The sequence below is a fragment of the Pristiophorus japonicus genome, chromosome 7, assembly GCF_044704955.1.
Source record: "Pristiophorus japonicus isolate sPriJap1 chromosome 7, sPriJap1.hap1, whole genome shotgun sequence".
NCBI classification, from domain to species: domain Eukaryota; kingdom Metazoa; phylum Chordata; class Chondrichthyes; family Pristiophoridae; genus Pristiophorus; species Pristiophorus japonicus.
The window spans coordinates 217,665,682-217,809,860 of record NC_091983.1 but is presented as its reverse complement, the minus strand read 5'-3'; positions in this window follow the sequence as shown (position 1 = coordinate 217,809,860).

Sequence of the window (144,179 nt, the reverse complement as noted above, 5' to 3'; positions counted from 1 at the left end):
GCTCCTCCGCCACAATCTCTCGCCGCTCCTCTGCCACGATCTCTCGCCGCTCCTCCGCCACGATCTCTCGCTGAATCTCCACCACAATCTCTCACCGCTCCTCCGCCACAATCTCTCTCCGCTCCTCCGCCACGATCTCTCACCGCTCCTCCGCCACGATCTCTCACCGCTCCTCCGCCACGATCTCTCACCGCTCCTCCACCACGATCTCTCACCGCTCCTCCGCCACAATTTCTCACCGCTCCTCCGCCACGATCTCTCACCGCTCCTCCGCCACGATCTCTCACCGCTCCTCCGCCACGATCTCTCACCGCTCCTCCGCCACAATTTCTCACCGCTCCTCCGCCACGATCTCTCACCGCTCCTACGCCACGATCTCTCACCGCTCCTCCGCCACAATCTCTCACCGCTCCTCCGCCACGATCTCTCACCGCTCCTCCGCCACGATCTCTCGCTGAATCTCCGCCACAATCTCTCACCGCTCCTCCGCCACGATCTCTCACCGCTCCTCCACCACAATCTCACGTCGTTCCTCCGCCACAATCTCACACCGCTCCTCCGCCACGATCTCTCGCCGCTCCTCCGCCATGATCTCTCGCCGCTCCACCGCCACAATCTCACACCGCTCCTCCACCACAATCTCTCACCGTTCCTCCGCCACGATCTCTCACCGCTCCTCCGCCACGATCTCTCGCTGAATCTCCACCACAATCTCTCACCGCTCCTCCGCCACAATCTCTCTCCGCTCCTCCGCCACGATCTCTCACCGCTCCTCCGCCACGATCTCTCACCGCTCCTCCGCCACGATCTCTCACCGCTCCTCCCCCACGATCTCTCACCGCTCCTCCGCCACGATCTCTCACCGCTCCTCCGCCACGATCTCTCACCGCTCCTCCGCCACGATCTCTCACCGCTCCTCCGCCACGATCTCTCACCGCTCCTCCGCCACGATCTCTCACCGCTCCTCCGCCACGATCTCTCACCGCTCCTCCGCCACGATCTCTCACCGTTCCTACGCCACGATCTCTCACCGCTCCTCCATCACAATCTCTCACCGCTCCTCCGCCACGATCTCTCGCTGAATCTCCGCCACAATCTCTCACCGCTCCTCCGCCACGATCTCTCACCGCTCCGCTGCCACGATCTCTCACCGCTCCTACGCCACGATCTCTCACCGCTCCTCCGCCACGATTTCTCACCGCTCCTCCGCCATGATCTCTCACCGCTCCTACGCCACGATCTCTCACCGCTCCTCCGCCACAATCTCTCACCGCTCCTCCGCCACGATCTCTCGCTGAATCTCCGCCACAATCTCTCACCGCTCCTCCGCCACGATCTCTCACCGCTCCTCCACCACAATCTCACGTCGTTCCTCCGCCACAATCTCACACCGCTCCTCCGCCACGATCTCTCACCGCTCCTCCGCCACGATCTCTCACCGCTCCTCCACCACGATCTCTCACCGCTCCTCCACCACGATCTCTCACCGCTCCTCCGCCACGATCTCTCACCGCTCCTCCACCACAATCTCACGTCGTTCCTCCGCCACAATCTCACACCGCTCCTCCGCCACGATCTCTCACCGCTCCTCCGCCACGATCTCTCACCGCTCCTCCACCACGATCTCTCACCGCTCCTCCACCACGATCTCTCACCGCTCCTCCACCACGATCTCTCACCGCTCCTCTGCCACAATCTCTCGTTGCTCCTCCGCCACGATCTCTCACCGCTCCTCCGCCACGATCTCTCACCGCTCCTCCGCCACGATCTCTCACCTCTCCTCTGCCACAATCTCTCGCCGCTCCTCCGCCACGATCTCTCGCTGAATCTCCACCACAATCTCTCACCGCTCCTCCGACACGATCTCTCACCGCTCCTCCGCCACGATCTCTCACCGCTCCTCCGCCACGATCTCTCACCGCTCCTCCGCCACGATCTCTCACCGCTCCTCCGCCACAATCTCTCACCGCTCCTCCACCACATTCTCTCACCGCTCCTCCACCACAATCTCTCGCCGCTCCTCCGCCACAATCTCTCGCCGCTCCTCTGCCACGATCTCTCGCCGCTCCTCCGCCACGATCTCTCGCTGAATCTCCACCACAATCTCTCACCGCTCCTCCGCCACAATCTCTCTCCGCTCCTCCGCCACGATCTCTCACCGCTCCTCCGCCACGATCTCTCACCGCTCCTCCGCCACGATCTCTCACCGCTCCTCCACCACGATCTCTCACCGCTCCTCCGCTACAATTTCTCACCGCTCCTCCGCCACGATCTCTCACCGCTCCTCCGCCACGATCTCTCACCGCTCCTCCGCCACGATCTCTCACCGCTCCTCCGCCACAATTTCTCACCGCTCCTCCGCCACGATCTCTCACCGCTCCTACGCCACGATCTCTCACCGCTCCTCCGCCACAATCTCTCACCGCTCCTCCGCCACGATCTCTCACCGCTCCTCCACCACGATCTCTCGCTGAATCTCCGCCACAATCTCTCACCGCTCCTCCGCCACGATCTCTCACCGCTCCTCCACCACAATCTCACGTCGTTCCTCCGCCACAATCTCACACCGCTCCTCCGCCACGATCTCTCGCCGCTCCTCCGCCATGATCTCTCGCCGCTCCACCGCCACAATCTCACACCGCTCCTCCACCACAATCTCTCACCGTTCCTCCGCCACGATCTCTCACCGCTCCTCCGCCACGATCTCTCGCTGAATCTCCACCACAATCTCTCACCGCTCCTCCGCCACAATCTCTCTCCGCTCCTCCGCCACGATCTCTCACCGCTCCTCCGCCACGATCTCTCACCGCTCCTCCGCCACGATCTCTCACCGCTCCTACACCACGATCTCTCACCGCTCTTCCGTCACGATCTCTCACCGCTCCTCCGCCACGATCTCTCACCGCTCCTCCGCCACGATCTCTCACCGCTCCTCCGCCACGATCTCTCACCGCTCCTCCGCCACGATCTCTCACCGCTCCTCCGCCACAATCTCTCACCGCTCCTCCGCCACGATCTCTCACCGTTCCTACGCCACGATCTCTCACCGCTCCTCCGCCACAATCTCTCACCGCTCCTCCGCCAAGATCTCTCGCTGAATCTCCGCCACAATCTCTCACGGCTCCTCCGCCACGATCTCTCACCGCTCCGCTGCCACGATCTCTCACCGCTCCTACGCCACGATCTCTCACCGCTCCTCCGCCACGATCTCTCACCGCTCCTCCGCCACGATCTCTCACCGCTCCTCCGCCACAATCTCTCACCGCTCCTCCACCACATTCTCTCACCGCTCCTCCACCACAATCTCTCGCCGCTCCTCCGCCACAATCTCTCGCCGCTCCTCTGCCACGATCTCTCGCCGCTCCTCCGCCACGATCTCTCGCTGAATCTCCACCACAATCTCTCACCGCTCCTCCGCCACAATCTCTCTCCGCTCCTCCGCCACGATCTCTCACCGCTCCTCCGCCACGATCTCTCACCGCTCCTCCGCCACGATCTCTCACCGCTCCTCCACCACGATCTCTCACCGCTCCTCCGCTACAATTTCTCACCGCTCCTCCGCCACGATCTCTCACCGCTCCTCCGCCACGATCTCTCACCGCTCCTCCGCCACGATCTCTCACCGCTCCTCCGCCACAATTTCTCACCGCTCCTCCGCCACGATCTCTCACCGCTCCTACGCCACGATCTCTCACCGCTCCTCCGCCACAATCTCTCACCGCTCCTCCGCCACGATCTCTCACCGCTCCTCCACCACGATCTCTCGCTGAATCTCCGCCACAATCTCTCACCGCTCCTCCGCCACGATCTCTCACCGCTCCTCCACCACAATCTCACGTCGTTCCTCCGCCACAATCTCACACCGCTCCTCCGCCACGATCTCTCGCCGCTCCTCCGCCATGATCTCTCGCCGCTCCACCGCCACAATCTCACACCGCTCCTCCACCACAATCTCTCACCGTTCCTCCGCCACGATCTCTCACCGCTCCTCCGCCACGATCTCTCGCTGAATCTCCACCACAATCTCTCACCGCTCCTCCGCCACAATCTCTCTCCGCTCCTCCGCCACGATCTCTCACCGCTCCTCCGCCACGATCTCTCACCGCTCCTCCGCCACGATCTCTCACCGCTCCTACACCACGATCTCTCACCGCTCTTCCGTCACGATCTCTCACCGCTCCTCCGCCACGATCTCTCACCGCTCCTCCGCCACGATCTCTCACCACTCCTCCGCCACGATCTCTCACCGCTCCTCCGCCACGATCTCTCACCGCTCCTCCGCCACAATCTCTCACCGCTCCTCCGCCACGATCTCTCACCGTTCCTACGCCACGATCTCTCACCGCTCCTCCGCCACAATCTCTCACCGCTCCTCCGCCACGATCTCTCGCTGAATCTCCGCCACAATCTCTCACGGCTCCTCCGCCACGATCTCTCACCGCTCCGCTGCCACGATCTCTCACCGCTCCTACGCCACGATCTCTCACCGCTCCTCCGCCACGATTTCTCACCGCTCCTCCGCCATGATCTCTCACCGCTCCTACGCCACGATCTCTCACCGCTCCTCCGCCACAATCTCTCACCGCTCCTCCGCCACGATCTCTCGCTGAATCTCCGCCACAATCTCTCACCGCTCCTCCGCCACGATCTCTCACCGCTCCTCCACCACAATCTCACGTCGTTCCTCCGCCACAATCTCACACCGCTCCTCCGCCACGATCTCTCACCGCTCCTCCGCCACGATCTCTCACCGCTCCTCCGCCACGATCTCTCACCGCTCCTCCACCACGATCTCTCACCGCTCCTCCGCCACGATCTCTCACCGCTCCTCCACCACAATCTCACGTCGTTCCTCCGCCACAATCTCACACCGCTCCTCCGCCACGATCTCTCACCGCTCCTCCGCCACGATCTCTCACCGCTCCTCCACCACGATCTCTCACCGCTCCTCCACCACGATCTCTCACCGCTCCTCCACCACGATCTCTCACCGCTCCTCTGCCACAATCTCTCGTTGCTCCTCCGCCACGATCTCTCACCGCTCCTCCGCCACGATCTCTCACCGCTCCTCCGCCACGATCTCTCACCTCTCCTCTGCCACAATCTCTCGCCGCTCCTCCGCCACGATCTCTCGCTGAATCTCCACCACAATCTCTCACCGCTCCTCCGACACGATCTCTCACCGCTCCTCCGCCACGATCTCTCACCGCTCCTCCGCCACGATCTCTCACCGCTCCTCCGCCACGATCTCTCACCGCTCCTCCACCACATTCTCTCACCGCTCCTCCACCACAATCTCTCGCCGCTCCTCCGCCACAATCTCTCGCCGCTCCTCTGCCACGATCTCTCGCCGCTCCTCCGCCACGATCTCTCGCTGAATCTCCACCACAATCTCTCACCGCTCCTCCGCCACAATCTCTCTCCGCTCCTCCGCCACGATCTCTCACCGCTCCTCCGCCACGATCTCTCACCGCTCCTCCGCCACGATCTCTCACCGCTCCTCCACCACGATCTCTCACCGCTCCTCCGCCACAATTTCTCACCGCTCCTCCGCCACGATCTCTCACCGCTCCTCCGCCACGATCTCTCACCGCTCCTCCGCCACGATCTCTCACCGCTCCTCCGCCACAATTTCTCACCGCTCCTCCGCCACGATCTCTCACCGCTCCTACGCCACGATCTCTCACCGCTCCTCCGCCACAATCTCTCACCGCTCCTCCGCCACGATCTCTCACCGCTCCTACGCCACGATCTCTCACCGCTCCTCTGCCACAATCTCTCACCGCTCCTCCGCCACGATCTCTCGCTGAATCTCCGCCACAATCTCTCACCGCTCCTCCGCCACGATCTCTCACCGCTCCTCCACCACAATCTCACGTCGTTCCTCCGCCACAATCTCACACCGCTCCTCCGCCACGATCTCTCGCCGCTCCTCCGCCATGATCTCTCGCCGCTCCACCGCCACAATCTCACACCGCTCCTCCACCACAATCTCTCACCGTTCCTCCGCCACGATCTCTCACCGCTCCTCCGCCACGATCTCTCACCTCTCCTCCGCCACGATCTCTCACGGCTCCTCCGCCACGATCTCTCACCGCTCCTCCGCCACGATCTCTCACCGCTCCTCCGCCACGATCTCTCACCGCTCCTCCGCCACAATCTCACACCGCTCCTCCACCACAATCTCTCACCGCTCCTCCGCCACGATCTCTCACGGCTCCTCCGCCACAATCTCTCACCGCTCCTCCGCCACGATCTCTCGCCGCTCCTCCGCCACGATCTCTCGCTGAATCTCCACCACAATCTCTCACCGCTCCTCTGCCACAATCTCTCGTTGCTCCTCCGCCACGATCTCTCACCGCTCCTCCGCCACGATCTCTCACCGCTCCTCCGCCACGATCTCTCACCTCTCCTCTGCCACAATCTCTCGCCGCTCCTCCGCCACGATCTCTCGCTGAATCTCCACCACAATCTCTCACCGCTCCTCCACCACGATCTCTCACCGCTCCTCCGCCACAATCTCTCACCTCTCCTCCGCCACGATCTCTCACGGCTCCTCCGCCACGATCTCTCACCGCTCCTCCGCCATGATCTCTCACCGCTCCTCCGACACGATCTCTCACCGCTCCTCCGCCACGATCTCTCACCGCTCCTCCGCCACGATCTCTCACCGCTCCTCCGCCACGATCTCTCACCGCTCCTCCACCACATTCTCTCACCGCTCCTCCACCACAATCTCTCGCCGCTCCTCCGCCACAATCTCTCGCCGCTCCTCTGCCACGATCTCTCGCCGCTCCTCCGCCACGATCTCTCGCTGAATCTCCACCACAATCTCTCACCGCTCCTCCGCCACAATCTCTCTCCGCTCCTCCGCCACGATCTCTCACCGCTCCTCCGCCACGATCTCTCACCGCTCCTCCGCCACGATCTCTCACCGCTCCTCCACCACGATCTCTCACCGCTCCTCCGCCACAATTTCTCACCGCTCCTCCGCCACGATCTCTCACCGCTCCTCCGCCACGATCTCTCACCGCTCCTCTGCCACGATCTCTCACCGCTCCTCCGCCACAATTTCTCACCGCTCCTCCGCCACGATCTCTCACCGCTCCTCCGCCACAATCTCTCACCGCTCCTCCGCCACAATCTCTCACCGCTCCTCCGCCACGATCTCTCACCGCTCCTACGCCACGATCTCTCGCTGAATCTCCGCCACAATCTCTCACCGCTCCTCCGCCACGATCTCTCACCGCTCCTACGCCACGATCTCTCGCTGAATCTCCGCCACAATCTCTCACCGCTCCTCCGCCACGATCTCTCACCGCTCCTCCGCCACGATCTCTCGCTGAATCTCCGCCACAATCTCTCACCGCTCCTCCGCCACGATCTCTCACCGCTCCTCCGCCACGATCTCTCGCCACTCCTCTGCATCAAACATTTGCCGCTCCACCGCCACGATCTCTCGCCGCTCCTCCGCCATGATCTCTCGCTGCTCCACCGCCACAATCTCACACCGCTCCTCCACCACAATCTCTCACCGTTCCTCCGCCATGATCTCACACCGCTCCTCCGCACCAAACATTTGCCGCACCTCTGCCACGATCTCGTGCCGCTCCTCCGCCACGATCTCTCGCCGCTCCTCTGCCACGATCTCTCGCCGCTCCTCTGCCACGATCTCTCGCCGCTCCTCCGCCACGATCTCTCGCTGCTCCTCCGCCACAAAATATTCGCCACACCTCTGCCACGATCTCACATTGCACCTCTGCACCAACATTTGCCGCGCCTCCGCCGCGATCACTTGCCGAATCTCAGCCACGATCTTGTGCGTTCCGCATCCCCTTTTTCGTCACTGTTGTAATGTAGGAAACACAACAGCCAATCTGAGCATGTCAAACAGCGAATAGATAATGAACAAATCATCTGTTTTTTTTGTCACGTGATGTTGGTTGAGGGGTAAATATTAGCCAGGACAAAGGATTAAATAAATTTGTTTCTGTCAGTAATTGGATGCTCATCCCAGGGCTTTTTTTAGTCCTGTTTCCAGTCTCCTTGTGTTAATTATTACTGTGCTTATATGTACAGTATGACGAGAATTCATTGGGTGATAGCAGCTTTAACATGACAGCTGGTCAACAAAGCCGACAAACACTGGCACATCAATAGGCGCCACAAACATTGGTCATCATTGGCCAGCCCGGGGGAACTCGCACTACCTCCCAGTGTTAAAGGGCTCTATCACTGTCCTGAGATTGGTACCTGGCTCCTCTCTCTCCCTCTCCGCCCCTCCCACTATCTAGCTCTCTGACCTGCCACTTTACCGCTGTTTACCTTGCCCTCCAACCTTGACGTTGATTCGCCCATTGGACCTTGATCCCCTCACCTAGATTTCCCAGCGCGCAACAAAACACAGGTGACATCCAGTGATAGCAATACTAGGAGATAGCCAATATTGAACATTGAACTGTTAGATAGCGTGGAAAAAAACAAAGATTACATTTAAGCCATTTGACGCCATTTCACCTGCTGGAGTGGGATGTTGCATAAATAAACTAGGATCATTTAATTTAGAGAGAGGAGACTTTATTAGAGAGAGGAGACTGTTTATTAGAGAGAGAGGAGACTTTATTATAGAGAGGCGACTGTTTATTAGAGAGAGAGGAGGAGACTGTTTATTATGGAGAGGGAGAGGAGACTGATTCTGTTTAAAGCAGGAATGAGGGAAATCCATTCAGCGCCTGCAGTTGAATTGTGCCCGCCGCTCAGTCGCAGACAGTCTCTTTCCCGATCGAATCCTGCCTGCTTTCAGTCTCATTGACTTTCCCACAGCAACTGTTATGTTTAGAATAACTCCACAAGACTGTATATTGTAAGCTCAAACTGTTGTGACCTTGGTCTCTTTATTGTAACTCCAGAGTGAGGAGGCAGTGTGGAGACTGCCTTTTATACCTGCTTGCCCAGGGTGTGCATTCTCTCTCTCGCCTTCTCTCTCTCTCTCTCACTCTCGCCTTCTCTCTCTCGCTTCCATTGAGGACGCAGCTTTTTACTAGCACTGGATCCAGGCTAGTCCAGGTCCTGATCTGGCGAGCCGTGACAGGTGACCCCTCGCTCTCAAAAGCTTCCATTACAAGGAGCAAGTCTGCGGGTTGTGCCATTTCCACCCCGGTGGTGGGCAATGGTAGCCGACTGAGGGCATCCGTACAGTTTCCGTGCCTGGTCTCCCACAGGTGCGCCCCCTGGTGGCAAGTCTTACACATCGGCAATGTTTGCATACATAACAGCATTTCCCCTCAAAGTCTTAGCTACAAGTTATTTACAAGTTGAGGCGATCCGGGGCTCTGTGTTCCCGGGTTGATCACCTGAGTTGAAGTCCTGGCATGAGTGAGTCGGTCGGATCATTGATGCACTGCGGTGTGGTTGGTCTGACAGGACTGTCGGGAATGGTGGGTTCATCCTCGTGGTTGACAGCGAGGTCGATTGCTGGGTGGGTGTGTGTGGGTGGATCAATAATGGTAATGTCCTCTTCAAACTGTTCTTGGTTGTCAGGGAATCGCAGTTTGGTCTGATCCAAGTGCTCTCTGCACGGTTGTCCATTCAAAAGTTTGACAACAAACACTCTATTCCCCTCCTTGGCTAACACAGTGCCAGCAACCTATTGGGGACCATGACCGTAATTAAGAACAAACACAGGGTCATTAACCTCAATGTCACATGATACAGCCGCACAATCGTGGTACACGTTATGCCGGTAGCGCTGGGTTTCTACATGATCATTGAGATCCGGGTGGACTAAGGAGAACTTGGTTTTGAGTGCTCTCTTCATTAGCATTTCTGCAGGGGAACCCCGGTAAGCGAGTGGGGTCGCGTGCGGTAGCTGAGCAGAATCCGAGATAGCCGGATCTGCAGGGAACCATCCGTCACGTGTTTCAAACTCTACTTGATGGTTTGGACTGCCTGTTCTGCTTGACCATTGAAATCATGCACAGCTCCATGGTACGATACCTTCACTGTCGCACTGCCAATGACTGGTATGAGCTCTTTGGTGTAAGTGCGCAGCTTGGTATAAATCAGACTTAGTTTTGGCCTTTGTGCCTTGTTGCCCCACAGTTTCTCAAAAGCCTTCTGGCTCATAATTGACTGACTCGCCCCCGAATCCAATTCCATGGAAACTGGAATGCTGTTTAATTTGGCTTTTAACATTATCGGAGGGCTTTTGGTGGTGAAGGTATGTACCCCGTACACTTCCTCCTCAGCCTCGGGTTGAGTTGCCTCTCTTACTCGTTCAGCGTGATCCGCGCCGGATCGGTCATCTTCTGCCGACTCTGCCACGTGGTGAGTCGCAGCACATCTGCACATTGGCTGGTGGTGCCCCATTGTTCCACAGTCCTTGTACACGTAGTGTTTGAATCGACATTGATGGGCTCGATGATTACCCCCGCAGCGCTAACATGGTGCTAATGGATTCGCATTCACGTCCCAGGGTGGACTCTGAGTCATCCTAGGTCTGGCCTCTGTGGGCGTGTAGGTCCTGCCATGTATAGTTCTGCCTGCTGAAGGCGTTATTTTATGCACAGTACTTGCCGGGTGAGTTCCGATGCTGCAATGATATCTGCTGAGTGTTATTGTTCGTGGACATAAAAGCCTGGGCTATCGTGATGGCTTTGCTCAGATCTAGGGATTCGGCAGACAGCAGTTTGCGAAGAATGATCTCGTGGCTGATTCCAAGCACGCAAAAGTCCCGCAACATTTCCCCTCAAAATCCAGCAAATACACATGGTCCCGGAAGGCACCTTAGGTCCGCAACATAGCTCGCCACGTCCTGGCCCTCAGAGCGATGGTGCGTATAAACGCGATACCTGGCCATTAAGATGCTCTCCTTCAGCTTGTGGTATTCCCAAACCAGCGTGTACAACTCTTCATATGTCTTGTCCATTGGTTTCGTCGGTGCTAGCAGATTTTTGATGAGGCCATATATCGTGGACCGCAAACAGTGAGGACAATCGGCCTGTGCTTGATCGCGGTTTCTGCCTTTTCCAGCTTGTTGGCCACGAAGTACTGGTCAAGACGCTTAACAAAATCTTCCCAATCATCACCCCCGGCAGCCATAACTGCGTGAAAGTTCGTGATCTGTTACTTGTCGCCAATTGTTATGTTTAGAATAACTCCACAAGACTGTATATTTTAAGCTCAAACTGTTGTGACCTTGGTCTCTTTATTGTAACTCCAGAGTGAGTAGACTGCCTTTTATACCTGGTTGTCCAGGGTGTGCAGGTGACCCTTGGGTCTCCCATAGGTGCATGCCCTGGTGGCAAGTCTAACACATTGGTAATGTTTACATACATAACAGCAAAAATCAGTGCATTTAAAAAAAAAGCCATTCATTGAATGCGAAACAGTGTGGGAGGGTTGTGAGAGAGAGGACATGGGCCTCAATTTTAACGCCTCACGATGGGCGTCAGAGGGTCCGGGATGGGGCGGGAGTTAAAGAATTAAACACGGAGTCGCGTCCCCAACTTGCCACCCACCCGCCCGCTGCCTTTATTACAGTGCTGGGATATGGAAAAGTGGAGAGGTGGGATTCTTCAGTAATGTAATATATTTAGGTAAAACAACTGAAGGACAGAGACACCATGAGTTGCTAGTCCATAGAAACATAGAAACATAGAAAATAGGTGCAGGAGCAGGCCATTCAGCCCTTCGAGCCTGCACCACCATTCAATGAGTTCATGGCTGAACATGCAACTTCAGTACCCCATTCCTGCTTTCTCGCCATACCCCTTGATCCCCCGAGTAGTAAGGACAACATCGAACTCCTTTTTGAATATATCTAACGAACTGGCCTCAACAACTTTCTGTGGTACAGAATTCCACAGGTTCACCACTCTCTGGGTGAAGAAGTTTCTCCTCATCTCGGTCCTAAATGGCTTACCCCATATCCTTAGACTGTGACCTCTGGTTCTGGACTTTCTCAATATTGGGAACATTCTTCCTGCATCTAACCTGTCTAAACCCATCAGAATTTTAAACGTTTCTATGAGATCACCTCTCATTCTTCTGAACTCCAGTGAATACAAGCCCAGTTGATCCAGTCTTTCTTGATATGTCAGTCCCGCCATCCCGGGAATCAGTCTGGTGAACCTTCGCTGCACTCCCTCAATAGCAAGAATGTCTTTCCTCAAGTTAGGAGACCAAAACTGTACACAATACTCCAGGTGTGGCCTCACCAAGGCCCTGTACAACTGTAGCAACACCTCCCTGCCCCTGTACTCAAATCCCCTCGCTATGAAGGCCAACATGCCATTTGCTTTCTTAACCGCCTGCTGTACCTGCATGCCAACCTTCAATGACTGATGTACCATGACACCCAGGTCTCGTTGCACCTCTCTTTTTCCTAATTGGTCATCATTCAGATAATAGTCTGTCTCTCTGTTTTTACCACCAAAGTGGATAACCTCACATTTATCCACATTATACTTCATCTGCCATGCATTTGCCCACTCACCTAACCTATCCAAGTCACTCTGCAGCCTCATAGCATCCTCCTCGCAGCTCACACTGCCACCCAACTTAGTGTCATCCGCAAATTTGGAGATACGACATTTAATCCCCTCGTCTAAATCATTAATGTACAGTGTAAAGAGCTGGGGCCCCAGCACAGAACCTTGCGGTACCCCACTAGTCACTGCCTGCCATTCTGAAAAGTACCCATTTACTCCTACTCTTTGCTTCCTGTCTGCCAACCAGTTCTCAATCCACGTCAGCACACTACCCCCATTCCCATGTGCTTTAACTTTGCACATTAATCTCTTGTGTGGGACCTTGTCGAAAGCCTTCTGAAAGTCCAAATACACCACATCAACTGGTTCTCCCTTGTCCACTCTATTGGAAACATCCTCAAAAAATTCTAGAAGATTTGTCAAGGATGATTTCCCTTTCACAAATCCATGCTGACTTGGACCTATCATGTCACCTCTTTCCAAATGCGCTGCTATGACATCCTTAATAATTGATTCCATCATTTTACCCACTACCGATGTCAGGCTTACCGGTCTATAATTCCCTGTTTTCTCTCTCCCTCCTTTTTTAAAAAGTGGGGTTACATTGGCTACCCTCCACTCAATAGGAACTGATCCAGAGTCTATGGAATGTTGGAAAATGACTGTCAATGCATCCGCTATTTCCAAGGCCACCTCCTTAAGTACTCTGGGATGCAGTCCATCAGGCCCTGGTGGTTTATCAGCCTTCAATCCCATCAATTTCCCCAACACAATCTCCCGACTAATAAGGATTTCCCTCAGTTCCTTCTTCTTACTAGACCCTCTGGCTCCTTTTATATCCGGAAGGTTGTTTGTGTCCTCTTTAGTGAATACCGAACCAAAGTAGTTGTTCAATTGGCCTGCCATTTCTTTGTTCCCCGTTATGACTTCCTCTGATTCTGACTGCAGGGACCTATGTTTGTCTTTACTAACCTTTATCTCTTTATTCCATTGACTCTGGATCAGTTCCTCAACATTCCATTGACTCTGGATCAGTTCCTATCGAGTGGAGGGTAGCCAATGTAACCCCACTTTTTAAAAAAGGAGGGAGAGAGAAAACAGGGAATTATAGACCGGTCAGCCTGACCTCAGTAGTGGGTAAAGTGATGGAATCAATTATTAAGGATGTCATAGCAGCGCATTTGGAAAGAGGTGACATGATAGGTCCAAGTCAGCATGGATTTGTGAAAGGGAAATCATGCTTGACAAATCTGGAATTTTTTGAGGATGTTTCCAGTACAGTGGACAAGGGAGAACTAGTTGATGTGGTATATTTGGACTCTCAGAAGGCTTTTGACAAGGTCCCACACAAGAGATTAATGTGCAAAGTTAAAGCACATGGGATTGAGGGTAGTGTGCTGACATGGATTGAGAACTGGTTGTCAGACAGGAAGCAAAGAGTAGGAGTAAATGGGTACTTTTCAGAATGGCAGGCAGTGACTAGTGGGGTACCGCAAGGTTCTGTGTTGGGGCCTCAGCTGTTTACACTGTACATTAATGATTTAGACGAGGGGATTAAATGTAGTATCTCCAAATTTGCGGATGACACTAAGTTGGGTGGCAGTGTGAGCTGCGAGGGGGATGCTATGAGGCTGCAGATGACTTGGATAGGTTAGGTGAGTGGGCAAATGCATGGCAGATGAAGTATAATGTGGATAAATGTGAGGTTATCCACTTTGGTGGTAAAAACAGAGAGACAGACTATTATCTGAATGGTGACAGATTAGGAAAAGGAGAGGTGCAGCGAGACCTGGGTGTCATGGTACATCAGTCATTGAAGGTTGGCATGCAGGTACAGAAGGCTGTTAAGAAAGCAAATGGCATGTTGGCCTTCATAGCGAGGGGATTTGAGTACAGGGGCAGGGAGGTGTTGCTACAGTTGTACAGGGCCTTGGTGAGGCCACACCTGGAGTATTGTGTACAGTTTTGGTCTCCTAACTTGAGGAAGGACATTCTTGCTATTGAGGGAGAGCAGCGAAGGTTCACCAGACTGATTCCCGGGATGGTGGGACTGACCTATCAAGAAAGACTGGATCAACTGGGCTTGTATTCACTGGAGTTCAGAAGAATGAGAGGGGACCTCATAGAAACGTTTAAAATTCTGATGGGTTTAGACAGGTTGGATGCAGGAAGAATGTTCCAAATGTTGGGGAAGTCCAGAGCCAGGGGTCACAGTCTAAGGATATGGGGTAAGCCATTTAGGACCGAGATGAGGAGAAACTTCTTCACCCAGAGAGTGGTGAACCTGTGGAATTCTCTACCACAGAAAGTAGTTGAGGCCAATTCACTAAATATATTCAAAAGGGAGTTGGATGAAGTCCTTACTACTAGGGGGATCAAGGGTTATGGCGAGAAAGTAGGAAGGGGGTACTGAATTTGCATGTTCAGCCATGAACTCATTGAATGGTGGTCCAGGCTAGAAGGGCTGAATGGCCTACTCCTGCATCAATTTTCTATGTTCTATGTTTCTATGTTTACATATCTATAGAAGCTTTTGCAGTCCGTTTTAATGTTCCCTGCAAGCTTCCTCTCGTGCTCTATTTTCCCTGCCCTAATCAAACCCTTTGTCCTCCTCTGCTGAGTTCTAAATTTCTCCCAGTCCCCGGGTTTGCTGCTATTTCTGGACAATTTGTATGCTACTTCCTTGGATTTAATAATATCCTTGATTTCCCTTGGTAGCCACGGTTGAGCCACCTTCCCTTTTTTATTTTTACGCCAGACAAGGATGTACAAAAGTTGTAGTTCATCCATGCGGTCTCTAAATGTCTGCCATTGCCCATCCACTGGCAACCCGTGAAGTATCATTCGCCAATCTATCCTCGCCAATTCAAGCCTCATACCTTCAAAGTTACCCTTCTTTAAGTTCTGGACCATGGTCTCTGAATTAACTGTTTCATTCTCCATCCTAATGTAGAATTCCACCATATTATGGTCACTCTTCCCCAAGGGGCCTCGCACAACAAGATTGCTAATTAATCCTCTCTCATTACACAACACCCAGTCTAAGATGGCCTCCCCCCTAGTTGGTTCCTCAACATATTGGTCTCGAAAACCTGTTGCACTCCAGGGAATCCTCCTCTGCCGTATTGCTTCCAGTTTGGTTAGCCCAATCTATATACATATTAAAGTCACCCATTATAACTGCTGCACCTTTATTGCATGCACCCCTAATTTCCTGTTTGATGCCCTCCCCAACATCACTACTGCTGTTTGGAGGTCTGCACACAACTCCCACTAACGTTTTTTGCCCTTTGGTGTTCTGCAGCTCTACCCATATAGATTCCACATCATCCAAGCTAATGTCCTTCCTAACTATTGCATTAATCTCCTCTTTAACCAGCAATGCTACCCCACCTCCTTTTCCTTTTATTCTATCCTTCCTGAATGTTGAATACCCTTGGATGTTGAGTTCCAGCCCTGATCATCCTGGAGCCACGTCTCTGTAATCTCAATCACATCATATCTATTAACATCTATTTGCATAGTTAATTCATCCACCTTATTATGGATACTCCTTGCATTAAGACACAAAGCCTTCAGGCTTGTTTTTTTAACACCCTTTGTCCTTTTAGAATTATGATGTAGTGTGGCCCTTTTTGTTTCTTGCCTTTGTTTACTCAGCCTTCCACTATTGCTTTTTACCTTTCTACCATCTGTTTCTGACTCCATATTACTTCGCCCTGTCTCGCTGCATAGGTTCCCATCCCCCTGCCATATTAGTTTAAACACTCCCGAACTGCATTAGCAAATGTTACCTCCAGGACATCAGTTCCAGTGCTGCCCAAGTGCAGACCGTCCCTTTTGTACAGGTCCCACTTCCCCCAGAACTGGTTCCAATGTCCCAGGAATTTGAATCCCTCCCTCTTGCACCACTGCTCAAGCCACGTATTAATTCTAACTATCCTGCTCCCTCTACTCTGATTAACACAGGGCACTGGTAGCAATCCAGAGATTACTACCTTTGAGGTCCTACTTTTTAATTTAACTCCTAGCTCCCTAAATTTAGCTTGTGCGACCTCTTTCCACTTCTTACCTATATCGCTGGTACCTACATGTACCACGACAACTGGCTGTTCACCCTCCCTCTCTAGAATGCTCTGCAGCCGCTCCGAGACATCCTTGACCCTTGCACCAGGGAGGCACCATACCATCCTGGAGTCTCGGTTGAAACTCCTATCTATTCCCCTTACAATAGAGTACCCTATCACTATAGCTCTCCCACTCTTTTTCCCGCCCTTCTGTGCAGCAGAGCCACCCATGGTGCCATGAACCTGGCTGCTGGTGCCTTCCCCTGGTAAGTCATCTCCCCCAACAGTATCCAAAATGGTGCTAGCTTTACTAGGCCAGAGCGAACTGAGTGTGCTCATACCAAACCATATGATAATGTATTACACTGCTTTCCCCTTTAAAAAACCATGTATGTATCCCTCGCTCAAATACAGCTACAACAAAACTATGGTCCCGCCTTTCCCAGCATTAAATGTACCACAAAAACGCCTGCCATTTTTTCAAAATGAACCATAAATCCAGTTTAATAACAGGTTTGCACAGCTTTCCTCTTCTCCTGACATAATGTTTTGGTTTTGAACCAATTTTCGGGCTGCTTTGTTTTGATTGTAAAGATGAATTCAAAGATGAACCTGTTTCTATCTCAGACTTGTTTGAACCGATATGTTTCACTTCAATCCACTTTGAGTGATGATCCATAAGTACCAGGAAATAATTAATTTTCTTTCTTGAAGGAGAACATAAGAAACATAAGACATAGGAGCAGGATTAGGCCACCTGGCCCCTCGAGCCTGCTGTGACAGTCAATAAGGTCATGGCTGTTCTGATAATGGACTCATCTCCACTTCCCCGCCCGTTCCCCATAACCCCTTATCCCCTTATCGCTCAAAAATCTGTCTATCTCCGCCTTAAATATATTCAATGACCCAGCTTCCACAGCTCTCTGGGGCAGAGAATTCCATAGATTTACAAGCCTCTGAGAGAAGAAATTCCTCCTCATCTCTGAGACTATGCCCCCTAGTTTTAGTTTCCTCTATGAGTGGAAATATCCTCTCTGCATCCACCTTGTCAAGCCCCCTCATCATCTTATATGTTTCGATAAGATCGCCTCTCATTCTTCTGAACTCCAATGAGTATAGACCCAACTACTCAACCTATCTTCATAAGTCAACCCCCCCCATCTCCGGAATCAACCTAGTGAACCTTCTCTGAACTGCCTCCATTGCAAGTATATAATTCCTTAAATATGGAAACCAAAACTGTATATAGTAACCCAGGTGTGGCCTCACCAATACCCTGTACAGTTGTAGCAGGACTGCTCTGCTTTTATAGTTTACATGAAGTTTACATGCACTCTTTGAAAAGGTCCACTTGGCCACGACCAGGGTTGTAGTGGAATTTTGGGTGGTTTGTTTCTGCAATGTTGGCAAACACTGCATTTGCTGACAAGCTATTCAAGATCACTGTCCAATCCAGGCCAGTAAACAAATCTTCTTGTAATTGATTTCACATTGACGATCCCTGGATGTTCAGTATGATGTTTGGCCAGAATTCTAGGGTCGAAATTCGTTCCCGCTATTTTTGTGGCGGTGTCACCGATTGAGAGAAAGTTTTAACGCCACGCGTCAGGCGCGCTCCCCAAACGCAAAATTCAATTTTGCCTCCTTAAGATAGGAGTGTTAAATCATGGCATTGCATGTTGTGTATGGAGAAAGAGTCAGACTGAACACTGTGAGCTCAAAGTAAAGTGTCACCTTAGTCTTTTATTGCAGGTCTCCGGAGTGCCTCTCCAACCTGTGAAGCCTCCTTAAATATCTGTGCTCCCAAGGGATTATGGGATCCCTTGAGACTCCAAGGGATGAGTCCTCTGGTGGCTGTACAGAGTAAATACAAGTATACATATATAACAACTCTCCCCTGCAAAGTCAATAGTGTAACTATTTACAATGTGAGTCGATCTGGGGCCCTTCTTGCCCTGGTTGATCGTCTTGGTGTGAAAGCTGGTGTTGGTGAATCATTTGTTGGGCCCTCGCTGGGCTGCTGTGCAGCTGGCCTTGCTGGGCTGCCTGGTGTGTTGGGCCCTGCTGGGCTGCTGTCGATGATGGGTTCTGCTTTGTGGTCAACCATGGTGCCGGTTGCCACTGATGTGTATGTTGGGGGATCAAAAAAGGTAGGGTCCAAGGTAGGTTGCTCAGGATAGTCCGTGAATCTGAGTTTGATTTGGTCCAAGTGTTTCCAGTGAATGAGTCCATTTGAAAGTTTGACCCGAAACACCCTGCTCTCCTCTTTTGCCACGACAGTGCCGGGAAGCCACTTGGGACCTTATCCATAATTTAATACAAATACAGGATCATTGATTTCAATCTCGCGTGACACATTTGCGCTATCATGGTATGCACTTTGTTGAAGCCGCCTGCTCTCTACCTGTTCATGTAGATCAGGGTGAACAAATGAGAGCCTTGTCTTAAGTGCTCTTTTCATGAGCGGTTCAGCAGGTGGGATCCCAGTGAGCAAGTGGGGTCTCGTGCGGTAGCTAAGCAGGACTCGGGATAGGCGAGTCTGCAGTGAGCCTTCAGTTACCCTTTTCAAGCCTTGCTTGATGGTTTGCACTGCTCTCTCTGCCTGACCATTGGACGCTGGTTTAAACGGGGCAGATGTGACATGTTTGATCCTATTGCGGGTCATGAATTCTTTGAACTCAGCACTGGTAAAACATGGCTCGTTGTCGCTCACCAGCAAATCGGGTAGGCCACGTGCGGCAAACATGGCCCGCAGGCTTTCAGTAGTCGCAGAGGACGTGCTAGCCGACATTATCTCACATTCAATCTACTTGGAGTACGCATCAACAACCACAAGGAAAACTTTACCCAAGAATGGGCCTGCATAGTCGGTATGTTCCCGAGACCACGGTTTGGAGGGCCAAGACCATAAACTTAGCGGCGCCTCCCTGGGTACATTGCTTAACTGCGAGCATGTATTACATCTGTGAATGCAGGACTCTAAGTCCGCATCGATACCGGCATTATGGCCACCACACGTGGGATCTGGCTATCGCTTTCATCATTACGATGCCTGGGTGGGTAATGTGGAGGTCATTGATGGAGGTGTCTCTGCCCTTCTTGGGGACTACTACTCAGAAGGCAGTCTGCCTGTATAGACATTTCATCTTTGCGTCGTTGGAACGGCTTTATCTCTTCCTGCATTTCCACTGGGACACTGGATCAGCTCCCATGAAGCACACAGCTTTTGACTATAGAAACATAGAAACATAGAAAATAGGTGCAGGTGAAGGTGCCATTCGGCCCTTCGAGCCTGCACCACCATTCAATAAGATCATGGCTGATCATTCCCTCAGTACCCCTTTCCTGCTTTCTCTCCATACCTCTTGATCCCCTTAGCCATAAGGGCCATATCTAACGCCCTCTTGAATATATCCAATGAACTGGCATCAACAACTCTCTGCAGCAGGGAATTCCACAGCTTAACAACTCTCTGAGTGAAGAAGTTTCTCCTCATCTCAGTCCTAAATGGTCTACCCCTTATCCTAAGACTGTGTCCCCTGGTTCTGGACTTCCCCAACATTGTGAACAATCTACCTGCATCTAACCTGTCCTGTCCCGTCAGAATCTTGTATGTTTCTATGAGATCTTCTTGTAAGGGGTGGTTTTCAGGGGGTCAGCTTTCCCTTCTGACCTTATATGAGTGGTTCCGAATTGCTCCCACACCCTTGGTTCTAGACACTGGAATTATGAAGGGACTGTGACAGACTTGGACAGACAATCGGTTTCAAGGTAGGAAGCAGGTATGGCTTTATTGTGTCTAAAAAGAAGTAAAAGGCACACCTTTAATCACACACACAGAATAGTAATACCAACACACACTGAGGGGTACAACACATTGAATAAATTGTCAAAATACAGCCTGTGGGGAAAAGAATGCAGCTTAAACTCTAACGGGGTAAAGAAGAGAATGCAGATACATTTACACAAGTTATCCCAGCCTCCCCCCTCCTAATTCCCCTAAATAACTAAGTTATAGCTCTGGGGGTTCAGGGGCGATGCTCACCAATCCCTTTTGACAGTTGCCGGTGAATCGCAGTTTTGGGGGTTCGCTGTACTTGGCCTTCTAGGCGAGCCATACCCCGGAGGGAGGAGAGGACTTTGGACTGCGTAGTCTTCAGTTGGGGTGAGTCCGTTGATGCGGTAAGTTGCGTTTTGGATGTATGGGGTAAGTACCCACTTTCTTTGGTTAGGAATAGTTTTAGTTAGTCCCTTTTGGTAATTTCTCACCCGTTGGGTCGTTCAGAAGTAGATTGTAGAGTGGAAATAAATGTCGATTCTTCGGTTTTTGCTGAGTTGGTTTCGGTTGGTCGTTTCGCTGGTTGTGGTAGCCCGGGTTGTCAGTTTGCTTGCTGACAACCTTCCATTTCATGGGCCTTGTGCTCGGTCGGCCCTTGACGATTTCTTGTAGTTTCCTTCAATACTCCATTTCTTCACTCCCCAGCTCTGGCTGCTTGCGTCTGTCTGTGTTCGAGTCTGTGTCTTTTCCTGGTAAAACTGGGAATAGATATACCCCAAAAAGGCTACCTTATCTGGCCCAGCTCTTTGTTTCGATTTTGCAGCCCAGCTAACTGAAACTTGATTAAGTGGTTTTAATCTGGCGTTAATAGGCTTTTCGAAGTTGATGAGCTCTCGTCCATTGTGCTAGTCTGGTCTGAGCCAGATATTTTTATGCCTGTTGAAACGGTGTTGGAATATGTATGTGACATTTGGGTCCTCTGGATGGGGTGATAATGTTTCTTCCATGGTCGATTGTTTAAATGCTAATGTTTTCTAGGGGCAGGTTTCGAGGCTAAACAGTTCCCAGACAATATGATTAGCTCCAATGTCCAAACTGGCCCTTTAGAGATTGACCCCACCCCTTTTCTTGCAGACCCAACATTCATCTTTTAAAAATCCCAAATTCGATTAAAGTTCGTAGTTTCTTCCATGTGTACTTTAGGATTTCAAACTTTCTGGTAGATAGTTCCAAATTAAATTCCCTTTCCTATGAGTCCAAACACTGGTGGGGAGGGGGGGTGGGGGGGAGTCTCCATGAATGCATCCCCTTTTATCCCCTGCAGTCCTCGTCTCCCCCTTTAAAACTCATTTGTGTCCCGAGGTTTTTCCCTTCCACTTTAAAAGTCCAGAAAGGGGAAAGGTACCAGGAATCTTTGCGAAATATTGGTATATTCTAAACCTCTCATCCTTCTAAACTCCAATGAATAAAGGCCCAGTTGATCCAGTCTCTCCTCATATGTCAGTCCAGCCATCCCTGGAATCAGTCTGGTGAACCTTCGCTGCACTCCCTCAATAGCAAGAACGTCCTTCCTCAGATTAGGAGACCAAAACTGAACACAATAATCCAGGTGAGGCCTCACCAAGGCCCTGTACAACTAGAGTAAGACCTCCCTGCTCCTATACTCAAATCCCCTAGCTATGAAGGCCAACATACCATTTGTCTTCTTCACCGTCTGCTGTACCTGTATCTCAACTTTCAATGACTGATGAACCATGAAACCCAGGTCTCGTTGCACCTCCCCTTTTCCTAATCTGCCACCATTCAGAAAATATTCTGCCTTTGGGTTTTTGCCCCCAAAGTGGATAACCTCACATTTATCCACATTATACTGCATCTGCCATGCATTTTCCCACTCACCTAACCTGTCCAAGTCAGCCTGCAGCCTCTTAACATCCTCCTCACAGCTCACACTGCCACCCAGTTTAGTGTCATCTGCAAACTTGGAGATATTACAGTCAATTCCTTCATCCAAATCATTGATGTATATTGTAAAGAGCTGGGGTCCCAGCACTGAGAGCCCTGCGACACTCCACTAGTCACTGCCTGCCATTTTGAAAAGGAGCCGTTTATCCCGACTCTCTGCTTCCTGTCTGCCAACGGGTTCTCTATCCAGGTCAGTATATTACCCCCAATACCATGTGCTTTAATTTTGCACACCAATCTCTTGTGCGGGACCTTGTCAAAAGCCTTTTGAAAGTCCAAATACACCACATCCACTGGTTCTCCCTTGTCCACTCTGCAAGTTAAATCCTCAAAAAATTCCAGAAGATTTGGCAAGCATTCATAAATCCATGCTGACTTGGACTGATCCTGTCACTGCTTTCCAAATTTGCTGCTATTTCATCCCTAATAATTGATTCCAACATTTTCCCCATCACTGATGTCAGGCTAACCGGTCTATAATTACCCGTTTTCTCTCTCCCTCCTTTTTAAAAAGTGGTGTTACATTAGCTACCCTCCAGTCCATAGGAACTGATCTAAAGTCGATAGACTGTTGGAAAATGATCACCAATGCATCCACTATTTCTAGGGCCACTTCCTTAAGTACTCTGGGATGCAGACTTTCAGGCCCCGGGGATTTATCGACCTTCAATCCCATCAATTTCCGTAACACAATTTCCCGCCTAATAAGGATATCCTTCAGATCCTCCTTCTCACTAGACCCTTGGTCCCCTAGTATTTCTGGAAGGTTATTTGTATCTTCCTTCGTGAAGACTGAACCGAAGTATTGGTTCAATTGGTCTGCCATTTCTTTGTTCCTCATTATAAATTCACCTGAATCCGACTGCAAGGGACCTACGTTTGTCTTCATTAATCTTTTTCTCTTCACATATCTATAGAAGCTTTTGCAGTCAGTTTTTATGTTCCCGGCAAGCTTCTTCTCGTACTCTATTTTCCCCCTCTTAATTAAACCCTTTGTCCTTCTCTGCTGAATTCTAAATTTCTCCAGTCCTCAGGTTTGCTGCTTTTTCTGGCCAATTTATATGCCTCTTCCTTGGCTTTAACACTATCCTTAATTTCCCTAGTTAGCCATGGTTGAGCCACCTTCCCCGGTTTATTTTTACTCCAGACAGGGATGTACAATTGTTGAAGTTCATCCATGTGATATTTAAATGTTTGCCATTGCCTATTCACTGTCAACCCTTGAAGAATCATTTGCCAGTATATTCTAGCCAATTCACGCCTCAAACCATCGAAGTTACCTTTCCTTAAGTTCAGGACCCTAGTTTCTGAATTAACTGTGTCACTCTCCATCCTAATAAAGAATTCTACCATATTATGGTCACTCTTCCCCAAGGGGTCTCGCACAACAAGATTGCTAATTAGTCCTTTCTCATTACACATCACCCAGTCTAGGATGGCCAGCTCCCTGACTGGTTCCTCGACATAATGGTCTAGAAAACCATCCCTAATACACTCTAGAAAATCCTCCTCCACCGCATTGCTATCAGTTTGGTTAGTCCAATTAATATGTAGATTAAAGTCACCCTGATAACTGCTGTACCTTTATTGCACGCATCCCTAATTCCTTGTTTGATGCTTTCCCCAACCTCACTACTACTGTTTGGTGGTCTGTACACAACTCCCACTAGCATTTTCTGCCCCTTGGTATTCCGTAGCTCCACCCATACCGATTCCACATCATCCAAGCTAATGTCCTTTCTTACTGTTGCATTAATTTCCTCTTTAACCAGCAATGCCACCCCGCCTCCTTTTCCTTTCTGTCTATCCTTCCTACATGTTGAATACCCCTGGATGTTGAGTTCCCAACCTTGGTCATCCTGGAGCCATGTCTCCGTGATGCCAATTACATCATACCCGTTAACTGCTATCTGCGCAGTTAATTCGTCCACCTTATTCCGAATACTCCTCGCATTGAGGCACAGAGCCTTCAGGCTTGTCTTTCTAACACACTTTGCCCCTTTAGAATTTTGCTGTAATGTGATATTTAAATGTTTGTTATTGCCTATCCACCGTCAACCCTTTAAGAATCATTTGCCAATCTATTCAAGCCAATTCACGCCTCAAACCATCGAAGTTACTTGTATAGATAGTAATGGGTCCTGGCTTATCTGATCTGCCGGGCAGTGACGGGTGATTGCTCACTCTTAAATGCTTCCATAACCATGGCTAGATCTGCGGGCTGCGCCATTTCCACTCCTGTGGTGGGCAATGGCAGCCTACTGAGAGCATCGGCGCATTTTTCTGTGCCTGGCCTGTGGCGGATGGCATAGTTGTATGCGGACAGCGTGAGCGCCCATCCCTGGATGCTGGCCGATGCATTGGTATTTATCCCTTTACTCTCGGAAAACAGGGATATAACTGGCTTATGGTCAGTTTCCAATTCGAATTTTAGCCGAAACAGGTATTGATGCATTTTCTTTAGCCCACAGACACACGCTAACGCTTCTTTCTCAATCATGCTGTGGGCTCTCTCAGCCTTAGATAGACTCCTGGATGCATAAGCAACCGGTTGCAGTTTCCCGAAATCATTAGCTTGTTGCAATACACACCCGACGACATATGACGATGCATCACATGCTAGTACCAAACGCTTACATGGATGATACAACACAAGCAATTTGTTTGAGCATAACAATTTTCTCACTTTTACAAAGGCATTTTCTTGGCTTTTGCCCCAAACCCATTCGTCTCCTTTTCATAGTAAGACATGCAGTGCTTCTAACAGTGTGCTGATACCTGGTAAGAAGTTACCAAAGTAGTTCAGGAGTCCCAGAAATGACCGCAGCTCCATCACGTTCTGTGGCCTCGGGGTGTTCTCAATTGCCTCCGTTTTCGCGTTGGTGGGCCTGATGCTGTCCGCTGCAATTCTCCTTCCCAGGAACTCGACTTCAGGCGCCAGGAAAATGCACTTCGAGCATTTTAACCTGAGCCCCACGTGGTTGAGTCGACTAAGAACCTCCTCCAGCTTCTGCAAGTGCTCGACTATGTTCCGACCTGTAACCAAGATGTTGTCCTGGAAGACCACAGTGAGCGGGTCCGACTTTAGTAAGCTTTCCATGTTTCTCAGGAATATCGCCGCCGCCGATCGGATTCCAAACGGGCATCTGTTATAAACAAAAAGACCTTTGTGCGTGTTGATGCAGGTGAGAGCCTTCGATGATTCCTCCAGTTCCTGCATCATGTAGGCTGAATTCAGATCCAGCTTCGTGAATGTCTTTCCTCCCGCCAGCGTTGCAAAGAGGTCGTCGGCCTTTGGTAGTGGGTATTGGTCCAGCAGGGAGAAATGATTGATAGTTACTTTGTAATCGCCACAGATTCTGATGGTGCCATCTCCCTTGAGGACTGAGACGATAGGACTGGCCCACTCGTTGCACTCGATCGGTGAAATGATGCCCTCTCTTTGCAGCAGGTCTCGCTCAATCTCTACCCTTTCTCTCATCATGCTCTCGCCTTGTAATGGATAGGTCGCGCCCCCAGAATTAGGTGGATCTGCACTTTTACTCCTTGGAATTTCCCTATGCCTAGTTCGAATAGCGAAGAAAATTTGTTCAAGACCTGGGCACACAACGTTTCGTCAGCGGGCGATAGTGTTCGGACATCGTCCCAGTTCCAGCGTATCTTTCCCAGCCAGCTCCTGCCGAGCAGCGTGGGACCATCACCCGGTACCACCCAGAATGGTAGCTTGTGCACCGCTCCATCGTAGGAGATCTTTACGGTAGCACTGCCGATTACAGGAAACAGTTCTTTTGTGTAAGTTCTTAGTTTCGTGCGAACTGGTTAAGACTGGCCTTGAGGCCTTGTTGCACCACAACCTTTCAAAAGTCTTTTCACCCATGATGGACTGGCTCACGCCCGTGTCCGACTCCATTGACACCGGGAGTCCATTTAGTTCAACATTCAGCATTATCGGGGGACAATTCGTGGTGAATGTGTGCACCCCATGTACCTCTGCCTCCTCGATCTGAAGCTCTGGTTCGTCGTGATCCTCCGAGGATCTGTCCTACTCTGCAAAATGGTGGTTTACAGGTTTAACAGGCTTTGCAGCTTGCCTGCACACTCATTGGAGGTGTCCCATTGTTCCACAGCCCTTGCAAAAGTACTCTTTGAGTCAGCATGAATGGAAACGGTGATCACCCCCGCAGCACCAACAAGGTGTTAATGGCTTTGCATTCACCCTTGATGGTGGACTCTGAGATATCTGAGATAGCTGCAGGTATGTGTGACCTGCCCTGTACGTTACGATTCGAAAACAACATCACTTTGTTCACCGTACTTGTAGCAGCACTTGTGTGCTGAGAGATTTGCTTTGTATTGTCACTGGTGGCAATGAACGCCTGGGCTATCGCTTATTCAAGGCTGGGGTCTCTACAATCAAAAGTTTGCGAAGTATGGCTTCGTGGCCAATGCCAAGTACGAAAATATGCTCCAAATGTCCTTCAAATTCGCAATGTCCTGCAAGATGTCTTAGCTCGGCGACCTAACTTGCCACTTCCTGGACTTCAGACCTTTTGTACGTGTAGAACCGGTACCTCGCCATCAGAATGCTTTCCTTCGGGTTCAAATGCTCTCGGACCAGTGTGCACAAATCGTGGTACGATTTCTCCGTGGGTTTTGCTGGAGTGAGCAGTTTCTTCATGAGGCCATACGTTGGTGAGGAGGATCGCCCTTCGTTTGGCAGTGCTCTCTTCCCCATCTAGCTCGTTGGCCTCGAAGTATTGGTCGAGTTGCTCCACAAGAATTTCCCAATCATCTCCTTCCGAGAATTTCTCCAGGATGTCCACTGTTCTCTGCATCTTTGGGTTCTCTATCTGTATCTCGTCGTCAGCTGTTGTGAATGGAGAAAGAGTCAGACTAAACACTGCAAGCTCAAAGTAAAGTGTGACCGTAGTCTTTTATTGCAGGTCTCCAGAGTGCCTCTCCAACCTGTGAGGTCTCCTTAAATACCTGTGCTCCCAAGGGCTTATGGGATCCCTTGGGTCAGCAGGGGATGAGCCCTCTAGTGGCTGTACAGAGTAAATACAAGTTTACATATATAACAGTTGCACACTTACCTCGCTGCGTTAAGCGCAGGTTCAACATCCGGGACTTAGGCAGCACTTGGAGCTGCGCCACAGACATAGGGCGCCACCTGGACTCAAACGTTGATTGGCCGCCTCAACGCCTCGTGGTTATATTCGCTTCCTACGCACTCACTCAGACCGAGAGCATGGGTGACCTAGCAGCAGAGCAGCGTACCCATTGGTTCACGGATGCCGCAGTCGATACACTCCTTGATGCCCTGGAGAGGCGTCGCCAGGTGCTGAGGACAGAGGTTGGGAGGAGACCCCAACCCCAAACATACCGAAGTCTATGGAGGGGGATAGTAGAGCAAGTGTCTGCGAGTGACACGGTGCCAAGGACATTGATGCAATGTCTCAAAAAGTGGAACGACCGGATATGGATAGTGAGGGTGAGCATCTTTAATTTCAAACTTCGACATGCTATGCTCTGACCTCAATGTGCACTCTGCTCAATGTAGTGTTTCCGAATCCATGCTCCAAGTGGGTGAGGCCAGAGGCAAGGGTCCCATTTGCAGCCTCACCCACTGCAAGGGCCAACATGTGCTGTTAACCTTGCTGCTCGATTCTGCAGACCCACCCCTCATGTTGTTTACTCCTCAGTCTTCATGTGTGTCCAAGACGGTAGGCTCCCTGTTACTGCGAGGTCCTGGCCCCCTACTTCGAGCATTGGCGTCATCTTGCTGTGCCACAAATGGTAGTTACATCGAGCTGTGCAGACTGCCATAGAGTAAAATGTAGTAAACATCGACCCATGAAGGCAGTCATAGAATAAATGGTACTAAAGTCTGCAAGGTGTTTAGGACACACTGATAGAAGGCCTCTTACTCCGACTTTCTGTTTAATGTTACAGGCGAAGCTCGCTCACAACCGACGGAAGCAAGTGCGGACTGGTGGAGGGGAGCCAGACCTCCAAGTGTTCAGTCTGTTGGAGGAACGGATAGCTGCCTTGATGGGTGTCCAAGTTGATACGATGGCAGTGGTAGTGGCCGACCCTCCTCAGGACAGTGATGGTATGTTGAGTTCCTTTCTAGCGACGTGCAAGACACTTGGCCCTCACACCATCCAAGTCCAGCTATTTCCATGAGACTGGCATTCACAAATGCCTTTCCTGTTCCTGGCCCCTTCCCCTGCAGGTAACCGTTGTTCTGTGTTTGTACTTTCAGATGACCAGCCAGATCCACCGGGGCCTTCTCGAGCACCTTGGCGGTGGCGACAACCCAGAGGAAGAGGGGCAGGAGGACGACGCCTCTGACTTCACGCAGGAGGCTGCGCCGTTGGAGAGCGGGGTCAGCAGCGCTGCTGACCAAGTGATGGTGGGGGAGCTGGAGGTGGGTGATGCTCGAGGACACAATGGCCTCCAGCAACGCCACGGGAAAGAGGAAGGCCGGGAGCCAGCTCCCCGGAGGGTGAGTGCACGCCCGAGTGATGCTCAGCAGCACTCTGACGATGAGCCCGAGCTAGAGGTTGCACAGCGATCTGCTGGGTGCACTCGCAAGGGTGCCACAGAGTCTTGATGCACTAGCTGTGAGGATGGAGGAGTCCACGTAACTATTGCTCATGCCTCTCAGCAGCCCATCGAGCCCATCCTTGGTAGATACCAACGGATGCTGGATGCAAACAGTGACCATGGGGTCCCAGACATGATGGCACGGGCTGTGGCTGACATTGTAGTGGCCATTGAGCACCAGGCTGATACTATAGTAGGCCTCCATACTCAAATGTCATCAATGCGTGGTGTCCTGAGTCAGCTCTCTGGCATACTGCAGTCGCAGACATGCTTGATGCAGAGGCAAATCGATTCAATGGACGCACTGACCACTGCCATCCAGTCTGGGGCCCCATCAGTTCAACGGGAACCTAAACTTGCCGACCCAGCGCAGGATTCTGACCTCACCCAGATTGCTGCAGATAATGATGCTCTGCTCCGGGAGATGTCATGTATGTATGCTTGGGTTTACTAGCCACCAGGTGGCACCACTGTCGGAGGTCATTGGGCTGTGCGCACGTGTGTACGGCCCAGGTATAAAAGGCCAGCCATCTTGTAATGTAATCAGTTTGGGCCCTAATAAAGTCGAGCCAGGTTTGTACCTGTTTGCAGTTTACAGTATTCAGTCTATTGAGTTATTGCATACACAACATTTGGCGACAAGGTAACAAGAACCTTCGCATGCAAAAATGAACACAATTGGAATTCTGGAACGATTCATGGAGGGAGAAGCTTGGGCAGACTTTGTAGCCCGCTTGAACCAGTACTTCGTGGCCAACAAAATGGAGAAAGAGGCAGACGCAGTTCGGCACCGGTCGGTCCTCCTCACGGTTTGCGGTCCGAAAATCTATGGATTTATAAAGAATCTCCTCTCGCCCTTAAGTCCAACGGACAAGGACTATGAAACATTGTGTGCTCTGGTACGTGACCATCTCAAACCAGATGAAGGCATCATCATCTCAAGATATCGATTCTATACGCACATTCGTTCTGAGGGCCAGGATGTATCGGAATTCGTTGCCGACCTAAGACGTCTAGCTGGACCGTGTAAGTTCGAAACTGCATTGGCAGACATGCTGCAGGACTTCTTTGTAATCGGCATCAACCACGAGGTGATCCTGTGTAAGCTATTGGTGGCGAAGACGCTGGATTGGAGCAAGGCCATCACGATTGCCCAATCATGCATGACGACAGACAAAAGCTTAAAGCAGATATCATTGAAAAATCAGAACTCAGCAAGTACTGTAAACAAGATAGTATCGTCGTTTGGCAGAGCTGCATATGGCAGGACCTACTCGACTGCGTACGCGAAACCTGTGGCTGCTCAAAATCCGCCAACGGGAATGAATCCGATATCACCGTGTTGGCGTTGTGGGGGAAATCATCGGCATCATCAGTGTCAGTTTAAACATATTTGTAAAGGCTGTTCGAGAGTGGGGCATCTCCAGCGCATGTGTCCGCAACTGAGCAAGCGTGCTGCGATACACCACATGGAGGATGATAACCAGTCTAGCCGGATTTGGATATGCAATCTGAGATACCAGAGGAGGAAGTGTATGGGCTGTATTCATTCCTAACAAAGAGCCAACTGATAATGATTAATATAAAACTTAATGGTGTGCCGGTATCGATGGAATTGGATACGGGTTCGAGTCAATCACTAATGAGCCAGAGGACATTCGACAGGCTGTGGGATACTAAGGCTGTGAGGCCTAAGTTGAGTCCAGTCAATGCCAAGTTGCTTACGTACACTAAAGAACTCATAACGGTAATTGGCAGTCCAGTAATCAAGGTGTCGTTTGATGGCACGGTTCACGATTTACCGTTATGGATTGTTGCAGGCAATGGTCCAACGCTGTTCGGCAGGAACTGGTTAGAAAAAATCAAATGGAACTGGAACGAGATCAACGCGTTGTTGTCGTCGTCGGATACTCCATGTGCTCAAGTGCTGAGCAAGTTTCCCTCGCTGTTTGAACCAGGCATTGACAATTTCACAGGAGCCAAGGTGCAGATCCACGTGGACTTGAATGCAAGACCTGTCCATCATAAAGGTCGGGCAGTTCTGTACATGATGAGGGAGAAGGTCGAAATTGAACTGGACAGACTCCAGACTCCGATCGAATTTAACGAATGGGCCAGCCCCATTGTTCCTGTGTTGAAAAGTGATGGCACTGTCAGGATTTGTGGAGACTACAAAGTTACGATCAACCGAGTTTCGAAACTGGATCAATACCCGTTACCGAAGACTGATGACCTGTTTGCAACGCTAGTCGGGGGGAAGTCATTCACAAAACTGGATCTGACGTTGGCCTACATGACACAGGATATGGTCGACACGTCGAAGAAACTCATAAAGGACTGTTTATCTACAACAGGTGCCCCTTTGGAATTCGCTCGACTGCAGCCATATTTCAGAGGAACATCGAGAGTCTACTGAAGTCCGTCCCCAAGATGTTCCAAGATGACATCCTGGTCACAGGTCGTGATTCCGGCAACCATCTGAACAACCTGGAAGAGGTTCTACATTGTCTGGACAAAGTGGGACTCAGACTGAAATGCTCTAAGTGCGTCTTCATGGCACCGGAAGTCGAATTCCTGGGGAGGAAAATTGCTGCTGACGGTATCAGGCCTACAGACCCGAAAACCAAGGCCATCAAAAATGCACCCAAGCCTCAGAATGTGTCAGAGCCGCGTTTGTTCCTGGGTCTACTCAACTACTTCAGTAATTTCTTACCTAGATTGAGCACCTTATTAGAGCCACTGCACATGCTGCTAAAAAAAGGCGACAACTGGGTTTGGGGTACGTCTCAAGATAGAGCTTTTGAGAAAGCTACTAATCTGCTTTGCTCTAACAAGCTGCTAGTACATTATGATCCGTGTAAGGGCGTAGTATTGGTCTGTGATGCTTTGTCATATGGAGTTGGTTGCGTGCTCCAACAAGCTAATGATTCGGGCAAATTACAACCTGTTGCATATGCTTCAAAAAGTTTGTCAAAGGCGGAAAGAGCCTACAGCATGGTAGAGAAAGAATCACTAGCCTGTGTGTATGGGGTTAAAAAGCTGCATCAGTACCTGTTTGGTCTTCGGTTTGAACTGGAAACAGATCACAAGCCACTCATTTCATTGTTTTCGGAAAACATAGGTGTCAATACCAATGCATCGTCCCGCATCCAGAGGTGGGCGCTGACATTATCTGCCTATGATTATGTCATTCACCATAGACCTGGCACTGAGAAGTGTGCCGATGATTTGAGCCATCTGCCGTTGCCCACACCGGAGATGGAAACGTCACAACCGGCACGGATGCTTTTGAAAGTGAAGGAACCCCTGTCACGGCCCAACAAGTTAAGACCTGGATCAGCCAGGACCCGACATTATCAGTTGTGAAACATTGTATCCTTAGTGGTGATTGATCTGCTATACCCAAGCAAATGTGTGAGGAGACCAAACCTTACATCCGTCGCAAAGACAACTATCCATTCAATCAGATTTTATACTGTGGGGTAATCGTGTTGTTATGCTCAAAAAAGGCAGAGAGAAATTTGTGCATGATCTACATAGCACGCATCCTGGTATTGTGGCCTGGAATTGACTCTGTTCTGGAATCATGCATGCTTCAGTAAAGCACCAGCGGAATCGCCGCTGAGTCTGTGGTCTTGGCCATCTAAACCATGGTCCAGGAGCCACAGCGACTTTGCAGGTCTCTTCCGAGGAAAGATGTTTTTAGTTGTAGTGGATGCTTATTCCAAGTGGATAGAGTGTACAATCATGTCATCCAGCACATCCACAGCTACCATTGAGAGCCTTTGTGTCATGTTTGCTACGCATGGTCTGCCTGACATCGTGGTAAGCGACAATGGATCTTGCTTCACCAGTATGGAGTTTCAAGAGTTCATGAAACTCAGTGGTATCAAACATGTGAGGTCAGCACCATTCAAACCCGCATCCTATGGACAAGCAGAGCGTGCGGTCCAAACCATCAAGCAGAGTATGAAATGTGTAACTCAAGGTTCACTGCAAACTTGCTTGTCATGCATATTGCTTAGTTACAGGACAAAACCCCATACACTTACCAGGCTCTCCCCTGCTGAACTATTGATGAAGAGAGGTCTCAAGACCAGGCTCTCTCTTGTTCACCCTGACTTGAATAATCATGTCAAATACAGATGTCAAAGTCAGCAAGGGTATCATGTGATATTTCTATCAATGATCCTGTGTATGTACTGAATTATGGTCAAGGTCCCAAATGGATGGCCGGTACTGTTACGGCCAAGGAGGGTAACAGAGTGTTTATCGTTAAGCTCAAGAATGGGCAGGAAACCTGTAGATCAGATAAAGCTACGGCACACGGATGAACCAGAACGGTCTGAGGAAGACACAATCAGTGACCAACCAACCCACCCTCAGTCATCAGAGGACTCCGCTGTCATCAATGAATCTGGATTTTCAGACCCTGACATGGTCATTGCCACTCCCATCAGATCGGCTACCCAGCCCCCAGTCATAACAGACTCAGAACACTCGCCCAAGGCTGGAGTTGAACTGAGACGTTCAACTCGGGAGTGGAAAGCCCCAGACCGTCTCAATTTGTAAAAAGACCGTTACTAATATCTTAAAGGGGGATATTGTCATGTATGTATGCCTGGGTTTACTAGCCACCAGGTGGTGCCACTGTCGGAGGTCATTGGGCTGTGCGCACATATGTGCAGTCTATTGAGTTATTGCATACACAACAGGGGAGTGTCAGCTTGTTGGGCCAGTTGGAACGTGATGTCATGTCTCATTCTGCCTTTGCAGCTGCCGCTCTCTGCAACCCATCCGCAACAGAGTGCTGCCGCCCTTGCTGAGGTAATGCACTCTGTAGCCACGAGTTGGTCTGGGACTTCCTGCTAGGCTAGCGTGTGTGACTGCGGCTCCAAGTCAGCAACTGACTACTAGCCTTGCTGAAGGTCCTGAGACCCCATTGAGGAGGAGCAGTTGGTGTGGGAGGGGGAGAAGGGAAGGCTGGTAAAGCAATCTTCAAGACAAAGTAAAGACCTGTGTGAAGGTGGCTACATTTGCTGACCTAGTTAAGGTATGAGCTTTAATAATTAGTTACACTTGTATGACCCCCCAGCACTTGCTTGATAGTCAACAGAGATGGGTAGGTTGTTGCAATGTGAGCACATGTAAATTGTTGATGAACGATGAAATAATTATTTAGTAGTCGTCAGAGATGGCTAGCTTATTCGAAAATGAACTGATGTCAGTAGGTCCATTTGAATGTCTGAGAATGTTTGAAGGGGTTTTGTGGGTATGGTGATGTGTTGGGGATGAAGCTGTTGTATCGTACTTGTTTTCAGCACACATGATTTATGTTTGCAATAAACCAAGTTTAGATTTTTCACATGATTATTCAATGATTATTAAAGACTGCAATGTGTGTAGCGATGTGTTTAGAGTTGGTGCCCACATGTATAGGCTGGCCATTGGGCACGTCAAGACTCATTCATTGGAATCAATGAGCAATGAGTCTCCGACGAGCAGCTCTTCCAACCGCAGCAGTGTCAGGCTGCCACCTTCTTCGGTGAGGTTCCTCGTCGTCCTCCTCCGGAGGTGGATCATCCATCCCTCATAGTAATGGCTGGGCCCTCATAATGGGCAGGTTGTGCAGCATGCAGCAGACAATGGTGAACACGGAGACTATCAGGTGAGTACTGGAATGCCCCTCCAGAACGGTCAAGGCAGTCAAACAGCTGCTTCAGAACCCTGACCGTTTGCTCGACAATGGCCCGCCCTGGGTTGTGGCACTGCTCGCCAGGGCTGATGACACCAATCCGCAATCTCATCAGCTAGGGGGCCACACCATATTCTTTGTCGCCCAGGAGCCAGCCATGGCCCTCATGCGGTGGCTTTAAGAGTCGTGACACAGTGCTCTCCCGCATGATAAAGGCATCATGGCAGCTGCCAGGATATCAGGCATTGACAGCGAAGATCATCTGCCTGTGATCACAGCTGTACGTTGAGGGAGTGGAATCCCTCGCGATTCCAAAGGATCTCTCCATTGTGGGGCGGGACCCTCAATGCCACTTGCGTACAATCAAGGGCTCCTTGAACCCTGGGGAAGCCTGCTATCCTGGCAAAGGCACGGGTGCGCTCATCCTGGTCCTCCCTTGACATGCAGAACTTGATGTAGTCCATTCGTTTGCCGTAGAGAGTCGGTCACCTGGCGACTGCAGTAATCTACTGCAAACTCTGAGATGTTGCATACTTGGCCTACAGGAGACTGGAAGGAACTGGTAGCATACAAGTTCAGTGCTACGGTCAGTTTCACTGCCACTGATAGCGAGGTCCTAGTGCCAATGTCAGCTGCCAGGTATGTCCGCAGAAAGTTGCAAAGCTCCGTGACCACCTCCTTGCGGAACCTCAGCCATCTTAAAGCACTGATCCTAGGACATCTCAAGAGTACTGCACGCGGTAAACCCTGCTTGTGTACGGCCTCCTGCCCCGCCATTTGGGGCCTCTCCTCTGCCCTAAGCTGTCTTTGCAGCTGGCACCTTTCAAGTCGGCGCCACAGGGCGACGTGGTGTGCCATCACTGCCCCCATCACTTGGCACAGGTCACAGCGATATAGAGATTGCAGAGTTATCCGAGATGGCAGGCAATGTGTCCCAGATACTAGTAATCATAGAAACATAGAAGCATAGAAAATAGGTGCAGGAGTAGGCCATTCGGCCCTTCGGGCCTGCACCACCATTCAATAAGATCATGGCTGATCATTCACCTCAGTACCCCTTTCCTGCTTTCTCTCCATACCCCTTGATCCCTTTAGCCGTAAGGGCCATATCTAACTCCCTCTTGAATATATCCAATGAACTGGCATCAACAACTCTCTGCGGTAGGGAATTCCACAGGTTAACAACTCGCTGAGTGAAGAAGTTTCTCCTCATCTCAGTCCTAAATGGCCTACCCCTTATCCTTAGACTGTGTCCCCTGGTTCTGGACTTCCCCAACATCGGGAACATTCTTCCCGCATCTAACCTGTCCCGTCCCGTCAGAATCTTATACGTTTCTATGAGATCCCCTCTCATCCTTCTAAACTCCAGTGAATAAAGGCCCAGTCGATCCAGTCTCTCCTCATATGTCAGTCCTGCCATCCCGGGAATCAGTCTGGTGAACAATCTGACAAGGCAGCAGCAGTGCGATGCCGACACCCTACTGCCTGTGCGAGCATCACACGAAGCACTGACCGAGACCTTTGAGCTCCGGCTGCAACTCCCTTTAAATAACGCCCCGGATTAGTTTCACCGTCCTGTGCAGGCCAACTTTTTCAGGCGTCATGGACGCCAGCCGTTAAGTGAGGCGGCAAAAGTGAATGTGGCGAGAAGGGCACCAAGGAGGCGTTGCTCGCGTAACTGACGTCATGATTTCTATGGCGATAGCCAGCGGGATGTTCTGTTTTAATGCGCTTAAAAAATGACCACCAAATTTCGTGTCAGGCGTGAGCAGCACCGAGCGCCACTCCCACGCCTAACTCCCTGTTAGCACCAACACCGGTGTTATCAGCAGGCGTTAGCAACCGAATTTCGACCCCAGCCTCTCAAAGAAATAGGTATCTGTTTCCCCACTTGATACAACCTTGCTCACAAGGCAGTTCAGCACAACGGTTATGGAATGGTTTTAATTCTGTGTCCATACACTGATCAGTCCATCCATCCTGCCGTCGGCTGCCGCCGAGTTTTCTGAGCAGTTTCCCTGTTTTTTCGGCGCTCTCCACTCCATGGGAGATTGGTGAGGCTCTCACGCCGGCATGCAACGCTGAAAAATGTCCTCCCGCTCGCTCCCAACCGAGATTCATCCGAGCGGTCCTCCGCTCCTGCAGGAGAAAAGACTGCCGTGTGGGAGCAGGTCTTACCTGGACGCTAGATATGAAGACCTGCAAGAAAAGGAACGTGAGATTTTTTTTTTGTTACTTCTTTTGCAGCGATTTTGTGTTAAAGGGTCCTTTGAAGGTTTTGTGATTTTTATTTTCTTAATTTTTTTTTTGTGCGTTCCACCCTCCCTGCGCCCGATTCCAGCCTCGGTGTAACTTTCTCCAGGATTGCATTCACCGCCCAGAATCCCTCCTACCGTCCTCTATCGCCCAGAATCGGCCATTTTTGCTGCTTTTTTCCTACTTTTTTGGCCAAATTTCCACCCAAAGTACTGTCAGGATCTTAGCGGTCTTTTTGACAGTAAATGGGCAGAACTTGCCATTGATTAATTTTGACCCCAAGGTGTTTTCATACACTATTTTCAGCACTGAGTCCTTTTGAATCTCATCTGCAATCTCAGTTTCATTCACGGGCAAGTCTTTGGCGTGAAAATCGCAAGTCCCCTCCCAACATGTGTCCTCATGCTGCAACCTGGAAAAGGCATCTGTGATTGGGTTTTGCTTTGAAGTGTGACAATCATATTGTGACAACAACACTGCCCATTGTTGCATTCTTGATGTGGCCATTGCCGGGATGACAGATTTGGGCCCCAGTATTGCGTGGAGCGGTTTGTAATCGGTTAGCAGGGTAAACTTTCTGCTGATCAGGAAGAGTTGGAATTTATTGATTCCATTTACTATGGTGAGTGCTACCTTTTCAATGTGTGCGTAGTTTCTTTCGCTTTTTGTGAGGGTTCGTACCGTGAATGTGATTGGTTTCTCATGGCCATTATCCATTACGTGGCTTATGACAGATCCCACAGCATAGCAGGAAGCATCATCGGAACAAATGAGCATAGGAACATTTCCTAGGCTTTTGAGCCCCTCGAGCCTGTTCCACCATTCACTGAGATCATGGCTGATCTGCGACCTAACTCCATATACCCGCCTTTAGCCCATATCCCTTAATACCTTTGGTTAGCAGAAGGCTATCAACCTTCGATTTAAAATGAACAAGCCAGCATCAGTTGCCCTTTGGAAGAATGTTCCAAACCTCTACCACCCTTTATGTTGTTAAGGCCTTACCGCCCCATTACTGCTCTTAGAAAAAAAGGATTATTTTGTCTCCTTAGATTTTCTTCCTAGCTGCTTGTTGTGATCAGCACATCGTCTTGATTGCATAAGCAATTTGGAACTCCTTGAAAAATCTTATCCATCGTAGCCCTGAAGATTTTAGGGGAGGAGTTTACCCCATATGGCAGCTTGGTGTATGTGTACTGTGCCTTGTGTGTGTTGATAGTGAGATACTGTTCACAATCTTTGTCAACATTCAGCTGAGCATAAACGTACGACAGACCAAGCTTGGAGAAAACCTTTGACCCAGAGAATGCTGCATATAAATCTTGGGATGTAGATAACGGGTACTGCTCATTGTCAGCTGGTTGGTTGATAGTAACTTTGTAGTCACCGCACAAGCGTACAATTTTGTCTGCTTTGGGCACTAGCACAATCGGGGTTGCCCATTCACTTTTGTCCATTTTTACTAGCACTCCATTCTCTCTGAGCTTCACTAGCTCTTCCTGCACCTGACTTTTTAACGCATAGGGGACCGGCCTTGCCTTACAATAGACAGGCTTCGCGTTGAACTTGATGTAGATATGCTCTCACCAACATGCTTCTGACTAGGTTTGGCGGTGGCTTTGTGATGCACCAGCCACTTGAGTTGACAGTGCACCCTAGCATTCTTAGATGCAGTCTCCATAGATAGGGCAATTTTGCACGCTGTGTCAAACGTTAGGTTTGGAGTGTTCAGTAACTTGGACTGTGCGCGCTCATCCACCAATCCGCACACAAACCTATCTCGCAACACACGATCCAGAAATGTGACGAAGTTACAATGCAAAGACAGGTCCTTAAGAGCTACCATGGACTCACTGATGGTCTCTCTTTCTTTTTGGTTTCTGGTACCAAACTTATAGCTCTCTGTTATTTCTAACAACTTTGGGTCGAAATGGACCTCACGTATCTCGACAATGTCTTCAAACGATGCATCCTTCGCTTTCCCTGGCACGAGTGGGTTTATCAACAATCCGTGGACTTCGGGCTCGATAGCTGTTAGAAAAATTGCTTTCTTCCATTCACAAATCACTTTATTTTGAGCTTGAGCATTCTCAGCTGCACATTTGGTCTCAATAATGTTATTGGCCCTAAAAAACCATCTCCATCCACTCAATGTAAGGACTGAATGGTTCGCGAGCTCGGTCATACACGCCAAGGCTGCGGATGAATCCCGGAGGCGCGGCCATGACTATCTGGATCCCATCGAACAGTGACTCACTACCTGTGTACCTGTACCCGTGTGAAGTAACACCACCGTTGCTGTGTATACAGACACGCAAAGGCGAAGCACAGAAAATTCTGCATCAGCAATAACGGTAAATATCACAAAAATTCACTTTAGATGTCACAAATTCATCTTGAACTTGTCCATTTGAAAGATGAACACTGCGTTCTTCCATGATCTCTAGAAATGGCCTTGGGATCCCATTCTCATCACCAAGTGGGTAGAACAACTGAGGGACAGAGACACCATGAGTTGCTAGTCCATGTGCTAGCTTTACTAGGCCAGAGCGAACTGAGCATGCTCATACCAAACCATGTGATAATACATTACAATTAATATATTTAAATCGGGATCCCGCAGTGCAGTTTGGAGTTCCATTTAATAATCTAGGGGACGGGGAACCCAGCAGTGAAAGGGAGGTTGGGGCTGCCGACTTCACACGCTCAGTGTATTTCTCAGTACGCCTTGTGGTCTAGGAGGAGCAGGTGTGCTACCCCCGGCTCCTGAAGGAAACCTTCGGTCTACCCTGAGCCAATCACGGCCTCTCCCTCTATCCCCGATGAACTTTCTCACTCCAATGGGCTCTCCCTCTATCCCCGATGGCCTCTCTCGCGCTCGCTCTCTCTCTCTCTCTTTCCAAAGGGCTTCCCTCTATCACTGATGGTCTCTCTCTCTCACTCTCTCTCTCCAATGTCCTCTCCCTCTATCCCCGATGGCCTCTCTCTCTCTGTCACTCTCTCTCTCTCCAATTGTCTCCTCCTCTATCCCCGATGACCTCTCTCTCTCTCACTCTCTCTCTCCAATGGGCTCTCCCTCTATCCCCGATGACCTCTCTTTCTCTTTCCAATGGTCTCTCCCTCTATCCCTGATGGCCTCTCTCTCTCTCTCACTCTCTCTCCAATGGGCTCTCCCTCTATCCCCGATGACTTCTCTCTCTCTCACTCTCTCTCTCCAATGGTCTCTCCCTCTATTCCTGATGGTGCCTCTCTCTCACTCTCTCTCTCTCTCTCTCCAATGGGCTCTCCCTCTAACCCCTATGGCCTCTCTTTCACTCTCTTTCTCTGACAGTTTTCATAGGAGCAGGAGTAGGCCATTCGGGCCCTCAAGCCTGGTCCACCATTCAATAAGATCATGGCTGATCTTCTACCTCAACTCCACCTTTCTGCAATGTCCCCATATCCCTTGATTCCTTTAATTTCCAAAAATGTATCGATCTCTGTCTTGAATATACTCAACGACTGAGCATCCACAGCCCTCTGCGATAGAGAATTCCAAAGATTCACCACCCTCTGAGTGAAGAAGTTTCTCCTCATCTCCTTATCTTTCCTTAGGTAAGGAGACAGAACTGTACACAGTACCACAGGTGTGGCCTCATCAATGCTTTGTATAATTGTAGTAAGACGTCTTTATTCTTGTATTCTAATCCCTTTGTAACAAAAGATAACATATCATTTGTTTTCTTAATTGCTTGCTGTACCTGCATGTTAACTTTCTGTGATTCGTGTACAAGGCACTCAGGTCCCTCTGAAAGTAAACATTTCCCAGTTTCTTGCCATTCAAAAAATTTGTTTTTTCACACTTCCCCACATTGTATTTCATTTGCCATGTTCTTGCCCACTCAGTCAACCTGTCTATATCTCTCTGCAGCCTCTTTGCGTCCTCCTCACTGCTTACTTTCCCACCTAACTTTGTATCATCAGCAAACTTTGATATGTTACATCAGTCCCTTCATCTAAGTCACTGATATAGATTGTAAATAGCTGAGGCCAAAACACTGATCCTTGCGATACCCAGCTAGTTACAGCCTGACAACTCGAAAAAGTCCCGTTTATTCCAACTCTCTGTTTTCTGTCTATTAACCGATCCTCAATCCATGCCAATATATTACTCCCAATCCCGTGAGTCCTAATTTTGTATACAGGTGCAGCATCCCGAATCCAGAACAGAGGCCGTTCCGGATTTTGAGTTTTGCGTTTGGAACGTCTTTCTGACATCACGAATTCGGAAACGCCCAAGCTCAGGTTCGGGTATTTCCGGATTTCGGAATGTTAGAAAGGGCGGGGGGATGTTCGCCGAAGAGCTGTTCGGGGCCGCCATGGAGGTGTTCGGGTGGGGCCCCACCATGGAGGTGTTTGGGTGGGGCCCTGCCACCATGGAGGTGTTTGGGTGGGGCCCCACCATGGAGGTGTTTGGGTGAGGCCCTGCCACCGTGGAGGTGTTCGGGTGAGGCCCCACCGTGGAGGTGTTCGGGTGGGGCCCTGCCACCATGGAGGTGTTCGGGTGAGGCCCTGCCACCATGGAGGTGTTCGGGTGGGGCCCTGCCACCATGGAGGTGTTCGGGTGAGGCCCAGCCACCATGGAGGTGTTCGGGTGGGGCCTTGCCACCATGGAGGTGTTCGGGTGGGGCCCCGCCATGGAGGTGTTCGGGTGGGGCCCTGCCACCATGGAGGTGTTCGGGTGAGGCCCCACCGTGGAGGTGTTCGGGTGGGGCCCTGCCACCATGGAGGTGTTCGGGTGGGGCCCTGCCACCATGGAGGTGTTTGGGTGGGGCCCCGCCATGGAGGTGTTCGGGTGGGGCCCTGCCACCATGGAGGTGTTCGGGTGAGGCCCCACCGTGGAGGTGTTCGGGTGGGGCCCTGCCACCATGGAGGTGTTCGGGTGGGGCCCTGCCACCATGGAGGTGTTTGGGTGAGGCCCTGCCACCATGGAGGTGTTCGGGCGGGGCCCCGCCATGGAGGTGTTCGGGTGGGGCCCCGCCATGGAGGTGTTCGGGTGAGGCCCCACCATGGAGGTGTTCGGGTGAGGCCCTGCCACCATGGAGGTGTTCGGGCGGGGCCCCACCATGGAGGTGTTTGGGTGGGGCCCCGCCATGGAGGTGTTCGGGTGAGGCCCCACCATGGAGGTGTTCGGGTGAGGCCCTGCCACCATGGAGGTGTTCGGGCGGGGCCCCACCATGGAGGTGTTTGGGTGGGGCCCCGCATTGGAGGTGTTCGGGTGGGGCCCCACCATGGAGGTGTTCGGGTGGGGCCCTGCCACCATGGAGGTGTTCGGGTGAGGCCCCACCGTGGAGGTGTTCGGGTGAGGCCCCACCATGGAGGTGTTCGGGTGGGGCCCTGCCACCATGGAGGTGTTCGGGTGAGGCCCCACCATGGAGGTGTTCGGGTGGGGCCCTGCCACCATGGAGGTGTTCGGGTGAGGCCCTGCCACCATGGAGGTGTTCTAGTGAGGCCCTGCCACCATGGAGGTTATCGGATGAGGCCCTGCCACCATGGAGGTTATCGGATGAGGCCCTGCCACCGTGGAGGTGTTCGGGTGAGGCCCTGCCATGGAGGTGTTCGGGTGGGGCCCTGCCACCGTGGAGGTGTTCGGGTGGGGCCCCACCGTGGAGGTGTTCGGGTGAGGCCCCACCATGGAGGTGTTCGGGTGAGGCCCCACCATGGAGGTGTTCGGGTGGGGCCCTGCCACCATGGAGGTGTTCGGGTGAGGCCCCACCATGGAGGTGTTCGGGTGGGGCCCTGCCACCATGGAGGTGTTCGGGTGGGGCCCTGCCACCATGGAGGTGTTCGGATGGGGCCCTGCCACCATGGAGGTGTTCGGGTGGGGCCCTGCCACCATGGAGGTGTTCGGGTGGGGCCCCACCATGGAGGTGTTCGGGTGGGGCCCTGCCACCATGGAGGTGTTCGGGTGGGGCCCTGCCACCATGGAGGTGTTCGGGCGGGCTGGCGAGGAGGCCCTGAGGTCGGGCAGCGGCGGCACCTCGCGGTTGGAAGGGTCCGGATTCTGGAACATTTTACGGATTCTGGACGACCCTGCCACCAATCGGTCCAGAGTCCGGATTTTAGAGTCTGCACCTGTAATAATCTCTTGTGTGGCACCTTATCGAATGCTTTTCGAAAATCCAAATGCACTGGTTCCCTCTTATCTACCCTGCTAGTTACACCCTCAAAGAACTCTAACAGATTTGTTAAACACGATATCAGTTTCATCAAACCACGTTGGCTCTGCCTAATCATATTCAATTGTCTAAGTGCCTAATAATAGATTCTAGCATTTTGCCTACGACTGATGTCAGGCTAACGGCCTATAGTTCTGTTTCTTCTCTTCCTTCTTTCTTAAATAGGGGGGTTATATTTGCCACCTTCCAATCCTTGGGGACTGATCTAGAATCTAGGGAATTCTGGAAGACTAATACCAGTGCATCCACTATCTCTGTAGCTACCTGTTTTAAAACTCTAGGATGCAGGTCGTCAGGTCCAGGAGATTTGTCGCCACTTAGTCCCATTAATTCCTCCAGTACTGTGTCTTTACTGATACTGATTTCTTTAAGTTCCTCATTCTCTATAGACCCAGGCTTGAGGGGCTAGATGGCCTACTCCTGTTCCTAATTCTTATGTTCCCCATTAGTTCCAGAATGTTTTTTGTGTAAAGACAGATACAAAGGGTTAAAAATTCGGTCCTGCCCCGTTTAGGATCGGTAAAACTCATGAGGCGAGGGGCGCGAACGCGAGGCACAAATGACCCGGATTTCTCCCCCGTGGTATTTGTTTAATGTCTCTGCCATTTCCTTATTGTCCATTATAATTTCTCCTATCTCTGCCTCTGTTTACTTTCACTAATCTCTTCCTGCTTACATATCTATAGCAACATTTACCATCTGTTTTTATGTCTCTCGCCAGTTTACTCTCATATTCCATTTTCCCTTATTTTATCAATTTCTTGATCCTCCTTTGCTGAATTCTAAAATGCTCCCAATCGTCGGGCTTACTGCTCTTTTTGGCAACATTATAAGCCTCTTCCTTAGATCTAATACTATCTTTAACTTCTCTTGTTGCCACGGGTTGGACCACTTTTCCTGTGGGGTTTTTGTGCCTTAAAGGAATGTATATTTGTTGTAAATTATGCATTAATTCTTTAATAGCCAGCCATTGCTTGTCTACCATCATACGGTCTAATATAGTTCCCCAATCTACATTAGCCAACTCACCCCTCATACCTGATGGCCTCTCTCTCTCTCTCTCTCTCTCGCCCCCCGATGACCCCTTCTCTCTCTCTCTCTCTCACTCCCCGATGATCCCTCTCTCTCTCTCTCTCACTCCCTGATGGCCCCTCTCTTTCTCTCTCTCGCTCTCTCTCAATCCCCGATGGCCCCTCTCTCTCTCTCTCACTCCCCGATGACCCCTCTCTCTCTCTCTCACACTCCCTGATGGCCCCTCTCCCTCTCTCTCTCTCTCTCTCTCACTCCCCGATCACCCCACTCTCTCTCTCACTCCCCGATGACCCCTCTCTCTCTCTCTCTCTCTCTTCCCCGATGACCCCTCTCTCTCTCTCTCCCCCCGATGACTCCTCTCTCTCTCTCACTCCCCGATGACCCCTCTCTCTCTCTCTCTCTTCCCCCGATGACCCCTCTCTCTCTCTTTCTCTCCTCCTGATGACCCCTCTCTCTCTCTCTCACTCCCTGATGATCCCTCTCTCTCTCACTCCCCGATGACCTCTCTTGCTCTCTCTCTCTCTCCCTCTCCCTCTCTCTCCCTGATGACCTCTCTCTCTCTCTCCCTGATGGCCTCTCTCTCTCTCTCCCCCCGATGACCCCTCTCTCTCTCTCTCCCCCCGATGACCCCTCTCTCTCTCTCTCTCTCCTCCCGATGACCCCCCTCTCTCTCTCTCTTCCCCCGATGACCCCTCTCTCTCTCTCTCTCTCTCACTCCCCGATGACTCATCTCTCTCTCTCTCTCTCACTCCCCGATGACCCCTCTCTCTCTCTCTCTCTCCTCCCGATGACCCCCCTCTCTCTCTCTCACTCCCCGATGACCTCTCTCTCTCTCTCTCTCTCTCTCCCCCCGATGACCCCTCTCTCTCTCTCTCCCCCCGATGACCCCCTCTCTCTTTCTCACTCCCCGATGATCCCTCTCTCACCCTCTCTCTCTCCCACTCCCCGATGACCTCTCTCTCTCTCTCTCTCCCCGATGACCCCTCTCTCTCTCTCTCCCTCCGATGACCCCTCTCTCTCTTTCTCACTCCCCGATGATCCCTCTCTCACCCTCTCTCTCTCTCACTCCCCGATGACCTCTCTCTCTCTCTCTCTCAATCCCCGATGACCTCTCTCCCTTTCTCTCACTCCCCGATGACCCCTCTCACGCTCTCTCACTCCCCGATGATCTCTCTCTCTCTCTCCCTCTCTCTCCCTGATGGCCTCTCTCTCTCTCCCTGATGGCCTCTCTCTCTCTCCCTGATGGCCTCTCTCTCTCTCTCCCCCCGATGACCCCTCTCTCTCTCTCTCTCCCCCGATGAACACTTTCTCTCTCTCTCTCGCTCCCTGATGACCCCTCTCTCTCTCTCCCTCGCTTCCCGATGTCCCCTCTCTCTCTCTCTCTCTCCCCCCGATGACCCTCTATCTCTCTCTCTCCCCCCGATGACCCCTCTCTCTCTCTCTCTCTCTCCCTCTCTCACCGATGATCCTTCTCTCTCTCTCTCTCCCCGATGACCTCTCTCACTCTCTCTCCCTGATGGCCTCTCTCTCCCCTCTCTCTCTCCCCCCGATGATCCCTCTCTCTCTCTCTCACTCCACGATGACCCCTCTCTCTCTCTCTCTCTTGCCTCCCGATGACCCCTCTCTCTCTCTCTCCCCCCCCCCGATGACCCCTCTTGCTCTCTCTCTCTCACTCCCCGATTGAAAAGTCCTGTCCCCTCAGTACAGATTCACACGAGGCATATAGTGAAGTCAACGTCACTCTGGACATGCACCTTTATTTCACAGCTCTGGAATGCTGCACTTGCCTGAGACCTGTCCTTATATACCTGTCTCTTGCAAGTGCACCCCTGGTGGTAAGGTATGCTGGTGGTTACAGGTCATATCTTATTACAGTCATGTATAGCATGTTAGGATACAGTTATATATAATAATGTAAGATACATGACATCACCCTCCCCCAAGGTCTTATTTTCTTTATAGGTTCAGTCTCTCAGGTGGTCTACGCTCTCGCGTGGAGCGTCCGAGTTGTGGTTCAGTTGTTTGCCTTGGTGTCTGTTTTTCTTTGGGTGTGGTTGCTGGTATCTCGCCTGGGCTGTCTGTTTTGATTGGTGTGATTGTTGTTGACTCACCTGGGCTGTCTGTTGGGATTGCCCTTTCCTCAGGTTGTTCCCTCTGTCTATCCACCAGGTGTGGTGCGAGTTCCACATTGTAGTTGGTAAATCTGCTTTTGACATGGTCTACATGCCTCCGGCAGGTTTTGCCATTGTCCATTTGTATGACCAGTAGCCTGTTTCCTTCCTTGCCTGTTACTGTCCCTGCAAGCCATTTGGGACCCCTGCCATAGTTTAGTACAAACACTTTGTCCCCTATCTCATTCCATCTCCACCCTCGAATTTCTGTCATGGTACTCAGTCAGCTTACGGCGCTTTGCCTCAATGATTTTGTGCATGTCTGGGAGGATTAACGAGAGCCTTGTTTTTAAAGTCCTTTTCATCAACAGTTGCGCGGGGGGGGGGGGGGATCCCAGTCAGTGAGTGCGGACGAGATCTGTATGCCAGCAGCAGTCGCGACAGGCGCCCCTGCAACGTGGGACCTTGGATTTTAAGCATGCCTTGTTTAATGATTTGCACTACTCTCTCCGCCTGGCCATTGGAGGCCGGCTTGAACGGTGCCGTCTTGACATGATTTATGCCATGGTCAATTATAAAGTCTTGGAATTCTGCGCTGGTGAAGCATGGATCATTGTCACTGACCAATATGTCAGGGATTCCGTGCTTTGCAAACATGGTTGCGAGGCTCTCCACAGTGGTGGAGGTTGTGTTCGAGTTTAAAATGGTGCATTCGATCCACTTTGAAAATGCATCTACAACTACGAGGAACATTTTACCCATGAATGGGCCCGCATAGTCTACATGCACCCGCGACCATGGTTTGGTAGGCCGGGGCCAGGGGCTCAGTGGAGCTTCCCTGGGGCCATTGCTGAGTTGGGCACAAATGGTGCACCTTCGGATGCAGAGCTCCAAGTCTGCGTCAATACCAGGCCATCAGACGTGGGATCTGGCTATGGCCTTCATGAGAACGATCCCCGGGTGCTCACGGTGGAGCTCCCGGACAAATGCCTCTCTGCCTCGCAGAGGCATGACTACTCGGCTGCCCCACATCAGGCAGTCTGCTTATAGTGATAACTCATGCATGCGCCTGTGAAAGGGTTTTAATTCCTCGGGGCAGGCATCGCGATTCTCTGCCCAGTCACCGGTTAGGACACATCTTTTTACTAAGGATAACGTGGGGTCGCTGGCCGTCCAGGCTCTGATTTGGCGAGCCGTCATGGGCGAACCTGTGGACTCAAAGGCATTGATTGCCATGTCTATCTCACAGTCCTGTTCGTCAGACCCTTCCGTGGTCGCCAGGGGTAGCCTGCTGAGCACGTCGGCACAGTTGTCTGTGCCTGGTCTGTGCCTTATGGTACAGTCGTAGGACGCCAGCATGAGTGCCCACCGTTGAATTCGCGCCGAGGCGTTGCCGTTTATTGCCTTGCTCTCGGATAGGAGAGACGTGAGGGGCTTGTGGTCGGTTTCTAATGCGAACTTGGCCCCGAAAAGGTATTGGTGCATCTTTTTGACACCGTACACGCACGCGAGCGCCTCCTTCTCTACCATTCCGTACCCGCGCTCCGCCCGCGAAAGTGACCTGGAGGCATAAGCTATGGGTTGTAATTTGCCCGCACTATTGACATGTTGCAAAACGCACCCGACCCCATACGCTGACGCATCGCATGTGATAACTAGCTTTTTACCTGGGTCAAAGAAAGTCAAAACACTGTTGGAACACAGAAGTTTGCATGCCTTTTTGAAGGCGCGTTCCTGGGCGTCCCCCCAAAACCAATCGCACCCCTTCCTGAGTAGCACGTGGAGAGGCTCCAGCAGCGTGCTCAAGTTCTGCATAAAGTTCACAAAGTAACTGAGTAGCCCGAGAAAGGCGCGCAGTTCTGAGACATTCCGGGGCCTGGGTGCCAGGCAAATTGCTTCTGAGTTGGACTCTGTTGGGCGGATTCCATCAGCGGCAATCTTTCCGCCCAAAAATTCAACCTCGGGTGCGAGAAACAGGCACTTGGATTTCTTGACTCGTAGGCCTACCCGATCCAACCGCTTTAGTACTTCCTCCAAATTACAGAGATGGGAGTCGGTGTCCCTGCCCGTGATAAGTATGTCGTCTTGAAATACAACCGTCCCCGGGATGGACTTGAGCAGACTCTCCATGTTGCGCTGGAATATGGCAGCTGCTGACCTGATGCCGAATGGGCATCGATTGTACATGAAAAGGCCTCGATGTGTGTTGATGGTGGTGAGTAGTTTGGATTCCTCGGTCAATTCTTGCGTCATATACGCAGATTTTGAGAAAAGTTTACCTCCAGCCAATGTGGCAAATAAGTCCTCTGCTCCTGGCAGCGGGTACTGGTCCTGTAGGGAGACTCTGTTTATGGTAGATTTGTAGTCCCCACAGATTCGTACGGATCCATCAGGCTTCATGACTGGGACGATGGGACTTGCCCAATCGCTAAATTCCACAGGTGATATAATGCCTTCCCGCAGAAGCCTGTCTAGTTTGTGTTCAATCTTTTCCCTCATCACATAGGGTACAGCTCTGGCCTTGTGATGGACCGGTCTATCATCCTGTGTGATGTAGATTTTGACTTTGGCCCCTTTGAAAGTGCCCACACCTGGCTGAAAGAGATGTTCAAATCGCTTTATAACTGTTGAGCAGGAGATCCGTTCCTCTAATGACATGGCATGGACATCATCCCATTTCCAGTTTAGTTTTGCCAGCCAGCTTCTCCCCAGCAGTGCTGGGGGGTCTCCGGGGACAATCCACAGGGGAAGTCGGTTCACTGTCCCTTTGTTTGTGACAGAGAGCATGGTGTTGCCGAGGACTGGTACGATTTCTTTGGTATAGGTCCTTAGTTTGGTGTCAACCCTTATGAGTTTTGGTCTGTCTCTTTTATGCGGCCACAGTTGTTCAAATTGTTGAGCGCCCATGAGAGATTGACTCGCTCCCGTATCCAGCTCCATGTTGACAGATATCCCGCTGAGTAGGACCCTCATCATTATAGGAGGCGTCCTGTTGTAGGAGCAGCGGCCATTGATCGTGTTGACCCGCTGTACATCGGTGTCCCGGGTACTGTACCCACCATCTTCTGGTCCGCTTTCTGACGCATCCGATTCGTATACCAGCCGAGCTGCTGTTTTTTTGCACATGCGGGCCAAATGTCCTGTATATTCACAATTTCTGCAAACAGCCTGCTGAAATCGACATCCCCTTGACGAGTGCCCACCCCCACACCTCCAGCACAGACCTGTTCCATTGTTCAAAGTGTTTCCAAAGAATGAGCTGTGTCTGGCTGATCTCTCTTGAGCTTCTCTCAGTTTGTAGTTGATTGCTCGCATTGTGGGTTGATGAGTTGTGAACGGCCATTCCTGTGGCCCTTGATGGCTTCTGCCTGCTGTCGAGAGCCTGTTCTCCCGGTTTTGTCTGTGTGTGGGGGTAGCAGCTTGTTTAGTGCTGTGAACTTCTTGTTCCGATATTTCGTTAGTTGTCGTACCTGCATTGTAAATCAACCTCGTTTCTTCTTCCCCTACCAAGAATGTTTGTGCAACCAGTGCTGCTGCCTCTAAGGTCAGGTTCTTGGTCTCTATGAGCTTTCGGAATATGCCTGCGTGGCCTATTCCTTCAATGAAAAAGTCTCAGCATTTCTCTCCTCAGTTCATCGGAGAACTCACATAAACTAGCCAACCTCCGAAGTTCGGCCACGAAGTCGGGTATGCTCTGGCCCACACAGCGTCTGTAATTGTAGAACCTGTGTCTGGCCATGTGTCGGCTGCTCGCTGGCTTCAGGTGGTCTCTTACCAGTGTGCTGCATTCTTCAAACAACTTGCTTGCTGGTTTCTCGGGTGCCAACAGATCCTTCATTAAAGCGTATGTTTTCGAGCCACAGCTGGTCAAGAGATGGGCTCTTCTCTTGTCTGCCTTATCGTCACCTAACCAGTCTTTGGTTACAAAGCTTTGCTGGAGCCTTTCTATAAAGTCCTCCCAATTGTCTCCCGCATTGTACTTTTCATCTGATCCGTTGTTCGCCATTCTGTGGATTCTGTAATCTCCTAACTCGTCGCCACTGTAAAGTCCTGTCCCCTCAGTACAGATTCACACGAGGCATGTAGTGAAGTCAAGGTCACTCTGGATCTGCACCTTTATTTCACAACACTGGAATGCTGCACTTACCTGAGACCTGTCCTTATATACCTGTCTCTTGCAAGTGCACCCCTGGTGGTAAAGTATGCTGGTGGTTACAGGTCATATCTTATTACAGTCATGTATAGCATGTTAGGATACAGTTATATATAATAATGTAAGATACATGACACCGATGAACCCTCTCTCTCTCTCTCACTCCCCGATGACCCCTCTCTCTCTCTCTCTCACTCCCCCGATGACCCCTCTCTCTCTCTCTCTCTCCCTCTCTCTCCTCCCAATGGCCTCTCTCTCTCTCTCTTTCTCTTTCTCTCATTCCCCGATGAGCCCTCTCTCTCTCTCTCACCCCGATGACCCCTCTCTCCCTCTCTCTCCAACCGATGACCCCTCTCTCTCTCTCTCTCTCACTCCCCGATGACCCCTTTCTCTCCCTCTCTTTCTCCCCGACGACCTCTCTCTATCTCTCTCCCTCTCTCTCCCCCCAATGGCCTCTCTCTCTCTCTCTCTCTTTTTCTCTTTCTCTCATTCCCCGATGACCCCTCTCTCTCTCTCTCCCCCCGATGACCCCTCTCTCTCTCTCTCACTCCCCGATGACCCCTCTCTCTCTCTCTCTCTCCCTCTCTCTCCCCCCAATGGCCTCTCTCTCTCTCTCTTTCTCTTTCTCTCATTCCCCGATGAGCCCTCTCTCCCTCTCTCTCCCCCCGATGACCCCTCTCTCTCTCTCTCTCTCACTCCCCGATGACCCCTCTCTATCTCTCTCCCTCTCTCTCCCCAATGGCCTCTCTCTCACTCTCTCTCTCTCTTTTTCTCTTTCTCTCATTCCCCGATGACCCCCCTCTCTCTCTCTCCCCCCAATGACCCCTCTCTCTCTCTCTCTCACTCCCCGATGACCCCTCTCTCTCTCTCTCTCTCTCTCCCCCCCAATGACCCCTCTCTATCTCTCTCTCTCTTCCCCCGATGACTCCTCTCTGTCTCTCTGTCTCTCCCCGATAACCTCTCTCTCTCTCTCTCCCCCTCTATCCCTGATGGCCTCTCTCTCTCTCTCTCTCTCCCCGATGACCTCTCTCTCTCTCTCTTTTCCCGATGGCCCCTCTCTCTTTCTTTCTCTCTCTCTCACTCCCCGATGACCCCTCTCTCTCTCTCCCTCACTCCCCGATGACCCCTCTCTCTCTCTCTCTCTTCGATGACCCCTCTCTCTCTCTCTCTCTCTCCCCCACTGACCCCTCTCTCTCTCTCTCTTCTCCCGATGACCCCTCTCTGTCTCTCTCTCTCTCTCCCCGATAACCTCTCTCTCTCTCTCTCTCTCTCCCCCTCTCCCTGATGGCCTCTCTCTCTCTCTCACTCCCCGATGACCCCTCTCTCTCTCTCTCCTCGATGGCCTCTCTCTCTCTCTCAGACCCCTCGATTGCCTCTCTCTCTCTCTCTCTCTCCCTCTCTCCCCCCCAATGGCCTCTCTCTCTCTCTCGCTCTCTTTCTCTATCTCTCATTCCCCGATGAGCCTGCTCTCTATTTCTCTCACCCCGATGGCCTCTCTCTTTCTCTCTCTCGCTTTCTCTTTTTCTCATTCCCCGATGGACCCTCTCTTTTCTCTCCCCCTCTCTCCCCCCAATGGCCTCTCTCTCTCTTTCTCTTTCTTCACTCCCCGATGACCCCTTTCTCTCTCTCACTCCCCGATGACCCCCCTCTCTCTCTCTCTCTACCCCCGATGACACCTCTCTCTCGCTCTCCCCCCCGATGACCGCTCTCTCTCTCTCAATCTCTCTCTCTCTCTCTCCCCGATGACACCTCTCTCTCTCACTCTCTCTCTCTCTCACTCCCCGATCACCCCTCTCTCTCTCACTCCCCGATGACCCCTCTCTCACTCTCCCCGATGACACCTCTCTCTCTCACTCTCTCTCTCTCACTCCCCGATGACCCCTTTCTCTCTCTCTCACTCCCCGATGACCTCAATCGCTCTCTCACTCTCTCTCCCTCTCTCTCCCTGATGGCCGCTCTCTCTCTCTCTCTCTCTCTCTCCCCGATGGCCTCTCTCTCTCCCTGATGACCTCTCTCTCTCTCTCCCTCTCTCTCCCTGATGGCCTCTCTCTCTCTCTCTCTCTCTCCCCCCGATGACCCCTCTCTCTCTCTCTCTCTCCCCCGATGACACCTCTCTCTCTCACTCTCTCTCTCTCTCACTCCCCGATGACCTCAATCGCTCTCTCACTCTCTCTCCCTCTCTCTCCCTGATGGCCTCTCTCTCTCTCTCTCTCTCCCTGATGGCCTCTCTCTCTCTCCTCTCCCTGAAGGCCTCTCTCTCTCTCTCTCTCTCTCTCTCTCCCTGATGACCTCTCTCTCTCTCTCTCTCACTTCCCGATGACCCCTCTCTCTCTCTCTCTCTCTCCCCGATGACCCTTCTCTCTCTCTCTCTCTCTCTCTCTCCCCGATGACCTCTCTCACTCTCTCTCTCTCTCTCTCTCCCTGATGGCCTCTCTCTCTCTCCCCCCGATGACCCTTCTGTCTCTCTCTCTCTCTCTCCCCGATGACCTCTCTCGCTCTCTCTCTCTCTCTCCCTGATGGCCTCCCTCTCTTTCGCTCTCTCTCCCCCCGATGACCCCTCTCTCTCTCTCTCCCTCTCTCCCCGATGACCCTTCGCTCTCTCTCTCTCTCACCGATGACCTCTCTCGCTCTCTCTCTCTCTCTCTCCCTGATGGCCTCTCTCTCTCTCTCTCTCCCCCCCCGATGACCCCTCTCTCTCTCTCCCCCCGATGACCCCTCTCTCTCTCTCTCTCTCCCCCCGATGACCCCTCTCCCTCTCTCTCTCCCCGATGACCTCTCTCTCTCTCTCGCTCTCTCTCTCCCTCTCTCCCTGATGGCCTCTCTCCCTCTCTCTCCCCCCGATGACCCCTCTCTCTCTCTCACTCCCCGATGACCCCTCTCTCTCTCTCTCTCTCCCCCGATGACACCTCTCTCTCTCACTCTCTCTCTCTCTCACTCCCCGATGACCTCAATCGCTCTCTCACTCTCTCTCCCTCTCTCTCCCTGATGTCCTCTCTCTCTCTCTCTCCCTGATGGCCTCTCCCTCTCTCCTCTCCCTGAAGGCCTCTCTCTCTCTCTCTCTCCCTGATGACCTCTCTTTCTCTCTCTCTCTCACTTCCCGATGACCCCTCTCTCTCGCTCTCTCTCTCCCCGATGACCTCTCTCACTCTCTCTCTCTCTCTCCCTGATGGCCTCTCTCTCTCTCTCCCCCCGATGACCCTTCTGTCTCTCTCTCTCTCTCCCCGATGACCTCTCTTGCTCTCTCTCTCTCTCTCCCTGATGGCCTCCCTCTCTCTCTCTCCCCCCGATGACCCCTCTCTCTCTCTCTCCCTCTCTCCCCGATGACCCTTCTCTCTCTCTCTCTCTCACCGATGACCTCTCTCGCTCTCTCTCTCCCTGATGGCCTCTCTCTCTCTCTCTCTCTCCCCCCGATGACCCCTCTCTCTCTCTCTCCCCCTGATGAACTCTCTCTCTCTCTCTCTCCCCCCGATGACCCTTCTCTCTCTCTCCCCGATGACCCCCCTCTCTCTCTCTCTCTCCCCCCGATGACCCCTCTCCCTCTCTCTCTCCCCGATGACCTCTCTCTCTCTCTCGCTCTCTCTCTCCCTGATGGCCTCTCTCCCTCTCTCTCTCCCCGATGACCTCTCTCCCTCTCTCTCTCACTCCCCGATGACCCCTCTCTCTCACTCACTCCCCGATGACCTCTTTCGCTCTCTCTCTCACTCCCCGATGACCCCTCTCTCTCTCTCTCACTCTCCGATGACCTCTCTCGCTCTCTCACTCTCTCTCACTCTCTCTCCCTCTCTCTCCCTGATGGCCTCTCTCTCTCTCTCTGCCCGATGACCCCTCTCTTTCTCTCTCTCTCCCCACGATGACACCTCTCTCTCTCTCTCTCTCCCCACGATGACCCCTCTCTCTCTCTCTCTCTCTCGCTCCCCGATGACCCCTCTCTCTCTCTCTCTCTCTCAGTCCCCGATGACCCATCTCTCGCTCTCTCACTCCCCGATGACCCCTCTCTCTCTCTCTCTCTCTCTCTCTCTCTCACTCCCCGATGACCCCTCTCTCTATCTCTCTCACTCCCCGATGACCCCTTTCTCTCTCTCTCTCTCTCTCTCTCGCTCCCCGATGACCCCTCTCTCTCTCACTCCCCGATGGCCTCTCTCTCTCTCTCTCCCTGATGGCTTCTCTCTCTCTCTCTCTCCGCCCGATGACCTCGCTCTCTTTCTCTCTCTCCCCGATGATCCCTCTCTCTCTCTCTCTCTCTCCCCTATGACCTCTCTCGCTCTCTCTCTCCCTGATGGCTTCTCTCTCTCTCTCTGTGCCCGATGACCTCTCTCTCTCTCTCTCTCTCCCCAATGATCCCTCTCTCTCTTTCTCTCTCCCCGATGACCCTCTCTCTCTCTCTCTCCCTCTCTCCCCGATGACCCTTCTCTCTCTCTCTCTCCCCCCGATGACTCCTCTCTCACTCTCTCGCTCTCTCTCTCCCTCTCTCCCCGATGACCCTTCTCTCTCTCTCTCTCTCTTTTCCCGATGGCCCCTCTCTCTTTCTTTCTCTCTCTCTCATTCCCCGATGACCCCTCTCTCACTCTCTCTCTCCTCGATGGCCTCTCTCTCTCTCTCTCTCTCTCTCACCCCGATGGCCTCTCGCTTTCTCTTTTTCTCATTCCCCGATGAATCTTTTCTCTCTCTCTCTCCCCGATGACCCGTCTCTCTCTCTCTCTCCCTCTCTCTCCCCCCAATGGCCTCTCTCTCTCTCTCTTTTTCTCTTTCTCTCTCTCCCCGATGAACTCTCTCTCTCTCTCTCTCCCCCCCATGGCCTCTCTCTCTCTCTTTTTCTTTCTCTCACTCCCCGATGGCCTCTCTCTCTCTCCCTGATGACCTCTCTCTTTCTCTCTCTCCCCGATGACCCTTCTGTCTCTCTCTCTCTCTCTCTCTCCCCGATGACCTCTCTCGCTCTCTCTCTCTCTCTCCCTGATGGCCTCTCTCTTTCTCTCTCTCCCCGATGACCCTTCTGTCTCTCTCTCTCTCTCTCTCTCTCCCCGATTACCTCTCTCGCTCTCTCTCTCTCTCTCTCTCTCCCCCCGATGACCCTTCTGTCTCTCTCTCTCTCTCCCCGATGACCTCTCTCGCTCTCCCTCTCTCTCTCCCTGATGGCCTCCCTCTCTCTCTCTCTCTCCCCCCGATGACCCCGCTCTCTCTCTCTCCCTCTCTCCCCGATGACCCTTCTCTCTCTCTCTCTCTCACCGATGACCTCTCTCGCTCTCTCTCTCTCTCTCTCCCTGATGGCCTCTCTCTCTCTCTCTCTCTCTCTCCCCCCGATGACCCCTCTCTCTCTCTCCCCCTGATGACCTCTCTCTCTCTCTCTCTCTCTCTCCCCCCCGATGACCCCTCTCCCTCTCTCTCCCCCCGATGACCTCTCTCTCTCTCTCGCTCTCTCTCTCCCTCTCTCCCTGATGGCCTCTCTCCCTCTCTCTCTCCCCGATGACCTCTCTCCCTCTCTCTCTCACTCCCCGATAACCCCTCTCTCTCTCACTCACTCCCCGATGACCTCTCTCACTCTCTCTCACTCTCCAATGACCTCTCTCGCTCTCTCACTCTCTCTCCCTCTCTCTCCCTGATGGCCTCTCTCTCTCTCTCTGCCCGATGACCCCTCTCTTTCTCTCTCTCTCCCCACGATGACACCTCTCTCTCTCTCTCTCTCCCCCCGATGACCCCTCTCTCTCTCTCTCTCTCTCTCGCTCCCCGATGACCCCTCTCTCTCTCTCTCTCTCTCTCTCTCTCACTCCCCGATGACCCATCTCTCGCTCTCTCACTCCCCGATGACCTCTCTCTCTCTCTCTCTCTCTCTCTCGCTCTCTCTCTCACTCCCCGATGACCCCTCTCTCTATCTCTCTCACTCCCCGATGACCCCTTTCTCTCTCTCTCTCTCTCTCTCTCGCTCCCCGATGACCCCTCTCTCTCTCTCTCACTCCCCGATGACCCATCTCTCGCTCTCTCACTCCCCGATGACCCGCTCTCTCTCTCCCTCTCTCTCTCTCTCTCTCGCTCTCTCTCTCTCTCACTCCCCGATGGCCTCTCGCTCTCTCTCTCCCTGATGGCTTCTCTCTCTCTCTCTCCGCCCGATGACCTCTCTCTCTCTCTCTCTCTCTCCCCAATGATCCCTCTCTCTCTCTCTCTCTCTCTCTCTCCCCCCGATGACCCCTCTCTCTCTTTCTCTCTCCCCGATGACCCTCTCTCTCTCTCTCTCCCTCTCTCCCCGATGACCCTTCTCTCTCTCTCTCTCTCTCCCCGATGACCTCTCTCTCTCTCTCTCCCCCCGATGACCTCTCTCTCTCTCTCTCTCTCCCCCCGATGACTCCTCTCTCACTCTCTCGCTCTCTCTCTCCCTCTTTCCCCGATGACCCCTCTCTCTCTCTCTCTCTCACCGATGACCTCTCTCGCTCTCTCTCTCTCTCTCTCCCTGATGGCCTCTCTCTCTCTCTCTCTCTCCCCCCGATGACCCCTCTCTCTCTCTCTCCCCCTGATGACCTCTCTCTCTCTCTGTCTCTCTCCCCCCGATGACCCCTCTCTCTCTCCCCCCGATGACCCCTCTCTCTCTCTCTCTCTCCCCCCGATGACCCCTCTCCCTCTCTCTCTCCCCGATGACCTCTCTCTCGCTCTCTCTCTCCCTCTCTCCCTGATGGCCTCTCTCCCTCTCTCTCCCCCCGATGACCCCTCTCTCTCTCTCACTCCCCGATGACCCCTCTCTCTCTCTCTCTCTCCCCCGATGACACCTCTCTCTCTCACTCTCTCTCTCTCTCACTCCCCGATGACCTCAATCGCTCTCTCACTCTCTCTCCCTGATGTCCTCTCTCTCTCTCTCTCTCTCCCTGATGGCCTCTCCCTCTCTCCTCTCCCTGAAGGCCTCTCTCTCTCTCTCTCTCCCTGATGACCTCTCTTTCTCTCTCTCTCTCACTTCCCGATGACCCCTCTCTCTCTCTCTCTCCCCGATGACCCTTCTCTCTCTCTCTCTCTCTCTCCCCGATGACCTCTCTCACTCTCTCTCTCTCTCTCCCTGATGGCCTCTCTCTCTCTCTCCCCCCGATGACCCTTCTGTCTCTCTCTCTCTCTCCCCGATGACCTCTCTCGCTCTCTCTCTCTCTCTCCCTGATGCCCTCCCTCTCTCTCTCTCCCCCCGATGACCCCTCTCTCTCTCTCTCCCTCTCTCCCCGATGACCCTTCTCTCTCTCTCTCTCTCACCGATGACCTCTCTCGCTCTCTCTCTCTCTCTCTCCCTGATGGCCTCTCTCTCTCTCTCTCTCTCCCCCCGATGACCCCTCTCTCTCTCTCTCCCCCTGATGACCTCTCTCTCTCTCTCTCTCCCCCCGATGACCCCTCTCTCTCTCCCCCCGATGACCCCTCTCTCTCTCTCTCCCCCCTATGACCCCTCTCCCTCTCTCTCTCCCCGATGACCTCTCTCTCTCTCTCGCTCTCTCTCTCCCTCTCTCCCTGATGGCCTCTCTCCCTCTCTCTCTCCCCGATGACCTCTCTCCCTCTCTCTCTCACTCCCTGATGACCCCTCTCTCTCACTCACTCCCCGATTACCTCTTTCGCTCTCTCTCTCACTCCCCGATGACCCCTCTCTCTCTCTCTCACTCTCCGATGACCTCTCTCGCTCTCTCCTCTCTCTCCCTCTCTCTCCCTGATGGCCTCTCTCTCTCTCTCTGCCCGATGACCCCTCTCTTTCTCTCTCTCTCCCCACGATGACACCTCTCTCTCTCTCTCTCTCCCCACGATGACCCCTCTCTCTCTCTCTCTCTCTCTCTCTCGCTCCCCGATGACCCCTCTCTCTCTCTCTCTCTCTCACTCTCTCTCTCTCTCACTCCCCGATGACCCATCTCTCGCTCTCTCACTCCCCGATGACCCCTCTCTCTCTCTCTCTCTCTCTCTCTCTCTCTCTCTCACTCCCCGATGACCCCTCTCTCTATCTCTCTCACTTCCCGATGACCCCTTTCTCTCTCTCTCTCTCTCACTCCCCGATGACCCATCTCTCGCTCTCTCACTCCCCGATGACCCCTCTCTCTCTCTCTCTCTCTCTCTCTCTCTCTCACTCCCCGATGACCCCTCTCTCTATCTCTCTCACTTCCCGATGACCCCTTTCTCTCTCTCTCTCTCTCGCTCCCCGATGACCCCTCTCTCTCTCTCTCCCTCTCTCCCCGATGACCCTTCTCTCTCTCTCTCTCTCTCCCCGATGACCTCTCTCTCTCTCTCTCCCCCCGATGACCTCTCTCTCTCTCTCTCTCTCCCCCCGATGACTCCTCTCTCACTCTCTCGCTCTCTCTCTCCCTCTCTCCCCGATGACCCCTCTCTCTCTCTCTCTCTCACCGATGACCTCTCTCGCTCTCTATCTCTCTCTCTCCCTGATGGCCTCTCTCTCTCTCTCTCTCTCTCCCCCCGATGACCCCTCTCTCTCTCTCTCCCCCTGATGACCTCTCTCTCTCTCTGTCTCTCTCCCCCCGATGACCCCTCTCTCTCTCCCCCCGATGACCCCTCTCTCTCTCTCTCTCTCCCCCCGATGACCCCTCTCCCTCTCTCTCTCCCCGATGACCTCTCTCTCGCTCTCTCTCTCCCTCTCTCCCTGATGGCCTCTCTCCCTCTCTCTCCCCCCGATGACCCCTCTCTCTCTCTCACTCCCCGATGACCCCTCTCTCTCTCTCTCTCTCCCCCGATGACACCTCTCTCTCTCACTCTCTCTCTCTCTCACTCCCCGATGACCTCAATCGCTCTCTCACTCTCTCTCCCTCTCTCTCCCTGATGTCCTCTCTCTCTCTCTCTCTCCCCCCGATGACCCCTCTCTCTCTTTCTCTCTCCCCGATGACCCTCTCTCTCTCTCTCTCTCTCACTCCCCGATGACCCCTCTCTCTCTCTCTCTCTCCCCCGATGACACCTCTCTCTCTCACTCTCTCTCTCTCTCACTCCCCGATGACCTCTCTCGCTCTCTCACTCTCTCTCCCTCTCTCTCCCTGATGGCCTCTCTCTCTCTCTCTCTCTCCCCCCGATGACCCCTCTCTCTCTCTCTCCCCCTGATGACCTCTCTCTCTCTCTGTCTCTCTCCCCCCGATGACCCCTCTCTCTCTCCCCCCGATGACCCCTCTCTCTCTCTCTCTCTCCCCCCGATGACCCCTCTCCCTCTCTCTCTCCCCGATGACCTCTCTCTCGCTCTCTCTCTCCCTCTCTCCCTGATGGCCTCTCTCCCTCTCTCTCCCCCCGATGACCCCTCTCTCTCTCTCACTCCCCGATGACCCCTCTCTCTCTCTCTCTCTCTCCCCCGATGACACCTCTCTCTCTCTCTCTCTCTCTCTCTCTCTCCCCCCGATGACCCCTCTCTCTCTTTCTCTCTCCCCGATGACCCTCTCTCTCTCTCTCTCCCTCTCTCCCCGATGACCCTTCTCTCTCTCTCTCTCTCTCTCTCTCCCCGATGACCTCTCTCTCTCTCTCTCTCCCCCCGATGACCTCTCTCTCTCTCTCTCCCCCCGATGACTCCTCTCTCACTCTCTCGCTCTCTCTCTCTCCTTCTCTCCCCGATGACCCTTCTCTCTCTCTCTCTCTCTTTTCCCGATGGCCCCTCTCTCTTTCTTTCTCTCTCTCTCATTCCCCGATGACCCCTCTCTCACTCTCTCTCTCCTCGATGGCCTCTCTCTCTCTCTCTCTCTCTCTCACCCCGATGGCCTCTCGCTTTCTCTTTTTCTCATTCCCCGATGAATCTTTTCTCTCTCTCTCTCCCCGATGACCCGTCTCTCTCTCTCTCTCCCTCTCTCTCCCCCCAATGGCCTCTCTCTCTCTCTCTTTTTCTCTTTCTCTCTCTCCCCGATGAACTCTCTCTCTCTCTCTCTCTCCCCCCATGGCCTCTCTCTCTCTCTCTTTTTCTTTCTCTCACTCCCCGATGGCCTCTCTCTCTCTCCCTGATGACCTCTCTCTTTCTCTCTCTCGCTTTCTCTTTTTCTCACTCTCCGATGAACCCTCTCTCTCTCCCCGATGACCCCTCTCTCTCTTTCTCTTTCTCTCACTCCCCGATGAACCCGCTCTCTCTCTCTCTCCCCGATGGCCTCTCTCTCTCTCCCCAACGACCCCTCTCTCTCTCGTTCCCTCTCTCTCCCCCCAGTGGCCTCTCTCTCTCTCTTTCTCTTTCTCTCATTCCCCGATGAACCCTCTCTCTCTAATGCCGATGGCCTCTCTCTTTCTCTCTCTCGCTTTCTCTTTCTTTCACTCCCCGATGAACCCCCTCTCTCTCTCTCTCCCCGATGACCCCCTCTCTCTCTCTCACTCCCTGATGGCCTGCCTCTCCCTCCAAATCCCAATCGCTGACCTTCCTATGATATCTGTACAGAGACCACTACAGCACACAGTACAAGATGGCTCCTTAACAGAAACTGTCATCATGTGACTTTGCCACATGATCTTTTATTGTTAATGCATCAGTAGTATCATTACATCAGTAGTCTGCTAGTTGGAGCTCTATTACACTTCTTCCTCCTTATTGAAGAAGTAATCATAACAAAGTAATCATTATATATAACTTGCATGGTTATACACAACAAACGATATTAACTTATTTTTCTATATTTACAAATCAAACTTAACCACTGGTTTTCTGTTTTGAAGAGGATACCTTCATTCTTGAATAGAAATTTCTGATCTTGTTTTAGGACTTAGACTCATTGTAAGCTGAGCCTGAGGAGAGTTTTTCTCCAAGGGCAACCGATGATCTACATTCAGACTCGCTACAACATCAGACTGTTGGCTGCCTGACTCAGGCTCTGACTTAAATTCTGACTTTCTCTTGGACTTGTTTCTAGTACATCTGTTGTCGAATTTGTTATTGGTTCTCTATTTGTAACAAGACTATCTGACTCATCAGAAATAATCATTCCAACAGTCAACTCCCTCCATATCTGTAGGTAAAATATAATCAATGTGAACAAACCTAACCTTTCCGTGATCAAACATCTTGACCAAACATGCGCGAGTGCCACATATCTTCACTAGTCATCCTGGTAACCACTTTAACCATTTATGGTAATGGTTCTTCACTCTAACCTTCTGATTCAATTTCACACTTCTCTCTCTTACTCTACCTCTACCATGATTCACGGTCTGGATTGTTTCTCTTCTACTGACTATGATAAGTTTGGCTTTAACAACAAGAACCTGGTTTATGGCTGTTTTTTGAGAAACAACTTTGCTGATGTTCTACCAGTAGTGGTATGAAGAGTATTTTGATAAGATATCAGAAGATTTTCTAGTTTGTGGTCCAATGACAACTGACATTTCCTTTGATTTGGATCCAACATTTGTTTGATGAGGGCACGTTTTACAACTTGTATTGTACGCTCTGCTGCACCATTTGAAGCAGGGTGGTATGGTGGAACCTTGGTATGTTTCACACCATTTCTGCTCATGAACTGTGCAAATTCTTCTGAACAAAATTGCGGCCCAATATCAGACACAATTTCTTCTGGAAGAAAACAATCTTCACAAATTATCTAGTGTTTTACTTGTTGTTATTTTCCGCATCGGAAACACCTCTACCCACTTCGAATGACTATCTATCACGATGAACAATTGTCCTTCTAGCTCAACAATATCTACAGGTAACCTTTGCCATACCCTGGGAGGCCATTTCCATGGCTGTAATGGTACTGATGGTGGTTTCTTGCTTACCGATTGACACTGACTGATGATGTACTTTACGGGGCCAAAATTTGCCCCCTTCTTTAAGGTACATTACTGCCTCTAAGAGGTGGTAATGAGGCGGTAAGGCCTTCTCTGATTGGGGGCAGGCGGAATTGCCCCTGGGCCGGCGGCAGAAACAGGTTTCCGCCCTGTTGGGCATGCGTCGACCCCTTATATACCGGCGGCGACCCGTTTCCACCCCGCGAGGGAAATTACCCCGTGGGAGCAGAGCTGCCGCCGCTCGGTGTCCCCGACAACTTTTTCTGCCGGGAAGCTGCCAGTGGCTGGGCGCTGGGTCTGCCCTTAAAGGGGAGTGCGCTCTGCCGCGGCGGCCATTTTATTTTCATTGTCGGTCGACTCTGAAGTTGGCCCGACAATGGCGGCCACAGGTTCGGCCATGACGCGAACAGGCAGCCTGGCACCCCCCCCCCCTCCTTGGGTGCCGGACCACTGGGCCCGGCCGAAGCCCTCCCTGGTGGTCCAGTGGGAACCACTAATGTGGCTGCAACGCTCGCAGTGGCCTTCCCCTTTAACTGAAGGGGAGGGACGTTGCTACGCGCCGCATCGCGCTGACGACACCGCTCGCCTTCCAAGCCTCTCCCGACGCACTTCCGCCTTGCAGCCGCCCGAAATACCGCCCGGACAATTTGAAGAAGTTTTAGAGGGCAAAATCCCTCTCTTCTCCGCCCCATGGATTCGGGCAGAGAATAATCATTTAATTCGAATTATCCGCCCCGTTTGGGGCGGAGGGCAAGTTTATCCCGTATATCTTTATCTAAACCTGGCCACCATAAATAACTGCATGCAAAACTCTTGGTTAAGCACATTCCCAGGTGCTGGTCATGAAGATCTCCCAGCAATATGAACCTGAGCTTATTTGCGATAATGGCCCCAAAATTCAGTGCAGCCAGAAAGCTGGTGGTATTAAGGCTTTTTTTTCTCCGATTAGCGCCGCAAAGTTTGTGGCGGCCATTGGATCCAAATTCAGCTTTTTGACCACAAAAAGTGTTTGTGTTATTTTAGCCCCTCAAACCTGAAAGTTTGCCGTCTTAATTGGGGCGTTATTCCCACGGTACATTCACCCTCGGGGTGATGTGGCAGCTGCCATTGCAGCATGACGCGAGGTAACGAGCGAATCGGTGCTGCTTTGGAGAGGATGGCCGTGGCTCTGCAAGAGACGATGGAGCGTCTAAGTGCTGTCATATCTGGTGGCTTTCAGACTGTGGTTGCTTGTATGCAGTCTCAGCTGGATGCCCCCCCCCCCCCCCCCCCCCGGGGGGCTGGGCCCACCATGGGCCACGGGGGACCTTCCAGTGTGGGGCCACAGCACCGACCTGAGCTCCCTCAGATTGGTGGTGGTGGTATTGTGCCGACCCTGGTGAGTTATTCAGGCTCCTCAGGCCAGGATACGGATGATGCGCTCCCTCAGGATCGTAGCATTCCTGGCCCCAGACCTGTCACTCCGCCAGTGCCTCCACGCATGGCCTCGCCCGAGCCAAGCCAGACCGAACCTTCCCAGGAGGGTGTTGACCAGTCTCCAGCCAGCCCCTCCAGGCCCAAAGCTGCTCGAGGGCGTCCTGGAAGGATATCTGCAGCTTCCACACAGGGAACACAGCAGCCTTCACAGACCCATGAGGCAGCCACAGGGGAGATACTGAGATGAAGTCGCAGGTTAAGCACGCATAAGATCATCATAGGCAGTCCCTCGAAGTCGAGGATGACTTGCTTCCACTCCAAAAGTGAGTTCTCAGGTGGCTGAACAGTCCAATGCAGGACCTACAATCTCTGTCATAGGTGGGGCAGACAGTGGTTGAAGGAAAGGGTAGATGGGGAGCCTGGGTTGACGCACGCTCCTTCCGCTGCCTGCGCTTGGTTTCTGCATGCTCTCGGCGACGAGACTCGAGGTGCTCAGCGCCCTCCCGGATGCTCTTCCTCGACTTAGGGCGATCTTGGGCCAGGGACTCCCAGGTGTCGGTGGGGATGTTGCACTTTATCAAGGAGGCTTTGAGGGTGTCCTTGAAACGTTTCCTCTGTCCACATGGGGCTTGCTTGCCGGTGTCGAGGCTCCGAGAAGAGCACTTGTTTTGGGAGTTTCGTGTCAGGCATGCGGACGATGTGGCCCGCCCAACAGAGCAGATCGAGCGTGGTCAATGCTTCGATGCTGGGGATGTTGGCCTGAGAGAGAACACTGACATTGGTGAGCCTATCCTGCCAATGGATTTGCAGGATCTTGCGGAGGCAGCCCTGGTGGTACTACTCCAGTGTTTTGAGGTGTCTGCTGTATATGGTTCACGTCTCTGAGCCATATAGGAGGACAGGTATCACCACTGCTCTGTAGGCCATAAGCTTGGTGCCGGATTTGAGGTCCTTGTCTGCAAACACTCTTTCCCTCTCTTTCTCTGTCCCTCGCTCTCTCCCTCCCCGTGAATGCTGATTCTGTGTTGATCTCCTCTGGTACATTGAAGAGGCTCCTGGACTTGTTGCTGAGCAATGCGAAGCTGGCTCTGGGGTCTCGCCCGGATGATCACCCCCAGATGATCTCTTACTGGACTTCTCTGCTGCGGACTCAGCTGCTGTTGTCGAGCTAAACCGGCTCCGAGATCTCTGCCACTCTGCCCCAGCCGTAAAAGCTGGCAGGGGCACCGTCAGCTAAAGCGCCGGCTTCTTAACCGTGAAAATGGGTCCGGGGACGGAGCGGCAGTGGTGTGCACTTTTACTGCCACAAGCCCCACACCGCCACAAAAGTCAGTCGATCGTGGCAGTGGCCCACACTGTTGCAAGACCTCCCCCGGGCCTAATCTATGTTGGGGCGTCCATTTGAGCCCAAAGCAGCGGCCATTCGATTTTGATGAATGGACGTCGCAAACGACAGTAACGGTCCTTCCCGGGACCATGAATTTCGGGGCCCACACTCTTGCTCCCCACATGATACAATCTTTATCCACTGACAACTCATTCCTACGAATGAAGTAGGGATGAATATCTTCATCTGCTATCTGGTTTGGCCAGCCATTTGTGATGTAATCATACACCTTTGATATCACTGGGTCACGTTTGGTTGCTCTACCAATCTCTTCAGCTGTGACTGGCAGTTTATCAATGTATGAGAAATAGAGCACATCTCCCCTATCGGGTGTAACTTGTGATGGGGAAGGCAATCTAGACATTGCATCAGCATTACTGTGATCAGCTGATCGTCTGTATTCAAATATGTATATGCTGACAAATATCAAAGGCCATCTCTGCAGCTAATGTTGGAACTGGGGACTTTAGATGGAGGATTGCTGTCAGGGTCTTATGGATTGTAACAATGGTAAATTTACGACCATACAAGTATTTGTGGAACTTTTTGACCCCAAAAATCAATGCCAAAGCTTCCCTTTTGATCTGTGCATAATTCCGCTCACTGACACTGAGAGTGCGTGAAGCTAAAGCAATTGGTCTCTCCGCCCCACTTACTAGTACATGAGAAACCACTGCTCCAACTCCGTACGGAGAGACGTCACATGCTAGCTTGATCTACGTAGATACATCATAGTGAACTAACGTGGTGCTCTCTACCAATTGGTTTTTACACACTTTGAATGCTGTGTCTCATTCTTCTGACCATTTCCAATCGAGCTGTTTTTTCAATAGTTCATTCAATGGTTATAATACAGTAGCCAAATTTGGTAGGAACTTCCGATAATAGTTCAAAAGTCCCAAAAATGATCGAAGTTCAGTGACATTCTTGGGAGTGGGTGCATTTCTGATTGCATCCAGCTTTCCCTTGGTTGGCTGTAAACTATCTTTGTCTACTCTGTACCCTAAGTACTCCACTGAGTTTTGAAATAACTCACACTTGCGAGCAGTCACTTGGTGCTGAAATGAGTATGTCATCTAAATAACATACTACCCCTTCAATACCTTGCAAAATCTGGTTCATCACCCCTTGGAACATGGCAGGGGCAGAAGACACTCCAAATGGTAGCCTATTAAATTGATATAGGCCTAGATGAGTATTTATAGTCAAGCATGACTTGGACTCCTCATCGAGCTCAAGTTGTAAGTAGGCATTTGTAAGATCTTTGAGAAGATCTGGCCACCTGTCAGCGTTGTGAACAAATCTTCCACATTTGGCAATGTATTGTGTAGGTTACCCTCAAGACTTGGTTTATGGTTACTTTATAATCACCATGCAACCTTACCTTACCATTTGACTTATGTACAACAATAATGGGTGTAACCTAATTACTTAGATCTACCTTAGAGACAATGTTCTCAGTTTCTAGTCTTTTGAGTTCTGCTCAACGTTCTCCTTGAGTGCATATGGTACGGGATGTGACTTGCAGTAAACTGATCTTGGATCAGACTGCCTGTTTTGCAGAACACCTTCGGATTCTGCTTGATGACATCTTTCGATGCAAATTTCGTTTCCACACGAAAAATCTCATTCCAATCCAGCTTCAGTGATCCCAACCTATCAAGGCAGGCTTGTTTCCTGCTACTACTGTGAGAGGTAAGCTCTGAAATTGATCCTTGCATGGTGATACTTCCTACAACAGGGATTTGCTCTCCCGAGTAGCCTCGCAGTTCTATCTTCGATTTCTCCAGTCGAAAATCACGCAACTTGTCGAGATATAACGATTCTAGTACTACGCTCACAGACGCACCAGTGTCAATTTCCATGGTATCCTGGTTCCTGCAACATCTATTTGGATGATGATACTTCGCGAATCGCTGTTAGATACCTTTGTACTCCTGATGACGTGTATCTCCGGAGCTTCCTCATCCTGTTGTTTCTATTCCATGCTATTTAGTGTCTGGTGACTTCTACTGATAGCATTGAAAATTGGTTTACTCTTCAGTTGGCATGCCTTCGCAAGATGCCCAGTTTTCTTGCAGAAGAAACACTCTGCTTTCACATATGGACAGCTTTGAGCGATGTGTTGTCTCAGGCACTGACAGCACAACTTCAATTTAATGGTACGTTGGCCAGCTGCTGAGGCCTTGGGGCCTAACTGCCTTTTAATTTTTATCTGCAGGCGATTCACCTTGGTTGCCAAATGACTGGAAGTGGCGCAAAATTTTTGGCGAGTATTGGTCGGCCATATCCGTCGACATAGCTGTCTGACAAGCTAAATCAAAAGTCAAGTTAGGGGTTGTCAACAACTTCCTTCTGATTGTTTCGTTTTTCATCCCACAAACAAAGCGGTCACACAAAGCTTGGTCCTGAAAGTTTCTGAAATGACAGTGAATGGATTAAAGCTACAATGTACTCACTGATACCCTCGTCAATTGATTTTGTGTTCTAAAACGATAACTTTCAGCAATTTCCAGGGGCTCAGAACTGTAGTGCTGAATCTCTGTCAGTGGTGTATCCTTTGACGTGACAGGGCCAAGCAAATTTTTCAAGATTTCATACACCTCGGGGCCTGCTTCAGTCAAGAAAATAGCCTGTTTCCTTTCTAAAATCGCCCGGTTACAGTTTTCATCGGGGAATTTGTTGATACTATTTGCAGTGAAAAACATTTATAGCCGCTCCACATATGCTCCGAAAGTCTCTCAGTCATGATGGAACTCACACAAGCGCCCTATTATTTCCATAATGGACTCTGGCAGTGTCTACAGTTCAGCCAAGTGTGCTTGAAATTTACCTTGGATTTTTTTTTAGCTGTTCTGCAAAACAAAGAACCTCTCAAAGTATCTCTGTCGATTGGCTGGATTATCCACCAACAAAAATTTCAGCTAGGGAATCCAAATATCCTATTCTCGTCACCACCTGTGATATCTTTACAGAGACCACTAACATAGCACACGCTACAAGATGGCTCCTTAACAGAAACTGTCATCATGTGACTTTGCCACATGACCTTTTATTGCTATTACATCAGTAGCTGCATTACACCAGTAGTCCACTAGGTGGAGCTCTATTACACTTCCCTATCCTGATAGCTGGGGACTGCCCCCAAGTGACCCTGACAGCAGCCTCCTGTCGCTGGGGTTCCCACCCGGCCAGGTTGTCTACTTTGTCGGACGGGATATGAAACAAAAACAGAGAAAGATGTCCAGCCGTTAAGTTTGTCTGGACCTCTGTGTCCCAGGCCTTGACGAGGTCCTCGGGCGTTTTCGTCATCCCCCGCACCCATCCGTCTTCCCATAAATATCAGGCCCATAAACCTTTCATTCACCCGTTCTCCCGCCTCACGACCTGCAACCTTCTACAGTCATCATCCAGTGTTCTCCTGGCCAGCCTCCCATCTCCCATCCTCCAGAAACTTGTGCTCATCTAAAATTCTGCCTGTGTCCTAACTCGCAACAAGACCACTCGCCCATCACCCTTGTCCAACCTACGCTGGCACTCGGTCCAACAACGCCTCGATTTTAAAATGCTCATTCTCATGCTCAAATCCCTCCATGTCCACACCCCTCCCTATCCTGAACTTCCTCAATCCCTACAACGTCCCTAGATATCTGCACTCCTCCAATTCTGGTCTCTTGAGCATCCCTGATTTTAATCGCTCCACTATTGGCGGCCGTGCCTTCAGCTGTCAAGGGCCTAAGCTCTGGAATTCCTTCCCTAAACCTCCCCGCCTCGCTACCTCTCTGTCCTCCTTTAAGACGTTCCTTAAAACCTACTTCTTTGACCAAGCTTCTAGCCAGCTGTTCTAATACCTCCTTCTGTGGCTTGGTGTCAAATTGTGTTTAATAACGCTCCTGGGGTGTTTACTATGTTAAAGGCGCTATATAAATACAAGTTGTTGTTGTAGAAGTTTCCAGTCTACACGTGGCTGTGTCCCACAGTGAGCCTTGGCTCCTCACACCATCTGCTCAGCGTTAGGGACTGACCTGCCGCCTAGTGCTGTGATACTGACATTACAACATCGACTCGACTTTAAAAAGTACTTCATTGACTGTAAAGCGACTTGCGACGTCCTGTGGTCGTGAAAGGCGCCGCATAAATGCAAGTCCGCCACAGTCACGATGGGCCGAATGGCCTCCTTCTGTGCTGTATCATTCTATGATAGGTTCTTTCTTTACACAGCAGTGCAGGGAGTTGCCGATTTAACACAGACTCAAAGGATTTGGGTTGGAGTGGTGAGAGCATTATTGTTAAATGGTTGTACAGCCCCTGTTGGGAACAGGAGTTTCTCAGTGTATTGCTGGTCTGTGCAGGCAGGAAGGCTGTGGATTGGGTCCCCAGTCTGTGCCGAGTTAGCTGATCACAGTCAGGGTAGCGATTGAGGCACAGTAACTGCCCTCAACTGGTCCCCGGGTCAATGAGCCAGGATTCCCACTCCCGATCTTTACCCAATGACTCCTGCTGGAATGTGAGCGCCTTGTGGGTGTCGTGTGAGGGCGGGGTCCTGAGCACTTGTCAAGATGCTTTTGTAGCTGAATAGCCTGCAGACGCTGACTGACTGATAACACTTCAAAAGTATCTCAATGGTTGTCATGTGATAGGCTCTTTATAAATACAACTCACTCCTTCCTTCCTTCCTTCCTTCTATTGTGTTCCTAACACAGATGGGGCTGCACACAGGGAGGTTAAAATAACAGTGACCTCAGTCTTTATTAAGACACTCCAGAGTGAGGAACAGGCCTTAGGGGCCGGCTTATATACACTGCTCCCAAGGGATGCTGGGATCCCTTGGGACTTTAGGGGATGAGCTCCCTGGTGGCGGAACATGGGAGTGCATGCTTTGCAGATACACAACATCACTTCCCCTCCCAAAGTCAAAGTGAAAACTATTTACAAGGTGAGGCGGTCGGGAGCCTTTCTTTCCCTGGTGGACCGCCTCGGTACAAATGTCTGTTCTGGTGTGTTGGCTGTGCCCTCGCTGGGCTGGCGTGTTGGCCCTGCAGAGCTGCTGGGTGAGCCTGGCCTTGCTGGGCTGTTGGGCGTGATGGGTTCGATTTCCTGGTCCGGGGTAGTGTCATTGATCGTTTGGGTGTGTGTTGTGGGCTCGAAAAAGGTGGTGTCTGCTGTGGGTTGTTCAGGGCAGTCTGTGAACCGCAGCCTCATTTGGTCCAGGTGCTTTCTGCAAATTTGTCCATTGTCTAGTTTAATGACAAACACCCTACTCCCTTCTTTAGCTATCACCATGCCCGCGATCCACTTGGGACCATGTCCATAGTTTAGCACATATACAGGGTCATTCAGATCAATTTCCCATGACACAGTGGTGCGACCATCGTTTACATTTTGTTGCTGCCGCCTGCTCTCTACCTGATCATACAGGTTGGGGTGAACCAGCGAGAGTCTGGTTTTAAGTGTCCTTTTCATGAGTAGCTCAGCCGGGGGCACCCCTGTGAGCGACTGGGGTCTCGTACGGTAGCTGAGCAGTACTCGGGACAGGCGGGTTTGGAGTGAGCTTTCTGTGACTCGTTTAAGGCTCTGTTTTATGGTTTGTACTGCCCGCTCTGCCTGCCCATTGGAGGCTGGTTTAAACAGGGCCGAGGTGACATGTTTGACCCCATTGCGGGTCATGAGTTCTTTAAATTCGGCACTGATGAAACATGGCCCGTTGTCACTGACCAGTATGTCAGGTAGGCCGTGGGTGACAAACATGGCCCTCAGGCTTTCAATGGTGGCAGTGTTGGTGCTTCCCGACATTATTTCACATTCAATCCATTTTGAAAATACATCCACCACCACCACCAGGAACATTTTACCGAGAAACGGGCCCGCATCGTCGACATGGATCCTCGACCATGGTCTGGAGGGCCAGGACCACAAACTTAGTGGTGCCTCTCTGGGCGTGTTGCTCAGCTGAGCACATACGCTGCATTGCCGTACACAGGACTCTAAGTCAGAGTCGATACCGGGCCACCACACGTGGGATCTGGCTATCGCTTTCATCATTACTATACCCGGGTGTGGGCTGTGGAGATCCGAGATGAACGTCTCCCTGCCCTTTTTTGGTAGCACTACGCGGTTACCCCACAACAGTCAGTCTGCCTCAATGGACAGCTCATCCTTTCGCAGCTGGAACGGCTTGATTGGCTCTTGCATTTCAACGGGGATGCTGGCCCAGCTCCCATGCAGTACACAGTTTTTTTACTAGGGACAGCAGAGGATCTTGGCTGGTCCAAGTCCTAATCTGGCGGGCTGTGACAGGTGATCTATCATTTTCAAACGTTTCCATGACCATCAACAACTCTGCGGGCTGCACCACCATCAACAAGTCTGCAGGCTGCGCCATTTCCACCCCCGTGTAGGCAATGGTAGCCGACTGAGAGCATCCGCACAGTTCTCAGTGCCTGGCCTGTGGCGGATGGTATAGTTATACGGTGATAGCGCGGGTGCCCACCTTTGCATGCTGGCTAAGGTATTTATCCCCTTGTTTTCAGTGAACAGGGATATGAGGAGTTTGTGATCGGTTTCCAGCTCAAATTTGAGGCCAAACAGGTACTGATGCATTTTCTTTAACCCGAACATACACGCTAATGCCTCTTTCTCAATCATGCTGTAGGCCCTCTCGGCCTTAGACAAGCTCCTGGAAGCATAGGCGACAGGCTGCAACTTCCCCGCAACGTTAGCTTGTTGTAATACACACCCGACTCTGTATGACGATGCGTCACATGCTAGCACAAGTCTTTTACACGGGTTATACAATACAAGCAGCTTGTTGGAGCATAAAATGTTTCTGGCTTTCTCAAAAGCAATTACTTCATTTTTTCCCCCCATACCCAGTTCTCACCTTTGCGCAATAACACAGGTAGGGGCTCTAAAAGGGTGCTTAATCCTGGTAGGAAGTTACCAAAATAGTTGAGGAGTCCCAGGAATGACCGCAGCTCCGTGACGTTCTGTGGCCTGGGTGCATTACTGATAGCCTCTGTCTAGGCGTCTGTGGGCCGAATGCTATCTGCCGCGATCTTTCTCCCCAAAAACTCCACTTCTGTTGCCATGAAGACGCATTTCGACCTCTTCAGCCGCACCCCTACGCGATCCAGTCGCTGGAGGACCTCCTCCAGGTTTTGTAGGTGCTCGGCGGTGTCCCGACCCGTGACCAATATGTCGTCCTGAAAGACCACCGTGTGTGGTACCGACTTGAGTAGTCTCTCCATGTTTCTCTGGAAGATCACTGCAGCTGACCGAATTCCAAACGGGCATCTGTTGTAGATGAACAGTCCCTTGTGCGTGTTGATGCAGGTGAGGCCCTTCGAAGACTCCTCCAGCTCCTGCGTTATGTAGGCCGAAGCCAGGTCGAGCTTGGTGAATGTCTTGCCTCCTGCCAACGTCGCAAATAGGTCGTCTGCCTTAGGTAGCGGGTATTGGTCCTGTAGCGAGAAACGATTAATAGTTACTTTATAATCGCCGCAAATCCTGACCCTGCCATCACTTTTGAGTACTGGAACAATCGGGCTGGCCCACTCGCTGAATTCCACTGGGGAGATGATACCCTCGAGTTGCAGCCTGTCCAGCTCGATTTCCACTCTCTCCCTCATCATGTGAGGTACCGCTCACGCCTTGTGGTGGATGGGTTGTGCCTCTGGGACCAAGTGGATCCGCACCTTCGCCCCGGAAAAGTTTCCAATGCCTGGCTCAAAAAGGGAAGGAAATTTGTTTAGAACCTGGGTACATGAGGCCTCATCGACATGTGATAGCGCTCGGATGTCATCCCAGTTCCAGCGGATTTTGCCCAGCCAGCTCCTTCCAAGTAGTGTGGGGCCATCGCCCGGGACAATCCAGAGTGGCAGTTTGTGGACCGTGCCCTCGTAGGTGACCTTGACCATGGTGCTGCCCAGGACAGTGATAAGCTCTTTGGTGTATGTTCTCAGTTTCGTGTGGATGGGGCTCAGGGCTGGTCTGAATGCCTTGTTGCACCACAGTCTCTCAAACATCTTTTTACTCATGATGGATTGGCTAGTGCCAGTGTCCAGTTCCATGACTACGGGTAAGCCATTCAGTTTTACGTTTAGCATTATAGGTGGACATTTCGTTGAAAATGTGTGCACCCCGTGTACTTCAGCATCTGCCTCCTCTCTCTGAGGCTCGAAATTGCTATGATCCACCATGGACCGATCTTCCTCTGCCACATGGTGGTTAGCAGGTTTTGCAGAGCTTGAAGCTCATTTGCAAGCTCATTGGAGGTGCCTCCATTATTCCACAGCTCTTGCAAACATACCCTTTGAAGTGGCATGAATAGGCTGAATGGAAGCCTTCACAACGCCAACAAGGTGTGAATTGCCTTGCATTCATCCTTTGTTGGGGACTCTGAGTCATCTGGGTCACCTGAGGCCTGCTGGCAGTTGCAGACTCTTGGGTTCTGCCCTGTACATTTCTGCTTGCAAACACAGTTCCAGTTAATTTATGAACATTGCTAGCACTTGTGTGCTGAGAGATTTGTTTGATGTTATCACTGCTGGACATAAACGCCTGTGCTATCGCAATGGCCTTACTGAGCGTCGGTGTCTCTACAGTCAAAAGTTTTCATAGGATGGTTTTGTGGCCAATGCCCAGTACAAAAAAGTCTCTGAGCATTTGCTCCAGGTAGCCATCAAACTCACATTGTCCTGCAAGTCGCCTTAGCTCGGCGACGTAGCTCGCCACTTCCTGACCTTCAGATCACTGGCACGTGTAGAACCGATACCTCGCTATCAGCACGCTCTCCCTCGGGTAAGATGCTCCTGAACCAGTGTACACAGCTCCTCATATGACTTATCTGTGGGTTTCACTGAAGCCAGAAGATTCTTCATGAGGCTGTAGGTCGGTGCCCCGCAGACCATGAGGAGGACCGCTCATCTTTTTGCAGCGCTTCCTTCTCCGTCCAGCTCGTTGGCTACAAAGTACTGGTCTAGCCGTTCGACATAGGCTTCCCAGTCCTCACCCTCCGAGAACTTCGCCAGGATGCCCACAGTTTGCTGCATCTTTGCGTTGGATTCGTATTCTCGTCGCCAGTTATTGTGTTCCTAACACAGATGAGGCGGCACACAGGGAGGTTAAAGTAACAGTGACCTCAGTCTTCCTTCCTTCCTTCCTTCCTTCCTTCCTTCCTTCCTTCCTTCCTTCCTTCCTTCCTTCCTTCCTTCCTTCCTTCCTCCCTCCCTCCCTCCCTCCCTCCCTCCCTACCTTCCTTCCTTCCTTCCTTCCTTCCTCCCTCCCTCCCTCCCTCCCTCCCTCCCTTCCTTCCCTTCCTTCCCCAATTTAATCCCCCCCACCCGCCCCCCCGCCACTCCCTCTGACGATTGGTAATCAAGCAAAATTGCAGACTATTCATCCACCCTCACAGATGCACTGTCCAGCCCAGCATTCCCCTTGGACCTGCAGTCCTTGGACCTGGCACTGAATGACTGTTGAGTTGTGCCCATGGGGCTAGATTTTCGAGGGGTTTGCGACCAGTTTAGCGCCTGGGCGGGGCGCAAAAACACTTTTTTTTGGCACGAATCGAGGCGCACAACATTTGGCACCCGGGTGGAACTTTTGGCAGTGGTTTCACGGCAGTGCTAAAACGTAGCGCCCACTCAATGTTGTCACCGTTTGGATGACTCCAAGCGGCATGCAACGCTGCACTAGCACCCCGGCGGAACTTTCAAGCAGCCGATTTAGCGTCCGCCCAGGAACTCGCCGGCAAAACACATTCGCACCTGACGCTAACGGCGCCATCTCGAAAACGGAGCAGAAGTTGAGTGCAGAAAAGGATTGGCAGAAGAAGCCTATGTTTTTCATAGTGAAGTTTTATGTGAGCTTATAGTTCGTTTTAAAGGACATTTTAGGACATTTTGAAAGATGGGAGCTATACTATGTCAGCCATTATTCTTGGCTGCTATATTTATACAGCATCTAGCTGCAAGAAGGCTTATTGATGATCATTTTGAACGTAATTGAAGACTTTGCAGATGTATAGGGAGGAGGCCTTACCCCCAACGAGTTTACAGGGAACAGCGCTCCGACCTGCAGCTCTCTGAGGCACAGTGCGTTAGAAGGCTGCGCTTCTGAAAAGAAGTGCTGACCGAGCTATGTCAGCTCACAAAGGCAGGCCTACAACCTACCAGCAGCAACAGGACTGCACTGCCGGTCGAGGTGAAGGTGACTGCGGCACTTGCCTTCTATGCCAGCAGCTCCTTTGAGATATCAACAGGGGACATTCTCTGGTTGGCAACCAGTAACTGGTGGGGTGCCGCAGGGATCAGTGCTGGGACCCCAACTATTTACAATCTATATTAATGACTTGGAAGAAGGGACTGAGTGTAACGTAGCCAAGTTTGCTGATGATACAAAGATGGGAGGAAAAGCAATGTGTGAGGAGGACACAAAAAATCTGCAAAAGGACATAGACAGGCTAAGTGAGTGGGCAAAAATTTGGCAGATGGAGTACAATGTTGGAAATGTGAGGTCATGCACGTTGTCAGAAAAAAATCAAAGAGCAAGTTATTATTTAAATGGAGAAAGATTGCAAAGTGCTGCAGTACAGCGGGACCTGGGGGTACTTGTACATGAAACACAAAAGGATAGTATGCAGGTACAGCAAGTGATCAGGAAGGCCAATGGTATCTTGGCCTTTATTGCAAAGAGGATAGAGTATAAAAGCAGGGAAGTCTTGCTACAGCTATATAAAGTATTGATGAGGCCACACCTGGAATACTGCGTGCAGGTTTGGTTTTCATATTTACGAAAGGATATACTTGCTTTGAAGGCAGTTCAGAGAAGGTTCACGAGGTTGATTCCGGGGATGAGGGGGCTGACTTATGAGGAAAGGTTGAGTAGGTTGGGCCTCCACTCATTGGAATTTAGAAGAATGAGAGGTGATCTTATCGAAACATATAAGATTATAAGGGGGCTTGACAAGGTGGATGCAGAGAGGATGTTTCCACTGATGAGGGAGGCTAGAACTGGAGTGCATGATCTTAGAATAAGGGGCTGCCCATTTAAAACTGAGATGAGGAGAAATTTCTTCTCTCAGAACCAGGGGTCACAGTCTGAGGATAAGGGGTAAGCCATTTAGGACCGAGATGAGGAGAAACTTCTTCACCCAGAGAGTGGTGAACCTGTGGAATTCTCTACCACAGAAAGTAGTTGAGGCCAATTCACTAAATATATTCAAAAGGGAGTTAGATGAAGTCCTTACTACTCGGGGGATCAAGGGTTATGGCGAGAAAGCAGGAAGGGGGTACTGAAGTTTCATGTTCAGCCATGAACTCATTGAATGGCGGTGCAGGCTAGAAGGGCTGAATGGCCTGCTCCTGCACCTATTTTCTATGTTTCTATGTTTCTAAATCTATGGAATTCGCTGCCTCAGAGAGCTGTGGAAGCTGGGACATTGAATAAATTTAAGACAGAAATGGAGTTTCTTAAATGCTAAGGAGATAAGGGGTTATGGGGAGCAGACAGGGAAGTGGAGCTGAGTCCATGATCAGATCAGCCATGATCTTATTAAATGGTGGAGCAGGCTCGAGGGGCCGTATGGCCTACTCCTGTTCCTATTTCTTATGTTCTTATGTTCTTATGACATATGCTCCACCTCGCAGCACGCTACACATTTACACATTGCAGCATTCGCCAGCTGACTACTGCACTGTACGTACGCAGGATGGACTTCATAAACTTCCCAATGACCAACGAGGCCCAGAATGAAAGGGCTGTAGGTTTTTGACGATTTGCTGGCTTCCCCAAGGTTCAAGGTTCCCCATTGACTGTACGCACATCAGTCTGCGAGCACCTTTACACAATCCAGAGGTTTACCGAAACTGAAAGGGATTCCACTCCATGAACGTACAGATCGTCTGCGACCATACTCAGCGCATCACGGCAGTCAATGCCCATTATCCAGGGAGCATCCATGTTGCTTTCATCTTGTATGAGAGCACTGTTTTAGGCATGTTCCACTGTCAATCGCAAGGCCAGAGCTGGATTCTGGGGGACAAAGGTTACGGTCTCGCCACCTGGCTCATGAACCCCTCCGGAACCCTCAGACAGAAGCCGAGCGTCGCTATAATGAGAGCCAGGCAGCCACATGCAACATCATCGAACAGACAATTGGAGTGCTCAAGCAGCGCTTCCAATGCCTGGATCGATCTACAATACTCCCCTCAGCAGGTCACTGAGTTCATTGTGGTGTGCTGCATGCTACACAAGTTTGCCATCATGAGGGGACAGGATTTGCCAATGGGGATTGAAGGAGCACCGCGAGAGAGAGGGGCTGGGGAGGGGGGGCGGGGTGGTGCAGGGGTGGGGTGGAGGAGGAGGATGAGGAAGAGAAGCCTGGTGAGGAACCCATGTTGCCACCACCACCACCACAGGGGAGGCCTCGTGGAGCTTTCCCCGCTGCAAAAGCCTTATGCCAGCAGCTCATAATTCAACGCTTTGCTTGAAGAGTGAATTGACTAGAATAGACTGGCGAATGATACTTAAAGGGTTGACGGTGGATAGGCAATGGCAAACATTTAAAGATCACATGGATGAACTACAACAATTGTACATCCCTGTCTGGAGTAAAAATAAAACGGGGAAGGTGGCTCAACCGTGGCTAACAAGGGAAATTAAGGATAATGTTAAATCCAAGGAAGAGGCATATAAATTGGTCAGAAAAAGCAGCAAACATGAAGACTGGGAGAAATTTATAATACAGCAGAGGAGGACAAAGGATTTAATTAGGAGGGGGGAAATAGAGTATGAGAGGAAGCTTGCTGGGAACATAAAAACTGATTGCAAAATCTTCTTTAGATATGTGAAGGGAAAAAGATTAGTGAAGACAAACGTAGGTCCCTTGCAGTCAGATTCAGGTGAATTTATAATGGGGGAAAAAGAAATGGCAGACCAGTTAAACAAATACTTTGTTTCTGTCTTCACGAAGGAAGACACAAATAACCTTCCGGAAATACTAGGGGACTGAGGGTCTAGTGAAAAGGAGGAACTGAAGGAAATCCTGATTAGGCAGAAAATTGTGTTAGGGAAATTGATGGGATTGAAGGCTGATAAATCCCTGGGACCTGATAGTCTGCATCCCAGAGTACTTAAGGAAGTGGCCCTAGAAATAGTGGATGCATTGGTGATCATTTTCCAACAGTCTATCGACTCTGGATCAGTTCCTATGGACTGGAGTGTAGCTAATGTAACACCACTTTTTAAGAAAGGAGGGAGAGAGAAAACGGGTAATTATAGACCGGTTAGCCTGACATCAGTAGTGGGGAAAATGTTGGAATCAATTATTAAAGATGAAATAGCAGCGCATTTGGAAAGCAGTGACAGGATTGGTCCAAGTCAGCATGGATTTATGAAAGGGAAATCATGCTTGACAAATTTTCTGGAATTTTTTGAGGATGTAACTAATAGAGTGGACAAGGGAGAACCAGTGGATGTGGTGTATTTGGACTTTCAAAAGGCTTTTGACAAGGTCCCACTCAAGAGATTGGTGTGAAAAATTAAATCACATGATATTGGGGGTAATGTACTGACGTGGAGAGAGAACTGGTTGGCAGACAGGAAGCAGAGAGTTGGGATAAACAGGTCCTTTTCAGAATGGCAAGCAGTGATTAGTGGGGTGCTGCAGGGCTCAGTGCTGGGACCCCAGCTATTTACAATATACATTCATGATTTAGATGAAGAAATTGAGTGTAATATCTCCAAGTTTGCAGATGACACTAAACTGGGTGGCGGTGTGAGCTGTGAGGAGGATGCTAAGAGGCTGCAGGGTGACTCGGACAGATTAGGTGAGTGGCAAACATATGGCAGATGCAGTATAATGTGGATAAATGTGAGGTTATCCACTTTGGTGGCAAAAACACGAAAGCAGAATATTATCTGAATGGCGGCAGATTAGGAAAATGGGAGGTGCAACGAGACCTGGTTGTCACGGTACATCAGTCATTGAAAGTTGGCATGCAGGTACAGCAGGCGGTGAAGAAGGCAAATGGTATGTTGGCCTTCATAGCTAGGCGATTTGAGTATAGGAGCAGGGAGATCTTACTGCAGTTGTACAGGGCCTTAGTGAGGCCTCACCTGGAATATTGTGTTCAGTTTTGATCTCCTAATCTGAGGAAGGACGTTCTTGCTATTGAGGGAGTGCAGCGAAGGTTCACCAGACTGATTCCCGGGATGGAAGGACTGACATATGAGGAGAAACTGGATCGACTGGGCCTGTATTCACTGGAGTTTAGATGGATGAGAGGGGATCTCATAGTAACATATAAAATTCTGACGGGACTGGACAGGTTAGATGCAGGAAGAATGTTCCCGATATTGGGGAAGTCCAGAACCAGGGGACTTCGTCTAAGGATAAGGGGTAAGCCATTTAGGACTGAGATGAGGAGAAACTTCTTCACTCAGAGAGTTGTTAACCTGTGAAGTTCCCTGCCGCAGAGAGTTGTTGATGCCAGTTCATTGGATATATTCAAGAGGGAGTTAGATATGGCCCTTACGGCTAAAGGGATCAAGGGTTATGGAGAGAAAGCAGGAAAGGGGTACTGAGGTGAATGATCAGCCATGATCTTATTGAATGGTGGTGCAGGTTCGAAGGGCCGAATGGCCTACTCCTGCACCTATTTTCTATGTTTCTATGAACGGCACATTTGACCGTTGCCTGGCCACTCTATCCCACCATGTTGACTATTCCCCCTCGTATTCTGCAAATGAGACACTACACAGGAATGGTTAAGGTGAACAAAAGAATTTATTAAGCATTGTAAATTTTGTGAACTTTGTAAACGTAATTGTGAAGCTGTAATAAAATGTATTAAACATTGTGAACCTTTATAACTTTCTAAACAGAATCGGGAAACTTTGAAAACTTTAATATAATAACAACAACAACAACAAAACAACAACCCCCTTCCCCACTGTCTTTTACCCCGCTTACCCTTACCCTTCCCCCTTTACCCGTAGCCCCCTCCCTCGCCTGTTGCCCCTACCCAAAGTGGCACCAAGAGTTCGTGCAGCAAGGCGTCCAGAGTGCTGCTGAATTAGGGGGAGAGACATTGGAGACGCCGTCTGGGACGCATGGAAGGCCCAGCTTCTAAATGGCGAGCCTCGTGATCGGCGTCGCCAGTCGCAGGTGGTGTGGGGTTGGTGTCTGGGTATCACACTGGGGACTCCAGTGTGAATGGTGGAGGCCACCAGCCTCGCGTGGGCATTGATGGCTTCGCAGGTTTCGTGGCTTGCACCGACAATCTGCGACCCGACCCTACCTTCTCGATACTCGTGGGAATCTTCCCCAGGACATCAAGGAGCTGACTGGTGAGCGGGATGCTTTCCCTGGACAGTGCCACCATGTCCGAGTCAGCATCTGCCTGTCTGTCAGCAGACCGACTTTGCAGACTCGCCCTCCGGAGAGATGACCTATGGGATTCGACCCCAGAACTGCATTGCTGCATGCCACAATCCCAGGAGCCTCAGAGGTCTCAAAGCCCGGGAACGTACGATCATCCTCGGATGACGTGTTTGAAAGTGGCCAAAGAGGTGTCGAATGCATCTGCCCCTCCCCCTCCCCTGCGCTCCCCCTCACCCCGCCCCTGGGCTAGGCTGATCGGTGAACTCCTCTTCCTCCTCCCCCACATGATGGCCTGACATGGACGGTGGATGTGAGGGATGCGGTGCCTGTGTCTGGTCATCTGGAAGGAGAAAGCAACAGATGGGAGTGGTTAGCAGCAGGGGAGAGGGCAGGGTGACATCAGGAAGGTCACATAGCACAGGCTCATTTGAAGAACTGCCGCTACTGCATTATATGTCGTTCACAGACATGGAAGGACATTGCCTCAACCCTAGTCCACAGGTATTGCATCACATTGCCCCAATCCTAGACCACAGTCACTGCATCACATTGCCCCAACCCTAGTCCACACATACTGCATCACATTGCTCCAACCCTAGTCCACAGACACTGCATCACATTGCCCCAAGCCTAGTCCACACACACTGTATCACACTGCCCCAACCCTAGTCCACAGTCACTGCATCACATTGCCCCAACCCTAGTCCACAGTCACTGCATCACATTGCCCCAACCCTAGTCCACACACACTGCATCACATTGCCCCAAGCCTAGTCCACAGTCACTGCATCACATTGCCCCAACCCTAGTCCACAGTCACTGCATCACATTGCCCCAACCCTAGTCCACACACACTGCATCACATTGCCCCAAGCCTAGTCCACAGTCACTGCATCACATTGCTCCAACCCTAGTCCACACACACTGCATCACATTGCCCCAACCCTAGTCCACACACACTGTATCACATTGCCCCAACCCTAGTCCACAGTCACTGCATCACATTGCCCCAACCCTAGTCCACACATACTGCATCACATTGCCCCAACCCTAGTCCACACATACTGCATCACATTGCCCCAACCCTAGTCCACACACACTGTATCACATTGCCCCAACCCGAGTCCACAGTCACTGCATCACATTGCCCCAACCCTAGTCCACAGACACTACATCACATTGCCCCAACCCTAGTCCACACACACTGTATCACATTGGCCCAACCCTAGTCCACAGTCACTGTATCACATTGCCCCAACCCTAGTCCACAGACACTACATCACATTGCCCCAACCCTAGTCCACACACACTACATCACATTGCCCCAACCCTAGTCCACACACACTACATCACATTGCCCCAACCCTAGTCCACACACACTACATCATATTGCCCCAACCCTAGTCCACACACACTGTATCACATTGCCCCAACCCTAGTCCACACACACTGTATCACATTGCCCCAACCCTAGTCCACACACACTGTATCACATTGCCCCAACCCTAGTCCACACACACTACATCACATTGCCCCAACCCGAGTCCACAGTCACTGCATCACATTGCCCCAACCCTAGTCCACACACACTGCATCACATTGCCCCAACCCTAGTTCACACACACTACATCACATTGCCCCAACCCTAGTCCACACACACTACATCATATTGCCCCAACCCTAGTCCACACACACTGTATCACATTGCCCCAACCCTAGTCCACACACACTGTATCACATTGCCCCAACCCTAGTCCACACACACTGTATCACATTGCCCCAACCCTAGTCCACACACACTGTATCACATTGCCCCAACCCTAGTCCACACACACTACATCACATTGCCCCAACCCTAGTCCACACACACTACATCACATTGCCCCAACCCTAGTCCACACACACTACATCATATTGCCCCAACCCTAGTCCACACACACTGTATCACATTGCCCCAACCCTAGTCCACACACACTGTATCACATTGCCCCAACCCTAGTCCACACACACTACATCACATTGCCCCAACCCTAGTCCACACACACTACATCATATTGCCCCAACCCTAGTCCACAGACACAACATCATATTGCCCCAACCCTAGTCCACACACACTGTATCACATTGCCCCAACCCTAGTCCACACACACTACATCACATTGCCCCAACCCTAGTCCACACACACTACATCACATTGCCCCAACCCTAGTCCACACACACTACATCATATTGCCCCAACCCTAGTCCACACACACTGTATCACATTGCCCCAACCCTAGTCCACACACACTGTATCACATTGCCCCAACCCTAGTCCACACACACTGTATCACATTGCCCCAACCCTAGTCCACACACACTGCATCACATTGCCCCAACCCTAGTCCACACATACTGCATCACATTGCCCCAACCCTAGTCCACACACACTACATCACATTGCCCCAACCCTAGTCCACACACACTACATCACATTGCCCCAACCCTGGCCCACAGACACTACATTACATTGCCCCAACCCAGCCCAGGGAGTGTACAGGACTTGCCGTTAGTATCCAAGAGGGGGTCAGCACCCGCAGGGGCAGTTGCCCGACCTGAGACACTGATGAGACCGGCCACTTGCACTGCCACCTCTCCGCTGCTGCTCCCGACGGTTATGGGACTTCTTCCCCTGAAAAGATGAAAATATGAATGATTAACCAGAGGGTCCATCTGCTCTTGTGGCACACACTGATAGCCACCAAAACACTTATACCATACTGTGTGAATGTGTGTGGTTGCCGGTGTGCAACGATCACCCCACATTAAAAGAACTCACGCACAGGCATCTTCCACTCCTCTAACATGAAGTTCAGGACCTAGAACGTCAGGATCCTCATGGGCAACCCCAACAGCGACAGGCCGGAACGCCGCACTGCCATAGTTGCCTGGGAACTTAGACGCTTTGATATCGACATCGCCGCCCTAAGCGAGACCCGGCGGGCAGGGGAAGGCCAGCTCAAGGAACAAGGTAGAGGTTACACCTTCTTCTGGAAAGGGAAACCAGAAGAAGAACGCCGCCCCCACGGAGTTGACTTTGCCATCAAAAACGAGCTGGTCGACCGCCTCAAAGACTCCCCCTGTGGAGCTAACGAACGCCTCATGACTCTTCGACTCACCCTATCCCGGAACCAGTGCATCACAGTCATCAGTGTGTATGCCCCAACACTCGATGCAACTGATGAGGCCAAAGAGGGTTCTCACACCAACCTCAAAAAATCCCTGACCTGCCTCCCCTGCGGGCGACAAACTGATCCTCCTCGGTGACTTCAACGCCAGGGTGGGCAAGGACACAGACCTCTGGGGGGGAGGGGGGTGCGTGATTGACAGAGAGGGGGTAGGGAAAGCCAACTCCAGAGGTACCCTACTCCTGACAAAATGTCTCGAGCATGAACTCCTCATCACCAACACCTTGTTCCGCCAGAGGGACAAATACAAGGCATCGTGGCAACACCCTCGCTCCAAACACTGGCACCTGCTTGATTATGTCATCATCCGAGCCAGGGATTGCAAGGATGTGCGCATCACCCGCACCATGACAGGAGCTGACAACTTCTAGACAGACCATTGCCTAATCCGATCCATCATCGACATCAACATAGCCCCAAAGCGGAGGGGGCAGCAGAAGCAGTGCCACAAAAAAGTCAATGCTGGAGCACTTAAGGACCCAGCTAAGAGAGCCCTATACAGTCAGCGCCTCACAGCTAACCTGGCGTGCCTTGATGGCCCCAAGACGTAGAATGCCCACAGCGCTTGGTCTGCCCTCCAGGCCTCCATAACCAGTGCCTGCAAAGAGACACTCGGTTACTCAACCAGGAAACACCAGGACTGGTTTGAGGAGAATGATCAGGAGATCCAAGAGCTAATAGATCGCAAGCGCAGGGCATTTCTGAGCCTTAAACAACAACCCAACTCGGGAGCAGCAAGGCAGCATTACAGGTGGCTCAAGGCTGAGGTCCAACAAAAAACCCGGGACCTAAAGAACAGGTGGTGGATGGAGAAAGCACAGGAAATACAGCAGCTGGCCGACAACCATGATGTGCGAGGATTCTTCATCGCAGTCAAGGCCACCCAAGGGCAAACACCCAAAGCCCAGAACGGGGAAACACTCATCAAGGACACCAAGGCAGTCAAGGACCGCTGAAAGGAGCACTTCGAAGATCTCCTCAATCGAGACTCTGCCTTTGACTCGAGTGTTCTCGACTCCATCCCGCAGCATGCTACCCACCACCACCTCAGTGAGACCCCAACACTGCACAAGGTAGAAAAAGCCATAAGACAGCTTAAAAACAACAAGGCTACGGGTGCGGACAGAATCCCTGCTGAGGCATTGAAGTATGACAGAGGGGCACTGCTGGCGTGAATACACGACCTCATCTCTCTCATCTGGAGGGAGGAGAGCATGCCGGGTGATCTCAGAGATGCAGTAATCGTGACCAGCTTTAAAAAAGGGGACAAGTCCGACTGTGGCAATTAGAGAGGAATCTCCCTGCTATCAGCCACTGGGAAAGTCGTCGCTAGAGTCCTCCTCAATCATCTTCTCCCTGTGGCCGAGGAGCTCCTCCCAGAGTCACAGTGCGGATTTTGTCCCCTCCGGGGCACAAGGGACATGATTTTTGCAGTGCGACAGCTGCAGGAAAAATGTAGGGAACAGCGCCAGCCCTTATACATGGCCTTCTTCGATCTTACAAAGGCCTTTAACACTGTCAACCGCGAGGGTCTATGGAGCGTCCTCCTCCGTTTCGGATGCCCCCAAAGTTCGTCACCATCCTCCGCCTCTGATGCTTACAGGCCGTGATCCTTACCAACAGATCTATTACAGACCCAATCCACGTCCGGACCGGGGTCAAACAGGGCTGCATCATCGCTCCAACCCTCTTCTCAATCTTCCTCGCTGCCATGCTCCACCTCACAGTCAACAAGCTCCCCGCTGGAGTGGAACTAAACTACAGAAGCAGTGGGAACCTGTTCAACCTTCGTTGTCTCCAGGCCAGATCCAAGACCACACCAACCTCTGTCGTCGAGCTACAGTACGAGGATGACGCCTGCATCTGCCACATACAGAGGCTGAACTCTAGGACATAATCGATGTATTTACTGAGGCGAACGAAGGCATGGGCCTTACGCTAAACATCTGTAAGACAAATGTTCTCCACCAGCCTGTCCTCACTGTACAGCACTACGCCCCAGTCATCAAGATCCACGGCGTGGCCCTGGACACTGTGGACCACTTCCCATATCTCGGGAGCCTCCTATCAACAAGAGCAGGCATCGACGTCGAGATTCAACACCGCCTCCAGTGCGCCAGTGCAGCCTTCGGCAGCCTGAGGAAAAGAGTGTTTGAAGACCAGGCCATCAAAACTGCCACCAAGCTCATGGTCTACAGGACTGTAGTAATACCTGCCCTCCTGTATGGCTCAGAGACATGGACCATGTACAGTAGACACCTCAAGTTGCTGGAGAAATATCACCAGCAATGCCTCCGCAAGATCCTACAAATCCCCTGGGAGGACAGACGCACCGACATCAACGTCCTCACTCAGGCTAACATCCCCAGCATTGAAGCACTGACCACACTCGATCAGCTCCGCTGGGCAGGCCACATAGTCCACATGCCAGACATGAGACTCCCAAAGCAAGTGCTCTACTTGGAACTCCTTCACGGCAAACGAGCCAAAGGTGGGCAACGGAAACGTTACAAGGACACCCTCAAAGCCTTCCTGATAAAGTGCAACATCCCCACCGACACCTGGGAGTCCCTGGCCCAAGACCGTCCTAAGTGGAGGAAGTGCATCTGAGAGGGCGCTGAGCTCCTTGAGTCTCAATGCCGAGAGCATGCAGAAAACAAGCACAGACAGTGGAAAGAGCGTGCGGCAAACCAGTCCCACCCACCCCTTCCCTCAACAACTAACTGTCCCACCTGTGACAGAGACTGTGGCTCTCGTATTGGATTGTACAGCCACCAATGAACTCACTTCAGGAGTGGAAGCAAGTCTTCCTCGATTCCGAGGGACTGCCTATGATGATGATGATACAGTCCTCTGTTTAATGGCCTTGGAAGTTGCATGTGGTTCATCAGGAGGACATCGAAGTATGGAGACATCTTTTGAGAACTCAGAAAGCAATCTTAATAATGTGTAAAGACCATTCATGGCAAATAGGGTCAAACTAATAAATAGTCTGTCAGATTTATAATTTAAGTAATGAAGGAATGCATCAATAAAAATTGTACTCACTCTAACAACCCTCGAATGATCGTTGAATTTGCAGCACTGTGTTGCAGTCCTTTCCAAAGTGTCATAGAAACATAGAAAATAGGTGCAGGAGTAGGCCAGTCGGCCCTTCGAGCCTGCACCACCATTCAATAATATCATGGCTGATCATTCAACCTCAGTATCCCTTTCCTGCTTTCTCTCCATACCCCTTGATCCCTTTGGCCATAAGGGCCATATCCAACTCCCTTTTGAATATATCTAACAAATTGGTCTCAACAACCTTCTGCGGCAGGGAATTCCACAGGTTAACCACTCTCTGAGTGAAGAAGTTTCTCCTCATCTCAGTCCTAAATGGCTTATCCCTTATTTTTAGACTGTGACCTCTGGTTCTGGAACTCCCCAGCAACGGGAACATTCTTCCTGCCTCTAACCTGTCCAGTATCATCAGAATTTCATATGTTTCTATGAGATCCCCTCTCATTCTTCTAAACTTCAATGTATAAAGGCCCAGTTGATCCAGTCTCTCCTCATATGTCAGTCTTGCCGTCCCGGGAATCAGTCTGGTGAATCTTCGCTGCACTCCCTCAATAGCAAGAACGTCCTTCCTCAGATTAGGAGACCAAAACTGAACACAATATTCCAGGTGTGGCCTCACCAAGGCCCTGGACAACTGCAGTAAGATCTCCCTACTCCTGTACTCAAATCCTCTATGTCGGAGGCAGAGATTACCTCTGCAATTTGTCTCCAGATTCTGCTAAAGATTGATGGGAGTGGTCTAGATCCACCCCTCCTCTACAACTCAGGCCATCTCCGCTCCACAGCCCCCACTAGAGCCTTTTTTGCCTCTGGGCTAAATCGCCTGGCACACTGTATCAACTCTTCACAATCAAAATCCACAAGTAAAATGGCTGATTTAGCCCCGGGTGTACAGCGCATGCGCGCGGTCGCTCCCCGCATTAGCGTTTGCGATCTGACAGCAGACCAGAAACGCGGGAAGAAACGAAAGAAAAAACAATTCGCGCATGCGCAGAAGGGACAATTTATTTCGGAGCGCAAGTTTCGGCTGCAGTACACGAAACCTGTTGTGCAACGCTGGAGTTAGCGCCACCTGCTCGTCGGCAACTTTCATTTTGCTGAACATTGTGCGCTCTGGCGCTAACCCTAAGCCAGCGGTAAAAAACATTTTCGCTGCGATTTGCGCCCAAAAGTCCAGCCCATGGAATATTCAGATCCAAATGGCTGATTCCCAGCATCACCACAAGAGGGCGCCTGAATGTAGCTCTCAGTTTGGTCAACTATTGATCAACAACCTCCTGCGTGAGAAATTGTTCGATGTTACTGGGGAACAGGCTACCACAACGGAACAACAACTTGCATTTATATAAAACGGCTCAAGACGCTTTCTCAAACAATATTCGACACCGAGCCACATAAGGAAAAATTAGGGCAGGCGACCAAAAGCTTGGGCAAAAAAGGTCGGTTTTAAGGAGCGTCTTTAAGGAGGAAAGCGAAGTAGAGGCGGAGAGGTTGAGGGAGGGAATTCCAGAGATTAGGGCCTCGGCAGCTGAAGGCACAGCGCCAATGGTGGGGCAATTAAAATCGGAGATGTTCTTTATCTGCGCTCCGGAATTACCCCACGATATCCGTTGGGCAAGGCCTTGCATGAGACATCACCTCATTGCACAGCGCGTTAGGCTAATCTCCTCCTGTCTAACATTAACTCCACCGACTGCCCAGTTCCAGTTGTCTGTACTAGAATCATAGAAATTTATAGCATGGAAGGAGGTTATTTCGGCCCATCGTGTCCGTGCCGGCCGACCAAGAGGACCACCTCACTCTTACCTTCGGCACTGTGTCGCGTTGTGGTGACTACTTCGAAGGCACTGGCTACACAGACGGGATATGACCAATGTGGGTCCACATCTGAGGAGAGGCTGCAGACATTGGGGCAGGTGGCCTTACCCCCGCCCCCCCTCCCAGGGTTTACCGTGCGCATTCTTCGTACCTCGATATGTCCGAGGAGCAGTGCATAAGAAGGCTGCGATACCACAAGGAGGTGGTCACGGAGCTTTGCCATCTCCTGCACACAGACCTTGAAGCTGCAATAGGCACCAGGACCTCGCTGTTAATGTCAGTGAAAGTGACAGTAGCACTCAACTCCTACACAGCAAGCGTGCCCCAGGTGGGCAGAGGAAACGGTTCAAGGACACCCTCAAAGCCTCCTTGATAAAGTGTAACATCCCCACTGACACCTGGGAGTCCCTGGCCAAAGACCACCCTAAGTGGAGGAAGAGCATCCGGGAGGGCGCTGAGCACCTCGAGTCTCGTCACCGAGAGCATGCAGAAAACAAGCGCAGGCAGCGGAAGGAGCGTGCGGCAAACCAGACTCCCCACCCACCCTTTCCTTCAACCACTGTCTGTCCCACCTGTGACAGGGACTGGAATTCTCGAATTGGACTGTACATTCACCTGAGAACTCACTCTTAGAGTGGAAGCAAGTCTTCCTCGATTCCGAGGGACTGCCTACGATGATGTTGAGCACTCAACTTCTGTGCGACCAGCTCCTTCCAGTCTCCTGTAGGCGATGTATGCAACATCTCACAGTTTGCAGTAGATTGCTGCATTCGCCAGGTGACCGACGCTCTCTACGGACAACGATTCGCAGCATGTCAAGGAAGGACCTGGATGAGCGCACCCGTGCCTTTGCCAGGATAGTGGCCTTCCCCCCAGGGTTCAAGGAGCAATTGATTGTACGCATGTGGCATTGAGTGTCCCGCCCCGCAATGGAGAGATCTTTCAGAATCGCAAGGGATTCCACTCCCTCAACGTACAGCTGGTCTGCGATCACGGGCAGATGATCTTCGCTGTCAATGTCCGATATCCTGGCAGCTGCCACGATTCCTTAATCATGCGGGAGAGCACTGTGCCACGACTCTTAAAGCCACCGCATGAGGGCCATGGCTGGCTCCTGGGCGACAAAGAACATGGTGTGGCCCCCGAGTTGATGACACCACTCTGCAATCCCATCAGCCCTGGCGAGCAGCGCTACAACACCAGGGCGGGCCATTGTTGAGCAAACGATCGGGGTTCTGAAGCAGCTGTTCGACTGCCTTGACCGTTCTGGAGGGGCATTCCAGTACTCACCTGATAGTCTCCGTGTTCACCGTTGTCTGCTGCATGCTGATCGTTATGAGGGCCCAGCCATTACCACCAGGGATGAATGACCCATCTCAGGAGGACGATGAGGAGTGATACGAGGAGCTTCAGCCGTGGAGGAGGCAGCCTGAGACTGTTGCCGCTGCAAGGGTTGCTTGTCAGAGACTCATTGCTCAGCGATTCCAGTAAATGACGCAACGCAGGCCGAGTGGCCAACCTATTCAGCTGGCGATGTGCTGAAGACATCGCGCCCCACCCTCCAAGCCTCCATGTATATAAATCACAGCACAATAATGTAAAGTTGCAAATTCACCTTTATTAACATCAACAAGAGTGTGTGGTAAACAAGCACAACACAGAGCCAGCATCGGCAGCAAATTATGAATGAAACACCCCTGCAAACATAATCACCCAAGTGAAACTATATACATGGCTTAATGTTCAAATAAGGTCACCGGATATGGCCATGATGCTTAGTGGGACTTCCGCAGATATTTCGCACCCCTGCCCTTTCCCCCCCTCCCACGCCTATTGCTTCTCCTTAATGGGGTCGCAGGGGCCAAAATTCGCCACCATTTAGCTCCACATTTTTGGAGGCATCAGTGTTTTTTGGAGCTAACTTAATTTTGCAAGTTTCGGCAAGGGAATAACACCGTCCTTAACAGGTAATGGGCCGATTTTGTTACGTACCATTTTTATGACGTCACCTGGGGTCAAACCCACCCGTGACCTTTTTTGCCGGTTTTTGCGAGTTTCGCCAAAAATGATTTATTCAAAAACGACACGGGGGGGGGGGGGGTCACTGGAGACCGCCTTGATAAACCTCATCAAAGGGCTGCCCACCGAAATCGGTGTTACAGGCACCATCGTTCTAAACAGAGCTGACTTCTACCTATTGGAGGGAGGGAACAATTGTACTGTATCTAAAATACTTAAAACGCGTGGAGGGAAAAGACAACATTTATTCCAGTTGAAAAGTGAAATAGCGAGAGAGGTGCTTGTGTCCCACGATCACCATCCAGCTTTGGACATCCCGTCTCCTCCACTGCTCCGGGCAGGCTTGAGGCACACAGGGTCGGTGCACCGGCTGGCCGGTGAGATCGCTCCCTCGGCTGGACACAGGAGCTCAGTGCTTGGCTTCCAAAGAAGCCCGGGGGGGGGGGGGTAGGTGGAAGCCAAGCACGAGCTCCTGTGTCCGGCCGAGGGAGCGATCCTGCCGACTGGCCGGCGCACTGACCTTATGTGCCTCAAGCTCACCCGGAGCAAAGAAGGAGATGGGATGGCAACAGTTTTTTGCAAAATTGTACATTTTCACGCCCCCCCCCCACCCGCCCGCCCACCTGCCATCCCCCCGTGCCTGCCCCCTCCCCCCAGCATTGATTCTCCACACTGCATTTCTGGCCGAATTGTGCGTTGAGTCACCATGGAAGCCGACCTTCGAGTCGAGAGTTACGCATGCACAGAGCGGGTCCGATCGACCAGGGCATCGACCTTTGGGCGGGAAGGCTGTGTGTGCTTGCTTTTTGTGAGTACTGATTGCGAAGCAAATTTAAGCAACGGGGGCAATTCTAACAGCGCCAAATCTGCTGCATGCATATTGTATGCATGCTTTTCGAAGGAGAAGGCTAATTCGGCAGCAATATCTGAGGCATCAGAGAGCTCGCAGAATGATAGGGAGGAGGCCTTACCCAGATCGTGTGTACAGAGAAAGGCACTCATACCTGCACCTGAGTGAGGCGAGTGTGTCAGAAGGCTGTGCTTTCGGAAGAAGATGGTCGCCGAGATATGCCAGCTTATAAAGGCGGATATACAGCCTAGAAGCAGGAGGAGGACTGCACTGCCCGTAGAGGTAAGGCGAGTGCAGCACTTGCCTTCTATGCCTCCGGCTCCTTTCAGGCATCAACTGGGGATGCATGCTGCATCTCGCAGGACGATACACATAGCTGCATTTGCCAGGTGACTGCTGCACTATAGGCACACCTCCGCTGGTTTTTGCTTGCTCATGATTGTTGTGTGACAACTTCTTCTGCAAAGATGAAAATACAACTTTTTAAGAGAGGGGGCTTTCTGCTGTCATGGCACACACAGACAGTCACATTTATTGGTAGTCTGTCGTATCCAACAAAGACGTTGATGTGCTAATCATCAATGGCATGTGTCTTCAAGTGGCTGTATAGGCCAATTCTGGATGCACATAGTCTCTTGCACGTCAGACAAGGGAAGTTCGATGTGTCTGATGCTGACAGTACTGCCACCTGATGTCATCTATCTCTAGTGTCCCGCAGGCGTTGACATCGGCTTTCTTCGAAGGTCTGGCAGGCAGTCCTCGTGAGGGTTCGCCACTGGATTTTATTAGCTGCTGTATTCTCGAGGTCCTTTGGTCGGATGCCACAGTACTGGAGGTTAGCCTTGATGCAATCTTTGTAGCGCTTGCGGGGGCGCCCCTGGTGTCTTCGGCCTTCACAGAGCTCGCCGTGAAGAAGCTGACGAGGGATCCTTGACTCATCCATGTGGATGACATGTCCAGCCCACCGGAACTGGGCTCGCATGATCATCACCTCGATGCTAGTTGATTGTGCTCGCTCCAGTTTGACACCCGGTCTTGCCAGCGTATGTGGAGTATAGATCTGAGACTGCGCATGTGGAAAGCTTCCAACTTTTTGATGTGACGCCTGTAGGGTGTCCGGGTCTCACATCCATAAAGGAGAGATGAGAGAACGACTGCTCTATACAGCAACAGTTTAGTTGACAGTCGGATGTGGTGGTGACTCAACACCTTAGTGCACAAGCGACCAAGTGCCTGGCTGGCTTTACAGATCCTTGCATCAATCTCCTTGTCCAAGGACCCATCACTTGATATGGTGCTGCCAAGATACTTGAAGCTGTCCACTGACTTTAGTTATATACTGCTAGGTCTAAGCAATGGCACATGATAGACCATGTCATTGTAAGAAGGCGAGACATCAAGGATGTAAAGATCACAAGAGCCATGCGGGGAGCAGAATGCTGGACAGATCACCGTCTAGTCAGATCCACTCTCCAGCTGTACACTGCTCCACTTCAGCACAAGCGTCCAAAACTAGCAGAAGTGCCTTTAACACAGCTAGGCTGAAACATCAGTGTTAGCGTGAGCAGTTCCAGGATGACCTCAATAACAGGCTGATGTCTCACGGACCGCTCATCGGCAACACCATACAGAAGTGGACAAAGCTCAAACAGATGGTGACAGACTCAGCAAAGACAACTCTTGGACTTAAAAAGAAGGTACACCAAGACTGGTTCGATGAAAACAACGTTGAGATCTGCAAGACGCTGGATGAAAAGAAAAAAACATACCCTGAATGGCAATATGACCCTTCCTCAATTTCCAAGTGGGACCGCTACAGACACATGCAGAGCAAAGCACAAAGAGACCTTCGCCAGATGCAAGATAAATGGTGGCAGAGGAAGTGGAACATTTTGCTGAAACTCACAATACAAAGATGTTCTTCAGCGCCATCAAGTCAGTCTATGGACCATCAAAACCCAGCACTACTCCACTCCTTTCAGCAAATGGCAGCACTTTGATCAAAGACAGGACTGGCATAAATGAGAGGTGGAGAGAACACTTCAGTAATATTCTTAACTAACCTTCAACAGTGAACGAAGAAGCACTTGACTCCATACCCCAGCAACCTATCAAAGAACATCTTGATCTTCCTCCCAGCATGGACGAAGTAAAGAAAGCCATCAACCAGATGAGTACTGGACAGGCTCCAGGAAAGGATGGAATCCCTGCCGAAATCTACAAGGCAGTAGGCCCAGCAACTCTCGAGGCCTTTAATGACATAATAACTAACATCTGGGAAGATGAAGACATGCCACAGGACTTCCGTGACGCTATGATAGTTTCGCTCTACAAGAACAAGGGCAGTAAAGCAGACTGTGGCAACTACAGGGGAATATCGCTTCTGTCCATTGCTGGGAAGATCATCGCCCGCATAGTATTGAACCGACTCATAGCTAGTGTTGCAGAAGTAAATCTTCCAGAAACACAATGTGGCTTTCGACCTGGTCGGAGCACAGCGGACATGATCTTTGCACTCAGACAAGTGCAGGAGAAGTGCATTGAGCAGAACATGGACCTGTACGCTGTATTTATTGACCTCACCAAGGCTTTTGATACTGTCAACAGAGCAGCGCTGTGGTCAATCTTGAAGAAACTTGAGTGCCCAAGGAAGTTTGTCCACATCACCGAGCTGTTTCATGACAACATGACAGGTGAAGTGCTCTCAGACGGCACAACCACAGCCCCATTTGCCATCTCAAATGGAGTGAAACAAGGTTGTGTACTCGCTCCAGTTCTGTTCAACCTATTCTTTACCTGCGTCTTGAACTATGCCATAAAAGACTTGGAGTTTGGGATCTACCTGAAATATCGATTAGATGGTTCACTGTTCGACCTCCGCCGCCTTGCTGCAAAGACCAAAGTACGGAAACGACTCATCCTAGAGGCACTCTTTGCTGATGACTGCGCCCTTATGGCACACAAGGAGAGTGACCTACAATTCATACTCAGCAAATTTGCTGAGGCAACAGAATTGTTTGGCCGAACCATCAGCCTTAATAAAACCGAGGTTCTCTATCAGCCTGCTCCTGGCACCACAGCACCTTCTCCCACAGTCTCCATCGGCAGTATACAACTAAAGTCAGTGGACAGCTTCAAGTACCTTGGCAGCACCATATCAAGTGATGGGTCCTTGGACAAGGAGATTGATGCAAGGATCTGTAAAGCCAGCCAGGCACTTGGTCGCTTGTGCACTAAGGTGTTGAGTCACCACCCACATCCGACTGTCAACTAAACTGTTGGTGTATAGAGCAGTCGTTCTCTCATCTCTCCTTTATGGATGTGAGACCCGGACACCCTACAGGCGTCACATCAAAAAGTTGGAAGCTTTCCACATGCGCAGTCTCAGATCTATACTCCACATACACTGGCAAGACCGGGTGTCAAACTGGAGCGAGCACAATCAACTAGCATCGAGGTGATGATCATGCGAGCCCAGTTCCGGTGGGCTGGACATGTCATCCACATGGATGAGTCAAGGATCCCTCGTCAGCTTCTTCACGGCGAGCTCTGTGAAGGTCGAAGACACCAGGGGCGCCCCCGCAAGCGCTACAAAGATTGCAACAAGGCTAACCTCCAGTACTGTGGCATCCGACCAAAGGACCTCGAGAATACAGCAGCTAATAAAATCCAGTGGCGAACCCTCACGAGGACTGCCTGCCAGACCTTCGAAGAAAGCCGATGTCAACGCCTGCGGGACACTAGAGATAGATGACATCAGGTGGAGGTACTGTCAGCATCAGACACATCGAACTTCCCTTGTCTGACGTGCAAGAGACTATGTGCATCCAGAATTGGCCTATACAGCCATTTGAAGACACATGCCATTGATGATTAGCACATCAACGTCTTTGTTGGATACGATAGACTACCAAGATACTTGCTTTGGACGCAGTTCAGAGAAGGTTCATTAGGTTGATTCCAGAGATGAGGGGGTTGACTTATGAGGAAAGGTTGAGTAGGTTGGACCTCTACTCATTGGACTTCAGAAGAATGAGAGGTGATCTTATCGAAACGTATCAGATTATGTGTTGCTTGACAAGGTGGATGCAGAGAGGATGTTTCCACTGATACATCCTCATTTAGAAAAAGGGGCCGCCCATTTAAAACTGAGGTGAGGAGAAATTTCTTCTCTCAGAGGGTTGTGGATCTGTGGAATTCACTGCCTCAGAGAGCTGTGGAAGCTGGGACATTGAATAAATTTAAGACAGAAATAGACAGTTTCTTAAACAATAAGGGAATAAGGGGTTATGGGGAGCGGGCAGGGAAGTGGAGCTGAGTCCATGATCGGATCAGTCATGATCGTATTAAATGGCGGAGCAAGCTTGAGGGGCCGTATGGCCTACTCCTGCTCCTATTTCTTATGTTCTTATGTTCTTATCTGCAATAGAGTAAGTTGTATTGTAACAGACGGGACATTTCCCATTGCAGACAGAAGTGGTGTAAACCAATTGAGGAGTCCATTGTGTCTCGGAATTTATTACCCAGCAGACACCCGGCAGGTTCCTCGGTGACCCCCCCACCAGTTGAACCCCCCCTTCAGTCAACGGGTCTTCGGAGAATGAAGAATCCCGGTCTAGCTCTTAACAAATAAACCAGCTCAGCCCACTGACTGCATGTTGTCCAACAGATCCCAAGACAAGACCGCAGAAACTGAGCAGGGCAAGCTAGGCATAGCCACACTCCTCAATGCCTCATGGTAATAAATCAGCTCATCGCCCAAAGACAATATTTAAAGGGTCCTGAATTTGCGGTCAGTGGCGAAGCAAAGTAGTTCGCCGCTGGCTCCGAAGCAAGTTTCACACATCTCTGTGGTGAGACGTTCGACTTTTCCGACACGTAATTGAAATCAACATGGCTTAATGGGGATTCCCAATGATGGGCTGCTGTGACATCAATAAGCTGTCTAAGCAGCCAGTCAAAATGTAGAATTCTCAGGACATGGGTATGTTCCTTTGATTCCACCTTTTAAAAACTGTTAGACAGAGCAAAACATAGATTGGGGCTCACAGATGGGGAAAAGGCAAACCTGACATAAAGATGAACAAACTTTAAAAAATATATACTTTTTTATAGTTCTTAAAATTTTAATTTTGATTAAAATGGATAAATGTGACACCCCACAAAATTAAACATAGTTTTTCAGCGCAATAAACTTTGAAAAGCAGTCACTACACTGTTAAAATCCCGGTTACACCCAATCCAAAGGGCTCTAACGTTTAGTGGGGAATTTAATTGCGGTAGTTACTGTGGAAGAGCAGAAGTTTTCATCAGTTTCCCTGATTGGAGAGATTTCACTGACTGCCGGCTTTGTGTGGGAGGGGCACAGCGCACAGTCTGTGTGTGGCGGGGGTGGGGGGGGGGGGGGGGGGGTGGGTGAATGGCAGACCGCAACTTCAGGATTTCCGCGTTAGGCTGCGTGTGCGCCAAATCCCGAAGTTGCGTCAGTTATAAAGAGGAAAGGGCAGCGAACGAAGCCAGCTCGCCCTCAGCAGGACCGGACATTCCAGGTCAATGTCCCTGAAAGGTTCCCACCACTGACATTATGCTGACTGGCCTGCAGTCGTCGGGTTTATCGCCCCCTGCTTTTTGGAACAGCGGTGTAACATTTGCAACCCTCCGGCCCTCTGGCACCACCCCCGTATCTAAAGAGGATTGCAAGACTGTGGTCAGAGCCTTCACAATTTCCACCCTTACTTCCCTCCTGTCCGGACCAGGTGACTTTCCTGCTTTGAGATTTGCCAACTTTTTAAGTACCTCCTCTTTATCTAGTTCTATCCTCTCCAATATCGCTACTGTGTTCCTCCTTTACGTTGACAGCATCCTCTGCACTAGTGAAGGCAGATGCAAAGTACTCATTTAGTACCTCAGCCATGCCCTCTGCCTCCACAAGAAGATCTCTTTTTTGGTCCCTAATTGCCCCCACCTTTCCTTTGAATCCCCTTTCACTATTTATACCTTTATGAAAGACTTCCCTTTCATGTTACCCACTAATCTATTCTTATACACTCACTTATTTCCTTTTTCAGTTCTTCTCTGCACTTTCTCTATTCAGCTTGGTTCTCCACTGAATTAGGAACCTGACACTTGTCACAAGCCTCCTTTTACTGTTTCATTTTAATCTCTAGGGGCTGGAAATTTGGCGTGAGGCTCATTCGAGCGCTAATGGTGGCAGGACAGTAAATTTTGCACCAGGAAATGGTTTTGTGCAGCCACAGAATCCAGCAGCTGGGCCCTGAGTGTGGAACGGAGCAGTACCTCGGGCGCTAGGCTGGCTGAGTAACTGAAAATCCCGAGCTAAAGAGCTGGCCTCGGAGCGCTCTCAGAGAGGCTTCCATGGAAAACAAAATCTCCCCAAAAACCCACAAAAAACATTCCCAATTCCATGTGCAACCCACAAAAAAATAAATCGAAAAAAAAGGAAAACGATCACACTTACCCAAAGTAGTCATTTCTTCCCTCCACCACTGCCGGAACTGCTCTCCCAGGCGGTCCCACTAGGGGGCGCTACAGATCCCGCTGCAATCAAATTTCAGACAGTGTCACGACTGGGGGTGTTGCTGGACTCTCCTGGACGGTACTGCTCCCCCCACCGGCACCGGCACACTCAATGTACCGGGAGGTACGAATACCGATGCTCATGGCCCCGACCTCTTTGGCGCCCTTGTTCCGACCCTTTCCAGGGGCGCTAAGCCACCGAATTTCTACCCCGAGGTCTTTAATCATCCAGGGAGCTCCAGCTTTAAATGACCTTCCTTTTCCCCTCGTGTGAATGTTTTTATTCTGTACCCTCCTTGAAGGCCTCTCATCGCTCAGTCACTGTTTCACTTGCCAATCTTTGATTTCAATCCATCTGGGCCCGATCCCTCCAGCTCACTGACGTTAGACCTCCTCCAGGTGAGTATTTTCGCATTTGATTTTTCCTCATCCTTTCCCATAACTCACCTAGTCTCTCCACATAACTGAAGTTCCTCATCCCTGGAACCATTCTCGTAAATCTCCTCTGGCCTTGACATTCTCCCTAAAGTGCAGTGCTGAGACAAACAGTGCCAATACTTTCCGTCATCCATTAATTTTAAGAAACCTGTAATCCAGTTTACCAGCAACATGTTTACAACATTATTAAGAATGAGAGACAAATGCATAGGGCGCGGGAGTGCAGTGGTCACAGCACATGCATTGGTGATCGAAAGATCATGAGTTCCATCATAACTAGTTGGGTAGTTAAATCCGACAGGGATAAGTTGAACTTTGGTAATGGAGTACAACGGGCAATATGGGATCGGCTGGCTGTTAGTCACCCCGTCTGGTTGGCCGTTTTATTAACGCTAATGGGAATGAAAATCAGGCGGGGGATATAATGGGCGGCTGACCCGATATCACATGTTCACCACCAATTCCCGAAGTTAGAACTACCCCCAATAAATCTGGTCACTTGTGGGCTGGGCCCAGGAGAAAGTGGCCAGGGAACTGAACTGGCTCACCGCTCTCTGTGACCATATGACATGCGTTTGTGCAAACCATCGCTCCAAGTTTCTTCAAGAAGGCAGCGCAGGGCAGCAGGATATGGGCACCCCTACCAGTTTCATTCCGCACCTACTCCCCCCCCCCCCCGCCACCACCCGCCCCGCACCAGACCCCCGCAACAAATGAAAAAAAACAATGCGAGAATGTCATGGCGATGTTTCCCAGGGCATCGCAATGTCATGGTGTCACTTTGCGTGAGATCACCAAGTTACCGTGTGGTGGTCCAGTAACCTGGGCCAGAGTTACCAGCTTTGGGTCACAGAGCAACAGAGCGATTGTGTTCCTAACACAGATGAGACTACACACAGGGAGGTTAAAGTAACAGTGACCTCAGTCTTAAATAAGACACTCCAGAGTGAGGAACAGGCCTTAGGGGCTGGCTTATATACAGTGCTCCCAAGGGATGCTGGGATCCCTTGGGACTTCAGGGGATGAGCTGCCTGGTGGTGGAACATGGGAGTGCATGCTTTGCAGATACACAACATCACTCCCCCCGCCAAAGTCAAAGTGAAAACTATTTACAAGGTGAGGCGGTTGGGAGCCTTTCTTTCCCTGGTGGACTGCCTCGGTACAAATGTCTGTTCTGGTGTGTTGACTGTGCCCTCGCTGGGCTGGCGTGTTGTTGGCCCTGCAGGGCTGCTAGGTGAGCCTGGTCTTGCTGGGCTGTTGGGCGTGATGGGTTCGATTTCCTGGTCCGGCGTGGTGTCGTTGATCCTTTGGGTGTGTGTTGTGGGCTCGAAAAAGGTGGTGTCTGCTGTGGGTTGTTCAGGGCAGTCTGTGAACTGCAGCCTCGCTTGGTCCAGGTGCTTTCTGCAAATTTGTCCATTGTCTAGTTTGACCACAATCACTCTATTCCCTTCTCTAGCTATCACCGTGCTCGCGATCCACTTAGGATCATGTCCATAGTTTAGCACATACACAGGGTCATTCAGATCAATTTCCCATGACACAGTGGTGTGACCATCGTTTACATTTTGTTGCTGCCGCCTGCTCTCTACCTGATCATGCAGATTGGGGTGAACCAGCGAGAGTCTGGTTTTAAGTGTCCTTTTCATGAGTAGCTCAGCCGGGGGCACCCCTGTGAGCGAGTGGGGTCTCGTGCGGTAGCTGAGCAGTACTCTGGACAGGCGGGTTTGGAGTGAGCCTTCTGTGACTCGTTTAAGGCTCTGGTTGATGGTTTGTACTGCCCGCTCTGCCTGCTCGTTGGAGGCTGGTTTAAACGGGGCCGAGGTGACATGTTTGATCCCATTGCGGGTCATGAATTCTTTAAATTCGGCACTGGTGAAACATGGCCCGTTGTCACTGATCAGTATGCCAGGCAGGCCGTGGGAGCATCCACCACCACCAGGAACATTTTACCGAGAAACAGGCCAGCATAGTCGACATGGATCCTTGACCATGGCCTGGAGGGCCAGGACCACAAACTTAGTGGTGCCTCTCTGGGTGTGTTGCTCAACTGAGCACATACACTGCATTGCTGTACACAGGACTCTAAATCAGAGTCGATACCAGGCCACCACACGTAGGATCTGGCTATCGCTTTCATCATTACTATACCCGGGTGTGTGCTGTGGAGATCCGAGATGAATGTCTCCCTGCCCTTTTTTGGTACCACTACATGGTTACCCCACAACAGGCAGTCTGCCTGAATGGACAGCTCATCCTTTCGCCGCTGGAATGGCTTGATTGGCTCTTGCATTTCAACGGGGATGCTGGCCTAGCTCCCATGCCATACACATGCTTTACAGATACACAACAAGAGTGGTCAGCAAACTGCAAACAATTACATGCACCGCTTTATCTTGCATATACCGCCACCCCTTTTCTCTGACAAATCTCTATCTAGTTCCCTTTGGAATTTTCCACGACTATCCAGGAAGTTACATGATGCCAAGGACTTCCTGGTTACAGATTTATTGTCTATTTTAGTTGGGGTTGCAGGTTGTGATGGTCGCGGTCTGGGTGACAGATAAACTCCTTCTCCCCGCAAATCAGGTACATATAGCATTTGTTATCAATGACGCCCCCAGCCTTTTCACGAATGCTGGTTAAAGCTTGACGAAAGCAAAGTTACAGTGCTTACAATAAATGTTCCCTCGAATGGGTTTTTTGTGCACGGTCCCTTTCATTTTGCTGTGTGGTTGCTGTGTGGCCGCACATGTGCAGTATCTTTTCCAGCGGCAATGGGTGGTGCCTGAAACCTGCCGATCAACGAGCGGCCACACGCCCGGATACTTTAGGGTGAACTCTGCTAACAATGCAAAATCATGCCACACACACGCAACGATTCCAGATCACTTGCCCAGGGGCGCTAAGCCACCGAATTTCTACCCCGAGGTCTTTAATCATCCAGGGAGCTCCAGCTTTAGATGACCTTCCTTTCCCCCTCGTGTGAATGTCTTTATTCTGTACCCTCCTTGAAGGCCTCTCATTGCTCAGTCACTTTTTCACTTGCCAATCTTTGATTTCAATCCATCTGGGCCCGATCCCTCCAGCTCACTGACGTTAGACCTCCTCCAGGTGAGTATTTTCGCATTTGATTTTTCCTCATCCTTTCCCATAACTCACCTAGTCTCTCCACATAACTGAAGTTCCTCATCCCTGGAACCATTCTCGTAAATCTCCTCTGGCCTTGACATTCTCCCTAAAGTGCAGTGCTGAGACAAACAGTGCCAATACTTTCCGTCATCCATTAATTTTAAGAAACCTGTAATCCAGTTTACCAGCAACATGTTTACAACATTATTAAGAATGAGAGACAAATGCATAGGGCGCGGGAGTGCAGTGGTCACAGCACATGCATTGGTGATCGAAAGATCATGAGTTCCATCATAACTAGTTGGGTAGTTAAATCCGACAGGGATAAGTTGAACTTTGGTAATGGAGTACAACGGGCAATATGGGATCGGCTGGCTGTTAGTCACCCCGTCTGGTTGGCCGTTTTATTAACGCTAATGGGAATGAAAATCAGGCGGGGGATATAATGGGCGGCTGACCCGATATCACATGTTCACCACCAATTCCCGAAGTTAGAACTACCCCCAATAAATCTGGTCACTTGTGGGCTGGGCCCAGGAGAAAGTGGCCAGGGAACTGAACTGGCTCACCGCTCTCTGTGACCATATGACATGCGTTTGTGCAAACCATCGCTCCAAGTTTCTTCAAGAAGGCAGCGCAGGGCAGCAGGATATGGGCACCCCTACCAGTTTCATTCCGCACCTACTCCCCCCCCCCCCCGCCACCACCCGCCCCGCACCAGACCCCCGCAACAAATGAAAAAAAACAATGCGAGAATGTCATGGCGATGTTTCCCAGGGCATCGCAATGTCATGGTGTCACTTTGCGTGAGATCACCAAGTTACCGTGTGGTGGTCCAGTAACCTGGGCCAGAGTTACCAGCTTTGGGTCACAGAGCAACAGAGCGATTGTGTTCCTAACACAGATGAGACTACACACAGGGAGGTTAAAGTAACAGTGACCTCAGTCTTAAATAAGACACTCCAGAGTGAGGAACAGGCCTTAGGGGCTGGCTTATATACAGTGCTCCCAAGGGATGCTGGGATCCCTTGGGACTTCAGGGGATGAGCTGCCTGGTGGTGGAACATGGGAGTGCATGCTTTGCAGATACACAACATCACTCCCCCCGCCAAAGTCAAAGTGAAAACTATTTACAAGGTGAGGCGGTTGGGAGCCTTTCTTTCCCTGGTGGACTGCCTCGGTACAAATGTCTGTTCTGGTGTGTTGACTGTGCCCTCGCTGGGCTGGCGTGTTGTTGGCCCTGCAGGGCTGCTAGGTGAGCCTGGTCTTGCTGGGCTGTTGGGCGTGATGGGTTCGATTTCCTGGTCCGGCGTGGTGTCGTTGATCCTTTGGGTGTGTGTTGTGGGCTCGAAAAAGGTGGTGTCTGCTGTGGGTTGTTCAGGGCAGTCTGTGAACTGCAGCCTCGCTTGGTCCAGGTGCTTTCTGCAAATTTGTCCATTGTCTAGTTTGACCACAATCACTCTATTCCCTTCTCTAGCTATCACCGTGCTCGCGATCCACTTAGGATCATGTCCATAGTTTAGCACATACACAGGGTCATTCAGATCAATTTCCCATGACACAGTGGTGTGACCATCGTTTACATTTTGTTGCTGCCGCCTGCTCTCTACCTGATCATGCAGATTGGGGTGAACCAGCGAGAGTCTGGTTTTAAGTGTCCTTTTCATGAGTAGCTCAGCCGGGGGCACCCCTGTGAGCGAGTGGGGTCTCGTGCGGTAGCTGAGCAGTACTCTGGACAGGCGGGTTTGGAGTGAGCCTTCTGTGACTCGTTTAAGGCTCTGGTTGATGGTTTGTACTGCCCGCTCTGCCTGCTCGTTGGAGGCTGGTTTAAACGGGGCCGAGGTGACATGTTTGATCCCATTGCGGGTCATGAATTCTTTAAATTCGGCACTGGTGAAACATGGCCCGTTGTCACTGATCAGTATGCCAGGCAGGCCGTGGGAGCATCCACCACCACCAGGAACATTTTACCGAGAAACAGGCCAGCATAGTCGACATGGATCCTTGACCATGGCCTGGAGGGCCAGGACCACAAACTTAGTGGTGCCTCTCTGGGTGTGTTGCTCAACTGAGCACATACACTGCATTGCTGTACACAGGACTCTAAATCAGAGTCGATACCAGGCCACCACACGTAGGATCTGGCTATCGCTTTCATCATTACTATACCCGGGTGTGTGCTGTGGAGATCCGAGATGAATGTCTCCCTGCCCTTTTTTGGTACCACTACATGGTTACCCCACAACAGGCAGTCTGCCTGAATGGACAGCTCATCCTTTCGCCGCTGGAATGGCTTGATTGGCTCTTGCATTTCAACGGGGATGCTGGCCTAGCTCCCATGCCATACACATGCTTTACAGATACACAACAAGAGTGGTCAGCAAACTGCAAACAATTACATGCACCGCTTTATCTTGCATATACCGCCACCCCTTTTCTCTGACAAATCTCTATCTAGTTCCCTTTGGAATTTTCCACGACTATCCAGGAAGTTACATGATGCCAAGGACTTCCTGGTTACAGATTTATTGTCTATTTTAGTTGGGGTTGCAGGTTGTGATGGTCGCGGTCTGGGTGACAGATAAACTCCTTCTCCCCGCAAATCAGGTACATATAGCATTTGTTATCAATGACGCCCCCAGCCTTTTCACGAATGCTGGTTAAAGCTTGACGAAAGCAAAGTTACAGTGCTTACAATAAATGTTCCCTCGAATGGGTTTTTTGTGCACGGTCCCTTTCATTTTGCTGTGTGGTTGCTGTGTGGCCGCACATGTGCAGTATCTTTTCCAGCGGCAATGGGTGGTGCCTGAAACCTGCCGATCAACGAGCGGCCACACGCCCGGATACTTTAGGGTGAACTCTGCTAACAATGCAAAATCATGCCACACACACGCAACGATTCCAGATCACTTGCCCAGGGGCGCTAAGCCACCGAATTTCTACCCCGAGGTCTTTAATCATCCAGGGAGCTCCAGCTTTAGATGACCTTCCTTTCCCCCTCGTGTGAATGTCTTTATTCTGTACCCTCCTTGAAGGCCTCTCATTGCTCAGTCACTTTTTCACTTGCCAATCTTTGATTTCAATCCATCTGGGCCCGATCCCTCCAGCTCACTGACGTTAGACCTCCTCCAGGTGAGTATTTTCGCATTTGATTTTTCCTCATCCTTTCCCATAACTCACCTAGTCTCTCCACATAACTGAAGTTCCTCATCCCTGGAACCATTCTCGTAAATCTCCTCTGGCCTTGACATTCTCCCTAAAGTGCAGTGCTGAGACAAACAGTGCCAATACTTTCCGTCATCCATTAATTTTAAGAAACCTGTAATCCAGTTTACCAGCAACATGTTTACAACATTATTAAGAATGAGAGACAAATGCATAGGGCGCGGGAGTGCAGTGGTCACAGCACATGCATTGGTGATCGAAAGATCATGAGTTCCATCATAACTAGTTGGGTAGTTAAATCCGACAGGGATAAGTTGAACTTTGGTAATGGAGTACAACGGGCAATATGGGATCGGCTGGCTGTTAGTCACCCCGTCTGGTTGGCCGTTTTATTAACGCTAATGGGAATGAAAATCAGGCGGGGGATATAATGGGCGGCTGACCCGATATCACATGTTCACCACCAGTTCCCGAAGTTAGAACTACCCCCAATAAATCTGGTCACTTGTGGGCTGGGCCCAGGAGAAAGTGGCCAGGGAACTGAACTGGCTCACCGCTCTCTGTGACCATATGACATGCGTTTGTGCAAACCATCGCTCCAAGTTTCTTCAAGAAGGCAGCGCAGGGCAGCAGGATATGGGCACCCCTACCAGTTTCATTCCGCACCCACTCCCCCCCCCCCCCCCACCCCCCGCCCCGCACCAGACCCCCGCAACAAATGAAAAAAAACAATGCGAGAATGTCATGGCGATGTTTCCCAGGGCATCGCAATGTCATGGTGTCACTTTGCGTGAGATCACCAAGTTACCGTGTGGTGGTCCAGTAACCTGGGCCAGAGTTACCAGCTTTGGGTCACAGAGCAACAGAGCGATTGTGTTCCTAACACAGATGAGACTACACACAGGGAGGTTAAAGTAACAGTGACCTCAGTCTTAAATAAGACACTCCAGAGTGAGGAACAGGCCTTAGGGGCTGGCTTATATACAGTGCTCCCAAGGGATGCTGGGATCCCTTGGGACTTCAGGGGATGAGCTGCCTGGTGGCGGAACATGGGAGTGCATGCTTTGCAGATACACAACATCACTCCCCCCGCCAAAGTCAAAGTGAAAACTATTTACAAGGTGAGGCGGTTGGGAGCCTTTCTTTCCCTGGTGGACTGCCTCAGTACAAATGTCTGTTCTGGTGTGTTGGCTGTGCCCTCGCTGGGCTGGCGTGTTGTTGGCCCTGCAGGGCTGCTAGGTGAGCCTGGCCTTGCTGGGCTGTTGGGCGTGATGGGTTCGATTTCCAGGTCTGGCGTGGTGTCGTTGATCCTTTGGGTGTGTGTTGTGGGCTCGAAAAAGGTGGTGTCTGCTGTGGGTTGTTCAGGGCAGTCTGTGAACTGCAGCCTCGCTTGGTCCAGGTGCTTTCTGCAAATTTGTCCATTGTCTAGTTTGACCACAATCACTCTATTCCCTTCTTTAGCTATCACCGTGCTCGCGATCCACTTAGGATCATGTCCATAGTTTAGCACATACACAAGGTCATTCAGATCAATTTCCCATGACACAGTGGTGTGACCATCGTTTACATTTTGTTGCTGCCGCCTATTCTCTACCTGATCATGCAGGTTGCGGTGAACCAGCGAGAGTCTGGTTTTAAGTGTCCTTTTCACGAGTGGTCAGCAAACTGCAAACAATTCCATGCACCGCTTTATCTTGCATATATCGCCACCCCTTTTCTCTGACAAATCTCTATCTAGTTCCCTTTGGAATTTTCCACGACTATCCAGGAAGTTACATGATGCCAAGAACTTCCTGGTTAAAGATTTATTGTCTATTTTAGTTGGGGTTGCAGGTTGTGATGGTCGTGGTCTGGGTAACAGATACACTCCTTCTCCCCCCAAATCAGGTACATATAGCATTTGTTATCAATGACGCCCCCAGCCTTTTCACGAATGCTGGTTAAAGCTTGACGAAAGCAAAGTTACAGTGCTTACAATAAATGTTCCCTCGAATGGGTTTTTTGTGCACGGTCCCTTTCATTTTGCTGTGTGGTTGCTGTGTGGCCGCACATGTGCAGTATCTTTTCCAGCGGCAATGGGTGGTGCCTGAAACCTGCCGATCAACGAGCGGCCACACGCCCGGATACTTTAGGGTGAACTCTGCTAACAATGCAAAATCATGTCACACACACGCAACGATTCCAGATCACTTGCCCTGGTATAACTAAGCTTGATTGCCACATATTATTGCACAAGAGCAAAGAAAGGCCTCAGGACAGCTCGAAGCGCTTTACAGTCAATTAATTACCTTTAAAGTGCAGTCAATGTTGTAATGTAGGGAAACACAGCAGCCAGTTTGTACACTCAGGACCCTATAAACATCAGGGTGACAATGAGCATATAATGGCCCAGAAATTCCTCTCGAGGATTTCCCGTGGGCAAAGCACTGTAGAATAGAAATAAAATGCACACTTACCTTAAGCTGCTGCACCCGCTTAAGATCCCGGTCCAGAGGCCTCTCGTGACTGCGTATCGCAGCGGTTTCACGCAGGGGTCCGCAGGAGTCACGCGGGCCTGGACACCCAATCACAGGTAAGTATTTTCTCATTTGTTGTAACTTACGAAACTCCTGTTACTATGAATGAGAAAAACCCCAAAACGCACAATCTCTACATAAAACATTTAAAAAACACTTTACACAATACACTAATAGAAATTAAAGTTGATATAAATTTGTTCTAAAGAAATAAAAATTGCCGATTTAAAAAAAAAGTTAGGGTTAGGGTTTAAAGTAACATTACCTGAGTGGGAAGGGTTTTAACATTAGTATGTTTTTAAAAATGTTATTTTAATCATGTTTTTGATATATTTTTAAACTCTTATGCCTGTAAAAGTAGGCTACGTGCCTGCTTCTATCAGGTGCAAAAATTTTGAGGACATTTGCTGGGCAAGATATGCGTAAATCCTGCAATCTTGCCCGTACAAATGTCCTCGCTCCCGAGATATCTACGACCTGTCAAGTTCCAGCTTGACAGATTGGAAATGCCGGTTTTCAGCACATGTGCATTGTGCACATGTCAGAATTTCCACACCATTCTCTTTTAGTGATGTTGGTTGAGGGATAAATATTGGCCAGGGCACTATGGAGAACTCCCCTGCTCTTCTTCGAAATAGTGCCATGGGATCTTTTTCTGCGTCAACCTGAGAGAGGACCTTAGTTTAAAGTCTCATCCGATAGATGGCACCTCTGACAGTGCAGCACTCCCTCAGTACTGCACTGGAATGTCAGCCTAGATTTACATGCTCAAGTCTTTGATCCATGGCTGACAACACGGCTGGAAGGAGCTTCAATAATAACTTTTAAAATGGAATTGGGTAAATACACAAAGGGGACATAAAACACTAGTTAGGCCGCAGCTGGAGTACTGCGTGCAGTTCTGGTCACCACATTACAGGAAAGATGTAATAGAGAGGGTACAGAGGAGCTTTACGGAGATGTTGTCTGGAAGGAGAATTTTAGCTACGAGGAAAGATTGGATGTGCTGGGTTTGTTTTTGTTGCCTATGCAATAACTCAATAGGCTTAGTACGATGAACTCAAACCAGGTGCGACCTGACTCTACTTTATTAGCTCTCAAAGTGAGGATTAAAGTAGGCTTTCTATGGAGCCAGATGCATAAAATGTAAGTTCAGCTGTAACATTTACTTCAACTGACAAAGCAGCCCTCCTGACTCTTCTAGGTTGCAGGTCTGCTTTTACTAACTCACAGATCTCGGTTACAACTTATTTGCGGAAACGCAGCCTTCTCACACAGTCTGCATCAATCAGGTGCAGGTATGAACACCTGTCTCGATATACCCGATGTGGGCAAGGCCACCTGCCCATCATCCTACATGCTCTGAGGTTCCTCATGCGATGATGTTTAATCAAATTTCTCCTCCGCAGCACCATCATTCAGAAGGCTTGCACAAGGTATGGCATTGTCAGTATTGCCCCCATTATTAAATTGTAGCTTTGCAACAACCTCAAAACAACAGGATAAAGCACTCTTCCTCTTCTTTCCTCTCTCTCTCCAAGGCGGACGCCCTAGTATGGACCACACCTTGGTCTGTGCATGCACAATAGGCTTGCTTAGAATGGGAAGCTAGGCATTCAATGAAGATATTTGGGGCAACAAAGTGTAATGCAATTCTTGGATTTTTGACTTTTTTCAAAGAACCACCCCACCACCAAACGTCTCCTCACCGGGCTCAAGGGTCGGAGCATCAGCCGGCAGAATCATTCCCTCACCTGGACAAGGGGGCTTGAGGTTCGGCTTCCACCACGGACCACCTGCCCCCACCCAGGGCTTCTTTTGAAGCCCAAGGTCCTGTGTCGGGGCGAGGGAATGATTCTGCCGGCCGATGCTCCGACCCTTGAGCCCGGTGAGGAGACGTTCGGTGGTAGGGTGGTTCTTTGAAAAAAAATCAAAAATTCAAGAATTGCATTACACTTCCAATTTTTCGCTTTTGACTTTGAAAAAATTAAGATTTATGATGCTTATTCTCTGCCTTCTTCACTCCCTCCAAAACTTTGGTTAAAATCAATGGCATCTTTCTGTCCAAGTTTTTAATGTTCACTGATTTTTCTTAAATGCCCAGAAAGTTTTTTGGGAGTGGTCACATCCGCCGTCCTAGAAAAAATGTAAGTTGCCCAAACTTGCTTAAATCTGAAAAACTTGCGCAGACATCAGGTAATGCCCCCGTGAAGCAAAAAAATCTAACCAAAATAATCGTACCTCAGTGAATTGCGCTGGTGCAGAAACATTGGGGAAACTTGGAGATATTTCAAAAAAAGGGCGCAGATAATTGGGGAAACATAGAAACACAGAAAATAGGTGCAGGAGTAGGCCATTCGGCCCTTCGAGCCTGCACCGCCATTCAATAAGATCATGGCTGATCATTCCCTCAGTACCCCTTTCTTGCTTTCTCTCCATACCCCTTGATCCCTTTAGCTGTAAGAGCCATATCTAACTCCCTCTTGAATATATCCAACGAACCGGCATCAACAGCTTTCTGTGGTAGAGAATTCCACAGGTTGACAACTCTCTGAGTGAAGATGTTTCTCCTCATCTCAGTCCTAAATGGCTTACCCCTTATCCTTAGACTGTGTCCCCTGGTTCTGGCCCTCCCCAACATCGGGAACATTCTTCCTGCATCTAACCTGTCCAGTTCCGTCAGAATTTTATATGTTTCTATGAGACCCCTTTCATTCTTCTAAACTCCAGTGAATACAGGCCCAGTCGATCCAGTCTCTCCTCCTATGTCAGTCCCGCCATCCCGGGAATCAGTCTGGTGAACCTTCGCTGCACTCCCTCAATAGCAAGAACGTCTTTCCTCAGATTAGGAGACCAAAACTGAACACAATATTCTAGGTGAGGCCTCACTAAGGCCCTGTACAACTGCAGTAAGACCTCCCTGCTCCTATACTCAAATCCCCTAGCTATGAAGGCCAACATACCATTTGCCCCTCTCACCACCTGCTGTACCTGCATGCCAACTTTCAATGACTGATGTACCATGACACCCAGGTCTCGTTGCACCTCCCCCCCTCTTAATCTACCGCCATTCAGATAATATTCTGCCTTCATGTTTTTGCAACCAAAGTGGATAACCTCATATTTATCCACATTATACTGCACCTGCCATGCATTTGCCCACTCACCTAACCTGTCCAAGTCATCCCGCAGCCTCTTAGCATCCTCCTCACAGTTCACACCACCACCCAGCTTAGTGTCATCTGCAAACTTGGAGATATTACACTCAATTCCTTCATCTAAATCATTGATATATATTGTAAATAGCTGGGGTCCCAGCACTGAGAGCCCTGCGGGACCCCACTAGTCACTGCCTGCCATTCTGAGATGGAGAGTGACACAGTTAGTTCAGAGACTGGGGTCCTGAACTTAAGGAAGGTGGCTTCTATGATATGAGATCTGAATTGGCTAGAATAGACTGGCGAATGATACTGTAAGGGGGTAGTCTCTATGAGGGGGTCAGGTTCACTTCTGATCAACTTGAGCGGTTCGACTCGTTCCCACTCCCTTGGGTTCTCGACTCTGGATTTATTTGGGGGGGGTGTGACAAAAGTGCAAAGGACACTGGTTTGAGGTAAAAGAGCTTTGTTATTATTACAGTCAAAGAAATACAGGCTTATTACTCTAGTAAGAAAATACAAGGCCAAACTTACAATCATTCTGATAAGGGACAATACAAGGAAAGGTACAAGGTCAAACTTATAATCACTCTAATAAAGAATCATACACTACACATTCAAAGGGGGTTACAGTAAAATTATACCTCCCACCTCCCAAAACCTAATTCTAGCTAGGTTAGACTCCAGGGCAGGCAGTGACTATGCTTACCAATCCTTTTTGACAGTTAATGGTAGATCACGGTTTCGGGGTTTGCTGGATGTGGTAGGGTCTGCTTGCCATACCCCGAACATCGGAGAAGACTTCTTGCTGCGCAATCTTCAGTTTGGTTGAGTCCGCTGATACGGTAAGGTGCGTTTTGGATCTATGGGATAAGTACCTGGTTTTCTTCGTTAGCAATAGGATTCTACAGTTTTTTAGGTAATGTTTTACCCGTTGGTAGGTCAGGATTAGATTGTAGAAACTTTTCGATTCTTCGTTTTTTCCCCGTTGGAGTTTTGTTCGAGTTTGGTCGATCGCGGTGGTTTTCCGTTGATACCACGTTGATTGTGGTCGGTTGCTGCTGCGATGGTGGTGTTCTTCCTTCCTTCAGGACTTCAGGGCTTCGAGGCTGGAGAAGTTAGTTTACAACTGTCGCGTTGGATTCTCTCCTTGTCTTGATGAGGTACTAATTTTGGCGGGCTTGGTTCTTCTTTGTAATATTTTGGCGGGCTCGTTAAAAGTTGATATGTTTTGGGTGAGTTGATGTTCGAAAACTGTTTCCTGATGGAAAAATTAGTTTGGTAATTGCAATGTCCTTTTGTGCTTAGTCTTTCGCATACAGGCTGGATTGGGCCTCTTTGTGATATATATGCTGAAATGATTGTCCAGACCCATGTTGATGGGTAGCTACCTCTGGGTGATTTTGTGATGTGAATGTTTCTTGTTTTCGAATACTCATTCTTCCAGACAGGTTAACTTAGTCCTCTCACCCAGGTAGCTTCACTTAATTAGACTGTCTCCTGCTAGTTCCTTAGGCCCGCCCACAGCCTTGAGTTTGTCTTTTAAAATCCAAAATTCTATTAAAGTTCGTAGTTTCTTTCATAAGCACTTTAGCATTCCAAACTTTGGGGTAGATAGTCCGAAATTAAATTTCCTTTCGAATGAGCCCAAACACAGGGGGCGGGAGGGTTGGGGGGGGGAGGGGTTCTGTGTATTTTGCACCTTCTTCAATATTAGGGGGTTGACGGTGGATAGGCAATGGCAAACATTGAAAGATCACATGGATGAATTTCAACAATTGTACATCCCTGTCTGGAGTAAAAACAAAGCGGGGCGCGGGGGAGGGGTGGGGGGGGAGGGGCGGGGCGGGCGGTGGCTCAACTGTGGCTAACAAGGGAAATTAGGGATAGTGTTGGGTCCAAGGAGGAGGCATATGAATTGGCCAGAAAAAGCAGCAAACCTGAGGACTGGGAGAATTTAATAATTCAGCAGAGAAGGACAAAGGGTTTAATTAGGAGGGGGAAAATAGAGTATGAGAGGAAGCTTGCTGGGAACATAAAAACTGACTGCAAAAGCTTCTATAGATACTTGAAGAGAAAAAGATTAGTGAAGACAAATTTAGGTCCCTTGCAGTCAGAATCAGGTGAATTTATAATGTGGAACAATTGAACAAATACTTTGGTTCTGTCTTCACAAACGAAGACACAAATAACCTTCCGGAAATACTAGGGGACCAAGGGTTTAGCGAGAGGGAGGAACTGAGGGAAATCCTTATTGGTCAGGAAATTGTGTTAGGGAAATTGATGGGATTGGGGGCCAATAAATCCCCAGGGCCTGATGGTCTGCATCCCAGAATGCTTGTGGAGGTGGCCCGAGAAACAGTGGATGCATTGGTGATCATTTTCCAACAGTCTATCGACTCTGGATCAGTTCCTATGGATTGGAGGGTAGCTAATGTAGCAACACTTTTTAAAAAAGGAGGGAGAGAGAAAACAGGAAATTATAGACTGGTTAGTCTGACATCAGTAGTGGGGCAAATGTTGGAATCAATTATTAAAGATGAAATAGCAGCATATTTGGAAAGCAGTGATAGGATCGGTCCAAGTCAGCATGGATTCAGGAAAGGGAAATCATGCTTGGCAAATCTTCTGGAATTTTTTGAGGATGTAACTAGCAGAGTGGACAAGGAAGAACCAGTGGATGTGGTGTATTTGGACTTTCAAAACGCTTTTGACAAGGTCCCACATAAGAGATTAGTGTGCAAAATGAAAGCACATGGTATTAAGGGTAGTGTATTGAAGTGGATAGAGAACTGGTTGGCAGTCAGGAAGTAGAGAGTAGGGGAAAATTAAACACATAGGTAGATTTGCATGTTGTTTTATAATGGAACAAAGGCACAACAGCTAGTACAGGCAGAACCAGTTTAAATGCAAATCTGACCTTTTGATAACAATGACATCAGAACAAGATGACATTTCATATAATGGAGCAGGGAATTGACTAGGATGAGGCACCTCTGTGATCGGACAAGTCCAGCAATTGATGCGTGACCTAACAACAATGCCACCCAACAATGTGAATTAGACAATGAAAGCTTTCTTTTACCTTCACATGAAAGAGAGATACAAACGTTCGAAAATTTAGCTTCCTTAAAGCAAAGGTGCCACGAATGGCCTGGATAGATAATTGCTTGTGATTCATAGGGGTACTTTGCATAGTGGCTATTGTAATATAGAGCTCGACCTAGTGGACTACTGTGGAAATGCAACTGCTGATGTACATACAATAAAAGGGTCATGTGACAAGTCAAATGATTGACAAGTTCCTGTAGAGCTATGTTGTGTATAGTGTGTTTGTAAAGTTGTAAGAATATATCACATTGGTGAATGAGGATAGGATAATCGGATTCCCTAGCTGAAACTTTTGTCGGTGGATGATTCAGCCAACCAACGGAGATACTTTGAGAGGTTCTTTGTTTTGCAGTATAGCTAAAAATCCACGGTAAATTACAAACGCACTTAGCTGAACTGTCAGAGTCCAGATGGCTGTGCCTATGGGAATAATAGGGCGCTTGGGTGAGTTCCATCGCAACCGAGAGACTTTCAGAGCATATGTGGAGCGACTAGAAATGTTTTTCACTGCAAATAGTATTGCTGAAGTCCCCGATGATGAAAATCATAATTGGGTGGGGTAGGAAAAAAATAGGCTATTTTATTGACTGAAGCAGTCCCCGAGGTGTATGAAAGCCTGAAAAATGTGCTTGTTCCTGTCAAGCCAAAGGACACACCACTGAGAGAGAATGGCTCTACAGTCCAGACCGCCTGGAAATTGCAGAAAGTTATCGTTCTGGAATACGAAATCAATTAACATAAGAACATAAGAATTAGGAACAGGAGTAGGCCATCTAGCCCCTCGAGCCTGCTCCGCCATTCAACAAGATCATGGCTGATCTGGCCGTGGACTCAGCTCCACTTACCCGCCCGCTCCCCATAACCCTTAATTCCCTTATTGGTTAAAAATCTATCTATCTGTGACTTGAATACATTCAATGAGCTAGCCTCAACTGCTTCCTTGGGCAGAAAATTCCACAGATTCACAACCCTCATTAATTGACGAAGGAATCTATGAGTACATTATAGCTTTAAAAAAGATATCCATTCACTGTCATTTCGGAAACTTTCAGGACCGAGCACTGCGTGACCGCTTTGTTTGTGGGATGAGAAATGAAGTAATTAGAAGAAAGTTGTTGACAACCTCAAACTTGACTTTTGATTTAGCTTGTCAGACAGCTATGTCGAAGGATATGGCCGACCAATACTCCCGAGAATTTCATGCCATTTCCAGTCATCAGACAACCGAGGTTGCAGGTTAGAAGTAAAAGGCAGTCGGGCCCCAAGCCCTCAGCAATTGGCCAAGGTACCAGTAAATTGAAGTTGTGCTATCGGTGCCTGGGACAACACATTTCTCAAAGCTGTCCACTTGTGAAGGCAGGGTGTTTCTTCTGCAAGAAAACAAGACATCATGCAAAGGCATGCCGACTGAAGAGTAAACCAATGTTCAATGCTAGAGGTAGCAATCACCAGAGACTGCATAGCATTGAAGAGAAGGTTCTGGAGATACGCGTCACCAGGAGCACTAGGGTACCCAACAACAATTCGGGATGTGTTGTTATCCAATATACATTGCCGGAACCAGGATACCATGGAAATCGACACTGGTGCATCCGTGAGTGTTGCACTGGAATCATTATATCTCGACAAGTTGAATGATTTTCCATTGAAGAAATCGAAGATAGAGCTGCGAGGTTACTCAGGAGAGCAAATCCCTGTGGTATGACGTATCACTGTACCGGTGAAATACAGGATCAGTTTCAGAGCTTGCCTCTCTTATTAGTGGCAGAAGACAATCCTGCCTTGAAACTGGTTGGGATCACTGAAGCTGGATTGGAATGAGATTTTTCATGTAGAAATGAAATTTGCATCGAAAGAGGATGTCATCAAGCAGTATATGAAGGTGTTCCATGAGATAGGCAGTCCGATCCAAGACTTCAAGGTGAGTGTCAGAGTACAGAAGGACGCTAGACCAGTTTACTGCAAGCCATATCCTGTGCCATACGCACTCAAGGATAAAGTTGAGCAAAAACTTAAAAGACTGGAAACTGAGAACATTATCTCTAAGGTAGATCTAAATCATTGGGCTACACCCTTGTTGTTGTACCTAAGTCAGATGGTAATGCTAATGCTATGTCCAGGTTACCATCCTCATCACAAGTTACAGCTAATAGGGAAGAAGTGTTCTATTTTTCATACATTAATAAACTGCCAGTCACAGCTGAAGAGATTGGGAGACAACCAAACATGATCCAGTTATGTCAAAGATGTATGATTACATAGCAAATGGCTGGCCAAACCAGGTATCTGAGAAAGATATTCATCCATCTTTTGTTCGTAGGAATGAATTGTCAATGGATAAAGATTGTTTCATGTGGGGTGCAAGAGTATTTATTCCAAATCAGTTCAGGTCCAAATTGTTAGGAGATCTTCGTGACCAGCACCTGGGAAAGTGCTTGACCAAGAGTTCTGCACGCAGTTACTTATGGTGACCAGGTTTAGATAAAGATATCGGGCTAGAACCTCCACTTTTGAGCTTATCATCCAAAAATGGGCGTTATTTCCGGCATGGGAGGTAAAAAAAGGTTTTCAGATCACCCGCTTCTCGCCCATTCTCAAAACACCTAGTTTACATTTTTGAAAATGGGCGTTACCGTGAGCGATATCAAATGGGCGGTAGAGTTAAATTTTTCTGACCTTCTGCTGTAAAGTGTCGCCATCCTTAGCAACAGCAGCGCTCAATTCCCGCGATTCAAAGGTCAAGTGTCATCATGACATGCGCAGAAGAGGAGACAGAGAGAGAGGGAGCCCAGAGGCACTGAAAGTATGTGTGGCTGTGGTGTGTGCTTGTTTGGCTGTTGTGGGAGGAACGATGGAGATTCACCAGCAGCAAAAAGCCCACTAAGCACCAAGGACATTGTTTTTGTCCAACAAATAACATATAATATGGAAGGGATGGAGGAGGCCCTGGAGCTGCTAGCCAGGAACACTGGTGGCAGAGGGCTCCCAGTGGTCCCGGAGCGCCACGCTGCACCCCAAGGTGACGAACCCCCATTGCCAACCAGCAGCAACATCTTACTTATGGCTCTCGTTGCATCGCCTTTCGGCCTCGGTGTGGGTGTCACGCAGTGAGGTCATCAGCCAGGTGGTGAGGCCATATCCTTTGTCTCCATGCACCCAGCGTTGACATAGAAACATAGAAAATAGGTGCAGGAGTGGGCCATTCGGCCCTTCGAGCCTGCACCACCATTCAATATGATCATGACTAATGATGCACTTCATTACCCCATTTCTGCTTTCTCTCCATACCCTTGATACCTTTAGCCGAAAGGGCCACAACTTCCTCCCTTTTGAATATATCTAACGAACTGGCCTCAACAACTTTCTGTGGTAGAGAATTCCACATACCCACAACTCTCTGAGTGAAGAAGTTTCTCCTCATCTCGATCCTAAATGGCTTACCCCTTATCCTTAGACTGTGACCCCTGGTTCTGGACTTCCCCAACATTAGGAACATTCTTCCTGCATCTAACCTGTCTAAACCCATCAGAATTTTAAACGTTTCTATTAGGTCCCCTCTCATTCTTCTGAACTCCAGTGAATACAAGCCCAGTTGATCCAGTCTTTCTTGAAAGGTCAGTCCCGCCATCCCGGGAATCAGTCTGGTGAACCTTCGCTGCACTCCCTCAATAGCAAGAATGTCCTTCCTCAGGTTAGGAGACCAAAACTGTACACAATACTCCAGGTGTGGCCTCACCAATGCCCTGTACAACTGTAGCAACACCTCCCTGCCCCTGTACTCAAATCCCCTCGCTATGAAGACCAACATGCCATTTGCTTTCTTAACCGCCTGCTGTACCTGCATGCCAACCTTCAATGACTGATGTACCATGACACCCAGGTCTCGTTGCACCTCGCCTTTTCCTAATCTGTCACCATTCAGATAATAGTCTGTCTCTCTGTTTTTACCACCAAAGTGGATAACCTCACATTTATCCACATTATACTTCATCTGCCATGCATTTGCCCACTCACCTAACCTATCCAAGTCGCTCTGCAGCCTCATAGCATCCTCCTCGCAGCTCACACTGCCACCTAACTTAGTGTCATCCGCAAATTTGGAGATACTACATTTAATCCCCTCGTCTAAATCATTAATGTACAATGTAAACAGCTGGGGCCCCAGCACAGAACCTTGCGGTACCCCACTAGTCACCGCCTGCCATTCTGAAAAGTACCCATGTACTCCTACTCTTTGCTTCCTGTCTGACAACCAGTTCTTAATCCATGTCAGCACACTACCCCCAATCCCATGTGCTTTAACTTTGAACATTAATCTCTTGTGTGGGACCTTGTCGAAAGCCTTCTGAAAGTCCAAATGTACCACATCAACTGGTTCTCCCTTGTCCACTCTACTGGAAACATCCTCAAAAAATTCCAGAAGATTTGTCAAGCATGATTTCCCTTTCACAAATCCATGCTGACTTGGACCTATCATGTCACCTCTTTCCAAATGCGCTGCTATGACATCCTTAATAATTGATTCCATCATCTTACCCACTACCGATGTCAGACTTACCGGTCTATAATTCCCTGTTTTCTCTCTCCCTCCTTTTTTAAAAAGTGGGGTTACATTGGCTACCCTCCACTCGATAGGAACTGATCCAGAGTCAATGGAATGTTGGAAAATGACTGTCAATGCATCCGCTATTTCCAAGGCCACCTCCTTAAGTACTCTGGGATGCAGTCCATCAGGCGCTGGGGATTTATCGGCCTTCAATCCCATTAATTTCCCCAACACAATTTCCCGACTAATAAGGATATCCCTCAGTTCCTCCTCCTTACTAGACCCTCTGACCCCTTTTATACCTGGAAGGTTGTTAGTGTCCTCCTCAGTGAATACCGAACCAAAGTACTTTGTTCCCCGTTATGACTTCCCCTGATTCTGACTGCAGGGGACCTACGTTTATCTTTACTAACCTTTTTCTCTTTACATATCTATAGAAACTTTTGCAATCCGTCTTAATGTTCCCTGCAAGCTTCTTCTTGTACTCCATTTTCCATGCCCTAATCAAACCCTTTGTCCTCCTCTGCTGAGTTCTAAATTTCTCCCAGTCTCCGGGTTCACTGCTATTTCTGGCCAATTTGTATGCCACTTCCTTGGCTTTAATACTATCCCTGATTTCCCTTGATAGCCACGGTTGATCAACCTTCCGTTTTTTTATTTTTACGCCAGACAGGAATGTACAATTGTTGTAGTTCATCCATGCGGTCTCTAAATGTCTGCCACTGCCCATCCACAGTCAACCCCTTAAGTATCATTTGCCAATCAATCCTAGCCAATTCACGCCTCATACCTTCAAAGTTACCCTTCTTTAAGTTCTGGACCATGGTCTCTGAATTAACTGTTTCATTCTCCATCCTAATGCAGAATTCCACCATATTATGGTCACTCTTCCCCAAGGGGCCTCGCACAACGGTATTGCTAATTAATCCTCTCTCATTACACAACACCCAATCTAAGATGGCCTCCCCCCTAGTTGGTTCCTCGACATATTGGCATAATACTTTGCAAACTTTTGACTGTAGAGACCCCAGCCTTGAGTAAAGCCATAGCGTTAGCCCAGGCATTCACCGCCACCAGTGACAATACCAAACAAATCTCTCAGCACACGAGTGCTGCTGCAAGTACTGTGAACAAAGTAATTTTGTTTTCGAATTGAAATGTACAGGGCAGGCCTCACATGCCTGCAGCTGCACATCCACAGCTGTCTCAGAGTCCACCATCAAGGGTGGTGAATACAAGGCCATTAATACCTTGTTGGCGCTGCGGGGATGATCATCGTTTCCATTCATGCCGCTTCAAAGGGTACGTTTGCAAGGGCTGGGGAACAATGCGACATCTCCAACGTATGTGCAGGCGAGCTGCAAACCCTGCTAATCCTACAAACCACCATGTTGTAAAGGAGGACAGATCCATGTTGGATCATGACGAACCACAGCCTCAGATTGAAGAGGCAGAGTTATATGGGGTGCACACATTTACCACAAAGTGTTCCCCGATAATGCTGAAGGTTGAATTAAATGGACTCCCGGTGTCAATGGAGCTGGACACGGGCGCGAGCCAGTCCAAAGTGAGCAAAAAGACTTTCGATAAATTGTGGTGCAGCAAGGCCTCAAGGCCAGTCCTGACTCCCATTCGTACTAAACTGAGAATGTACACAAAGGAACTGATTCCCGTAATCGGCAGTGCTACTGTAAAGGTCTACGACGGAGCGGTGCACAAGCTACCACTCTGGGTGGTACCGGGCAATGGCCCCATGCTGTTTGGCAGGAGCTGGCTGGAGAAGATACGCTGGAACTGGGACGAGTTCCGAGCACTCTTGTCCGTCGACGATACTTCATGTGCCCAGGTCCTAAACAAGTTTCCCTCGCTGTTCGAACCAGGCATCAGGAATCTCCAAGGAGCAAAAGTGCAGATCCACTTGATTCCGGGGCGCGACCATCCATCACAAGGCGAGAGCGATACCGTACATGATGAAGGAGAGGGTGGAGATCGAGCTGGACCGGTTGCAACGAGAGGGCATCATTTCGCCGATCGAATTCAATTAATGGGCCAATCCGATTGTTCCAGTCCTCAAGAAAGATGGCACCATCAGAATCTGTGGTGATTACAAAGTAACTATCAATTGTTTCTCCCTGCAGGATCATTACCCGCTACCAAAGGCAGATGACCTATTTGCGACGCTGGCGGAAGGAAAAATGTTCACAAAGCTGGATTTGACCTCAGCCTACATGACGCAGTGGCTGAAGGAATCATCAAAGGTCTCTTCATTTACAACAGATGCCCGTTTGGGATTCGATCAGCTGCAGCGATATTCCAGAGGAACATGGAAAGCTTACTGAAGTCGGTCCCGCGCACCGTGGTCTTCCAGGACGACATAATGGTTACAGGTCGGAACACCGTCGAGCATCTGCAGAACCTGGAGGAGGTTCTTAGTCGGCTTAATTGCGTGGGGCTCAGGTTAAAACGCTCGAAGTGCGATTTCCTGAAGTAGAGTTCCTGGGGAGAAGAATCATGGCGGATGGAATCAGGCTCACCGATTCAAAGACGGAGGCAATCAAGAACGCACCAAGACCACAGAATGTGATGGAGCTGTGGTCGTTTCTAGGACTCCTGAACTACTTTGGTAACTTCTTACCGGGTCTTAGAACATAAGAACATAAGAATTAGGAACAGGAGTAGGCCATCTAGCCCCTCGAGCCTGCTCCGCCATTCAACAAAATCATGGCTGATCTGGCCGTGGACTCAGCTCCACTTACCCGCCCGCTCCCCGTAACCCTTAATTCCCTTATTGGTTAAAAATCTATCTATCTGTGACTTGAATACATTCAATGAGCTAGCCTCAACTGCTTCCTTGGGCAGAGAATTCCACAGATTCACAACCCTCTGGGAGAAGAAATTCCTTCTCAACTCGGTTTTAAATTGGCTCCCCCGTATCTTGAGGCTGTGCCCCCTAGTTCTAGTCTCCCCCACCGGTGGAAACAACCTCTCTGCCTCTATCTTGTCTATCCCTTTCATTATTTTAAATGTTTCTCTAAGATCACCCGTCATCCTTCTGAACTCCATCGAGTAAAGACCCAGTCTACTCAATCTATCATAAGGTAACCCCCTCATCTTCGGAATCAGCCTAGTGAATCGTCTCTGTATCCCCTCCAAAGCTAGTATATCCATCCTTAAGTAAGGTGACCAAAACTGCATGCAGTACTCCAGGTGCGGCCTCACCAATATACCCTATACAGTTGCAGCAGGACCTCCCTGCTTTTGTACTCCATCCCACTCGCAATGAAGGCCAACATTCCATTCACCTTCCTGATTACCTGCTGCACCTGCAAACTAACTTTTTTGGGATTCATGCACAAGGAGCCCCCAGGTCCCTCTGCACCGCAGCATGTTGTAATTTCTCCCCATTCAAATAATATTCCTTTTTACTGTTTTTTTTCCCAAGGTGGATGACCTCACACTTTCCGACATTGTATTCCATCTGCCAAACCTTAGCCCATTTGCTTAACCTATCTAAATCTCTTTGCAGCCTCTCTGTGTCCTCTAAACAACCCGCTTTCCCACTAATCTTTGTGTCATCTGCAAATTTTGTTTCACTACACTCTGTCCCCTCTTCCAGGTCATCTATGTATATTGTAAACAGTTGTGGTCCCAGCACCGATCCCTGTGGCACACCACTAACCACCGATTTCCAACCCGAAAAGGACCCATTTATCCCGACTCTGCTTTCTGTTCGCCAGCCAATTCTCTATCCATGCTAATACATTTCCTCTGACTCTGCGTACCTTTATCTTCTGCAGTAACCTTTTGTGTGGCACCTTATCGAATGCCTTTTGGAAATCTAAATACACCACATCCATCGGTACACCTCTATCCACCATGCTTGTTATATCCTCAAAGAATTCCAGTAAATTAGTCAAACACGATTTCCCCATCACGAATCCATGCTGCGTCTGCTTGATTGCACTATTCCTATCTAGTTGTCCCGCTATTTCTTCCTTAATGATAGTTTCAAGCATTTTCCCCACTGCAGATGTTAAACTAACCGGCCCATAGTTACCTGCCTTTTGTCTGCCCCCTTTTTTAAACAGAGGCGTTACATAAGCTGCTTTCCAATCCGCTGGTACCTCCCCAGAGTCCAGAGAATTTTGGTAGATTATAACGAATGCATCTGCTATAACTTCCGCCATCTCTTTTAATACCCTGGGATGCATTTCATCAGGACCATGGTTAGAACCACTGCACTCTTTACTGCATAAAGGAGATGAATGGGTATGGGGTAAAAGCCAAGAAAGTGCCTTTGTAAAAGCTAGAAAACTGTTATGCTCAAACAAATTGCTTGTGTTGTATGATCCATGTAAGCGTTGGGTACTAGCATGTGATGCGTCGTCATACGGTGTTAGGTGTGTATTACAACACGCTAATGAATCTGGGAAATTGCAATCGGTTGCTTATGCATCCAGAAGTTTGTCTAAGGCTGAGAGGACCTACAGCATGATCGAAAAAGGAGTGTTAGCGTCTGTTTATGAGGTAAAGAAAATGCATCAATATCTGTTTGGGCTTAAATTTGAATTGGAAACCGACCATAAGCCACTGATATCCCTGTTTTCTGAAAGTAAGGGAATAAATACAAATGCATCGACCCGCATCCAGAGATGGGCGCTCACGTTGTCCGCATACAACTATGCCATCCGTCACAGGCCAGGCACAGAAAACTGTGCCGATGCTCTCAGTAGGCTGCCATTGCCCACCACAGGAGTGGAGATGGCACAGCCTGCAGATTTAGTTATGATAATGGAAGCATTCGAGAGTGAGCAATCACCTGTTACTGCCCGACAGATTAGAACCTGGACGAGCCAGGTCCCCTTACTGTCCTTAGTAAAAAACTGTGTGCTCCACGAGAGTTGGTCTCGTGTCCCGTTAGAAATGCAGGAAGAAATAAAGCCGTACCAGCGGCGCAGAGATGTCTATACAGGCAGACTGCCTTCTATGGGGTAATCGGGTAGTAGTACCAAAAAAGGGCAGGGACACTTTCATTAGTGATCTCCACAGTACCCACCCAGGCATTGTAATGATGAAAGCGATAGCCAGATCCCACGTGTGATGGCCCAGTATCGATGCAGACTTAGAGTCCTGCGTGCATAAATGTAACACATGTTCACAGTTAAGCAATGCACCCAGGGAGTCACCATTAAGTTTATGGTCTTGGCCCTCCAAATCATGGTCCAGGGTCCATGTCATCTATACAGGCCCGTTCTTGGGAAAATTGTTCCTAGTGGTTGTAGATGCATACTCCAAATGGATTGAATGTGAGATAATGTCGGCAAGCATGTCCGCTGCCACCATTGAAAGCCTGTGGCCATGTTTACCATGCACGGCCTGCCTGACGTCCTTGTGAGTGACAATGGGCCGTGTTTCACCAGTGCCAAATTCAAAGAGTTCATGACCCGTAATGGGATCAAACATGTCATATCTGCCCCGTTTAAACCAGCGTCCAATGGTCAGGCAGAGAGAGCAGTGCAAACAATCAAACAGGGCTCGAAGAGGGTAACTGAAGGCTCACTGCAGACTCGCCTATCCCAAGTCCTGCTTTGTTACCGCACAAGACCCCACTCGCTCACTGGGGTTCCCCCCGCTGAACTGTTCATGAAAATGGCACTTAAGACAAGGCTCTCGTTAGTCCACCCTGATCTACACGAACAGGTAGCGAGCAGGCGTCGTCAATAGAATATATATCATGGTCGCGCAAATGTGTCAAGCGAAATCGAGATTAATGATCCTTAATTGTGTTGAATTATGGACAAGGTCCCAGGTGGCTTCCTGGCACTGTCGTGGTCAAAGAAGGGAGTAGGGTGTTTCTGGTCAAACTTTCAAATGGACTCACCTACAGGAAACACTTGTACCAAACCAAACTCAAATTCATGGACTATCGAGAGCAACCCATATTAGACTCTACCTTTTTCGACCCTCCAACACATACATCAGTGGCAACCGACCCAACGGTTGACCACGAAACAGAACCCATCATCACACTAGGCAGCCCAGCAAGGCCAGTGGCACTGCAGCCCAGCGAGGGCCCAAAAAACGACTCACCAAAACCAGCATTTGCACCGAGACAATCATCCAGGGAAAGGAAGGCCCCAGGTCGACTCACATTGTAAATAGTTACACTATTGACTTTGGGGAGGGGAGTGTTGTTATACATGTAAACCTGTAAATAACTTGTTTAACCACCAGAGGGCTCATCCCATAATCCCTTGGGAGCACCTGTACATAAGGAGACCTCACAGGTTGGAGTGGCGCTCTGGAGACCTGCAATAAAGGACTACGGTCACACCTTACTTTGAGCTCACAGTAGCTGGCCAGAATCTTTATTCAATACATAACACCAATGAACACACCTCTTCAATTTCAATTGGTCACAGTGTGTTCAAGATGATTTTAGAGATGTTCACATCAACTCCAACGACTGCAGAGTACATCCAAGCTCCGCCGAGATTGAAGAGCAGCCTTTTAAAGGATACAACATGTGATCTATAACATGGCATCCATAACGCTGTGATTCATTTTGGTTAGTTCCACTATTTGTGGGTGGTTTTTTGAGCGAGCGATATTGTGAGCGATATGTGTGAGCTGGTGAAATTGACAATGGCCGATTTCCATGGCCGCTAGTTTGGGTAAATATGCTCTTGACGACAAAAAACAGTCGGTGGGCGTTAATATTGAATCTCGGCGTTAATTCCATGTGGAAAGTAATGTTGGGCGATATTATGGGCTTTGAATTCGCCCATTCTGCTGATTCCACCCCAAAAAGGTGGTGGGCGGGAATATTTTTTCTCTGCGTTAACCACAAAGTAACGCTCGGTGATAAGTTTCTGAAAAATGCCCGGCAGTTTCCATTTTGTGCCAAAATTGGCGATATCTGATCGTTACACAACATTTCAACGGTAAAATGGCCGTTAAGTGGGCGTTAAGCAGGCAAAAAAAGTGGAGGTTCTAGCCCATAGAGTACATCATTAGTCAGTGTGCAACATGTCAATCGGTAAGCAAGCAACCACCATCAGTGCCATTACAGCCATGGAAATGGCCTCCCAGGGTGTGGAAAAGGTTACATGTAGATTTTGCTGAGCTAGAAGGACAACAATTGTTCATTGTGATTGGTGGCCATTCAAAGTGGGTAGAGGTGTTTACAATGTGGAAAATAACAAGTAAAACACTAGACAATTTGCAAAAATTGTTTTCTTCTTATGGCCGCCCAGAAGAAATTGTGTCTGATAATGGGCTGTAATTTTGTTCAGAATAATTTGCACAGTTCATGAATAGAAATGGTGTGAAACATACCAAGGTTCCACAGTACCACCCTGTTTTAAATGGTGCAGCAGAGCGCACAGTACAAATGGTAAAACTTGCCCTCATCAAGCAAATGTTGGGTCCAAATCCAAAGAAACGGCAGTTGTCGTTGAATCACAAACTAGCAAATTTTCTCATTACTTATTGTAATTGTTATGTCTTTAACACTCTTATGAATGACTCCACAAGGTCTAGAATTGTACTTGAGCTGTTGTGACCTTAGTCCTATTTACTGTAACTCAAGAGTGAGGCACAAGCATGGTGGGCAGCCTTTTATACTGGGCCCTGCACACCTATACAGGTGACCCTCAGGTCTCCCACTGCAGTGCCCTCTGGTGACACACCTTATGTGACTATACAGTTAGTATACATGGTCTACATACATGACATCACTTCCCCCCAAGTCTTTAATGCAAATTGACTCATACATTGAAGGTGACCTGGGCTTTGGTCTTCCTGGTTGACCATTGGAGGGTCGCTTCGAGCTTGGGTGGGTTTGTAGTGAGATTTGTTGCCAGTGGAGGTCCCCGTGGTTTCTGGTTGTGAGTCCATGACTACTCCATTCTACCCCCCTCCCCCCCCCACACACAGAGATCATGTAATGGCCCGTTACATGTAAGTTGCATTCAAGTTCATCACATGGGTTTTACATTTACATCTTGGTATATTTGTTGGGTGGATCACAGTTGCGTTTCTTTTTGTGTGGGACATTTACATGATCAGTACAGGTATATCAGTACAGGTACACAAGGACAGTCTAGTTCCAGCACGGCCGGATGAGATCCGGGTCGTCTGGTGGCGGTGCAGCATCCCATGCTAGTGGGTCTGTGGACGAGGTGAGCTCATTTTGCTCGAGTTGCCGGAGCTCAGGGCTCTTGCCGTTACTCCTAGTGTCGGGCAGGCCCAAAGACAGCTGATATGTCTGTGACCTCCCTGTCCTTTTCGTTTGCGCAGTGTCATTGCTGCTCCCTGGGAAGCGGTCTGAGCAAGTGAGCATTTTGTCTAAGCGACGGTGGGGCTGCCTCGTCTTGTCTAGCAGTTCGCAGGGGAATGCTGACTCGCTTTCCTTGAGGGCACTGTTGTGAGCATTCTCTAGTTTGGGATCCTGGTCCAGGTCCCGTTCGGAGGAGCCGTTGCGGGTGACCCTTCGGTCTTGGGCATTGCCGTGGTGGTGAGTGGGTTTGTGGGCTGCTTTTCCACCCGGGTGGTGGGCGATGGTAGCTGACTGCGAGTATAGGCGCAGTTTACTGTTTCTGGCCCGTGGTGGTTCATGCCATCGGGTGCCTGCAATGTTAAACCGATCTGAGGCAGGGTATCGCTACCGGTGTCTCTGCTCTCCGGGGATCGTTTACTCTGCGGCTTGTCGACTTCTGTCAGCTGTGGGGACACTTTATGACACATCGGTCTGGTCCCGGGGACGCAGGCTACAGCATTGGGTAGCCCGCTGGACCTGTATACGACCGTTAGGTGTTCACCCGCTACATTGGCTGATTGCAATGTGCACCTGACATCGCTCAACAACATTTTGCTCGTTACAGCTGGATTTTTACATTGGTTACCAATTTCAAGCAGTTCATTCAAAAATGGCGGGTTGCTGGCCTCCTTTAAAATGGCCTTACTACTTTTACCCCAATCGTCTTCCTTGCGTGGAACCACGTGTCGTTGCTCCATTAGCGCTTCTCCTCGTGGTTTGGACGCCATCTTTTCCCTGTCTATGATGTTGACTGCCACGATCTTCTTTCCCAGGGATTCTGCCACTGAAGCTGGGAAGGTGCCCTCGGATCCAATCTTCCTCCCCAGGAGTCCTGCCACTGAAACCGGGAAGGTGTGTTCGGGTCGTCTCGGCCGGATCATCGCCACGCAGTCGTGATGAGCGGTCTGTGACTCGGGGGCTGCTCGGATCTGCTCTCCGGTGCCTGGTCCAACCGAAGGTGGGGGCTTGCTCTGTCTCTGAGCACGGGGGACGTCGATCGCTGGAGGGATGAAGTCTTCCCAGTTCCAATGAATCTTCCCCATCCATCTTCTTCCAAGTAGCATTGGTCCATCACCTGAAACAATCCACAATGGTAAATTGTGCACCGCGCTATCGTGGGATACACTTACATCCGCACTACCAACAACTGATATCAGTTCCTTGGTGTAGGTGCACAGCTTTGCCTGAACCGGGACCAGCTTGGGTTGTTCAGCTTAATTGTTCCATAGCCTCTCAAAGGCTTCCTGGCTCATTACTGACTGACTCGTCCCCGTGTCCACTTCCATGAAGACTGGAACACCATTTATCTCGACTTCCATTATCACTGGAGGACAATCTGTGGTGCAGGTATATACTCCATACACTTCATCCTGGGACTGAGTTGCCTCTCCAGCCATCTCCTCGTAATCCGCGCTGGATTCACAGCCATCTGCTGACTCCTCTTCCACGTGGTGAGTCACACTCTTTTGCACAGTTAGATGTGGCCCTTATGGATCAAGGGGTCAAGGGGTATGGAGAGAAAGCAGGAATTGGGTACTGAAGTTGCATGATCAGCCATGATCATATTGAATGGTGGTGCAGGCTCGAAGAGTCGAATGGCCGACTCCTGCACATATTTTCTATGAAATTCGCTGGAGGTGGCCCTTTGTGCTGCAGCCTTTGCACACATAGTCTCTGAACAGACATTGATGAGCCCTGTGATTACCTCCGCAACACCAGCCTGGTGCTACTCGACTTACGTTTGCACCACTCGGCGGACTCCAAGTTAAAGAACTCGGGGGCCTGTAGGCTCTGCCCTGGGCAGATTCACGTTCAACAGTTCTGCCTGTGAAAGGCGCCATTCTATTTGCAGTACTTGCCGGGTTTGAGTCCTTAGAGTGAGTCATCATCTGCTTGGAGCTGCAGCTTGAGGTCATGAATGCCTGGCTGATGCTGATGGCCTTCTGCAGAGTTATGGTGGTTTCGTCAGACAGTAGCCTGTGAAGAAGGTCCTCATGACCGATGCCAATTACGAAGACGTCCTGCAACATATCGGCAAGGGATGAGCCGAATTCACACGGTCCTGTCAGCCTCCTGAGGTCGACAGCATACTTCGTGATTTCCTGGCCCTTGGGGCAGCGGTGTGTATAAAATCAATGCCTGGCCGTGAGGATGCTCTCCTTCGATTTGAGTTGGTTCCGAATGAGCACTTTCAGCTCCTCATATGACTTGGTTGTTGTTTTCTCTGGTGCAAGCAAGTCCCTGACGAGGCCGTAGACCGCGGGCCCACAACTGGTCAACAGGATAGCTCTGCGCTTATCTGCCAGCGTGGCCGGATCATCGCCTACCAGGTCGTCTGCTACAAAATATTCGTCGAGCCGCTCCGTAAAGGCTTCCCAATCTTCACCCTCTGAGAACTTTTCTAATATACCAACATTAGTCATTTTTTGCGTGAAATTTCGTCATCTTGTCGCCAGTTGTTAAAACTTTAATGAATGACTCCTGAGGTCTAGTATTGTACTTGAGCTGTTGTGACCTTAGTCCCATTTATTGTAACTCCAGAGTGAGGCACAAGCATGGTGGGCAGCCTTTTATACTGGGCCCTGCACACCAGCCACATATTTGACCGAATTTGGTCCCCGAGCGCGGCACTCCACCCCTAGGTTCCACACCACCATTGCGAACGATAGATGAGAGCAAGGACCAAGAGCCTGCTTTCTGCATCAGAGAATGTAGCCCCCTCGGCAGCCCCCCCACTCCTGTACCCGTGCAATGACCGTATCTGCCTTCATCCCGCCCAATGAGGCACCGCCTGAGGAGCTCCTCGGCCAGGCGCCATGGAGGGAGAAGGGGAAGGGGTAGAGGTGAGGAGAAGAAGGGGAGGGGGGAAGGAAAGTGAGGTGCATGTCCGCAGGTGATAGCTGTGTTATATCTCCATCTGGGTGTATGCAATTTGTTGTAATGTGTGGGGGCTGGGGACCACGCTGCTGCTTTGCCTTTATATTCTGTGTTGCTGGACATGTTGAACATGTGATTGATGTCAATGGTGGAAAAAGTGGGGTGTGGGTGGGGTTGGGTGTTATTGCCTGTGATACTTATGATTTCAGACCAATGTTGGTATAACATTTTTGTTAGTGAACATAACCTTGTTGCGCGTTGTCTCAGATAGCTGGACCGTTACACACTGGTGATCCCTTAACATGAAAAGGTTAAATAAAACTTAACTTAACATCAAGCAACGTAAACTTTAACTGGCACCAAGGTGATGGGCACCATTGATGTCTGAGCTGCACACACACAGCAGTGTGTCAGCATTGTCACTCACATCAACGCACTTTCAGGCAAATCATTCAGATATCAGCCCCTCACGTAAGCATCTTGCAGCTATGTAGCCACCATGGGCCCTTTCCTGCGGTCTGGAGGGGGTCTTGGCCATGGTTGTATAGTCAGCCTGATTGTCTGGCCCTAGGTCAGCGTCCAGCCCCTTGTTGTCCTCTTCCTCTCTCTCCTGAGGTGGATCATCAGTGTCTTCTGGCAATTAATGGCCCCTCCTGATAGCCAGGTTGTGCAGCATCGAGCACACGACCACGAATTTACCTACTTGCTCAGAGTTGTATTGTAGCTCCCCTCCTGAGTGGTCAAGGCATCTGAAGTGCTGCTTAAGCACAGTTAGTGTTTGGTGGCCCCATTGCATTGAAAGTATAATAGCGATTGATCAGAAGCAATGATTTCCTCACTAAAATACACCTGGAGTAATCCCCCAATACTCCAGAATCTGAAAATATGTCTGTTGAGATGGTCACTTCACTGAGAAGAACTCCAGTGTCAATGCAAACTCCCCTGAAGTTGAAGCAGCCTTTTGAATGAAGCGACCTGCGATTTAAAAAATGCCAGCCACACCGCTGGCGTTCGTTCAGAACAGTTCCACTTTTTCTGGGCGTTTTTTTGGGCGAGCGATATTGTGGGCGATATGTGTGTGAGGTGGTGAAAGTGACAGTGGGCGATCTCCTGGCCGTTAGGCTCTCGTTAGTTCACGCTAATCTACATGAACAGGTAGAGAGCAGGCGGCTTCAACTAATTGTATACAATGATAACGCAAATGTGTCACGCGAGATTGAAATCAATGATCCTGTATTTGTATTGAATTATGGACAAGGTCCCAAGTGGCTTCCCGGCACTGTCATGGCCAAAGAGGGGAGCAGGGTGTTTCGGGTCAAACTTTCAAATGGACTTATTCACCGGAAACACCTGGACCAAATCAAACTCAGATTCACGGACTATCCTGAGCAACCCACCTTGGACCCCAACATACACACCAGTGACAACCGGCACCACGGTTTACGACGAAGCAGATCCCATCATCCACAGCAGCCCAGCAGGACCCAACACACCAGGCAGCCCATCAAGGCCAGCTGCACAGCAGCCCAGCGAGGGCCCAATAAATGATTCAACAATACCAACCTTCACACCGAGACGATCAACCAGGGCAAGAAGGGCCCCAGATCAACTAACATTGTAAATAGTTGCACTCTTGAATCCGGGGGGACTGTTGTTATTAATGTAAACTTGTATTTACTCTGTATAGCCACAAGAGGGCTCATCCCCTGGAGTCCCAAGGGATCCCATAATCCCTTGGGAGCACAGGTATTTAAGCAGGCCTCACAGGTTGGAGAGGCACTCTGGAGACCTGCGATAAAATACTAAGGTCACACTTTACTTTGAGCTCAGTGTTCAGTCTGACCCTTTCTCCATACACAACAGTCGGGTTTATCGACCCCTGCTTTTTGGAACAGCGGTGTAACATTTACAACCCTCCGGGTCTCTGGCACCACCCCCGTATCTAAAGAGGATTGCAAGACTGTGGTCAGAGCCTTCACAATTTCCACCCTTACTTCCCTCCTGTCCGGACCAGGTGAATTTCCTGCTTTGAGCTCTGTCAACCTTTTAAGAACTTCCTCTTTATCTATTTCTATCCTCTCCAATATCGCTACTGTGTTCCTCCTTTATGTTGACAGCATCCTCTGCACTAGTGAAGGCAGATGCAAAGTACTCATTTAGTACCTCAGCCATGCCCTCTGCCTCCACAAGAAGATCTCTTTTTTGGTCCCTAATTGCCCCCACCTTTCCTTTGACTCCCCTTTCACTATTTATACCTTTATGAAAGACTTCCCTTTCATGTTACCCACTAATCTATTCTTATACACTCACTTATTTCCTTTTTCAGTTCTTCTCTGCACTTTCTCTATTCAGCTTGGTTCTCTACTGAATTAGGAACCTGACACTTATCACAAGCCTCCTTTACCTGTTTCATTTTACTCTCTAGGGGCTGGAAATTCGGCGTGAGGCTCATTTGAGCGCTAATGGTGGCAGGACGGTAAATTTTGCGCCAGGAAATGGTTTTGTGCAGCCACAAAATCCAGCAGCTGGGCCCTGAGTGTGGAACGGAGCAGTACCTCGGGCGCTAGGCTGGCTGAGTAACTGAAAATCCCGAGCTAAAGAGTTAGCCTCTGTAGGATTGCAAAATTCGTGGGAAACCCCTCCCAGTGTTTGGACTCATTGGAAAGGGAATTTAATTTGGAACTGTCAACCAGAAAGTTTGGGATCCTAAAGTGCACTGGGAAGAAACTTTAAGTTTTAATTGAATTTGGGATTTTTACAAGGCAGATTGGGTCTGTGTGGAAAGGGATGAAAACTAAAGGATAACTATCCTTCAAAGAAACCAGTTTGGGTATTGAAGTTGTCTGGGGTATTGAAGCTAAACAAATCGTCTGAGGAATTGTGTAAACTCGAAAAACCTTCTCCCCGGGAGACATTAACAGAGCAACAATCAACCCAGAGATAGCCAGCTATCACTCTGAGCAGGAAACCCATCCAGCGCATACATAATGTTAATGTCCCATCCAGCCCGCATGGAAACCCAGGCTTAGGCAGACATTGTAAATACCAAATCTAATTTTTCCCGATCAAGAAACAAATTCAACAGATCGACACATCCGAGACAGGTTAACATTAATGGGCCCGCCAAAATATGACAAAGAGATTTCAAGCCCGCCAAAAATTAAACAAAGAATCGGGGCTGATTTGGCGAGTTGATTAGAATGGCTCCAAAAGTATAACTGGGGCCCAGTTTCTAAAGGAGAAGGAAGCAAGGGAGGAGGAAGCGAGAGAGCGAGCAGGCATTCATCTAATCAAAGAGGGGAAGAACGGAGATAGACCACCGCAACAGTTTGTGCAGCTCATCTGAGCACCAACATCTCCAACCTCGACGACACTCTGGGGCCACACTGCCCTGCTACCGAAAAGAAGAAGGAAGAACATCATCACGGCAGAAAGCAGCCTCAACAACTTTGGACATCGCCATCGCAGCAACAACTGACCACAGCCAACGTAGTAACAGCGAAAGCACTGCGATCGACCAATTCCAAAACCAAACTCCTCAAGAAAAAACCGAAGATTCGAAAGTTTCCAATTTGGTCTTAGCTACCAACAGGTGAAACATTACCTAAAAAGACTTTAAAACCTATTTCTAATGGAAGAAAGTGGGTACTCACCCCAAACATCCAATACTTTCCCTACCGCATCAGCGGACACCACCCAACTAAAGACTACGCTGACAGAAGTCCTCTATGACGTTCGGGGTACGGCAAGCAGAACCGACAGAGTCCAGCGAACCCCGAAATCACGAACCACCGCCAACGGATAATAAAGGATCGGTGAGCATAATCTCTGTTTGCCCTGGAGTTTAACCTAGTCAGAGTTAGGCATTGGGAGGTGGGAGGTGTATTCTTTCTGTAACCCCTTTTGAATGTGTGATGAAGTGTTTTTATTCTAGTCATTTCAAGCTTGACATTGTACCTTTCTTGTCTGTATTAAAATCAAAGTTCTTTGCAGCAAAACAGTTGTCGCTTGCACTTTGTCACATTCTCAAAATAAATCCAAAGTCTAGAACCCAGGGTGTGGGAGCGATTCGAACTGCTCAGAAGGTCAGAGGTGAATCTGACCCCACACACCACCCTCTAAAGATTGGCGACCGCGGCAGGACTTTGGTGTAAGGGGTGTGATGTGTTGGAGGAGGGAACTAAGATGGAAGAGAATGGGTGCTTGGTCTGTTGCGCACCCGGGAGACACTGTGGCCCAGTGGACAGCAAGCAAGGACCATAAAGAATCGGTGGAAAAGGCAATTTGGTTGGCCTGTCTAAGCGACAGGTCCAACTCCTAGGTGAGAACATCGAGTCACTGCAGGCAGAACTATGGGAATGTGCAGAGACATCACATGAAAGGGCTATGGCAGGAGAAAGGTTATGAGGAGACCTCCGTAAGCTGAAGCACGGAAAGGCGCAGCTAGTGGAGGGGTTCAAGAACAGCCAGGACTATTTTCAGTGTCAGGTTACCGAGGCTAAGAATAATGAAAAGATACTGCTGGAGAAAAACACTCGCTTTACCCTTCAAGTAAAAGAGCTGGTGGAGAAGTTAAGAGACGCACAGGCAGCTTATAAAGTAGCCAGCACTAATGGGTTTGAGTCAGGAGACCACAGTCCCCTGCCAGCAACAAATCAAGAGTTTAACCCTTGCTCTGTCCAAGGCCAAAGGCATGGTATGCCTAATAAACCCGGGTATGGCCCGGGTAAGCCTGGAAGAGAAGGAGGAAACTGTTCAACCACCACCTGTGGTGCCGGTGACTATACCAGTTCGGCAGCAGGACGGGCGGACGGGTGGCGGGGCGGACAGAGATAGCGGACCACCACCACCACCTGTGGCGCCGATGTTCAGCTCGGTTTGGCAGCAGGGAGAGGTGGGCGAGCCAGAGCAGGAAGAGCCAGAGCCGGGGCCGATGTGCCCGGTCCGGCAACAGAGGTTTGGCCCGCCCAACGGCGCTGGGAGTCAACGGCCCCTGGAAAGTCAATTTGTGGTCCCCCACACGACCACATTGTCAACAAGGCAAGCCCCATGGTGTGTGCTGTAAAGATGCCCCGCTATACAAAGTGGTTCCACATAAACCAGTGCAAACATTTCAACCCCGGAATAGCAGACAGTGTAAGGGACAGCCAGGAAAAGTGAACCGTGCTAAAGGCAGGGACCCTCAGCCAGCAGCCCCCGACTGTGGCAATCCAACAGGGGACATGGCAGACCTAGAGGGGCGGTGGACTGTGTTACTGGAGGGGCTATCCCCCCAATCATTTGAGACTCGGACACACCCCCAGTAGTCAGAACCCTGAGAAGGACTCTCTGCACGCCACGGCCTAAGACACCGTGGTCACCAGCGCCCCAATTTAAGTGGTTCAGCCCCAGGAGAGGGACCAGCCGCAAAGGAGTACCTAAGGTCAGGGACCAGCCCGCAAGCAGGGACCCCCAGCTGGTAGCGTTCAGCGATGAGGGTTTCCCCGGGAAGAGGTAGTGGTGGACCAGCCACGAATTGGGAGTTCCCAACCCACAGCCCTCGACTATGTCAAACCCTCGGATAACGAAGTGAACCCCGCCACCACCCCCAAAGGGTCAGTGTGCTGTAGCACCAGAGGGGACGTTCCCCCAATAGTGTGGGACTCAGACCCACCTCCGGTTAGGACACTCCGGGTCCTGCGGTATAGGCCGACCTACGACCGGCCCCGCTGGAAACCCAGAGGCCAGAGAAGAAAGGTGAAGACTAGGAGTTAACCTGGCCACCCGGAGACGGGTGGCAGTTGTACATAATTAGGATGATAAGAATCGAGCGTAGCGTAGGGATAATGGTTTTTTTTGTTAGGGTCACCACAACCGAAAGAAACCACGCATATGGAAGTAGTGAAACGAGGAAAATAGGATAAAAGCATGTGTTTAAATATGTAATGGAAGAGCTCCGGCCGACAGCCGATGCCCAATTAGTGACATAGGCCTGGTAGTATTTGGAGGAGGTCATGTAAGAGCTCACTTGGGGATGGGAAAAGAGTCCACCTGTGCAGCTATTAGAAGAGGCACTGACCGGGTAACATCCGGGAGTATGAAGAATCTACCGGTACAGCTATTAAAGGAAACACCGGCAATAGTTTCATGAACATAAGAACATAAGAATTAGGAACAGGAGTAGGCCACCTAGCCCCTCGAGCCTGCTCCGCCATTCAACAAGATCATGGCTGATCTGGCCGTGGACTCAGCTCCACTTACCCGCCCGCTCCCCGTAACCCTTAATTCCCTTATTGGTTAAAAATCTATCTATCTGTGACTTGAATACATTCAATGAGCTAGCCTCAACTGCTTCCTTGGGCAGAGAATTTCACAGATTCACAACCCTCTGGGAGAAGAAATTCCTTCCCAACTCGGTTTTAAATCGGCTCCCCCGTATTTTGAGGCTGTGCCCCCTAGTTCTAGTCTCCCCTACCAGTGGAAACAACCTCTCTACCTCTATCTTGTCTATCCCTTTCATGATTTTAGATGTTTCTATAAGATCACCCCTCATCCTTCTGAACACCAACGAGTAAAGACCCAGTCTACTCAATCTATCATCATAAGGTAACCCCCTCATCTCCGGAATCAGCCTAGTGAATCGTCTTTATACCCCCTCCAAAGCCAGTATATCCTTCCTTATGTAAGATGACCAAATCTGCACGCAGTACTCCAGGTGCGGCCTTACCAATACCCTATACAGTTGCAGAAGGACCTCCCTGCTTTTGTACTCCATCCCTCTCGCAATGAAGGCCAACATTCCATTCGCCTTCCTGATTACCTGCTGCACCTGCAAACTAACTTTTTGGGATTCATGCACAAGGACCCCCAGGTCCCTCTGCACCTCAGCATATTGTAATTTCTCCCCATTCAAATAATATTCCCTTTTACTGTTTTTTTTCCCAAGGTGGATGACCTCACACTTTCCGACATTGTATTCCATCTGCCAAACCTTAGCCCATTCGCTTAACCTATCCAAATCTCTTTGCAGCCTCTCTGTGTCCTCTACACAACCCGCTTTCTCACTAATCTTTGTGTCATCTGCAAATTTTGTTACACTACACTCTGTCCCCTCTTCCAGGTCATCTATGTATATTGTAAACAGTTGTGGTCCCAGCACCGATCCCTGTGGCACACCATTAACCACCGATTTCCAACCCGAAAAGGACCCATTTATCCCGACTCTCTGCTTTCTGTTAGCCAGCCAATTCTCTATCCATGCTAATACATTTCCTCTGACTCCGCGTACCTCTATCTTCTGCAGTTTCATTTTGTGTGGCACCTTATCGAATGCCTTTTGAAAATCTAAATACATCACATCCATCGGTACACCTCTATCCACCATGCTCATTGTATCCTCAAAGAATTCCAGTAAATTAGTTAAACGTGATTTCCCCTTCATGAATCCATTTTCTTTTGAGAGTCCAAGAGATCAACTCTATTTCCTGTTTATAAAGGTTGCCTTAATGGCACTTATAATTTAGTAAAGGAATGGTGTACGTTCTGCTTGATTGCACTATTCCTATCTAGATGTCCCGCTATTTCTTCCTTAATGATAGTTTCAAGCATTTTCCCCACTACAGATGTTAAACTAACCGACCTATAGTTACCTGCCATTTGTCTGCCCCCTTTTTTAAACAGAGGCGTTACATTAGCTGCTTTCCAATCCGCTGGTACCTCCCCAGAGTCCAGAGAATTTTGGTAGATTATAATGAATGCATCTGCTATAACTTCCGCCATCTCTTTTAATACCCTGGGATGCATTTCATCAGGACCAGGGGACTTGTCTACCTTGAGTCCCATTAGCCTGTCCAGCACTACCCCCCTAGTGATAGTGATTGTCTCAAGGTCCTCCCTTCCCACATTCCTGTGACCAGCAATTGTTAGCATGGTTTTTGTGTCTTCCACTGTGAAGACCGAAGCAAAATAATTGTTTAAGGTCTCAGCCATTTCCACATTTCCCATTATTAAATCCCCCTTCTCATCTTCTAAGGGACCAACATTTACTTTAGTCACTCTTTTCCGTTTTATATATCTGTAAAAGCTTTTACTATCCGTTTTTATGTTTTGCGCAAGTTTACCTTCGTAATCTATCTTTCCTTTCTTTATTGCTTTCTTAGTCATTCTTTGCTGTTGTTTAAAATTTTCCCAATCCTCCAGTTTCCCACTAACCTTGGCCATCTTATATGCATTGGTCTTTGATTTGATACTCTCCTTTATTTCCTTGGTTATCCACGGCTGGTTACCCCTTCTCTTACCGCCCTTCTTTTTCACTGGAATATATTTTTGTTGCGCACTATGAAAGAGCTCCTTAAAAGTCCTCCACTGTTCCTCAATTGTGCCACCATTTAGTCTGTGTTTCCAGTCTACTTTAGCCAACTCTGCCCTCATCCCACTGTAGTCCCCTTTGTTTAAGCATAGTACACTCGTTTCTGACACAACTTCCTCACCCTCAATCTGTATTACAAACTCAACCATACTGTGATCACTAATTCCGTGAGGATCTTTTACTAGGAGATCGTTTATTTGTCCTGTCTCATTACACAGGACCAGATCTAAGATAGCTTGCTCCCTTGTAGGTTCTGTTACATACTGTTCTAAGAAACAATCCCGTATGCATTCTATGAATTCCTCCTCCAGGCTACCCCGTGCGATTTGAGATGACCAATCGATATGTAGGTTAAAATCCCCCATGACTACTGCCGTTCCTTTTTCACATGCCTCCATTATTCCCTTGATTATTGCCCGCCCCACCGTGAAGTTATTATTTGGGGGCCTATAAACTACGCCCACCAGTGACTTTTTCCCCTTACTATCTCTAATCTCCACCCACAATGATTCAACATTTTGTTCACTAGAGCCAATATCATCTCTCACAACTGCCCTGATATCATCCTTTATTAACAGAGCTACCCCACCTCCTTTCCCTTCTTGTCTATCTTTCCGAATCGTCAGATACCCCTGTATGTTTAATTCCCAGTCTTGGCCACCCTGCAACCATGTTTCTGTAATGGCCACCAAATCATACCCATTTGTAATGATTTGTGCCGTCAACTCATTTACTTTATTTCGAATGCTGCGTGCATTTAGGTAGAGTGTTTTAATCCTAGTTTTTAAACCATGATTTTTAGTTTTGACCCCTCCTGCAGCCCCTTTATATTCAGTAGCCCTTTTTGTTTTTTGCCTTGGGTTTCTCTGCCCTCCACTTTTACTCATCTCCTTTCTGTCTTTTGCTTTTGTCTCCTTTTTGTTTCCCTGCATTGGTTCCCATCCCCCTGCCATATTAGTTTCTTGGGGAAAGGAAAAGACCCCACCTTGTAGTCAGTAAAAGAGGCACTACAAGAACGATAAGAGTAAGATGATACAAAAGTTGAATACAGACATCGGTTCCTACGGGAACTGGAAAAGACATCCAGTTGATTAAAAACTTTATTGTGTTTTCCGAGAAGAAATGAGCCCAAATTAGAACTCGATCACCTTTTGTCAAGCAAGAGAGCTTTTCTCAAGGCCGGACAATCTGTTTTATGTGCCCCTACAGGAAGGAGAACAGCATGAGAAGGGTCCTGTTCCTGCTCGCCTTGATAAGGATGAGCAGCGGTGGCTGAGGAGACGTGGTAGAATCCCTCATTTATGGGTGCTTGGGAGAGAGAGCACCGATCGTGACTGCAGGGGGTGGGCACACCGGGTGTGGAAGAGTTCACGCGGGGAGGTGGCCAGGGTGGCTGGGCTCAAATTCCACTCGCTACTCCAGCCAGGAAGGGTTTACCTCTGGGGAGGCCTCCGTTCCATATCCCAGGATACGGGTCGTTGCTGCGTGGGTCAGTGTTACGGAAGGAAAATGTGTGTGTTTAACTTGTAGAGGACAGATTCCGCTGGGTAGATGGTGGTGGCTCAGGAAGCTAAACAAGGATGCAGGGGACCAGGAATCTGTCCGGGAAAGACTCGGTAATGACACGTAACGTACCATCACGGGGACACGGGGAGGAGTGAAGGTGTGTTGGAACAAGTGGTGGGAGTTTGAACAGGGAATTTACGTCTGCATGTGGGAGTCAGAGGAGATCTGTCCCACAGGCATATCCATCGCCTTCGCCAGGCAAGATGATGGGGAAGGGATGGGGTGGGATTCCAGCCAACACGGGTGTGCGGTCCCACACTCCCCATTCCCAATTAATGCCACCGAACTTATAGCACGCATTAAGAAACCCCTGCCCATGACCCCGCCAATGCAAACAATAATAGAGAGGTGTCCTACCACCACCAAGGGACCAGGGAACGGATTAGTATTGGTACCGACCGAAAAGGTGTTATACCAGGGGGTACACTGTGCAGTAGCTTCAGTTATTTTAAACCTTACTAAGGTGCACTTACCTGTATGGTGCCCGAAGGAAACAGAACAGCTACACCAGGCCCGACTCAGAGAAATGTTCAAGAAATTTTACGAGTTAGACTTTGGCAATGTAGGCAAAGCAGATCTATACACGCTATACGTTAGGGATACCATGGGCACGGGTGTGAATGTATGTGGAAGAATCATGAAAGGGTTAATAAGATGGTTCTAGGAATCAATAAGAAAATAAGAACAGACAGACTTGGTTTCCCGTGAGAAAGTAGTGGACAAAGTAGCTTGTGTGACCATCACTGATAAACAAGGGTTTATGGCCATGACTTGATAAGGTGCACATTTGCTTCGCGTGATTAAGCTGGGCTATTCCGTTCGTAAAAGCATAAAGTGTTCTAAAGATAAACAGGCTGTCAATTCATGAAGCCCTAGTAACACACTGTGATTGATGAAGCAGGCCATACCTCCTCTAGTTTGTAAGAATAAAAGGGATGCGTCTGTGAGGATAGGCAGACCTTTTGTCTGCCTGCCCCGGAATCTGTAGACTCTGTGCTGGCAGTTTGGTAACAGGTCCGAAGCTGCTTCAATAAAGACGTAAAGATTGAAGGTATCTGACTCGATTATTGTCGAATGCAGCTGACCACCCGAACTAGGCCTTAACATTTGGTGTCAGAAGTAGGATCCCAAAAACTCTTGATTGGAAGTGGCTGAATCGTTGATATCCTACAGACGGGACGCGGCAGAGGAAATGGGCCCCAAAGTGAGTATATTTAGTTAAATTGTCACTTTGTTTTCCTCCTGTCGTAAGTTCTTGTCGCGGATCTTTCACCACTGTTCAATTAATTGTTGACGGGATCGCCCGTGGTCAGTTGTCAGATTACCCCAGGAAAAGATAGATTTGGAATTGTCCACGATGGTGGTCCGTTAAAATGACGAAGGAGTAGGTTGATCTGGAAATTGTCTACCATAAGTAGTCCATCAAACGTTAAAACAGTAAGAAATAAAGAGAAAAGGAATAAAGAGAAAAGGAATAGAGAGAAAAGGAAGAACTGATTTGAAATTGTCTCACTTAATGAGTCCGTCAAAACGTTGAATACCTAGGTTAAGGTAAGTTTTATCATGGGTAATAAACACCCAGATAAAAACGAGCAACTCAGACAATTGTCGGGAGGTTTGAATCAGAAATTAGGTTCAGACATATGGCCATTAGGGGGTTCAAGTAATTTAGAAACAATTAAACGCGCCCAAGAATTAATTTGGAAAAAGGGAATCGGGAAAAAGAGTAAGAAATTGATTGAAATTTACCGCCAACATTGTCAGGATGAAAAAGATAAGAATATTCTGGCGAGTTGGCAGGAGAATGCTCTCAAGGCAGGAATTAAATTAACCGATGCGGGAATCCCTAAGTCATTGGAAATTTAAAGAAAGAAATGTGCACAGGAAAAGAGAAATAGAACAAACAAGGAATCTTTAACTGAACTACGTGGTTCAATGGCTGGTCTTGGCATGCAAGGGGCTGACGATGACAATGAATGGGATAATTGGAATGTGACTCCAGGGGCTCCCCCGCCTCGTCCAATGGCACAACCCGATGTTAATGCCTTGGCTGACGTGGCTGTGGCAGTAAATGTGCCGGTGCCAAATTTACAGACGAACAGAGTACTACCACCCCCTTATTCCAGTCCTAATCTCCCAACACCGGGCGCCACTGCTGCTGCAACACTCATTTATCCCAGTTTAGACAATGTGTCTAATAGAGAACGACAGTGTCGGGGAACTAAGTCTGATGATGAGGTTTTCTGTCAATCCGTTGCAGAGGGGACTAGAAGCCAGGTTCAAAGACGGCGTCAACTTGAACAGGAAATAAGGAAATTACAACGGCTTGAAAGAAATCAACGACGTAGTGGTAAAGGGAAAAAGGGGAAATCAACCCCTACGGATGAGGATGATGTGATAGTGTCAGGGTCAGATACTGGGACAGATTCAGAGTCGGGATGGGTTGACGATGTTGAAGGGGACAATGACAGGGAGACACCAAGACCCCTGAAGAAACGCGCGCCGAAACAGCTGCCCGTCAGAACTGTCCCTAACCCTCGCGTGTTGGCACCAGCAGCGCCTGCTGAGGATGGAGGCCCGGATGTGCAGCCTCCTGCTAAGATACAAGTGTGGTTACCTTGGAAACCTCATGAACTTATGTCCATATTAACCAGCGCCCCAAATAAAAATACCTGTCCTCAACGGTTCATTGAATTTTTGTCACGAACCATCAGAGTCTGTCAAGCAGACTCAAGGGACCTTTGGTCTCTGGTACAACAGGTACTTACTGGTTCTGAATGGACCAGATTTAAGGAAGCCTTAGGACATCAAACTCACGATGCCTTAGAAGCAGCGCACGCGAATAACGAGAACAGAGAGACGATGTTTTTGGATGCCGTACACGTAGTTCTGCGAAAACCTGTCGATATTACCAAAGTCTTGGACATGAAGCCAAAGAAGGGCGAAACAGTCGAGGAATATTTAGAGAGATTTAAGGAAGTATATGGAACCCAGTCAGGAGACCAGGCGTTTTCTAGGGGACAACCCTCTCCTCAGTTTTGTTCTATGTTAATGAACTGCCTTCCTGGAACAGTTGCTACTGCAATAAGGACCAATAATCTTGACTGGTGTGACGCCACAACTCAGGCAATGTCTCGAGCAGTAAAAGCTTTTTGGAAGGACGGCCCGACGGTTGAGCTAAAAGATTGACTGCTGACTAAAGTAAGGACAGAATATGTTGTTAAGGACAGACCTCAAACCTCAGATGCCATGGCATACCAAATGGAACCTCAGTTTTATTCACCTGGATGGGTGGACGTACATGGACAAGGATACCTGACCCACCCTAACGGGCCAAGAGCCCCCAGTTACGGACCCCCATATGCTCCCCCCCGCCTATTACCAAGGACGAGGAGGACTAGCTCAACAAAGTCAAAGGACAGGAGCTACCTGTTATGGACACTTTAGGCGAGATTGTCCTGCCGCTGGCGGAAGCCGCAACGGAGGCCCACCAATGAGGGGACCATGGGGGGGGGAAGAGGACCGAGGGGGTATGAGAGGAGGAGGAAGGAGGAGGATCCGGTGCCTACAGTGACTTCTCTGGATCCAACCCCTACCAGATGTGACTGAGAAGCCTCGTTGTGGGAACCAATCTGGATATTCCCGAACCCCTCATCCAATTAAAACTCCTTAACACCTGGTACCCCTTTCTCGTTGACACCGGGGCGTCAATTTCCTCCGTTCAATCCTCCTTGGGTCTGCCCCTTTCTAACCAAAAACAACGTCTCTCCGGGTTCGAGGGAAGGACGAAAGAATATCCGGTATCGGAACCCGTTAATGTCGAATTTCAGGAACTCACCGTTAAACATCAATTTATTATTACAACTGGATTAGATTGTAATCTCTTGGGAAGGGACCTTATGTGTGCCCTTAGACTGGCTTTAAGATGCGATGCCGAGGGAGTGACCATTCAGAATCAATCAGTCCTTCGTCAATGTTATGTTATACATACGCCACAATGGTGGACTCTAGACTTAGTCGGGACCTCATACCACATCACTCTGTCCTACGATCACAGTGGTAGGAACATAGAATATGACTCTGCAGCAAGAGATTGTGGTCTATAGCTCCCACGCCGTTGTAACCTTGCTCGGCCAACTTCAAACTCAGCACTTGACCTCAGCCCGACAGAACAGATACGAGATCTACCTCCTTAATAATCCACACCTCACCTTCAGACACTGTACCATGCTAAACCCGGCAACTTTCATTGAAAGTCCACCTCTTGTTATTGAGAAGCCGGATCATGACTGTCTGCACTCAGTCCTCGAGGACACGAGCCCTCGCTCCGACCTTTCAGATACCCCTCTGTTAAACCCTGACCTCGTTATGTTCACTGATGGCAGTTCCTCCATCAACAAGGAAGGAACCCGCATTTCCGGTTATGCTGTTGTCAGTCAAGAAGGAACGACTCTCAAGTCTGGAGCCTTCCAGGTCCCCCTTTCCGCTCAGCAAACAGAACTTTTTGCCCTCACCCGTGCGTGTATTTTAGGAGAGGATCTCCGAGTCAATATCTACACTGACTCCTGTTATGCCTTTGGGGTTGTCCACGACTTCGGCCAGCTCTGGAAAAACCGAGGATTCCTAACTTCAACCGGTACGCCAATCTCGAACCAAGTGCTTGTGTCTGACCTATTACTTGCTCTTCTGCTCCCTCGACAAATCGCTGTTATTAAATGTTCCGCTCATACTGCCGGTTTCTCTCCAATCGACATCGGAAACCGCCGTGCTGACGAGGCGGCTAAGTGTGCTGCAAGGAGTCAGCAGATTGTTGTGCCCCGAATGATGAGGCAGACGTCCAGCTCTAAACCGAGCTTGTCGGCCCCTGAAAAGCCAATGCCAACCATCAAAGAGGTACTTCGCCGACAGGAGGACACTCCTGCTGTACAAAAACAACTTTGGAACGATCTTGATTGTAAATATGATACTGCCTCCGGGTTGTGGATCACACCCGCTGGTCAAACTTGTATGTCCGATGAATTGGCCCTTTGGGTAATTGAATGTGTTCATTACGCCACGCATTGTGGAGCAAAAGCCACTAGTGACCTGCTCCTCCAGACATGGTGGCATCCTAGCCTCCAAATGTTTGCGCAGAATATTATTTCTCGTTGCCTTACCTGCCAACGCCATAATCCTGGAAGGGGGGGCTACCATGTTTATTAGGTAAAACACCCTTGCCAGCCGGACCCTTCGAGACTT